This window comes from Cornus florida, unplaced genomic scaffold (assembly GCF_030987335.1).
Source record: "Cornus florida cultivar Cherokee Brave unplaced genomic scaffold, ASM3098733v1 CherokeeBrave_3.0.0_Hap2_Chr05, whole genome shotgun sequence".
Taxonomy (NCBI): Eukaryota; Viridiplantae; Streptophyta; class Magnoliopsida; order Cornales; family Cornaceae; genus Cornus; species Cornus florida.
In genome coordinates, this window is record NW_026775575.1 from 73,644,857 (window position 1) to 73,789,035 (window position 144,179).

At 34.4% G+C, this 144,179-nt stretch overlaps 4 protein-coding genes and 3 long non-coding RNA genes across 11 annotated transcripts; 5 read left to right on the plus strand and 2 right to left on the minus strand.

Moving 5' to 3' along the window:
* Positions 1 to 25,414: 25,414 nt before the first annotated feature.
* Positions 25,415 to 26,262, minus strand: LOC132306836 (uncharacterized). Its single transcript, XR_009482116.1, has 2 exons — positions 26,169 to 26,262; positions 25,415 to 25,868 (listed from the first exon to the last, which is right to left on the minus strand). It is a non-coding gene; the product is annotated as an uncharacterized LOC132306836 (long non-coding RNA).
* A 15,436-nt stretch (positions 26,263 to 41,698) lies between these two features.
* On the plus strand, positions 41,699 to 47,836 carry LOC132306837 (uncharacterized). Of its 2 annotated transcripts, none has more exons than XR_009482118.1 (3): positions 41,699 to 42,459; positions 46,367 to 46,466; positions 46,806 to 47,836. It is a non-coding gene; the product is annotated as an uncharacterized LOC132306837 (long non-coding RNA). The 2 variants fall into 2 exon arrangements; XR_009482117.1 differs by having other exon boundaries at positions 41,712 to 42,459; positions 46,377 to 46,466.
* Positions 47,837 to 56,991: 9,155 nt separating this feature from the next.
* LOC132306838 (fructokinase-1) lies at positions 56,992 to 66,744 on the plus strand. 2 transcript variants are annotated; one of them, XM_059804404.1, is made up of 5 exons: positions 56,992 to 57,506; positions 62,265 to 62,515; positions 62,658 to 62,949; positions 65,152 to 65,304; positions 65,712 to 66,744. In XM_059804404.1, the coding sequence occupies exons 1-5, from the start codon at positions 57,135 to 57,137 to the stop codon at positions 66,096 to 66,098; spliced, it is 1,455 nt and encodes a 484-aa protein (XP_059660387.1). In that variant the 5' UTR covers positions 56,992 to 57,134; the 3' UTR covers positions 66,099 to 66,744. The 2 variants fall into 2 exon arrangements, with proteins under 2 accessions (XP_059660387.1, XP_059660388.1); XM_059804405.1 differs by having other exon boundaries at positions 57,240 to 57,510.
* A 10,405-nt stretch (positions 66,745 to 77,149) lies between these two features.
* LOC132306839 (calmodulin calcium-dependent NAD kinase) lies at positions 77,150 to 84,870 on the plus strand. Of its 3 annotated transcripts, XM_059804407.1 has the most exons (10): positions 77,151 to 77,648; positions 78,506 to 78,870; positions 78,963 to 79,142; positions 79,356 to 79,579; positions 79,725 to 79,786; positions 80,919 to 81,140; positions 81,311 to 81,437; positions 83,095 to 83,414; positions 83,683 to 83,827; positions 84,391 to 84,870. In XM_059804407.1, exons 2-10 carry the CDS (start codon positions 78,861 to 78,863, stop codon positions 84,628 to 84,630), a joined length of 1,530 nt encoding a protein of 509 aa, XP_059660390.1. In that variant the 5' UTR covers positions 77,151 to 77,648; positions 78,506 to 78,860; the 3' UTR covers positions 84,631 to 84,870. The 3 variants fall into 3 exon arrangements, with proteins under 3 accessions (XP_059660389.1, XP_059660390.1, XP_059660391.1); XM_059804406.1 differs by lacking the exon at positions 78,506 to 78,870 and having other exon boundaries at positions 77,150 to 77,648; XM_059804408.1 differs by lacking the exons at positions 77,151 to 77,648; positions 78,506 to 78,870 and having other exon boundaries at positions 79,078 to 79,138.
* LOC132306841 (uncharacterized) lies at positions 81,011 to 86,505 on the minus strand. Its single transcript, XR_009482119.1, has 3 exons — positions 86,381 to 86,505; positions 81,313 to 81,920; positions 81,011 to 81,132 (listed from the first exon to the last, which is right to left on the minus strand). It is a non-coding gene; the product is annotated as an uncharacterized LOC132306841 (long non-coding RNA).
* Positions 86,506 to 96,577: 10,072 nt separating this feature from the next.
* On the plus strand, positions 96,578 to 102,965 carry LOC132306842 (small ribosomal subunit protein uS19x-like). The gene is made up of 4 exons (XM_059804409.1): positions 96,578 to 96,713; positions 96,833 to 96,978; positions 97,100 to 97,157; positions 102,495 to 102,965. The coding sequence occupies exons 1-4, from the start codon at positions 96,711 to 96,713 to the stop codon at positions 102,741 to 102,743; spliced, it is 456 nt and encodes a 151-aa protein (XP_059660392.1). The 5' UTR covers positions 96,578 to 96,710; the 3' UTR covers positions 102,744 to 102,965.
* Positions 102,966 to 109,313: 6,348 nt separating this feature from the next.
* Positions 109,314 to 110,680, plus strand: LOC132310226 (ethylene-responsive transcription factor 3-like). Its single transcript, XM_059808425.1, has one exon. The coding sequence runs from the start codon at positions 109,754 to 109,756 to the stop codon at positions 110,282 to 110,284; it is 531 nt and encodes a 176-aa protein (XP_059664408.1). The 5' UTR covers positions 109,314 to 109,753; the 3' UTR covers positions 110,285 to 110,680.
* Positions 110,681 to 144,179: the final 33,499 nt, after the last annotated feature.

Genomic DNA, 144,179 nt, shown 5'->3' on the forward strand with positions numbered 1-144,179 from the left:
CAACTATTATATTTTTTCTTTATAATTTTGTAAAAATGCACTATAAATGGGCGCAGGGCGGGGCGGGATTATCTTCACCCCGCTTTCGCAGGAGTTTCAAATACAATCCCCATCTCTTCCTCATTTACATAAATGAGTCACCAAACTCGCCATAAATAGGACAGGGTGGGGCGGAAACTCGCCGGATATGGGGATTTTGCCATCCCTACTTTTATGGACATTTTTCTCTCATTAAGAACATGAGACCTAAGTCACATAATTCTTTTAAATGAGTGTCGCTCTCGTGTTTCGTGCTCTCATTATCATTCTTTTTTACTTAACTTAAATTTTTATTGTTCTCATATTTGCTTTATGTGACTTAGCCTGAGACAAACAATCGGCCTTAATTTCTTAATGATTGAGTTTCCTTGCCAAATGCCAACTAATGGGCTTTTGTGTGTATATATTGTATTTTTATTCTAAATTTCTCATCCTTCTTGTGTCATCTTCAATGAGTTGCTTGTTCTTTTGCTGGGAATATTTTAAAAAATAACAAGGGTAATTTAGGCACGGGAAGGAAACAAATAAACCACCTACTAATGCAATGCTTCTAGAATATGGGTGTTTCCATATTTTGGCGGTCAAGATAAATAATAATAATAACTAATAATAGCAAATGCTTCTTTTGGTTGGAAGCTGATGTACGTCTTCTCTTTTCTATTTACTCTATATAAGTAGTAATAATACACACAAACACACACAGCTTTCTTAATATATTATTCGCAGTACAATGAGGCACTTCATTGGTATAGTAAAATTGATTTTGGTTATCTTATTCATCGTCACCCCCAAATCTCTTGTAGCAAGGCCTTTGAATGGTGGTGTGAAGACGAAGGCAAACGGCGGATCAATGGACGAAAAGGGTCAACCTAAATATCCTACCCCAAATCCGTGCATTTATATTCCTAAACTTGGTGATGGCAACTGCAAATTACATTGATTTAAGAGGTGATCTTGGACGCATATTGATATTATGAATATATTTAGCTTCTTTTATTTATTGTATTTCATTTTTTTTTTTCTTTTTTTTTTCCTTTTTTTCCCTTGGACACATCTTATGAATATGTTGTCGAATATAAAGTAAAATGTTGTATGAAATAATCTTTTATCATATTCATTTTCATGTATTATTACTGTGGCATTAAGACTCCCAATATTGTGCACCTAAAACGATGCCGTTGCACTGAAGGGGTCCTCTGGTTTTGTAATGGAATGTGACGTGGTAGATAAGGTTTGAATGATCCCCTTTTCTTCATATGCAGCTTACTAGCTTTTAGTATTCATTTTATTTTACCCTCAACTGCCGAACTCAGAGCTCTCAAATGATTAGTCGCTCCGGTGACCGGAAAAGCCACTCAAGTGATATATATATTTATATGCCCGACTCTGTCAACGATTCTCTTTATTATTATTGTTGTTGTTTTCCTTTAATTTATTGTGTAGTTCTCCTTTAATTTATTTTTTGGGTTGTTTCGGTTTGATTTAGAGGGCATAACAGATTTGAAGAGTATTATTATTTTGGTGATTTGTCTTTGAAAAATTTACTCTCAAGTTGTCATTGACTATAATTTGTGATTTGCAATAATTTGGGAGATTTTAGCTCATAATTGATTGGGTAATGATGTTTGTTTTGGTCCCTATGAATTTGATTTATGATAAGATTTTTTTTGTTTATGGTACAAAATTGTGACATTGTGGAGAGGATTGGGAATTCTGTAAGCTTTTGAATTTGTTGAAGCCTGAAGGGTAAGTGTCTGCTTTATATATGAATTTTTCCTGTCTTAACTTTCTTTGTTTTTATTTTCATTTTTAGTTTTTGAGAAAAGAAAAAAAAAATTGTTCGTAGTGATTTCATGTTGGTAAGAAAATGTAGGAAAACAAGAGAAACTCAAGAGTCTGAATCCATATATATTTATATCTAAAAGTGCATAAATCGTGGCCTTGTATTGTATTTCTTTTCCTCTTTTTTTTTTTTTATCTTGGGCACATCTTATGATTATGAATATGCTGTTGAATACATAAATCGAATTGTACATATTTGAAGACTATTATTTATTTTTTATTATTATTGATGATTTGTCATGAAGAATTTATTTCAAGACTTGAAGATTATTATTATTATTATTATTTTGGAAAAATTTAGTTCGTTATTGATGGGGAAAATATGTTTGTTTTGGCCACGATATGAATATGAATTTGAATTGCAAACTCTCCTTAGAGTTGCATTTGACTTTTTCTTCTCTATATTTTCAAAGCCAACTCAAATTTAATGAAATATATATCTATATATTTGGCTAAATCACTTTAACCAATTGCCTAAAAGTTATTTGAATATATATTGAATGTATGGGCACGTTATACTGACTCATTCATATCGTAATGTACAATACGTTCAATTTAAATGAGTCCAGTGCAGACGCATGCAATACCTTCTCAAATCATTTTCCTGGGACATGGATCAACCGATCGATGATCGACATAGGAGATGTTCAGCGGAATCAATTCGACTCAAGTTTTCTTCCATGTAAAAGGACTTACTCAGTGAGATAATGGCCATTGTTTATGTATGGGACCACTAAATTCTGTCCACAATTCAATACGCGCCACGTCACCGTTACCCTCAGTTTCACAAAACCACTGGAATAACCCCATCCATCCCTAGAAACGATTTTGTTATATATATATATATATATATATATATATAATGGGGCCCATATATTAACTATGCAAATGGATATGCAATGCAAATGGATATGCAAATTGCATGGGCGCCTTGGCATTGAAATCGTAGCCACGAAGTAACATATGTGATTGGTTAGCACTGTATAAATATATGATATGAGGGTTATAACTTATACCCATTCTACATACAGGTAAAGAAATAAAATAAATCTCTCACTGCTCTCTGTGTTGTCTATAAATGTGTATATGTGTATCATATATCTTATATATTAATAAATTCTCCTCGATTATTTGTATTTTGCAATAAATTTTCCTTTGACTAATTTTTTTTTTTTTTTTGGTCAAAAACCTCCAACAATTCAAGGGGTAACATAGTGGATGGGAGTGAATGGAAAATGTTTTTAATACAAAAATGCCCTTACTCCTATTATATAGAACAATTTGCATTAAATCCCCATCTACATTGAATTTTTTGCAAGAAACTTTACGAAGAAACAAGTGCACATAAAACCCCTCTAATTATCCAATTTATTACAAAGTGATGATATAATGACTAAGGTGTCCCTTAATATAAATTTAATAAAATTGTGTTCCTTAATATTAAATTAAAATTAATATAAACTCATTTGGCATTGTTATAAAAAAATTATTTATTTTTTTAAATGGTGGGTCTATAAGGAAATGAAAATACTTTGAAACAATTTTCAAAATTTTCTTAAATTTTTATTCTTAAAAATAAAAAAGAAAAGAAAAGCTAAATAAAAATAATCAAAAAAAAAAAAAAAAATTAATCAAGGAAAATTTATTGCAAAATGTGAATAGTTGCGCAGGGTTTATTAAACTTTGCCCTATATACTATAATACTATTATTTGAATATTATGAATATTATGTAATATATATAATATAAGATGGGCCATCTTCATATTTGTTTTATTATGTTGTCACATCAACGAAGGGATGAATTTCACCCTCCATGCACAGCATGAAAGTTCTGTTCAAAAAAATATAAAGGAAAGAGAGCGAAGGGGAGGAAGTCAAAATGGTGGGGTGAGTGGGTGGGGATGTGAAGGGGAAGAAATGAATTTATGGGGGTTAATATGGGAAATACACTCTTCTGTGAGTCGAACCAAAGTCCATCCTTTCGCCGCAAAGTCCGTCTTTAAGCACTAAGCAGCAATACAATTGGAACGTACAAACACGCACGTGAGATTTCTAATTAAAAAAATAACAATTGCCAGTCTTACCCTATGACCTCCCAACAGTTGCCAATCTCTCCGTAAGTACTCCTCCACCTTCTCTCCCTCATTCCCCTCCACAACCCTCATATATCTCTCTCTCTCTCTTTCTCTTGCTCTCAAACACACACAGCATTTTTTGTATATATAGCATACAATGAAGCTCCTCATTAATAATAGTCTGTGCAAAACTGCAAAAATAATGATGTTTATCTTATTCATCATTGTGATCACCCCCAAACCTCTTGTAGCAGCTGCAAGACCTTTGAATGGTGGTGTGAAGACGAACGCAAATGGCGGAGGATCAATGGATGAAAAGGCTCCACCTAGATATCCAACCCCTAATCCTTGCACTTATATTCCTAAATTTGCAGATGAGAATTGCAATATGCATTGATTCAAGAGGCGGTGGACTTGGAACATATTATGAATATCTTTCTATATTTTTTGTATTTCTTTTCTTTTTTTGGGCACATCTTGTGAATATGTTGTTGAATACATGGTATAAAGTATGGTTTGAAGATTATATTGAATCTCTTTTATTATATTCATTTTTCATGTATTTCTTAGTTTACATTAATGGTCAGATTCTAAATAAAATATGTAGTAAAAGTTACAATAGTTTATTTGAGTGTGTAATTGTCGTGTACAAAGACAGGTGCACCCATTTGAATCAGTAATTTTTTATTTTATTTTATTATTATTATTTTTTAAGGGATCAAAATCATGCCACATCTAAACTGCCCACATTTTTAATTTCATACACAATTTAATCCAAACAATAAGGATGTGGAATTTTTATATATTTCAAGTGGTGACCAATTTTATCAAACAGTAATGTTTCATTTGCGGGGGCACAAATGACAAATTGAAGGGGATCCAGATTTTTCTTTTCCTTCTTTGTTTTTTTTTTTAATTGAAGTAAACGCGTGGCAGATAAGGTTTGAGATTCATTTCTTCATCTAAAGCCTACTTTTATCAGGCTGTAAGTTGGGCTGGCCCAACCCAGCCCAGCCCCAACCCAATCTCAATCCGAATCGGGTTGGGTTGGGCTAACCCGAATTGTTCTCAACTTGGGTTGTGATCAGAACCCGAACCAAATATCTTCGGGCGGGTTGGGTCGGATTAACGGGTTGAGTTTTTGTTTTTTTGAATATATATATATATATGTATGTATATATGTATATTATATATATTTGATTATATTATTATTAAAACTATATATATTTTTAGGGCAACTCATTTCAGCCTCCCCAATCGCCTGCATCTCTATTCTCGTTCTCAACTCAGAAATTGCCCCCTCTTTCTCTCTCTGTGCAACTGCAAACTACAAAATCAACAAGAATCAAAAGTTCAAAACCCATATATTTCAGTTTATCTATCTGTATTTCTACTAGCAGTTCTCATCACTCAGAGAGCTCTTCCAATCGCATTGTGTATCCTCCTAAACTTCATTCTATGCGTTTACACACATTTATATATATATATATATATATATATATATATATATATATATATATATATATAAACACATGTATATGAGATCTGTAATCGCCCAATGATGGAAAATTTCACACAAAAGAATTGTTTTTTATAAAAGGGTTAAGTGCAAAAAACTCCCCTCATATATAGACTTTGTGTAGAACAAGTCCCTACTTTTTGAAAAAGTGCATGCAAGTCCACAAATTTTAAAAAAGGTGCATAACCGGTCCCTTTGACAACTTTTTACAAAAAGTAAAACTTAAAACCCCATTTTACCCTTTTGTTTCCCATTTTGCCCCTCAGCATTTGTGCATAAAAAGTCCCTCAGCATTTGTGCATAAAAGACCCTCTATCTCTCTCTCTCTACACACAGACACATGATGTAACTTGTTAAAGATTGTTTCACCCAAGTCGGACGGCGATTCCAAGTCCGGTGAAGTTCAGTTTAGTTAGGCGAAGCTCGCAACGGAGGACGGCGGCTATGATACGAACCCGTGTCATCCATGGCTGCACATCGTCGATCTGAAAATCCACAAAATGTCTCCACACGAAATTTTCAACCCAAGCTAACATTTCTTTAAATTCAGTAAAAATCAAAATCTATAAGCTCGAACTAATGATGAATTTGAACTGCAACTTGTTTCCATTGAAGTCTCTGCTTATAGCACAGTTACCATCACTGTCGATGCTTGCGACTTAAGCACAGTCACCGTAACCAACACAGTTGCTTGAAAGCTTGTCGGAGTATGTGTGTTTTCCCGTTGGTTCAGCGATGTTGCCGAAGTGGGTTGAGTTCTTTTGGGACATTGCCGAACTAAAATTGGGTTGCTCTTAATTCAGTCGTCGCCAACGTCATGGTTGCGGTTTGTAATCCAAGTGGGTCTCGTGAGCTTGTTCCTTATTGCCGTCTAGGGACATGAAGCATACCAGTGTACAACTCACGGGAGCAATGACTGAAACACGCCGTGTGTCACTGGCTTTTTGCATGCAGGTCATGGGACCAGAAAGTACACCGAAGCTCAGTGATTTGTCATCTTCATCAAAGCATGTGAGTCGTGGAGCTCGTCGTTGGTTATGGAGTTTACCGGCATTCAATTGCTGCTTTGAAGCTCACTAAATACACATGCATGGAAGTGTAGCTCGCTGGATGGTCACCGAAGTGGGTCTCATTTGCTTGAACTGTTTGTTGTAATTTGGAGCTTTCTGTTTGTTTTTGCCGACTTTAATGGTGGTTTCGCCGTCGATGGAGCACCTAAATGATGGCGACGGTGGTCTGTATATATATATATATATATATATATATATATCAAGCTTGGCCACGATTTCATTCTTGCATGGGCGTGTAGAGGTTTTAGAGATGACCGGTATCTTTCGCCGTCGATCTTGTTACTGATACGTTCACCGCCATCAGGTCCGATCTTGTTGATGCTGATACAACCTCCTCACAAGATTCAGATTTTGGGTTAAAGACTTAGATACCTCCTTCGACTTCATCAATTTTCATTATGCTCTCCTAAACAGAACCTGCAACTACACTGTTTTTTTTTTTTTCAATTGGATCTTGGGTCTGCTAATGGCGTTGTTTACAAAGGGTGATTGTAGATGCCGATATGGGTTTTGAAATTTTGATTCTTGCAGCAGATAGATAAACTAAAATATATGGGTTTTGAACTTTTGATTCTTGTAGTTTGCAATTGCAGAGAGAGGGTGGGGGGGAAGTTCAGAGTTGAGAACGAGGACGGCCACGGAGGCGGAGGCTGGCGCGCGCGCGCACACACATATATATAAATGACAAATTTATTTATATTTTAAAATATGAAAGGGCATGTTTGGTTTTAGATTTAATTATATTCAAGTTTAGGTTATCCCAATTTTATACAATTTGAGGTTTATATTATTCTTCTGCCAAACAAACCCCATTTTATACAAATTTGGACAAAATGGTCATTTTACATGGCCGGTATTATAATCATTAATTTATTCAACTGAAGTGAGGGTATTATAGCCATTTTACACCACCAGGGACCCAATCGCACCAAATTGATAGTATAGGAGGGTTTTTTACAATACAGGGACTGATATGCACTATATCGATAGTAGAGGGGGGTTTTTTGCACTTAACCCTTTATAAAAATCCACAAAGACCCAGTAAATCATTTGAACATATATGCATGAATGCACAAAAGTACAAAACCCATTCAAAACATCTGTTAAAAAACTGGCCCTGACAATAAACTAATTGAAATAACTGCTAATCATGTGAGGAATAAAAAAACATGGAGCAATTTGGGAATACCATAATGAATCACAGATAAATTAGACACATACGTGTATATATATATATATATATATATATATAGAGAGAGAGAGAGAGAGGGGGGGAGAGAGGGATTTGGGGAACCTTTCAGCTGTGAGAGACGGAGTACTCGAGTTTGTGGACTATATATCGGCACCATGTGGAGAGAGAAACATCGCGAGTTATGAATCTATCACCGGCAGTGTGTGTAGAGAAATGTATGGACGGCGGCAGAGAGAGAAAGAGAAAGAAGAGAGAGGAGGAAAAAAAAAAAATCAGGTTTTGGGTTGGGCTCGGGTTCAATATGTCTGGGTTTTGACAAAACCCAATTGGAACATGAACCCGATTTATGAATATAAGCCCCCGTTTCAAAATTTGTGGGTTGGGCTTGGGTTGGGCTGGGTTAGCCCGCCCAAGTCGCAGCCCTAACTTTTGTCAACGGCAAAGGCCATGCTCTCTGCAACTGGTCAAATGATTGGTCGCTCCCCGGGGACTGAGAGCCATTCAACAGTGATAAATGTATGTCCGACTCTGATTACGATTCTCTTTTATTTTACTTATTATTTTTTCCTTTTTGTTATGCATTTGGGTTTGATTTACCTTACATGTGGTTTTTCTTCTTTTTATTTCAATTATTTTATTTTATTTTTCTTCTTTTTTGGGGGTTTTGAACTTTTGATTGAGAAGATATTGAGTAGTTCTTCTTCTTATTTGATTTTTTATTTTTTTGGGAGTGGTTTAGGTTTGGTTTAGAGGACATTTGAGTTTCAGCCTATTGATTTATTGATTTGAAAATTATTTTATTATTATTATTATTATTATTATTATTATTATTATTATTATTATTATTTTGATGATTTGTCTTCTAATAATTTACTGTTCAGTATCGACTAGAATTTTGGATCTGCAATATTCTGGAAAATTTTAGCTCCGAATTGATGCGGAAATGAAGTTTTTTTGAACAATATGAATTTGACTTGTGATAATATTTTTTCTTTATGGTACAAAATTGTGACGTTGTGGAGTCGACGGATTGCGAGGTAATGAAGAGGAGGTTAATGGGAGTTCCCTAAGGTTTTGGGTTTGTCGCAGGTAAGTGTCTATTTTATATTATTTTTATTACATTTGCATTGTTGTTTTGAGATTATATATATATATATATATATATATTTTCTGGTTAAGGTTTTAGAATTTTTTTAGTTATGCTTGATAGTGGAAAAAGTTTGTCATTAATGTGAAGTGGGATTTAGAATAATTATTATTGGTTTTCTCTGTATAGGTGATTTTATGGGTAAAGATTCTGTTTGGTTGGTGAGAAAACAAAGAAACTAAGAAATCTAAATGCAGATATATTTATAGCTAAAAGGATTGCCTAAAAAAAAAAAAAAAAAGCTAAACTAAACTCCTAAAAAAGAAGAAAAAGAGGGTGGTCTTGACGTGTGTGGTGTTTGACTAAACACTGAGAGAAATAAAGATGGAGAGATAAAAGGCATAAAAAGATGGCGAAAAGACTGAAAAGCATCCTACTGAAAAACAAAACAAACTATCATTTTTCTATCAAAGGGGGGGACAAAAGGTGGGGAATGAATCTTCTTATTCACGTGTAAATGATCAAAACCGTTGGTGTGATATAACACCGTTTTAGTACCACCGAACCAGGTTCCCAAAAATTGAGAGATAGAAAAGAGATGGCACAAGGAGGAAGAAAAGAGAAGAAGGGTTACATTGGCTTTGATTCGGTGACGTTGCTAACCCAAACATTTGATTTATTGAGTCTGCAAATTTAGTCACCTGGTATAACATTTTCCTTAATTCATCGATTCATTGATCGGAACCAGGTGATATAGGTGGTGCAATTCAGACTGAATTAACAAATGTTTGGGTTAGCAACGTTTGTCCATAAAAAATTCAGTTGCCCCACTTAGTTTCGTATAGGTGCGTGCCTACTTTGAACCTTCTTAAGTCATCTTTCGATTTTTCACGGAGGAACTTGTCCTCCTCCTTCGACTAATTTTTTTTTTTTTTCCTCCTCAAAAATTTAAGCAATTTATATATATATAAGTAAAATGTGCAATGAAATATTGGCAACGGAGCCAATATAAGAATGGAATGCGCTATCGAGCCAATTTGTTGTTGGCCCAATGCTTATAAGCATTGAAATACAAAGTGGCAAACAAGGCCACCAAAAGACCCACATAGGAGCCGAAATCTATGGGCTTGTCGCTGCTTGTTGATGTTGTCACTTAAGCCTAGTTGGTATTTAGTTAGTTACTTGGGTGGGTGGGTTTGATAGAAGGCCATACCACTTATTTGGGCCTATATTCTTTAGTTTTACTTAAAGGGAATTCAAGCCCTTGTTAGCCCAGATGGACCTCTGGCTGGTTAGCCTGGTTTTTGTAGGCTTGGGTATGCTCCAAGTAAATATTTGTACACTTTCTTCTTTCTTATTATTATATATTCACTCTTTTTTACATGGAATAATAATAATAATAATAATAATAATGAGGACAAATTACACTCACACACACTTTCTGAGATTGAGTCATATTTTACATTAACGTTTTGGTTTTAAAATTTACTTACATTTGATTAATGATTTAGCATTTCACTTACACTCCAAATGACAGTTTTTAATGGCATCAGAGTACTTTTGAGGTGTTATGGTACCCTTTGACCTCGTGTTGATTATTTTTGTGACCAAATTACTCCTAACATATACCAACGCCGAGGAGAAAGAAAGGAATATCCACGTCAGCACAATACTTCACACATAAGCCATCTTCTCTCTCCTCCAATCTCTTTGCACTGACTCCTGCTCTAACGGCGGCGGAGGATGCCGTGACGTCCTCCCTCAGGTCCGATGGTGAGCTTGGTTTTGGAGTCGATGAATTCGGCCATGGACTCAGTCAAGCGAGAAAAGTCTCTGTCGTCCATCTAAAGCGAATCATCCTTGAGGTTGCGGGCATCGGGGCCGATGAGGCGGATGTGAGGGAGGGCTTTGACGCCAAACTTTGTGAAGGTGGTTTGGGACTTTGCCACTCGGTCCGAGTTGGACTTGGAAGTGGCAGTGTTGAAAAGAGAGGTGAGAATTATGACAAGGAAGATGGGATGGGTCAAGACAATTGCAGAGATGTAAAAGTGCAGAGAGAGAAAGTTTAGAGGAGAGAGAAAGTGGTTGCCATCGATTGCCACTATCGCCTCGGCCAGATTCAGCTTATTTTTTCCGGGCATAATTATCCTCTCCCAACTTTCTCTTTCTACAACGCTTGAAATCCTTTTCAGATTCTTCATCAATGATTTCACCCACATCCTCGATTGGGATTTTAGTAAAATTCAATCAACGATTCTACCCATCAAGCCGCCTCCGGCGATTTTACCCACATCGCCCCCATCAACGGATTCACCCACATCCCCACCTCTCTCTTTCTCTTTCACAGCTACACACCCCTAACCAGCAAAACCATTACATCATCATTCTCTCACACATATCCCTAAAGCAGCAAACCCATTTCCTCGCCATATTTTTCTCCCTCTCTCTCTCACTGTATCTATGGAAATATATCTCATGAGTTTATTTTTCCAAACTCTAATTCGTGTCAAAGGGTTGACACAGCTAAGGTGTTTCAGATTGAGCATTAGTTGTTTGTTGGGCTTTAATTTTTTGGATTGTTTCTGGTAAAAACCCCAAATGAAGTTTTGGATTAATTTTTCAGGTTTGCTGGTTTAGGGGTGAGAAAGATTGATGCTGAAATGGGTTTACTGTTAGGTGGGTGAAAGAGAGATGGCCATAGATGGGTTTATTAGTTGGGTGAGAGACAAAAGAAAGAGAAAGGAGGTCACGTTCACAGGGGAAGAAATGAAGGAGGAGTGGATCTGCCCAAAAATTGGTCTGCAGGAAGAGGAGAGAGAAGGTGCTGATGTATGCGTTTGGACGGTTAGGATTGCTCGGGATCATAGATGACGTGATGGTCCCGAGACTACCCAATAATTTCTCGTGTACAAACAGTGTGTGTGTGTGTGTGTGTGTGTGTGTGTGTAGAGGGATCTTTTTGTCATTTAAGATTACATATATTTTGTATTAAAAAAATTAGAAGTAAAAGGGTCCATTCGCATGTGTTAGAGGCAAAAAGTAAATGTGTTAATTCCACCTACACCCCCTGATGTTTGCTTATATTTCACTTACACCCCCTCTATGTTTCATAATTCCACCTACACCCCATGTCAGTAACCACCATTTAGTTTTCTAACAGAAATATGTGATTTTACTTTTTTACCCATAAATTATATATTAAAATTTATAACTTAAATAAAAAGACTTAAACGTCCTTTATCTCTCTCTCTACACAGAGACACATTATGTAAACGTCGGTGACCAAGTCGGACAACGGAGATCTCCTCACCTCTGTAACTTGTTGAAGATTGTTTCACCCAAGTCGGATGGCAATCTCAAGTCCCGTGAAGTTGAGTTCAGTTAGGCGAAGCTCGCAATGAAGGACATTGGCTATGATAAGAACCCGTGTCGTCCCATGGTTGCACATCGTCGATCTGAAAACCGATAAAATGTCTCCATAGGAAATTTTCAATCCAAGCTAACATTTCCTTAAATTCAGTAAAAATTAAAATCTATAAGCTCTTATCATCCCCAATATCCAGCCATCGCCATCTTCAACAGCTCGACCACAATCCATCAATGAAGTTGAGTAACCCGGACAATGTAATCTTATCATCCTAAGTTCTATCCCCAAACTCTCGATTCTACAACCCAACATTGCATTCAATGTCTTCGATCACCAGTATAGACCTGTTTGTCGTGGCGATCAACAGCCTCCTCAGATCTGAATTACACTAAACCTCTCTCAAGTTTAAGTCATACACATCAAACTTCAAGTAATTAGCCATGGCTGCAACCAAACTCTACTTCCCTGTACCGAGTGGTCCATACAACAAATACCCGCGCTTCCAAGCCCTCCTAACTCTTCTGTAATACTCCTTCCCATTTATGAACCTCTCAAGATCTTCAATCAGCTCCTTCTTCGTCTTCGTATCCATCGTCATTGTATCGAATGTTGCCGGATAATTGAGAAGCACCGAACCCCAATAGTCTGTACCATTGTAGTCCACTGTGTGAAGCTTCAAAGCTTTTCTCTATTCTTTTATTGCCTTGGCTCAGCCGGATCCGTCTCGCCGAACTCAGTCTCGCCGTTGCCGGACATCATAGCCCTAAACTCAATTTTCGCCGGCGCCATCAACATCCTCACAGTAAGCCATCTCCCTTTTCGCCGGCGCCGTCATCAACATCCTCACAGCCCGTCATCTTCAACAGCCGGATCGGACCCAGCCATCTCCCTCTTCGCCGGCGCCATCAACATCCTCACAGTAAAGCCATCTCCCTCTTCGCCGTCGCCGGCGCCGCCATTAACATCCTCACAACCCGTCATCTTCAACAGCCGGATCGAACCCAGCCATCTCCCTCTTTGCTGGCGCTATCAACATCCTCACAAACCGCCAACTCCTCCCTGCTTTTACCAGATCAGCCGCCACCGGATCGGCTCTACAACAGCCGCCACCTCCATCTCTAAGCTTGTGCACCTCATGGCCAAGAGTTATCCATCTGTTGAAACTTGAAAACTCTCGGCTACATCGAGCAAAACTATCTTGGTTTGGGTTATCACCGACAGTCACGCGCCACCATCGGGTCCGATCTTGTTGCTGCCGATACAACCTCCTCACAAGATTTAGATTTTGGGTTGAAGACTTAGATACCTCCTTCGACTTCATCAATTTTCATTACACTCTCCCAAAGTTTTTTTTTCTTGGATTTGCTAGTGGTGTTGTTTACAAAGGGTGATTGTGGATGGTGCTACTGGAGGTTTGGATGCAGAAGAATCGAAGAAAGGTGTAGGTTGTGATCCATTAAGGGTAATTTTGTAAATTTGCATTGGTCAACAAGGTTAAAAATGTCATTTCAAATATTAGAAGGGTAAAATTGACCTTATACTAATTTGTTCATGTTAACACCATCCATTACTTAACGGCAGGGGGTAAGTTGCTACATAAATCAAAACTTCAAGGGAGGTAGGTAGAATTATGAAACGTAGAGGGGGTGTAAGTGGAATATAAGTAAACGTCAAGGGGTGTAGGTGGAATTAACCCAAAGTAAATTGGGGTGTAAGTGGAAGTTAGGGTGTAAGTGAAAGTTGAAACCAAAATTTTCATTTAGCTGAAATATAGCCTAACCTCAAGGGGTGTAAGTATAATTTGCCCTAATAATAATTCCATAAACGTGTTGCACAGAACTTAGGAACATGTTACTGACATCAACATGAAATTTATTGTTGGAGAAAAATTTTGTAAGAGAAGAGAGATGGTGACCAAGGCTTGTTACCAATGGGGTGCCCGCCAGATACATCAGTCTGACTTGATAGAAAAGATTGAAAAATTAAATATAAAATTTATTTCTTCAATATAGAAACACTTGAAAACTGACTTGATCATTGGATGGTGCCTGGCCGGCACCCCATAGGTGCTAAAGCCTCGGTCACCATCCTCTTCTCTTGCAGGAAACAGTGCTGATCTGGGTCGTGCAAAATTTTGCTTCACCACTTATAAACTGAATTTCAGGTAAAAAAACTAATAGCGCGAATTCACTTTGTTGCCATGATATTAAATTGAGGATGTAGAACCTGATGTTGCCGAGAGGGGAGATGATGAATAGTACTTGGGGCATGCCAAAAGTAAATGAATTGAATTGGGCCTCAAGTGAAAAAACAAGAGAGAGTTACGTGATGAATAGTTGGGGCCTGTCAAATTTAGATTGGGTTTAATTGGGCCCCCCAATTGATTAAGCTCAAGTGCATCTTGGATTTTGTATAGTGTATCATCAGCTAAAGCAGTCTTGAAACATGGCATGAGATGGAGAATTTCAAATGATGTGAGAGCACTCAACGTTTTGCAAGCAACGGGCCGAGCCCAAACCAACCCACCCCGGTCCCCAGCAAACTTTTTGGGCTGAACTATTTTGTTACTTAAAAATAAAATATTTGCTGCTAAGGACAATTGTACCCGGCAAACACTTTAATTAAAATTTTTGCTGGAGAGTTCATCACAGCTATTAGTGATTTCGTAATATATATATATAAATAGATTAAGTAAGGATTACTTGCTGCATGATGATAGTATTTAGTAATTTTTTATTGAGTTTGTGAGTTCACTCCATTATCACATTTCAGATACTCGTTGAGTAAGAATTTTATAGAGTCACATAACAAGGATAGATTTTAACTCGTTGTGCATTTATTCATTTTAGCTCACTAAGTGTAAACGTCTGAGATACTCTTACCTCTTCGTTTCTCTCTCCTTGCTTCCTCTAATTCTCTGTTTTTCTTCTCTATTCAATCTTTTCTCAATCGATTCTGGTTTTGTCTCTCTCCTTTTGATTTTGCAAAATTAAAGATAAAAAAATAATAATAATATTTCTTCATGTTTTGCCAATACAGAAGGTACCAAAAAAAAAAAAAAAAACCACTACAATTGTTGTTTCTGTCCTTCAAATTTTGTATCCATGAAAATCAAACAGAAAATTTGATATGTGTTTATGTTCCATCCAAATGTTTGAGCCCAATTTCAGACTAGAATTAATCTCTTGGCGATAAACAAAGAGGAAGAGAGAGAAAAAGGGAGTTAGCATCTTACGCGTAATGAAATTGTCTGACGTGGCTAATGGCCATGTCAAGTTTGGTGTTCTTTTCGGTAGAAACCTTTGGTTTCTCTATCACTGCTCTTTCCTTTAGAAAAATGATACGACAACCGAACCAAATAACCGAATGAGAAGTCGAATTTAACGTGGCTCAACCACGTTAGATTATTTCCTAAAAGTGTAAACGTCTGAGATGATCTTACCTCTTCGTTTCTCTCTCCTCGCTTCCTCTAATTCTCTGTTTTTCTTCTCTATTCAATCTTATCTCAATCGATTCTGATTTTGTCTCACTCCTTTTGATTTTGCAAAATTAAAGATAAAAAAAAATAATAATAATATTTCTTTATGTTTTGCCAATACAGAAGTTACAAAAAAAAAACACTACAACTATTGTTTCTGCCTTTCAAATTTTGTATCCATGAAAATCAAACAGAAAATTTGATATGTGTATACATTCCATCCAAATGTTTGTACCCAATTTCAGACTAGAATTAATCTCTTGGCGATAAACGAAGAGGAAGAGAAAGAAAAGGGAGTTAGTATCTTAAGCGTAATGAAATTGTCTGACATGGTTAATGGTCACGTCAAGTTCGGTGTTCTTTTCGGTAGAAACCTTCGGTTTCTCTATCACTGCTCTTTCCTTTAGGAAAATGATACGACAATCGAACCAAACAACCGAATGAGAGGTTGAATTTAACGTGGCTCAACCACGTCAGATTATTTCCTAAAAGTGTAAACGTCTGAGATGTTTTTACCTTTTCGTTTCTCGTTCCTCGCTTCCTCTAATGCTCTGTTTTTCTTCTCTATTCAATCTTATCTCAATCGATTCTGGTTTTGTTTCTCTCCTTTTGATTTTGCAAAATTAAAGATAAAAAATAATAATAATATTTCTTCATGTTTTGCCAATACAGAAGGTACCAAAAAAAAAAAAAAACTACAACTATTGTTTTTGTCCTTCAAATTTTGTATCCATGAAAATCAAACAGAAAATTTGATATGTGTATACGTTCCATCCAAATGTTTGTACCCAATTTCATACTAGAATTAATTTATTGGTGATAACGAAGAGGAATTGAGAGAAAAGGGAGTTAGTATCTTACGCGTAATGAAATTGTCTGACGTGGCTAATGGTCAAGTCAAGTTTGGTGTTCTTTTCGGTAGAAACCTTCGGTTTCTCTATCACTGCTCTTTCCTTTATTATGATCATTGTAAAAAAGATTATATTATTTTGTGGAACTGTATTTAAATGGTCCAAAGGTCATCGATTCATTTTAGTCAATATTGATTATTATCATAGTTGTACTGGTTTAACAAATTAGATGGAGATTCACCTCTACTTATATTTTTATTTAATTTAGATGGTCGTAGATATGTAATTCAAGTCATGCCCAATTTTAATACGAGATAAGGGTTTTTGTATCTAAGATTTTGGGGGTGTGATAGTGAACCAATCCTGACTCAATTATATTCATACAGAGGCTTATATAAAATAAAGTAAAAATAAAAATTTTAAAAAAAAGGACCTACTCGTGTGTTTATTTATGATCAGGTGTGACGGTTTTATCTGAGTGATAAAAATGATAGGCTTGAAATACTACCATCTTATGGTTCTTGGTTTGAATTTCCTTCTTCGTGTACCCACTAATACTAACCCTTTAACCATTGCCAGGTAAACCGTTGCAGTTTTGGTTTGAGAATATTTTGAAATAAAATCAATCTTAATGATTTTACACGAATTGAAATCAAATCCAGCTGTGAGAACTAATAAAACCGAACAGTTAGTGTTGGGCCTTAGGTAGCCGTTACTTTCTTACTCTCTCCTACTAACTAAGAAAATAAAGAAAACTACTTGGCTATAATTTTCTCTTATGCTATGTTTGGTATGCAAGAATGGAATGGAATGGAATGGAATGCACATTCCAACCATTCCTTTATTTGGTATGTAATTTAAAGTGGGAATGACCATTCTATTAGAATGAAAATCCATTCCACAACTAAACCTATGGAATGATCATTTCATTCCTAAGTAATTTTTTTTTTTTAAATCAACTTCCCAAAAACCCCTCATGTTCCAAGTTCAAAAACCACTACTACCTTTCACCACAACCACCTCTACCTTTCACTACCACCACTGTCGCCGCCATCAACTTTCACTATTGCCCACCGCTTTCCACCACCACCACGTACCGCCACTGCCTTTCACCACCGCTACCGCCACCACCTTCCACCACCGCCATCACCTCGCCCATCGCCTTTCATCACCGCCACCACCTTTCACCATAGCCACCATCTTCCACCACTACTGTCGCCACCACCACCGTCTTTCACCACCACTGCCACCTTCCACCACTGCTACCGCCTTACACCACCGCCGCCGGCACCACCACCACCACCGCCTCCCACCTTCGCCAATGTCTCCCACCTTCTACTACCGCCATCACCTTCCACTTTCACCATCACCACTACCTTCCACCACCACCATTGTCACCACCTTCCACCACTATTACCTTCATCACCACCACAGTCACTTCCATTGGCTTCCACCACCGCCACCTACACTATTATTTCCTTCCACCACTATCACCACACTACTGCCACCGCATTCCACCAACACCACTGCCGCCTTTCACCACCACTACCGCCGCCGCATTCCAACACCACCACCTACAGTATCGCTTTCCTCATCCACCACCACCACCGCCACCGCCACCATTTATTTTTAAAAAATTATTAGAGAATGTCATTTTGTTAATTTAATTTATTTGTTACTAAGATGGTATTTTGGAGAATTCAATTTAAAATTTATTCCATTCTAAATTTTAAATTAGTCAAACCAAACACTAAAATGATTATTATGATTCTATTCCTACACATTTCATATTTACAACCAAACAATAGAATGAGATTCATTTACATTCTCATTCGATTCCCACTTGCATTTTATTCCATTCATGCGCACCAAACACATCATTAGTGACTTTTTAACTTTTGAGATGTCAACTACTAAATTATTACTACTTATTAACAAGTCTCAGCAATATTTCTCTTAATCTTATTGAAAATAATAAGAATTACACAAATTCAATAACACGAGTTTTTTTATCAGGAAAAAAAAAAAAAAGCACAAGTTTTAATATAACACAGAGGAACACAACTTAGTTTAGTTTAAAAAAAAAAAAAAAAAAAAAAAAAAAAAAAAAAAAAAAAAAAAAAAAAACTTTGTGTGTAGCTTAGAGTGGGGTCTAATTTTATTTCTATTTTTTTATTTAAAAAATATGCTACTAATCATCTAGAACAAATTACACTTGCTTGCATGTGCATGGAAATACATATAGAGAAAGATCACTATATATATATATATATATATATATATATATTTGTGTGTGTAAAAGTTAGAGTCGGTGAGGGTCGATTTTATTTCTATTTTTTTATTTAAAAAAACCCAAATATGCTACAAAACATCTAGAAGAACAAATTACACTTGCTTGTGCATGGAAATATAAAGAGAGAAAGATCACTATCTATATATATATTTGTGTGGTTGTGTGTGGAGCTACACTTGCTTGTGCATGGAAATATAAAGAGAGAAAGATCACTATCTATATATATATTTGTGTGGTTGTGTGTGGACCTTAGAGTCGGTGAGGGTCTAATTTTATTTTTTTTTATTATTATTTTTTTAATAAAAAACCCAAATAAGTTACAAATCATCTAGAAGAACAAGTTACACTAGCAAGTGCCAATGTGCTATATGTGTACGTTCATATCGGTCTAATTCTTTCTTCTTCTTCTTTTTGATCTCTACCGTGGCCAGTAAGTTGGCTGATTAGGACAGCGCGGAGTGAAATAAATCATCTAGAAGGTAATCGAATGCTGGGAAAGAGAAATCAAAGGATTGGACAAGCCGAAAAACATACCAACTAAACACGTGTCCTGTAACTTTTGATTAAGAGGAATACCACTTAAATTTTTTTGATGCATGATTCACTTCTCACTTTTGTGTCCAAACTTCTGATTTTGATTGCCTGTCCAAAGTAAAGCAATTCATTGTAGACTCGTAGGATGATTAGGGTTCTCTTGTTCAAGCATTTCTATTATTCTATTATTTTATTTTAGGCCTAGTTTGGTTGGAGACGGGCAGAGCTAGGATTTTAATTTAGGAGGCACAAAAAAAAATTTACTTAAAGGAGTAGAAGGGAAAAAAAAATTTAAAAAAAAAAAAGAAAAAAAAAAAAGTAATTAAAATGACAACTTAAAAAGGAAACAATTAAAATTTAATTTAACAAGGAAAATTTAAATTTTTTTTTAAGGAATTTGAAGATTAATTAGGAAAAAACTAGAAAAATAAGAGATAATTTTAAAAACTAATAATTTTAGAGGGACATTAGTGGATCCAGAAATTGTCAATGGGATAGGCTAAAATTAAACATAAATTTAATGACACAATTTTTTAAGCAAATTATTTTATTGGGGCTTGTTTGGCTTGGGCCTTTATTTTAGCATTGTGGCTTAACTTACTTGGACTTCTTTGGGTAGGGTAATACTAATAATAATAATTATTATTATTTTTGCTAGGTTAAAATTGCCCTTATTCCTAAATTTGCAGATGAGAATTGCAATATGCATTGATTCAAGAGGTGGTGGACTTGGGAACATATTATGAATATCTTTCTATATTTATTTTATTTCTTTTCTTTTCTTGGGCACATCTTGTGAATATGTTGTTGAATACATGGAATAAAATATGGTTTGAAGATTATATTGAATCTTTTTTATTATATTCATTTTTAATGTATTTCTTAGTTTACATTTACAGTCAGATTCTAAATTAAATATGGAGTAACATACTGAATTTTACAATTACATAAACTGCCCATATGTTTAATTTCATACACAATTTAATGCAAACAATAAGGATGTGGAATTTTTATATATTTCAACTAGTGACCAATTTTATCAAACAGTAAATTTTTATTTGCGAAATATACAGAAGAACCAATTTGATGAAAGTTATGGTCAATTAATGGGAAAAAAAGAAACCTCGAGTCGATTCATTTTAACCCCAAAAAGGAAAAAAAAAAAAAAAATTAACTCAATGTTACGTCTAATCTTTTCTCAACAAGTTTGAAATTAATTAATTACACATGAACAAAACTATAGGTGTGGATGTCCAGGTAGCAAGGGCACAGCATATATAGACAAAATAAAGTAAATAATGAAAAGGCAAGCACGAGACTCCAAAAAATCGAGAGCACAAATGGTAATGATAAGCAGTCACAGCTGCAACAGTTACAATTCCATAGATGAATTGAATTCATAAAAGGAGTCGGGAGCAAAGTGTAGAAGGAAAAATCCCCACCAATTGCAACATACCACGTGGCAGTAAAGGACAATCTATTACAAACTAAAACCACCCAGAGGCCCATTACCGATTGGGAGGCCAATAACGAAAACCACATGACAAGTCGGCCCGATTAGCAAAGAAAGCTTCGCTTGACATGAAAATAGTCAGCCCAATCACGGCAAGCCCATAAGTCCATAACGCCCGTCATAAAAGAAATAAGCACACGATCAGTATGCATAAAATACTCGCATCCCGAAAAAATGCCGGAAAACGGCTCCATGTAATTCTTTGAAAAAAGCTTATAAATAAAGCATGAATGAGAATGGAAAGACATTGAATTCCCATCATTGTTCCTCTCTTCAAAATTATCTATTTGTCTCCTCTATATTTCGCGTATTTCTTTCTGATTTATTTCTTTTAAGTGCTCAAGTGTGAGAAACTGCATCTACAAAATTACATTGATTCAAGAGGTGATCTTGGGCACATATTGATATTATGAATATATTTAGCTTCTTTTATTTATTGTGTTTCTTTTTTCTTTTTTCCTTTTTTTCCCTTGGGGCACATCTTATGAATATGTTGTCAAATATAAAGTATAATGTTGTATGAAATAATCTCTTTTTATCATATTCATTTTTTTTGTATTATTTCATAGTTTATTTATATTAATGGGTAATATATGTGACCTTTTGCTATTGCATTAAGGACTCACAATATTGTGCACCTATGTCGTTGCACTGAAGGGGTCCTCTGGTTTTTGTAATGGAATGTGATGTGGTAGATAAGGTTTAAAACTTTGAACGAGTCCCTGTTAAAACAATTGATCCAAAAATTGTTAGAGATAATCAGACATTCTCAAGCACACTGATGTCAAACAAACTACAGACTTTGAGACGTGTATTCACTTTCCTTAAAGTGTTATTTGCTCCCACTCAAATTGAGTTTACTAACGGGTTCTGTAGCAAAACACTTCCAGGATACAACAAAGCCGGAATCTGCCGTTAGTAATACGGAAGAATTCCCTTAAACACTCTATTGAAACTATTATAAGAATGACTGAATATTGAGTAGGAGAGAATATAGTAAGGATTATATTTTTGTATATCAAATCTGAATTAGCCACCCCTATTTATAAAGTACGTAGGGGTGTATACAATAGACATGACTCTTGGTGTAGAGGTTGTGACTTTTAGTTTCAATATAAAAGTCATGTCTCTTCGTAGAAATCCAATAGGCATGACTGTTGGTAAAAACCTAAGAGACGTGACTTTTGGTACATTCACTTAACTACCTTTCTCTCACTCCATATATTCATCCGTGTGTGTGTGTGTGTGTGTGTGTGTATTACAATATATTCAACAATCCTCCACTATATTGTAATATACAACTACTAGTCAAAATTACAGTAATATCACCACGTGTACAAGAAGGTATCTCTCGATTTAAACCTTCAATTAGAGTAAGTACTTCAAAGTTTTAACGAAGAACAATGGTGGCCGCGGCTTAAACCAAGTTTCCTTAATGTTAAAACCAGAAACACCACACATATGATCATATCCAGTTTCTATGAGATGTTCACAATTTCTTTAGCACTATTATGGCCTTATGTTCATCCTGATTTCATGAATATTTACAAGAATAAACCCTAATAACCCTTGCTAGAAGCGGCACCACTTCTTATATTCGTATAGGAGAAGTTCCAATATGTGTCCTGCTACTATAGACACTTCAAAATTTTGAACTTCTTTAAGATTATACAACTCATTTTCAAAACGTAGCAGTCTACACTTAACATCTTGGAAGGGGCAGTTTATATATATATATTTCCAGTGCTTATACAACCACATATCAGTAACTTGTTATTACCCATTAAACTTTGGACTAGCGGTATTCTAGTACAAATTCGGGTTACCATTACTGGTGATTTTTAACAAAGAGTTTCAGCCCCATTCCACTAGACGTAATTTTTTCCAAATCTCTTGAGAGTCCCTTAGTAAGAGGATCTGCTAAGTTATTATTTGACTTAACATATATTATGTTAATAACTCCATCAGTTATTAATTGTCTAACATACTCATGTCTCAAACTGATATGTCTAAACTTTCCATTATATATTTTATTATATGCTCTAGACATAGCTGCCTCACTATCGCAGTGCAAAGAAATAGATGGTATTGGTTGTGGCCACAACTGTATATCTAATAACAAATTTCTCAACCATTTTGCTTCCTTGCCGGCTGCCGCTAATGCAACAAACTTAGATTCCATTATTAAATGTGTTATGCACGTCTGTTTCTTAGATGCCCAAGAAATGGCTCCTCCACCAATTGTAAATATCCATCTAGACGTGGACTTATTATCACTCGCACTAGAAATCCAACTAGCATCTAAGTATCCTTACTGCTAGAAAATCATAATAAAACAGTCATTGGTCCACTGTTCCCTTAAGATATCCAAGGATTCTCATAATTGTTTTCCAATGAACTGTACTAGGATTACTTGTGTACCTAGAAAGTTTGCACACAACAAATGCTATATCTGGCCTTGTAGAATGCATAACATACATTATACTACCTAAAACACTAGCATACTCAAGTTGTGCAATTGCTCTGCCATAATTTTCAAGCATTTTAATATTTGAATCATAAGGGGTATTAGCTTCTTTAATTCCCAAGTAATTATATTTAAGAAGCATCTTTTCAATACAATGCGATTGACACAATGCATACCCCTTTTCATGTTTCTTTACTTTAATTCTTAAGATAGTAACTACTTCATTAAGATCTTTCATTTTAAAGCATCAAGTTAGATACTTCTTAGTTTCAGAAACACCTCTCATATTTGTTCCAAAAATTAGCAAGTCATCAACATAAAGACAAATAATAACATCATAATCATTTGTGAATTTAGAATAAATGCATTTATCAGCATTGTTATGCATAAAATCAAATGATAGTATCACAGAATCAAATTTCTCATGCCATTACTTTGGTGCTTGTTTTAAACCATATAATAACTTTACTAATTTGCAAACTTTCCTTTCATTTCCAAGTAGGACAAAATCTTCTAGTTGTTCCATATATACTTCTTCCTCAAGATCACCATTTAAAAATGCAATTTTTTCATCCATTTGATGCACATGTAAATGATAAATAGAAGCTAAAACCATAAGAACTCTAATAGATGCAATTCTAGCCACGGGTGCATAAGTATCGAAATAATCAATACATTTCTTCTGTTTAAAACCCTTGGCTACTAATCTAGCTTTAAAGGTTTGAATAGATCCATCGGTATTATACTTTCTCTTAAATACCCATTTACAATTCGCCGGTTTTGATCCTTGTGGTAATTCAACCAAAATCCAAGTTTGGTTTGACAACAATGAATCCATTTCATCATTTATAGCCTCTTTCAAAAAAGCTGCATCTCTTGAAGCCATTACTTCAGAAAATGTTTTAGGATCATCTTCTATATTCAATAAAATAAGTATTTTATTAAGAACTTTATTTCTATCTCCTTTTATTAGAAATATTATAGCTTGAGATGAAATAGAATCAGGATCTAAAGCCTTTTCTTTTCTAATTCTTTGACTTTTCCTACGTACAGTCATTTTATCATTTATTTTCCTTTTGTCTCTAAGAGATGTATTAGATTCCAAATCATTAGATTTTCTTTGAATGGGTTCAGATAAAAAATCATGACAAAATTTATTTTCTATAAATTCAACATCTCTAGATTCAACAATGACATTAGAATTTAAGTTTAATAGTCTATAGGATTTAGAATTTTCAGCATAACCTACAAAAACATTTTTTATTCGTCTTGGACCTAATTTAGTTCTCTTTGGATCAGGAATTCTATAAAAGGCTAAACTACCCCATACTTTACGATATTCTAAGTTTGGTTTCTTCCTTTCCAAATCTCATAAGATAAAATATGTGTTTTTCTAGATGGAATTCTATTATGCACATGACAAGCAGTAAATAAAGCTTCACCCCATAAATTTATAGGTAATTTAGCATTCAACAACGTACATAGAATTAACTATATCAACAAGTGTCCTATTGTTTCTTTCAGCCAAACCATTCTTTTGTGGAGTGTAATGTGCACTTTTTTGATGTATTATTCCATGTTCTTCACAATAAGCAGAAAAATCATTAGAAAAATATTCACTACCCCAATCATTACGAAGAATTTTTATTTTCTTTTCCTTTTGATTTTCAATCTCAGCCTTACTACAAGAAATTTGGTTTTTAGTGACAGTCAAATCTGTCCCTAAAAGCCCTAATATCGTCCCTAATGATGGAATTGGACCATCCCTAATAGTTGCGTCACAAAAACTTTTTAGAGACGGTAAAAATTGTCCATCCCTAAAAAAATCAACCTTTAGGGACGGACTTACCGTCCCAAATAGAACCTCTATTGACCGTCTCCGTCCCAAATAGAACCTCTATTGACCGTCTCTAATACAATACTTATTATGCACAATATGGATTGTCCCAAATAGGCTTTTATTATTAATAATAATAAATTTGTGACACTTATAAACTGTCCCTAATACTTGATTATTATTATTGTTATTTTTTTTTTGGCTCTACTAGATTTGTGTTCTAGAAAAGTACATACATCCACAATATCATTCTAGAAAGAAAAAAATAGATTATCACCACAATACGGTGCCAACAAACGAGCTCTTAATCTCATGATGAAATTACAAATTCTTCAATTTTGTAAACAATAACTAAAAGTATATATCTACTAGTTGCTTTAACATCAAATGGTTCCGAACATCCTAAAAAATTAAAACATCATTTTAAACTAAATGCAAAGAAATCCAAATACCCAACAAAATTTGTAGTTCAAAGACAAAGGGCTAGATATAAGCTAGTCATAAGAAAGCTTCAAAATCTGCTGCTGCTGCTGAAGCATCTTCTCAATTCCTTCCATATATTCCGGCAAACTTTATACTTCTTCCTTCAGTTGTGCATTATTTTCCTCAGCAATTTATTCTCTTTTACAAAAAGGATGCATGTTGACGGCTTGGAATTACAAAACCATGTCCGAACCCATGCATCATTTCATCCTACAATTGACTTCTACCAGAAAAATAGTAAAGGCTAAACTAATCACATTAAGAAAAAGATATTTTAATGAGTTTGAGGGGAAGTATCTTAATAAAACAATGCTCAAACTTAGTTAATTCTGACATAAAAAATTCTAATATGAAATAAGAGAAAACAAGATTTTGAACAAATTAGCAACTAATATGTGGTTTAGTCAAATTGCAGATTATATATAGTTAGTGATAGTCATGAAAAAAATAAATAAATAAAAAACTAGCAGACAATTAAAGACAACTACAAGTAGAAAATGAGTGATGACTAGAATTGTACCTGTATGATATTTGAAGGGCATGGTACAACCAGCAGATGGGTAATATTGAGTGAAGATGCTGACTCTTCATGTACAGAGTTTACAGTCTTTGATTATGTGGATTTACATAATGTGTCACTATTAGTTTGATTCAAGAATCAAATTTCATTATGCCATATTTTTCTGGTAAGAGAATCCAACACTAATCACATAGAGGAACTTACCCTTTCTTATATGGCATACGGACCTAAGTAAAGATGAAATAGTTCTTTCCAACAACTTATCACCCAAGCACTTCATACACAAAAGTCCTGTAAAAGAAGTCGAAACATTTATAAAATGTCATTAACAGTGAAAAAGAAATGCAACTCTCCAATATTCATGATCCATCATATTCTTTAAAAAAAAAATAAAGCATTCTGGGTATAATAGTATATAATAGTATGCCCACCTCAATAGTATATAACAGTAACTATTCAGGCATTCTAGCATTGTGTAATACTTAAATGTGAATGGGATGATCTGTTTTGTTTTCCCTTTAAGTGGCAATTAGATTTGGAGCTAAAACCTACGTCTTTATGTAATTGAGAATTAATTTTTGTACATAAAGTTCAAAGAATTTTCATTGCACCAAAAAAAAAAAAAAAAATTGTACTTCAAATATATGATTCGAAGGTAGATTATGTTCTATTTTCCCTTTGAAGCCTAGCATTTCAAGAAGATTGCACTCTGAATATGGAATCAAATGTTACCTAAAATTTCCTTTGAAAATATTAATGCCGAGTGGATTCTGGAGAAGACGATTTACTGGTTCTAAACTCTTGGTTGTGCAATTTTGTTGCTTAATAACATAGATAAAGCTGTTGCCCCAATTTACAAAATGGTGCAGCTAAATAATTGTACTAGTGAAATTGGTCCCAATATTCTTGTTTTCACCAGATAAGTAGTAATGGAATTAGCACCTTATAGTCGAGTAAAGGTCTCACACACTTCGGCTTGCAAGACTCTTCAAGATGCTTCTTTGTATAAATAGGTTCCTCATCCGCCCTAAATTAAAAAATAAATAAATAATTAAAATTAAGATACAATACAACAGTACAAATAATGTGTTACATTAGAAGTTAATTGTGGATCCATAGTTTATCAGTAGATCGTTCAGGTGGCTATCAGTAAAGTACCAATTTAACATAATAAGAAAGAAAAAATGAGATGAATTGTTATTCTAAGTATCAGTTTATGCAGTGCCAAAGTGCAAGTATGTATAAGCGGGATCACATATAGTGATTTGAGTCCAGCTGAAGGTGTATTCAAATTTATATTTTTGACTATTGAGTTCTATGTTTTAGAGAATGCATAGCCTCAAAGCTTTGTGGGAAAAGAGAAAGAGATCCTATTTCCATTTCTTTAATTTACGTGGTGATAGCCATTTCTAGGGGAAAACAATGTCGAAGGTTTTTTAATAGAGATGTTGAAGGTTTTTTAATAAAATTTTGAACGGCATTCTCTTAATAGGTTCTCTAAAAAAAAAAAAACCTATTTAAAAAAAACTAAACCAAGCAAGCCAAGAATATATTAAGATTAAATTGAGATTCTAAAAAAAAAAAAAAAATTGTTACCCACATAGCAATAAAAGGGAGAACACAAGCAACTAAGTGCAACTGAGTTTGCCGGAGTCACTTGCACACAACCCAATTTGTCACTGTTCAGATGGAACCCCAAAAAAAAAAAGGGTAAAGTACACTAACACTTCCTGAGGTTTGGCATAAAGACACTCAGGTGAAAGTTAGCTATTTTTGGGACAATGACACCCCCTTAAAAAAATTCCATCCAAACAAGGCCTTAAATCATATGAAAAGACAAAATTGCCCTTTAATATTAAATTCAGATTTATGGTAAAAGAACAGACCTGTTAAAAGGACGAAATTGCCCCTGAATGGGAAAAGGAGTGAGGGATTGCTGAGAGAGTGATATATATAGAGAGAGAATAGTTTTAGAGAGAGAAAATGAGGGTTAAAGCTGAAGAAAATAGAAGAGTTCATTCAATAAAATATAATTGAGTTCGGGAATTTTGTGGCTAATCGATGAGGAATTTTGGGTGAGTTATATATATATATATATATATATATATATATATATATATATATATAAATATTTATTTATTTATGAGATATATTCTAAGGCTTGAAATTTTTTCAGTATTTCTTATTTTCACAAATGACTATTTTATGGTGGTAGCTGTGTTTTGTGTTTTTGGTAGACAGCAGCTTGGCTTCGAGCAGAAACTCATTGGGAGGATCAGAATAATGACCGGCAGATGTAATATTTATCAAAACCAAATTAAAAACATGCACAATTTTCTCATTTTCTTCTAGTCAAGATAATAATTTAAACAAGTGCTAAATCCAATTGGCTTTATAAATGTCGTAATTCATAGAAGTGGAAGAATTGAATGGCACTGATTCTAGGCTCTGCTTGATAACATAGATATGCGGATAACCACAAAAGGAAATTTGCAGAGCAGGTAGGAATTTAGATCAAATCCTTTGTTAATTGCAGAGTTTGCTAAAGGAGTATATACATCATGTATAAAATTCTGAATATTTCCCAAATTCATAGGAGTTTAACGCGTTTAAAAGGCGAAGCAAAGTGAAAATTTGGCAGAAATGCAGCTGCATTGTGACGGTTTGATATTTTCACAACATTATACTTCTGTTTCCATTTAAAAATAGTGTTAGAAAATCACGTATGTGTGTGAATTTGAGTCTTTAAATGCCTAGCTTGAAGAAACTAAAACTATAATAAATAAATTGATTTAGCAAATAAATTAATTAGCCAATCTCTGTTGTGTTATCTGATAGAGATCCGCGGTGGTTGACGGCGAAGCTGTGTCTGATGGGTCAACGAATAGGTGGACGAACTGAATCGGCGATGATGGTGTGGTGATCTGCGGTCACAATTCCAGTGATGGGTGTGCAAGGAGGAGATCGACGAGCAAGGTTCTAAACTGGCGACGGTGAGCAAGAAAGATGGATCCGAAGTCTGAACTGCGGGACTGGGTTTTGTTGGTGGTTTTCGTTGAGGAGGTCTCTCTTTTCTCCTCTATCAATGCAGGTGTAGAGAGAGAAGGTTTGGACGTTTGGCACCGAAAGCTTGTGAACAGAGAGGCTCCATGCCGAGACCAAGACCGGAGGACAAAATAGCCGGTGATGTGATGGTGAGAGAGCCGGCAGCGAGTTCGGTAGAGATGCATAAATTGATCATGAGGGGTAGATTAGTCCAATTTATTAACTTGTAGAGTCAAAGGGCAATTTAGTCAATATTTTTTGCCAATTGGTTGCATGGGTTGCCTTTGTCCATTTTTGAACTTTCAAGGGGTGTCATTGTCTCAAAAAGAGCTAACTTTCACCTAACTGTCCCTATGCCAAACCTCAAGGGGTGTTAGTGTACTTTACCCAAAAAAAAAAAAAACACACACACACGCGCGCACACTAACAACTACTAAAACAATAATACATTTTGAAGTTCAAATCTTTGCTAAAAAGATGACAAAAAGCACTCAATAACAAACAATAATCCATTATAAAGTTCAAATCTTTGCCAAAAACATGACGTTCCTAAATAAAAATTACACAGTTCAGAATGAAATAACGGAACCCATGAGTCCCAGATTCAAATCGATAATCGAAAAATTAAAGCACAAAACTTGAAATATTCAATACAATATACATAAACATGCATACATAGATACATATATATGTATACAACCCTAATTTACAGATCCGGGAAATGGGATACATTGAAAGATGGGTTTAGTAAGAAAAATGTAAAATTTTAGTGATAATATGATGTTTAGATTATTGAATAGATTACAGAAGAGTATTGAGAATAGCTTTGGGGTTTAAGCCGCAGATTGAAGCTACAATGTCAATGAGTAGAAAGGAACAAAGTTGTATTAAAAAGTGCGATTGCCCTTTTTGATGGTCTGAAATATTTGATGAAAAAACTTAGATATGGTAGAGGATCTGGAAAATTCAAGATGCATCAATATATTAAACAACAAATAGATTTCAAAGGTTATTAGTATTTGCATAAAAAAAAACTACAGAAAGATCCCAAATTTTTTTTTTTTTAATAAAAGTTATAAAACCTTTGATTTTTTTGCTCCAAATTAAGGATATTGTGGCTCCAAATGGTTGTTTGTCGTGTCTAAACCAGTGGGAGAACTCGAATAGAGAGGTGAACCGGAGAGCTCGAATAGAGAGGTGAACCAGAGAGAGAACCCGAATAGGGAGGCGATATCAAATCTACAACATCATCTTGTCGGCATCTTCTTCATCTAGAGAGAGAGTAGATCGAGAAAGAAAGATATGGCTTCGATGCGAGAGATAGAGTAGAGAGCGAAAGCTAGGGCTTGGACGAGAGATAGAGCGTAGAGTTGTGTAGAGGGTTCTACGTGGGCAATGATATATATACCAATAGACAAAAACTACGTCATTTTTAAGGTCACATTAGTCACAGTACATTTAACTTCCCTAAAGACTAATTTTTAATTATGTTTTCTATTAAAAAATTCATTTTGGGCCTTTAGAGATATTAATTAAAGACCGTGCCCAAAACTAATGTCTTTAGGGACAATTTTTGTACATTACCGTCCCAAAAAGCTATTTTTGATAATTTTTTTTATTAAAAAAATGTAATTTCACTAAATATGGTGCTAAATTTTGCCACCACCAAATTGGAGTGGGCTTTTTTTTTTTTTTTTTTTTTTTTTTTTTTTTTTTTTTTGGGCCTTTTAGGGACGAAAAGGTTAGGACTGTCCCAAAAGAGGTCTTTTAGAGACGCAACAGTTAGGACTGTCCCCAAAAGAGGTGTCTTTAGGGACAGTTTCTATTGTCCCTAAAGGACTGTCAGCAATACCCTTAATTCTTGTAGTGTAATTATAATGTTTAAACATGTCAAAAGCTTGATCTTTACTAGCCATCAGATATACATAAGTAAATCTAGAACAATCGTCAATAAAAGTTATAAAATATATTTTTCCTCCTCTAGTTAATTTTTCATTTAATTCACAAATGTCAGAATGAATTATTTCTAATAGTTGGGAATTTCGATTGACTTTAGGAAAAGGTTTCTTGGTCATTTTTGATTCAATGCAAATTTCACATTTATCTTTGTAATCATCACTACAAGAAATAAAACCATGCTTTAACATATACTTTAAAGATCTAAAATTTAAATGTACTAAACGTGCATGCCAAATAGAAGAAGAACAAATAATATAAGCAGAATGACTTATTTTATTAATACTTAGTTTAATCATTCTATCACAAACATAACTCTTCCCAACAAAAATTCCGTTCTTAGACAGAATTAGACAGAATTAACTTATGAGCCTCTAACACAGCTTTAATGCCACTCTTACACAATAAATTTGCAGATACAAGATTTTTTCTAATTTATGGGACATGAAGAACATTTTGCAATGTCAACTTCTTTCCTTAATTAAATTGAATTTCAACATTCCCTTTTTCCCAAAACTTTGGCAGAGTTGTAATTTCCCATCAGCACTTCTTGATCATCTACAAATTCATAAGTTTTGTAATAGGATTTATCATTACAAACATGGATAGTAGCCCCAGAATCAAGCCACCAATCTGAAGACTTAGTTGTTGTTGCCATGTTCAACTCAATTATCATGCCAATTTGCATGGTAGACACCATAGCAACAAGATCTGAAATCTTCTCTTCCATTACATTAGCATTGTTTGAATTGTTGGCATTCTCTTTCTTTTCATACTTTTTGTACCTGCAATTACGAATAAAATGTCATTTCTTTCCACAATGGAAACATGGTCTAGAAGGAATTTTATTCTTATAAGGATGATTCCTTTTGAAAATCACTTTATTTTTCAACTTGAGGCTTTTCTGATATTTATTTGATTTACCTTCATCCACATAATTCACTTTGGAAGAATATTCAACATAATATTTTTTTATCACAAATTCGAGTTTCTTCTTCAATTCGCAAATGCTTCTGTATTTCTTCCAAAGTAAATTCTTCTGTCTTATGCAAAAGTTCTTTTCTATAATCATTCCAACTAGGAGGCAACTTTGAAATAATAGCCCCCACTTGGAAGGATTCTGGAAGTGCAATTTTCACTTCCCGAAACTTTGTGACTAGAACTTATAATCATGAACTTGATCTAAAACTGACAGATCATCGACCATTGAAAATTCAAAGTACTTAAATATTAAATATTTATTCGTACCTAGTTTCTCAGTTTTGTACTTGAATTCTAGTGCATTCCAAATTTCCCGATGAGACTTCATAGGAGTATAAAAATCGTAGAGTCGGTCTGAAAGTGTGTTCAGAATGTGACCTCTGCAAACCAATTCATCTTCATCTCGTTTCTTCCTATCTTCAATCATTTTCTCTGTATCTTTATCTATTAGCTCTAGGAATGGTTGGAGATTTGGATCCAGAACATATGAGATTTTAAGAATAGTGAGTAGGAACATTAATTTATCATTTCAACGGGTAAAGTTAGATCCATCAAATCGATCTAACTTTACAAAGTTTTGATTCATAACCTTGAACGTAGTTGTCTGATATAGTCTCCATCCAAATAACACTTAAGATTGTTAAAACAATTGATCTAGAAATTATTAGAGATAATCAGACCTTCTCAAGCACACTAATGTCAAACAAATTACAGATTTTAAGGCGTGTATTCAATTTCCTTAAAGTGTTATTTGCCCGCACTCAAATTGAGTTTACTAACGGGTTCTGTAGCAAAACACTTCCAAGATACAACAAAGCCGGAATCTGCCGTTAGCAATATGAAAGAATCCCATTAAACACTCTGTTGAAACTGTTATAAGAATGACTGAATATAGAGTAGGAGTAAGAATTATATTTTCGCATATCAAATCTGAATTAGTCACCCCTATTTATAAAGTACGTACGTAGAGATGTATACAACAGACATGATTCTTGGTGCAGAGGTTGTGACGTTTAGTTCCAATAAAAGTCATGTCTCTTCGTAGAAATCAAATAGGCATGTCTCTTCGTAGAAATCCAATAGGCATGATTATTGGTAAAAACCCAAGAAATGTAATTTTTTGTACATTCACTTAATTACCTTTCTCTCACTCCATATATTCGTTCGCACGTGTGTGTGTGTGTATTACAAAATATTCAACAGTCCATTTTCTTCATATGTAGCTTTTAGTATTCATTCTACCCTCAACCGCCGAACTCAGAGCTCTCATATGATTAGTCACTCCCGTGACCGGAAAAGCCACTCAAGCGATATATATATATATATATATATATATATATATATATATATATATATACCACACTCTCCTGAAGTCACGAAACTAAGAATTTTGGTTTGTTATTGGAGGGGTTGAGTGTGGTATATATATATATATATGTGGGGGACGAGATGTGTGTGTAAAAGTGTGTGAAATTGGAAAATTATCCGTAAAAGCGGTTGGTGACGTCAGGAGAGTTCTGGGAACTAAATGACGTAAAAGGGCAATCATACTGGGTTTTATCCTTGTCCATGTGGTGTGGTGGGGTAGAATCCGCACCGTCGATTTGCGTTTTGATTATCGTGATTTTTGGTTGTGGCGGTTTGTCGATGTCACGGATTGGCTGGCATTCAACATGTGGTCTTAATGTTCATCACTGTGATGGTTCGTGGAAGGATATGGGTTGGCTCGACCATTTCTAAATTCTCATGTTTTTAGTTGGGGCTGCTGATTCAATGGACCAGATAACCATCATTCTTCATGCGCCCTCAGATCAATTTATGTATATGGAACTTGGATACATTCTAAATTTCTAATTATTATTTCTTAAATTGCGAATTATAATTTTTATTGACCGTTATTCAGTTTCATTGAAAGACAACTCTAATACACTATAATCTTACAATACCTCGTCAAATGACTTTACCAATCTTCTACGAAATTTAAAGGAATTCAGTTTAATCATCAATTAAGATTTGATTTCTATATATGGATCAGAAAAAGATAAACAAGTATACAATATAATAAAATAGAGTCTGTTTACAAGTTTTAAAATTTCTATTGTAAACCTTATTTTTGAAAATTCAATGAGTTAAAAGCACTATTCCAAATGTTGAGAGGGTTAAAGCTATTTATCTAATTCCTTTGTTTTTATTTTTTTACAAATTTAAACAAAACATGAATTAAAGAATTACTCCATTTTTTTAATTTCCTCTCTTTTCCTTCCAACGACCTCAATACAAACAAGGTATTATACCTTTTATTCTATTTTTTTCAGTAATTGAAAAAAAAGAAAAAAAAAAAGCTGATATTTAATAGTTTTTAACGGCTGTGATCGGCTGATGCAGGATAAGATGTGTAGACTTGTTACACCAAATCACAGAACCGATGACAAAAAAACCCCCAAAACTAGTCCACCACATCAATTAAGAAAGCGAGGTGGGGACAGAGTTGTGTGTTGAGGCTGGGTTGGAACTTAAAGTGGGACCCACTTGTTTTCTGACGTGGCAGAAATTTATAGGTCCACGTTAAGAGAACATGGAATGAGATGCTCATCATGCTCTTGATGGATATGCAAAATGTGTGTCGCGATGTGCCCACCAGTTGCTGGTGTCTAGCATCCTAGAGAAGGTGCTTCCGTAGAAGTCAGTTGACGTGCACCACCAACCTCCATTCAATATATATATTATACAAATCTTGTCTCCATTTACTGCTAGAATCTTCTATCGTTTGTATAGTCAATTTTCATATTTTTTTTCACCATAAACTCTGAGGTCATAATTCGTATTTTTTGTTTATGTAAATATAATATAAACCATATATCTATATATTCACCATTATATATGTTCGTGTATGTATATGTGTGTATATATATATATATATATATATGTAGTTATACCTATCTTTTAAAGAATGTGACACCTCTTAGTTCCTTAGCTACCACCAAATTAGAAATTATTGGTATATTTATATTCTTTTCTTAGTTCCTTAACTAATAATATCTTTACTTTTTTTTCTCATCCAAGCAAAGCCTTACATACTTAGCTAAAGAAAGAACAAAAAATAATAGTAATAAGAAAAAGGAGAGGAGAGATAGAGAGCCGTGTTAAAGGAGAGGAAGTCCAAACGGTGGGGTGAGTGGCTGAGTGTCCGAGTGGATGGGGATGTGAAGGTGGAAGAAATGAATTTATGAGGGTTAATATGGGAAATACACTTCAGTGAGTAGAACCAGAGTCCATCCGTTCTCAGCAAGAGTCCATCTTTAAGCACAAGCCACATCATGGAGTGTTCTACATAGTAGTAAAAAATAATAGTAATTGCCAGTCTTACCCCTATGTCCTCCCAATCGGATCCAAACTACGCCCTCCCAATCGGATCCGAATCTGCTCCAATGCACCTCTCACTGGATCAGATTCAGTGTAGATCCAAGTGATGAGGTGAAACCACCTCAGCCCATTTGTCACATCATCATCCAGTCAGCATTTGTACGAAAAAGTTACTTATGTACTATTTTTATTTACTACAAATACGAATACCCCATACATTTTTACTAATATACCATACACTTATACATTATACGAAATCAGAATACATAATTTACAATTACATTTAATATTTTTTTTTTGGTTAAAAATTACCTTCAACTTTACCTTTGGGGGTAAAATTACATAACCCTAATCTCTCTCCTTTGCTCTTCGTCTTCGTCACGTCGTCTGAACCTTCTTCCACTGTTCTTCTTCCTTCCAACTCCTGCAGTCTCCTCTCCGTCTTCGTCTCAAGTTCAAATTTTAAAAATTTAATGGCTAGGTTAAGCAACGAATGAGGAATCACATCCTCGAATATTCAACCTACTTCCTTTTATATACAAACATATATACTTTCTCTCTCTATGTCTCTCACACAAAAATACACTTTCTCTCTCTAAAAACCCATCAAAGATTCGTTTTTCGTACGCAACGCCTCACCTTCGAATCCCTCCTCCCCCCCCCCCCATCCTTTACTCTTTCTCTCTCTAGAAAAATTTATCTTTCTTAGATCTCAAGTTTATTCCATTTCCTGATTCTACATAAATCCCTTTATGCTTCTCCACTTCTCCGACCCCTTTTCCCATCTCCGGATCTATCTATGCTAAGACAAATTTTCTCAATTTAATCTCTTAATTTATATAATCGAAGTTAATCAACCATGGACAACAATTATACAAAGAAAATGCAGAGGTTTCGTGATTATATTGAAGCCTTAGAAGAGGAACGTCAGAAGATTCAGGTCTTCGGAAGCGAGCTTCCTCTGTGTTTAGAGCTCGTCACTCAAGGTACATATTCTCTCTCTATATTAATTCGTGATGGGTTTTAAATTTTCTTTTTTGGGTGTTAATTTTAGCGATTGATACATAGAAGAAACAGTTGTTTGGGACGACGCCGACGACGACTATGGAGTTGTGTATTGGGCAATCTGAATGTTCTGAGCAGACATCAACTGATGGCCCTGTTTTGGAAGAACTTTTTCCGGTGAAGAAAAGTTCATCTTTTGATGATAAAGAACAATCTCAAAAACCTATAAACAATAGTATCAATTAGAACTCAGACAACACAACAAAATCGGACTGGATTAGATCTGTTCAACTATGGAATCAAACCCTAGATCAACCCATCAAAGAGGTATATATTACAAGAAATTCAAAATAACAACATAATACTTATAATAATCAGAGCTTCAGCTTCTCGCCGGATTGGTTGATTAGGGCTTCAGCTTCTCACCAGAATGGATGATCGGACCTTCACCTTCTTACCGGAATGGATGATGGCAGCTTCAGCTTTTCGTCGGAAGAGATGATAGGAAGTTCAGCTTTTCGCCGAAATGTATAGTGATTTTTTCGAACGAAGCTTCTAAACAAGGACCTTCTCTTCAGAAATCTTTGTGTGTCTAAATAGGGACATTCTCTTCAAAAATCTTTCCCTTTATGTGTCTAATGTATTGGTTGCCTTCTTTCTCGGTTTCCCTTTCCCTTGACTGAACTATTGGATGTTTGAGAAGAGAGTTGTGGAACATTTACAGAGCAGAGGCATATATCTGTATATATATATCAGTATCAGTTTTGGGGGCAAACTTAATTTTCGTTCTAGGGGGAATTTTAACTTGAAATCCAAATACAGGTACTTCGTGTTGTGTAAAGAAATGGTACATAAAGGGAAAGGCTACAGAAAGGGCGTACAGAAAAGGTAGAAGTATGTACAAAAATGGTATAAACAAAACTACAGTGGCTACCCATTTTACCATCTTTGCCACATCAGCCGCGGGGCCCAGAACTGGACCGGTTTCAGTGAGATGCGAATGGAGACGATTTTTTCCCTCCCAATCTCTGCATAAGTACCTCCTTCTCTTCACCATTCCCCTCCACAACCCTCATATCTATCTCTCTCTCTCTCTCTCTCTCATTCTTGCTCTTGAACACACACACACACACAGCTTTATTTGTATATATAGCATACAATGAAGCTCCTCATTAATACTAGTCTGTACAAAATTGCAAAAATAATGATGTTTATCTTATTCATCATTGTGACCACCCCCAAACCTCTTGTAGCAGCTGCAAGGCCTTTGAATGGTGGTGTGAAGACGAAGGCAAATGGCGGAGGATCAATGGATCAAAAGGATCCACCTAAATATCCTACCCCTAATCCTTGCACTTATATTCCTAAATTTGCTGATGAGAATTGCAATATGCATTGATTCATGAGGTGGTGGACTTGGGAACATATTATGAATATCTTTCTACATTTATTGTATTTGTTTTCTTTTCTTGGGCACATCTTATGAATATGCTGTTGAATACATATATGGAATAGAGTATGGTTTGAAGATTATATTGAATTTCTTTTATTATATTCATTTTTCATGTATTTGTTAGTTTACATTAATGGTCCGATTCTAAATTAAATATGGAGTACTAAAAGTTACAATAGTTTGTTTGAGCGTGTAATTGTCGTGGACAAAGACAGGTGCACCCATTTGAATCAGCAGTTTTTTCTTTTTCTTTTTAAGGGATCAAAATCTTGCCACATCTAAATTGCCCACATGTTTAATTTCATGCACAATTTAATCCAAACAAAAAGGATGATGGTAAAAGTGTCTTATTTATATCACGCATATTGATCAATTTTTGTATCATTATTTAGTTGGTAGTTATGACTGATGGTAAAAGTGTCTTATCTTATATCATCTCCACACAATCTCATAGAATATGAGGGGGAAAAAAAATCTCATAGAATGACTTTTCACGCAGTTCTCTCTACTAATTAACTAAAAAAAACTATACAGACATACTTTTCTGAGTGATTTTCTTACTTTTGAAATGCCCACTACTAAGTTTAATACTCATAAACTTATTTAATTTAAAATAATAAGAACTACACAAATCAATACCACAAAGTTCAAGTTTTAATACAACATAAGAGGAACATAAGTTAAACAAAAATAAATACATAAATAGTTTCAAGTGTTCATTCTTTTCTAGTGGTACAATTATAAAGTCGACTTTTACATGACTAACACAAAATATTAAGGTATATGAATTTAGTTTTATGTTATGGAGCAGTGACCATGTATGATGGTCACATTGATCTTGCAACTTGGATTCCATAAGGAGTCATTTCGGCTGCACTTTGTTCAGATAATAACTACATTTATTCCTCAACTAGTGTAATTAGAATTACATTAAAAAAGTATACGTTATATATCATCTAGAAGGAACCGAATACAAATGATCATACCTATTGAACACGTGTCTGTATAATTCCACATCACCTCCTCTCCTGTGCCGTTCTCTTTTGACTTTCGTGGCCAAACTTTTATGATTTTGATTACCTGTTCAAAGTAAAGCAAATCTTCTCTCTCCAGTTCAATTGTAGACTCATAGGATATGATGATGATAAGGGTTCTCTTGTTAATGCATTTCTAATCTCCAATTTTGAAAAATATTTAGTAATCATTTGTTAACCTTACCAGGTCCTGCACTGTTATTCCTCATTTTATATCTCTCAAAATAATAAAAAGATAGGAATAAGAATAATAGTGCTTATGTAAATATTTTTACAATTTAAAAAATACCCTTAACAATTAAATGGATAAAATTATTATTTCACTTATATCTCATCTATTTAAAAGGGTATAATAATAATTTAGATTTTTTTTTTTTTTTTTTTCAATAACAATATTATCATTTTATTTCTTTTCCTTTCTCTTATATTCCTATCTCTATTTCTCCAAACATAAATAAAGATTATTTATATCTTTCTATTCTTTTCTTTTATCTTGTAACTAACAATATATTTTCTTTTCTTTTCTTTTTTCCTCCTCCAAACAAAACCTTACATACTTGGGGCTAAAGAAACAACAAAAAATACGTAGTATAAATAGTTATAAGAAAAGAGAGAGGAGAGATAGAGAGTCGGTTAAAGGAAGTAATGATTGAGACAGATGAAAAAAAAATACGTAGTACAAAGGAAAGAGAGCAAAGGTGGAGGAAGTCAAAATGGGGTGGGGGTATGTGAGGGGAAGAAATGAATTTATGAGGTTAATACGGGAAATACACTCTTCATTGAGCCGAATCAAATAATCCATCCGTCAGCAGCGAAAGGGTGGGTGGGGATGTGAAGGGGAAGAAATGAATTCATTAGGGTTAATATGGGAAATACACTCTTCAGTGAGTCGAATCACAAGTCCATCCGTTAGCAGCAAAAGGGTGGGTGGGGATGTGAAGAGGAAGAAATGAATTTATTAGGGTTAATATGGGAAATACACACTTCAGTTCGCAGCAAAAGTCCATCTTTAAGCACTAAGCAGCAATACAATTGGAACGTACAAACGCGCACGTGAGATTTTTACAAAGAATGAATGTTCTAAAAAGTTGCACTTTGCATGGAGTGAACAACTGCCAGTCGTACCCCTAAGAACTCCACCTTCTACCCCATTCCCCCACTACCCTCATATCTATACATATCTCTCTCAATCTCTCCATAAGTACCACCTTCTCTCCCCCATCCCCTCCACAACCCTCATCTCTCTCTCTCTCTCTCTCTCTCTCTCTCATTCTTGCTCTCAAACACACACACAGAGCTTTATTTGTATATATAGCATACAATGAAGCTCCTCATTAATACTAGTCTGTACAAAATTGCGAAAATAATGATGTTTATCTTATTCATCATTTTGATCACCCCCAAACCTCTTGTAGCAGCTGCAAGGCCTTTGAATGGTGGTGTGAAGACGAAGGCAAATGGCGGAGGATCAATGGATCAAAAGGCTCCACCTAAATATCCTACCCCTAATCCTTGCACTTATATTCCTAAATTTGCAGATGAGAATTGCAATATGCATTGATTCATGAGGTGGTGGACTTGGGAACATATTATGAATATATTTCTACATTTATTGTATTTGTTTTCTTTTCTTGGCACATCTTATGAATATGTTGTTGAATACATATATGGAATTGAGTATGGTTTGAAGATTATATTGAATTTCTTTTATTATATTCATTTTTCATGTATTTGTTAGTTTACATTAATGGTCCGATTCTAAATTAAATATGGAGTACTAAAAGTTACAATAGTTTATTTGAGCGGGTAATTGTCGTGGACAAAGACATGTGCACCCATTTGAATCAGTAGATCTGTTCCTTCTCTCCCACCTCTATCTAACTTTCTCTAACGCCTTCATCGTCTTCATCTCTCCGCATCTTCTTCATCTCTCTGCCTCTTCCACGGGAGTGGGGAGATGATGGCCGTCTTTCGTAGTTGCAATAAACTCGACGTGTTTTAATAAGCGTACTCCGTGGGTATTTTTTTACACCGTTTTGTTTTTTTTTTACTAGATCTGTTCATGTTCGGTTCGTTTTCGGATTACATGGGCGCATATGTTGTTTTCTCCGACTAAATCTCTGGTCTATGTCAGTTTTGATTTTTCCTGTCTCGATTTAATCTTTTTTCTCTTGATTTGATCTTGTGCGAGGTTTCTTGTGTGTCAGAGCGCCTTGTGGTTGTAACTTTAAAACGGTTGCCGTGTTGATGGCCAGATCTTTCGGTCTCTACAGTTTGCCGCGTTCTCTCATAGTGGTTCCGTTTGCAGAATGTTAGGCTCTATTTCTTCCACAAATCTAGAGTCTGTTCTTCATTTATTTGTTTTGCTTCAAGATTTGTATGACTTTTCTGGTTTGGCTTTATGTCTCTGTACCGCCGTTTTGACTCTTGGCTTTTGTGCCTTTGAATGAAATATATATATATATATATATATATATATATATATATATATCAGTAGTTTTTTCTTTTTCTTTTTAAGGGATCAAAATCATGCCGCATCTAAATTGCCCACGTTCAATTTCATACACAATTTAATCCAAACAAAAAGGATGTTGAATTTTTATATATTTCAAGTGGTGACCAATTTTATCCAACAGTAAGTTTTCTTTTGCGGGGGCACAAATGACAAATCGGAGGGGATCCAGATTTTTCTTTTTTTTTTTTTTTTTTTTTTTTTTTTTTTCAAGTGGCAGGGACGGTTTGAGATCTTTTCTTCATCTAAAGCCTACTTTTATCAACCGGCGAAAGCCAAGCTCTCTGCGACTGGTCAAATGATTCGTCGCTCCCCGGCGACTGAAAGAGCCATTCAACAGTGATAAATGTATGTCCGACTCTGATTACGATTCTCTTTTATTTTATTTATTTGTTTATTATTTTTTCCTTTTTGTCATGTGTTTGGGTTTGATTTACATGACATGTAGTATTTCTTCTTTTTATTTCAGTTATTTTATTTTATTTTTCTTCTTTTTATTCCAATTATTTTATTTTATTTTTCTTCTTTTTTTTGGGGGGTTTTGAACTTTTGATTTAGAAGACATTGAGTAGTTCTTCTTCTTATTTGATTTTTTTATGTTTTTTGGGAGTGGTTTGGGTATGATTTAGAGGACATTTGAGTTTCAGCGTATAGATTTATTGATTTGAAGATTATTAATATTATTATTATTTTGATGATTTGTCTTCGAATAATTTACTGTTTAGTATCGACTAGAATTTTGGATCTGCAATATTCTGGGAAATTTTAGCTCCGAATTGATGCGGAAATGAAGTTTTTTTTGAACAATATGAATTTGACTTGTGATAATATTTTTTTCTTTATGGTACAAAATTGTGACGTTGTGGAGTCGACGGATTGCGAGGTAATGAAGAGGACGTTAATGGGAGTTCCCTAAGGGCTAAGGTTTTGGGTTTGTCGCAGGTCAGTGTCTGTTTTATATTATTTTTATTACATTTGCATTTGTTGTTTTGAGATTTTTTATTTTTATTTTTATTTTTTTTCTGGTGAAGGTTTTAGAATTTTTTTTTTTTAGTTATGCTTGATAGTAGAAATAGTTTGTCATTAATTTTTTGTGAAGTGGGATCTAGAATAATTATTCTTGGTTTTCTTCGTATAGGTGATTTTATAGGTAAAGATTATGTTTGGTTGGTGAGAAAACGAAAGAAATTAAGAAATTTGAATGCAGATATATTTATAGCTAAAAGGACAGCAAAAAAATACTCCTAAAAAAGAAGAAAAATAGGGTGGTCTTGACGTGATTGGTGTTTGACTAAAAGATGGGGAAAAGATGAAAAATAAAGATGGGGAGATGAAAGGGACAAAAAGATGGGGAAAAGATGAAAAATAAAGATGGAGGGATGAAAGGGACAAAAAGATGGGGAAAAGACTGAAAAGTATCCTACTGAAAAACAAAACAAACCATCATTTTTCTATCCGGGGAACAAAAGGTGGGTAATGAATCTTCTTATTCAAATGTGTAAATGATCAAAACCGTTGGTGTGATACAACACCGTTTTATTACCACCGCACCAGGTTTCAAAAAATTGAGAGATAGAAGAGAGATGGCGCAAGGAGGAAGAAAAGAAAAGAAGGGTTGCACTGGCTTTTATTCGGTGACATTGCTAGCCCAAATATTTGATTTATTGAGTCTGCAAATTTAGTCACCTGGTATAACATTTTCCTTAATTCATCAATTCATTGATCGGAACCAAGTGATATAGGTGGTGCAATTTAGACTGAATTAACAAACCCACCTATTTAACCGGATCTACCTGTTTGCTTAAGTGGTAAATAACATGTGGGTATTATTATTATTATTATTATTCAGCTTCAAAAGAAAGAAGAGGGAATATGTTCCCTAAATGGAACATGATGTTGATCAACTTTATTGGTATTATTGGAGTTGCATAAATAGGAAGAGTATATCATGCTTTTATATATGAATTGCAATTTCAAAGCATGTATTAATTAAATACCTTGTAACACAGGTAATTCCAAACTTTTCACACTGAATATTCCTCGTCCATATGTTTTTATGTAAGGTTCTACCTTAGTATTGGGCAGACTTTATTCTATCTATTATCTCAACAAAGTTTCTACATCTTAGAAACTTCATTCATTTTGCTTATCTTACGGACAAAATGTTTAGGTACCTGACTGGAGAAAATTGCTGCTTAGGGTTATTATATTGACGCAAGCACATAGATCCACTCAACCCCCACCACAACCCCAAAAATAAATAAATAAATAAGCAAATCGCGCACACGCTTACGGGTGGTTTCTTTTTGGTGCATGCATAGTCGTGGGGCAGCATATAAATTCCTTGTAGAATACTAAGTGTTGACAACTGGAAGTTTGAGCTCTCTGTTATCTTGCCTCCTTTTATAGTGACTTTGTTTTTATAGAAATTTGGATTACTACTATTCTTCTACCATGTTTTCCTGCCTTATTTTGGCATGCCTTTTCTTTTTAGAATGTTACTTTTTGTGTCTTGTATTGGTCTCCAATCTCCATGCAGAATTTGTTGAGGAAAACTTTTCCATGACCGGTGATTACTAATTTTCCATGAGGTGGATCAAATCATGACTAATTTAGTGAGGTGTGGGAAATAGAACTAAATTTCGGCCCAAGTGTTTTAATAATAAGAAAAACTAGACAAAATAACTGGTACTTTCTGTAAGGATTATTGACTTGTTGCCACTTGACATAGCCTCTAGAAGTCATGACATTCAGCACATTAACATCTATATTTTCATTTCGAGTGAAGGGTCATACTCCTTTTTGGCAGTAGGGTGGTCTGTTTGGGAAAAAAATGTATATTATTAGGTCCAGTAGATTTTTTAGGAGGTGAAAGTGGACCTTGAATTATTTAGAACACGTTCGGAATCTTTAAAAATTAATTCGGAGCCATTCGGGACACTTCTGGGGCGAAATGGGTCCCCAGTGCTCGAGCCCTGTCCCTGTTCAGCAGCGTTCGAGCGCTGGTTCCCAGAACCAGCTCTGCAGGTCCGTTTTTGAGTCTGAAATCCCTCGTTTCGGGTCCTATATCGTGCATCTAAGTCCCAATTAATTTCCAAACATCATACCCATCATAAATACATGTTTTATGCCATCATGATTGAAGATCAATGCCTTTATTCGCAAGTTCCATCATCATATATATAAAGGTATATATTAAACCACCCAAACGTGTGCATACACAAACACGCAACTCCGATTTCATGCTATTAACCTAAGTCTATGTGATTAGTATGCAATTTCAGTCTAGAATCATGGTACCCAAGGTATAGAACTTATGGGTTCTAAGAGGAGAAGTAGAGAAAGAACTCACCTGAAGGTTTCGAAACGAAAACGACGCTCCACAAACTTTTCGGATCGCCTTCTTTGTCTCCGGCAGCCTCCTCAGTCACCGGCGTCCTCCACCTTGGTTTGGCCTTGCCTTCTTCTTCTTCCTCCTCTCTTTTCTTCTCTCTCTCTCTCTCGGCACCCTCTTCTTTCTCTCGGCGCCCCCTCCTTTTCTCTCTTTTTATTCTTGCGTAAAATCTTACTAGAGCTATATATATATATATATATAACCCTAGCCTCTCCTAGTCAGACTAAACATATAATATATAATAATATATATATAATTAATGTAACATAATATATATATATATAGAGAGAGAGTACTGATCTCTTGCTCCTGGTGGAGTAAGAAAAATTTTCTGTACTTTCTATAGCGACCATTAGATTAAATCTAATGGTCACATTTCAAACCCACCTATATACTTTCCTTTAGATTAAATCTAAGATTTGACAACTGGAAGTTTGAGCTCTCTGTTATCTTGCCTCCTTTTATTGTGACTTTGGTTTTATAGAAATTTGGATTACTACTATTCTTCTACTATGTTTTCCTGCTTTATAAAGCAGGTAGATTTTTTATCCTACATTGTATGTCACCTGTGATCTTATTTTGGCATGCCTTTTCTTTTTAGAACGTTACTTTTGTCTCCTGTATTGTTCTCCATGTAGAATTTGTTGAGGGAAACTTTTCCATGACTGGTGATTACTAATTTTCCTTGAGGTGGATCAAATCATGACTAATTTAGTGAGGTGTGGGAAATAGAACTAAATTTCGGTGCGAGTGTTTTAATAAATAAGAAAAGCTAGACAAAATAACTGGTACTTTCTGTAAGGATTATTGAATTGTTGCCACTTTACTCGGCCTCTAGAAGTCATGACATTCAGCACATTAACATCTATATTTTCATATCGGGCGAAGGGTCATACTCCTCTTCGGCAGTAGGGTGGTCTGTTTGGGAAAAGAAATATATTAGTAGGTCCAGTAGATTTTTTAGGAGGTGAAAGTGGACCTTGCAGTATTTATAGACTGAATTGTTGATCTATGGCTTGTGGGTGCTCCTATATCCCTCTACGTACTGTTTTAGACTTCCAGTCCCCTTTGTTCTGTAATTCCTGCTTAGATATGGCCGTACAATGATCGATGATTTGATTACGCCTTGTATGGATCCCCCTCCCCCTTTTTTTCCCTCGCTGAAATCAATCACAAAAAAACACCAAAGGAGGTGCAACCCAACCGTAGGTGGGAGCATACTAGAGTAAAAATAGGAAAATGGTTCCCTTGACCATATGTAAAACATCCTCACATTTATCTTATTAATGGTTCTTTTTAACGAACTGCTTTTGCAGATGTCCATGTTATATAATAATGATATTGCACTCATCATTATTTATCATATAAGTTGAGCTCTGCTGGTTATTTTTTTTTAATCATTTTCTAAGAAGTTTGGTTGCTCTTACATATTTTGGGAATCATAGAGAACATTAGTTTCTTGCAGTGTCCACACTGTGGTGATCAGTGGCATATTTTTGGTAAAGGAGGGGCTCATAAGACAGCTGATGATATGGGATTGGGATTTCTCGGTGAGGTATGCTTTCCGATTTGATCTTTCAGGATAGCTGGTTATAATACGCTAGTTGGCTGTTTTTGGAAGAAAAATTAGTGTAACCTATGCCAGTTGTTGGTGGTACCACTAGAAAATTGTATATATATCATGACAAGAAACTCACACACTCACATTGCACAACGTTTGACTTCGCTAGTGAGAGCTCCTTTTGTGGATGGAACCCTTTTCAGGATTTTTTTTTTGTTTTTGTATGGCCGTCAATGTTATGGCTTTAAATACTGCAGTTACTATTACAATAAGATTTTTAACGTGATAATATGTTATATAATAAGTTATATGTTTGTTCCTCTGCTACTCTAGTTTAGCAATGGCAACGGTGTGGACAAATTTGGCACCTAAGCTGGATTTGGTTAGAGCCTCAGCCAAGACCATCACAGCTGACCCACTGTCGATGGGCTGCAATCAGGCTGAACCAACATCTGGCTATCTTAGCTCAACTCATCAAATCAAACAGCTGTTCAAGCTCCGCTCGATTGCGATAGAGTTTGGGTACAAGGGATTTCATTGAGTTAGGATACATTGATACAAGGGTTGCAGCTCGACTTGGGTTTAGCTGATAAATTGTTATATGATTTCGGGATATTGGTCGTGATCACAAGTAAAAAACTAAATAAAATTGTACTTTTATGTATTCATATTATATTTGGGTGAAGTGAAACTAAAAAAACACCCTCATAATATGCCCATAGAATGCTTGCCAAATTTTTTTCCTAAACTATATATTTGCAAATAAAAATAAAAAATAAAATAAAATAAAAAAGGTAGGAGAACCGGACTCTTCAATTTGGAAGAATCTCTTTTCCTTCATTTGATTTTTTTGTGTTTTTTTTTTTTAACTTTAGTGGTAGGGACCGGTTAGTGGGTTTTAGCCTGATCGATTAATTTTTCTCATGTAGAATTGGGTTCAAAAAATTAATTTCACCCAGCTTGGCTATTAGTTTGTCCTATTTGGTGCTAATTATCTTGATATGGAAATTACAACCAAAATCAAGATTTCTTCAAAAAAATGTATCAACTTTATTCCTTTTTAAATTTTTTATAAATACAATTTCTTCACATTCTTTTGTAAAGTGACTATTATCAAATATGGTGATATATTATTAAAGAACATTATTGTAAAATTAGCAACAAATTCTTGTATGACCAATTTTTTTGCACATTATCTCTAAATATGTTAGTTATTGAACATGAGGTTAATGATCTATATTGGAGTTGCATAAATTGGGAGAGATTTATAAAACTATTTTAAGATATTAATGAATTGCAATTTCAAATCATGTATTAATATTAAGTTGATACCATGTGACATACTCCCTCCGTCCCTTTTTAGTTGTCCGCCTCGTAAACTGTGACTCACAGTGAGTCACAGTTTACGAGGCGGGCAACTAAAAAGAGACGGAGGTAGTAGTTGATTACTAAACTTGGGTATAAAATTTTCTTATATAAAAAAGCTACCGACAAAACCATAATTATTGTTAACCAAGGAAAACAATTCGTGACTGATAAAAATATAGGAATCAAAAATATTATATGATATTGAATTAATGAAGATTGTATAAAGGTCCTATATATAGGAGAATGTTTGGGGATAGATAAGTGATGAGCAAAGTAACCTATAGATAGTAATATAGTTAGTGTAATCATATATGATAATGTGTAGTATGTAAGAAACCTAGGTGGTAGGAAACGAGCTAAATTTGTAATCTAATAGTTCCTTTCAAACTCGAGGTGAGTATAAACCTAACTGATTGAAGACAAGATCATGAAAGCAGTTTGGCGGAAATTTGTTTGAGATAGATTTTCACCCATGATGCAGATGGAGGCACGGTTAACAATTGATGTGGCACTATTGCTAGCACCGCAGCTAATTGTCTAACATGACAACTGTCGTGGCAGTTGTTGGTTGTGTCTGAGAATGAAGCATTGACTAAATTATGGAGCTATTGCCAAATTATGGAGCGACTGACATGAAAGTACGATGATGTGTCTGGGAGGTTAATTGGGCGGCCAAATAAAACATTTGTTGATTATGAACTTGAGATTGAAGATTGGGATGTGGAAGCATAAGTTTGAAGGTTGATCGCTGCCGAGAATAGGGGATGATGGTGCCATCCCCGGTTATCGAAAGGTTTTGATACCATGTTAAAAATAAATATATATTTTATTGTATTGAATTAATGAAAATTAAATAAAGGGCCTTTATATAGAAGAATGTTTGGAGTAGGTGGCTGATATAATGAACAAGTAACATATAAATAATAATATGGTTGATGTAGTCATGTATGGTAAGTTTTAGTATACAAGAAAGAATCCTAAAAAGTAAAAAGTTAAACTTATAATCTAACAATTATAATGGCAACATACATTTGGACCAGAAAAATCAGTACTCCAAATTTAGTTAAAAGGAAAAAAAAAAACGACTACTACTTTCTATAAAAGATTATTGAATTGTTGCCTATTGACTCAGCCTCTAGAAATCATCACTTTCAGGATGTTTCAATTTTTCAAATTTCTGGCACTCATCAAGGAGAAAAATTTAGGTCTGAGACTCTCCCTTTATGGAATCGCCTCCCCCTTATGTGGAAAGCTCTCCCTTAGTGGGAAGTAACTAGAAGATAAAAATTGGATACTTTTTATGGGTAATTTTGACCAAATCTGAACAAAAGTTAGCTACCATTTTCTTACCAACCAAACATAATCATCAGACAAGAAATCACTATATGTAATAATAATTATTTTAAAAGGTTAGTAATTAAAAAATAAATATTTTATCTTATTTTATCACTTTAAATAATATTCAAATTATGTTATAAAAATTAAATAAACACTTAACTTAATTGGATAAATCTTAATTCATTTCAAAATTAAATGTTGAATCTTCAACAAACCGCCAGCCAATTCCTGTCTTCTCCATCAATTAATCATCGCCGTCGTAGACGGCGTCGATGCCTCTTCCTTCTCTCCCAGCAAGCACTACTCTTCGGTGGTCTCCTCCTCTCCGTTCTTCTCCGCCGTCTCCTCAGCCTTTTCCGGCGAACCCACAGAAAAGGAAGAACTCTTCTCAATCTCCGGCACAGTTGAGTCAGGCACATCGGCTGGCTTGTCGACGGATTGGCGAACCACTTTCTCTCTCTTCTTGGACTTCTCGCCGTTGGCCAAGTGTTCCTCGAAGGCCCTCAATGGCTTGGTGGATGAGCTCACGGTTCGGCGACGAGTCCCACCGGAACCAGTAGCTCGTGTAGCAGTCAAAAGTCCAAACAGCCACAATCGAAGACCGGAAGCTTGTGGGCGTCGGATTTCTTGGCCGATTTCTTCTTCTGGTCGTCGGCGACGAACCATTTGAACAATCACGACGCGTTTTTGGTAAAGAAGTCGGCCTTGCGACTCCAGTACAAATACGTCTGCCACACGTCACATTCATTCTCCTCTCTCTTTCTAACAAACCCATTTTTTCCGTATCGGTTGGGTCTGTCTGTCACGTCTGTGAGATCGGCGGGACAAGGTTGCTACAGAGTCCGGTGATCAAGGCGTTGACGGACCGTCGAGCAAGGCGGTTCAGAGAACTTAGAGGACGGCACTCTCGGTGATGTGGTGATGGCAGTGAGCAGACGGTCGGCAGCGGCGATGGAATGACCATGAGCAAAAGAACCCACTGGCGACGATGGAGGAATGGCCCAACGGCGGCGACAGTAGCGACTAGAGAAGTCGTATTCCGGCGAAGGGCGGGATGACGGTGGGATGGACGGCGAGGATGAAGCCGGGATCGGATGTGGAGAATTCGGCCGGTGGAGTGCTTGGCTGAGGATGATCTGACCGGCGGTGGCGATGGGCTGGCTGTGATGGAACGATGGCAGAGAACTCGGATGTGGAGAGATGGCGACGGCGAGCTCGGACGGTGGAGGGCTCGGCCGTTATGAAGAACTGCGACCCTCACTATCAGACCCAGTATTTGCCTCCGATGTCTCTTCACCGTTTGTGATTCTCAGACACGATTAGGTCACGAGAGCTTTGGAATCCTTCCCATTGAAGGGTCTTCTCTAACACCCTTTTCTTTCTTCGCTGTATTGAACTATGGATTGATTTTTTCGTATTTTTAATAATTAAAGTTACTTCCAAACGAATCAGTCAAAGTCAGCGGCCTATCTCGACCCATTAACTTCAATTAATCAAGAAAAAGTACAAACGTAAGTGGAGTATATATTTGTGGCCATTAATATGAACTATGAAATATAAGAAAAATGAATATAATAAAAGAGATTCAATATAATCTTCAAACTGATACTGATTAATGTATTCAACAACATTATACATAAGATCTGCCAAGCAGCCAAGAAAAAAAAAAAAAAAGAAAAAAGAAAAAAAAAAAGACATACAATCAAAATAAAAATATATATATTCATAACATGCGCCCATGCAAGGGAAAAAGACATGCAATCAAAATAAAAATATATATATTCATAACATGCGCCCATGCAAGATCACTATCTCCAAATTAAGGAATATAAGTGGGCGGATTTTGGGCAGGATATTTAGGTGGACCCTTTTGATCCATTGATCCGCCGCCATTTGCCTTCGTCTTCACACCACCATTCGAAGGCCTTGCAGCTTCTACAAGAGATTTGGGGGTGAATATGAGAAATAAGATAAAGATTGTCAATTTTGCAATCTTCCCAAGGCTATACGTATTCATGATCGGGAGCCTCATTGTACAACGAAACCTGTGTGTGTGTGGTGTGTGTGAAAGTATGTGTGTGTGTGTGACAGTATGTGTGTGTGGGGTGTAGGGGGTGTGTGTCGTGTATAATGAGTATATATATAGAGACGAGACGATTTTTTTTACTTCACAAGATAGAAAATTTAAAATAATGGAGAACCGACTTAGTTTGGGTGGGTGGTCGAGACATTCTAGAAGGACTGCATTAGCATACGAGTAATTTAAAAATTATGATTGAGTTAATTATCTATCAATTGTCACGTCACATCACTTTTTTTATTTTTATTTATCAACTAATAAGAACCAAATAGTAAGAATAAATAGCCAATCTTGGGTGAAATTAATTTTTAAAACCCAATCTTGTTGGCAATATATCTAAATATAAGAAAGATAATCACATAAATATTATTAATATGTTATAAAAATTAACATCTTAAAATATCACTACTATCTTTTAAATTTAATTAAGTCAAATTCAACTATACATTCATATAATGACATCATCCATAAACTCATGTAATCATTGTCGGCTAATTTTTCGTTCAAAATTAAATATAATGTCAAAAAATAAGATTTAAACATTTATATCAGTATATAAAGATATTGTGCGTAAAAGTTGAAATTTTACCCAAACGGAATTCTTAAAATTTCAATTCTGTTGTCATAACTTTCGCCTGCGAGGACAGAAAACAGTTTGAGTTTGAAACGCAATTGACCAAACACCAACGAATGCTTCTAGTTCATTGTAGAAGTCAGCTTACTAAAGATGTTGCTCTTGTCATATTCAGGTTAGATATTATTGCTCGACAGCTAAGAATCATTTGCATTGATTTGTACTCCTATTTCTCTTTGTCTTTTGCAAAGAAAAAAATAAAATAAAACGTGAATGTATTATATTCAATTTTTATTTTTATACATCTTAAAATAAGTGTTTCGTTTAAAAAATTAATGTATTATTTTTTTTATAATATTATCAATTTATCTATTTATAATGAACTTATAAAAAGTTTATTATGATCGCGTCATTGTAAATTTGTTAGGAGTAAATTTAATAATTCATTCACTATTAATATAATAAAAAATAATAATAATTATTCTCTCAAAAGATCAGAGTTCAAGAAAGGAACACTTAGTTTGGGAGGAGGAAGAAATTAGGAGGGGGTAGATATGATCACACAAGTCCGCAAAAACAGTTTCAATTTGTAAGCAATTTTACCACACCAATGAATACTATAAAAAGATATTAATGAAACTACTCGAACATATTTGACCTCAACTAGTTTTCTTTTTGCTAACATTATGCCCTAATAAATAATTAGGATTAATCTCAGCCGTTGGAGATATTTTTGAAAATCACTATCACCTATCCTGTAAATTTTTGTTCTGTCTTTCACTCACATTCTAAACGTTAGCGTCAGAACTTTGACACCATGTAAAATGATTTAAATACCCTTTGACTTTGTTCAAAAAAATTTTTACCTTAAAAATTAATTAAAAGACTAAACTATCCCTATATACTTTGTAGTTAAATGGGTAGGCATAGTCACATAAAGCAGTGAAAACAATTTTCACTTTGTACCCATTTAATTTGACCTAGTGTATACTAGTTTATTTATTTTGTCTTGTTATAAAATATTAGGCTAAAATTATAAAACCTTCACTACTTTTAAAATTTGATTGCATTTTAAATTTGATTACTGTGCCTCTAATATATAATGAAAAGGAAAATTTACTCTACCACCAACCATTAAATTTGATAAGGGTAAAATCATTAAATTTGTGACACAGATATGAACAGTAAGGCGGTTCAAATACAAATAATATTTTATAAGTTGTTTGAATGGTTTGTCCGATCTGCATGTGAATTGAACCCCACACGCACGGTAGGCATGATTGAATTTTTTTTGTTTTTCATTTTTATTTTTACATCAAATTTGAATGTATTCTTCCAAAATTTTATGTCACAATTCACAACACCTCATCAACTGTAGCACGTACTATGTGCCTCCCACTAAAGGATAGATTCTATATTAATAGATCAGTAACATAACGGTATCAAAATTTTATTTTTTAAGTGAGGTTGGAAGCTCAAGTACCAATGAAAGTATATATGTGTGAAAAAAAAAAAAAAGGGGCTCTGTCCCCTTGTACATAATTCCATTCTATTTAATAAGTCTCTGATACTGTATTTTATTGTACACGATGAGCATGTGCGTGTAGAGGATATAAGAACGGCGTTAAAAGAGTCATATTCGATGAGCATGTCTGTTGACAATCAGTCATAAATAACAACAATTTAATATTGTTCTTCAGAGAGTCTACAGCAACCACCTAGAAGGAATAGAACATTCTCTTTGACCGAACCATTTATTGCCTAGTTTGTGCCACATACTCCCAAATTAATACAAGAATGCGGCGCGTATAGAAAGTCAGAGTAAGATTAATCTAGATAGTTTGTTCAGGCAATCTGCGACCAGCTCTTCAAATTTTGACTTTTAAAAAACGCAACATCAATTTTTTTTTACCAGTCACATCGACTTTTTTTAAGAGCTGCGTCGGTAACTTTAAAAGCCACATTAATTGTTTTTGCTCTCTAAAAATATACGTTCGTTCTCCAAATTTTTATTTTTTTAAAAAATTAATAATAATAAATTAAAATTAATTTTTTTTTATTTAAACTTTTCCTAAATGGCTATATTTGTAACCGTTATATTTTTAAACGGCCAAATGCATTATTTGTTGTACACATTTAAAAAAAAAAAAAAAGGGAAAAAACAAAATAACAAGTTTTTTTTTAATTTATTTTTGACCCAAATAAAATTTATTTTTGACAAATAGTGCCTAAACAATATATTTTTTATTTAATATATTTTATTTTAAAAAAAGAGCTCAAAGTAACCTATTTTTAGGTTTTAATTAAAAAAAAAAATCTGCCAAATAGTTCGGCACACTGTGGAAGGAATTCTGGAATAAGACAAAAACTGCACCAGAAACAGGTATTCAGCGATCGCGAGCCGGCTCGCTGAATACCTCGAGCCTGCCCTCGATCGCTAATGGGCCCCATCAAGTTTAGCTAAGCCGCTGCAGGGCCTTTAGTGGATTGGCTAGCCTAAAATGGGCTATCAAGAGCCCGCTGCGGATGGCCTCAGAAACTTAATTATCCTCTCAAATAAATGTTCAGTGCTGTTCAAGCCTGCTTTAGCTGGTGATAAACTTTTCCAAATCTAAGATGCACTTGAGCTTAGGCTCCTAAGAGTAAAATATTTTTGGGATAATTTCACTGACACCTCTGAAGTTTGATCAAATATCAGTATTAAGTTTCTTTCGAAAATAACTATTATGAACGCTCATACCCCAGAAGTTAGTTGACTTCATATCACTTTTATATGTAAAAAAACATTTTTACCCATTGACTTTGGTTTGACCCTTTAACTTTAGTCTACCCTTATTTTTTTAATTTATTTTTTTCCAAAATACCAGTATTAAAAGACAATATGACCCCTTAAAAGACAAATTGACAGACTTTATATACACACAAAGACATATATATATATATATATATATATATATATATATATATATATATATGGGTTAAGTGCAGAAAACCCCCCTCTACTATCGATATAGTGCATATCAGTCCCTATGTAGTAAAAAAAACCCCTATTGGATCCCTAGTGGTGTAAAATGACGATAATACCCTCACTTCGGTTAAATAAATTAATGATTATAATACAGGCCATGTAAAATGACTATTTTATCCAAATTTGTATAAAATAGGGTTTGTTTGGTAGAAGGATAATTTAAACCTCAAATTGTTTTAAATATGAGATAACTTAAACCTGAATATAATTAACTCTAAAACCAAACATGCCCCAACTATATAAAACACACTTAACCATTTTCAACCCAATGTAATCTGGTCCGGTAGTGACTCTTTTGTGACCCTCGCACAAATGATTTTAACTTATCGGCTCTGTAGGTACTCGTTAATTTAAGAAAGTAAGGTATCTTCAGGGAAGGAAAGTGATATGAAGTATGAAAAAAAAGTGTGATGAACCTTCACAGACAACATACTGTTGGAATCAATTTTTCTAAAGCAGAGGATAGCAACACTTATGCTTCTTTTTTTTTTTTCTTTTTTTTTAAGTTTTACCATCATATTAACTTTTTCAACGTCATTTCAGCCAATCTCGACCATCTGTTTTAAATTTAATTAGTAAAATAATTATGTTTTTTTAGGTGATCTTGGGCACATATATATTATGAGTATCTTTTTTCTTTTCCTTTTTTTCTTTCTTCTTCTTTTTTTGTCTTTGTCATCTTGTTCAATATATGCATCGAATGTGATGTTGTATGCTCAAAAAAAAAAAAAAAACTATATTGAATCTCTTTTATATATTCAGTTTTCATGTAGTATTTCATAGTTGGTATTAATGCTCAGATTCCAAATCAAAAAAAGAAAAAAAAAGAAAAAGAAAATGTGCAAGTAATATTTGCAGATTTTACAATTACATAAATAAAAGTTACAGTATTCTCTACCTACTTCTTTCTTAGGCCAATAGAAGCCCATTCAAGCAGGAGCAACAAATTAGGGCCATCCCTAACAACAAAGAGTGAGCCCAAGCCCAAGTCAGCTTTTTCCCTAACCCATAACACAAGCCCAATCCCAAGCCCAAGATATGTGTGGTACATGCATATCCGTGGCGTGATTGTTTAAAGCTCTCTTAAGGCCTGGCCTGGTCCTATGTGTTCCATGTTATTTTAGAAGTTGGGCCTTCGGTCTGTTTTCTTCGGCTAAAGCTGAAGTCCACTGTAAATATTAATTTTTATTTAATACAAATTACTTAACTTTCCCAAAAAAAAAAAAAAAATTTGTTTAAAATTATTCCATAAAATAGTAATATTATTTTTAATTTAAAATATTATTCTTATTTTTTTATAAATTAGACTAATTATTTAACCATATAAATATATGAAAAAAAAAAATCAAAATTTGAGAATACATTAAACGTGTCAAATAGTTAAAGCGAAGTCATATATAAATAATAACTAAGTCACTTTGTGGACGGTTTATAATTGCAAAAAATTAGTTCCACTGAATAGTGTAAAATTGAAAGATTAAAATGTTTAAAACTTATGTAAAAAAACACTAGCGAACAGTGTCTTGGCATGTTTTAGGCATGCGCACAGGCGGAACCAAAAATTAACTCTTGGGGACACAATGTTAAAAGTAAAAAATACCATTACAAATAAAATAACATAATTTATAACTAATAAAATACTGCGTAAATTATTTGGAACAATGTAGAAATAAATAAATAAATTATTTGGAATAGCGAAAAAGAAAATAAATTTTTTCAAATTATTCGGCTAGAATTAATAAACAAAAGTCTTTTTTTCTTATTTTGGTAGGTTAAATTAACAAAAAGTCTTCTTTTGTTACATAATCATATGGAATGATTTGTGTGAATTAAGTTCCTTTAATTTAATTGATTGATGAAATGCCATTACAAGTAACATCCTATGTCACAAAATATAAAGATTATTTATAGTCAATTAAATAAATTATTTGGAATAGCAAAAAAGAAAAAGAATAATATTCGAATTATTCGGTCAGAATTAATAAACAAAAGTATTTTTCTTATTTTGGTAAGTTAAATTAACAAAAAGACTTCTTTTGTTACATAATTAAAAAAAAGTTAAATCAAAGATTCCAGAACCCAAAGGTGGAAGAATAATGGAAAAGTTGCAACTTGCAAGCCTCAAATTGACTCTCTGATTCATTTCCATTCACCCGTTCAACCTTTTGATTCCCTTTATAATACTCCCTCATTTCCTTTATTTTCCCTCTCTCCCTCTCTCTCTCTCTACCAATTGTCTCTCTCTGTGTGCTCTCGGCACTCTCTCTGAACTGAATGCATCACCTCACCATAACCCTCAAATCCCCAATTACATGCAATGGATTGTCTCCTCATCCTCATCCGATCACTTTTCAAAACCCTAGACTAATCCACCCCATTTTGCCCACAATCTTACACAACAACACTCACTCCTCGATCTTCAGCTGTAAAGGAATCGAAGTCTCTCTTGCCAAACACCGCACTAAATTTTCCAATTTCTCCGATGGCAATGAAAGATTGAGGAGTGTAGGAGTGAAAGATGTCGATGTTGCCACTCTCGGAAATCTCTGCGTCGATATTGTCCTCAATGTCCCAAAGTTACCTCCGGCGCCGTTGGATGAACGTGAAGCTTATATGGAACAGTTGTCTAAATCGACACCCGATAAGGTTGGTATGTATGTATGTAGTAAATTACGTGTATACAAATTGAACTTCATGATTATCATTTTGTTACGCCTCTGAAATTTGTGTGTGTATATATATTTTAGAATTTGGGTCACTTTATGTTTTATGCATATCGAATCAATCCCAAACCATATTTTAATTGATGAATTTTAATGTTTTATTGAGTATTACAAAAAATTATCGTTGCTTCTAGGAAATAGAATGATTCAGCATTTTTTTTTTTTTTTTTTTAAATGCATTGCCTTTTCAATTTTTAGAGAGAATAATAGCTTTTCAAGTTCAGTAGGATCTGAACTTCTACATCTTCTAAGGTTGTTAACGAAGAACATGCATATTGAAATCCAAACATATTTAAGGCTATAGATATGTGGGGCAAGTCATATTAATTGGACTTAAAGTTCTTTACTTATCAAAAAAAAATTAATTAATTGGACTTAAAGTTCTTAACTTGTGGATGTGGGACAGGGGGACTGCATGTGTCCCGTGGTGGATTATGGGGTGCTCTAAGGGGCCGACACCACCATTGTCGACGAATATAATATATATATGGATGACTGAGTTGTTAAAGTTTCCAATTATCGTGAAGGAAACTCCAGCATTACACCCTCAATCCATTTTTGTAATCCTCGAATGGATCCATAGGAATTGATACCCATTTTTTTTACAATCTCCCAATCATTGATCATAACAGCACTATTTTTACATACCACTCTAGTAGACATGGCAAGGACATTATTCCTCCCCCCCTCCTCACATTGTGTATACTCACTCATTTTTTGATAAGTAAGATTTCATTAAAGAGCCCTAAAAGGGGAGTGCAGCCTAAGAACAAAAGCAAGTCCAAGAGGGTCTGCTATACAATCAATGTATCCACAAAAAAAAAAAAAAAAAAAATTACATCTCCACTGATTTACAATTTTACCCATGTACCCAAAAAAAAAAAAAAAAAAAGGTATAAAGAATGGAGAACTTGAACACCTATATGTGAACCTCGACTTCTTCAAATGACCGCCTGTTCTTTTCACGCCACAACCCCCACTATAAACAAGTGTGCGCCACCCTCCAAGCATCTTGGACTTGTCTCCTCATTGCATGTCCTCTCCAAGCCTCAAGCATGGTTTGCACCTTTGTGGGGATTCCATCATAACCCAGTGGACGCCAAATAGGGCAAAAACCCAATTATGTCGAGACACAGGGCAATGCAAGAGAAGATGACTGACTGAGACTCTTCTTCCTGCTTGCACATGCAACACTAGTTGACTCATCATCCCACCCTTTCCGGATGGGCCTTCCAAACACCCACCCAGCTGGCTGCCTCACCTCTAGAGAGCACCACCCACCCCTGTACTTCCCAAACTTGGGCCTTTCCACCCAAACCTCCACAACCACTTCCCAAGCAAGGCCTTGTTGAACATATCCAACCTCTTGATGCCCAACCCACCTGACTGGATAGGCCGACAAACTTGCTTCGAGTTGCACACATGTTTGATTTGGGACATGAGTATAGCGTCATTTTTATTTTTTCTTCTTTTATTATTATTTTTTTATTTTTATGAAAAAACGAGATAAAACTGGCAATGCACCGGTCTGAGAGTGGTAAATGAGTTCAATTTCATGTTTATGGAGGGGCATACGTTTAGGCTGACGAACAGCAGAACTGACCAACCTGATGTTAATTTCTTAGTTTGATTTGATTCTCCAGCGCCTTTGATTCATTTCTGGATTGTAATTTTTGAAGAACTAAGGAGTTCAATTTTTGTTCTGTGTGGGGTGGTAGGTTCGATGAACGAAACCCTATAGATAATCCATTATCAAATAATAAATAAAACTAATAATTAACATTCTTCTTTCCCACCATATTCTCCAGTCACAGCATTTGTGTGAGACTGTAGACTTAATGAAGAGCAAAAATGATGTTCTGCTTTGTTGACGTGGGATTGCTCAAACAACAGCCTTTCTTATCAGTGAGCTTGAGAAAAATTCAGTGGGCCCCCTTAACTCAAGTTCATAGAGTATTTTAATTGCCCACAACCACAACCATGTAAAATACATAAACTTGGAAGCCAATATCTGAATGGAAAAACAAATCCCACTATAATATATTAATACACCACATATGTTATATGCACACATATATCATGAGCTATATTGCAAATAAAAATAATTTAAAATTATTTGTAGAAATTTTAAAATTTTAAGTACCCTTAGCTAGTTTGATATTTTAAAAAATTTACTTTTTGATGTGTCTAGGAACCAAAAAAAGCTCCTTAAATGGTAGATATTTGAGCTCACTAGAGCTTTTGATTGAAGCTAAAATTTCAAGATTTTAATTGAGCTTGTAAGTAGAGGTTCTAAATTTTAGGTAACCATTTTTTCTTAGACAATATTATCTATTTTTTTTTATAAAGACAATTTTTACCCTTCTTTTATAATAAAAATATATAAAATATGATAACAGAAAAAGATTAAAACAACTTGATCCTTATGTAATTATTGAAGCCAATGAAACTCTATAAGAATCAATATAATGGTACTGCAATGTTTTTTAGTGCATAAATATAATAACACTACATTAAAGGGCAATATTGTAAAATTAATAATAGAATTGATTTAAGCAATATTATTACCATACAAATAAAAGTACTTTAATTATGAGAAATACCTTACACACTGCATCTTCAAAACTTAACATGCTCTTTGCATGTGGAGAAGTTGTTTTCCATTTTGAACTCATAACACAGTGGAGCAACCTTACCATTGCGCCAAGGCCCGCCTTCAACATTTTTATTTAAAGAATAAATTTCTTACTATATATATACCACTTTATATATAACTGCTTGGAATGGTGTTTGAAGTTCTTAACACCATAGATTCTAAGAAGATGTTGTGAGTTCACTTAACAAAAAGATAGCTACAACTACAATGTGGGGCATCACATATATATTTCTCTTTTGGGTGAACTTTGGGAGTTCAGAGTTAACTGGGAACTTCCTTCCTTCAATATCTTACTGAGGTTGGAACAAGATATGAAAAACTTGAATTTAAATGTGACTATCAATTACAATATTCAATTAAGGATTTGTGACGTGCAATAAAGGTCCGTTGCATTGTTATCCAGGATGATGATTAGCTATACTTTTTTCCCCTGGACAGCGTGATGATTTACATTAATGCGAAGTAGATAGAAGAAGAAATGGGGAACATAAATGATGAGATAATAGTTCAGATATTGTCTGATTGCATTTGGCAGTTGTTATAATATACTAATATGATGGTGGTTATATATTAAGAGTATGTTTTACAATTTTACTAATCAAAAAAAAAAAAAGAGTATGAAGTAAACCATGCTACTTTTGCAAAAACTGGTTTTTAGTTGTCTTCTTTGTGAATTTTGCAGTGTTGCATCAACCTCCTGGCAAATGATCAAGGTAGAAAAGTTAATGTCAGAAACAAAAATAGAGATATAGCATATTAGCAGGGATCCTATTACACTAAAATCACATGATGTAAGTTTAGGAAGAGGAAGAAGAGAGAATAAGGGGTGCAACTTGGGTGGTTGGGCGGCTAACCTAAGCGTAATCTGAGTTATAAAAGCTTTAACCCAAGCCCAACCAACCCAACCTTCAACCCAAGCTCCCAACCTGAGCCCGACACACTTCCACATATCTGAACTCGAGTTAAGCTTGTGTTAGAGCAATCGGACTGAAAATTGGGTTGATCTCGGATTAATTTCGGGTTAGATTACACCAATGCATAAATTTTCTAAAATTTGAATTTAAATTTCTTAAAAATTATAAAAGATTCAGGATGTTAATTCTCCAAATTAGTAATATATATTTTTTTTAAAAAATGTTGATCATGATTTTATAATATTTATAATATTTTTATGAATTATAAATAGATATAAAGAAAAAACTTAATATATATATATATATATATATATATATATATATAAAGTAGAGATAAAATTTGGGTTTGGATTGGGTGCCGGTTGGTAACGGCTTAACTCACGCCCAACCCTAATTAAGTCCGGGTTGAGAATTTTCAACCCAATTCCAACCCTAATTGTAAAAATGGTTGCCCAAGCCCGTAAAATAAATCAGGTTGGCACCCCTAAGTTGCACCCTTACTGTGAAGAAGATAAATGAGACGAAGACTAAATTACCTCAAATGTTTCAATTTGTTAGCAGCTTAATAAAATCTACTCTCATTTTGGTAAAGCTGACGTATTCATAGACATATAGGCTCTTTTTAAGTTTTTCTGCAAGGGAAAATTTTCAAAAGAATTTTTAGTGCAGCAATGCGAAGAAGTTTGGACCCTAAGAGGCTACCTTGGAGAATTTCTTTGAGACAGTTTGACTGATTATATATATATATATAATTTTTTTTTTTTTTCCCTGTCCAAACAACTTTGACTGATTATATTCGATGATGATTAAGAGTAGCATATGTCCAGAAAAGTCATGGTCAAACATATATAATTAAAAATAGTAACAGTTTACTATTAACCACCTTACTGTTAGGTTGGGAATTTTCAATTATGATCTTTTTGAGCTGGGTAACCAACAGCCAATTGTCTCACCGTTATATTTTACAAATTGGTTGTTCTTGATGATACTCCTTACCGTTTTTCTTATTGTTCTTACACTAAACTTGAGCATGTTTTTTTTTTTTTTTGTTCCTTTTTAAGTATTGTTATTGACTGTTTAAAGCTTTGTACTATTTTGCTTTTGTGCATAGCAATACTGGGAAGCCGGTGGTAACTGCAACATGGCTATAGCAGCGGCAAGACTGGGACTTTGCTGTACAGCAATTGGTCATGTTGGTAGTGAAATCTATGGACGCTTCCTCGTAGATGTGCTTAATGATGAGGGAATTGGTATGGTGGGGATGAGTGAAGACGATGCTGATGTTAACGGTTCTGGTGCCGCATATGAAACACTTTTATGCTGGGTTTTGGTGGACTCTTTGCAAAGACATGGTTTTTGCAGGTAAAAGTACGCAAGTTAAGGTTCTTTTCTAAGGTCTGAAGACTAGCCTTGTACTGTACAAAGTTCATCTCTTTGATGGATGTTATTGTCACAATTATTTTTGAAGAATGGTGTCACTGAACACATTTGTTTTGTCTACCAGTCGAGCTGATTTTAGCAAGGAGCCTGCATTCAGTTGGATGAGCAAACTATCAAGTCAAGTAAAGATTGCTATAAAAAGGTCAAAGATCCTGTTCTGCAATGGTTATGGCTTTGATGAGCTTGCCCCTGGTTTGATTGTATCTGCTCTAGAATATGCTGTTGAAGTAGGGACTTCAATATTTTTTGATCCTGGACCACGTGGGAAAAGCCTTTCCACTGGAACACCTGAAGAACAAAGAGCGCTTGGCAAGTTCTTGAGGATGAGTGATGTTCTTCTTCTAACATCTGAGGAGGTTTGGAAACCCCCTCCGCTTCCCTACCTTTCTCTTTCTGCGTTTTCTTTTTTCTTTTTATCTTATACATTAGACCATTTTTCATTTACTCTTTCTAGGTCCATGTTGTATGTTAAAACTATAATCTATAAGCAGGGGGGGGAGCCAGAAATATTCATTTGGAGGGCCAACTAGTAATATAATAATAAATTTTAAAATTAAGAATTGAAATAATTGTAATGATTTTTCTTTCATCGCAATTTTAATGTATACTTTTAGGAGCATGTGAATGTCTTTAAATAATATGAGAAGAAAAAATGGAAAGAACAACAATTGTCCGATAAATGAAACGGTCAAGTTTCTTCTCTTTAATTCATAACAAATAGTGTGTGTGTGTGTGTGTGTATAAATAGAGTAGTTATATGCTGTAGCAAGGATTATAATAATAATTGACACTTTTTTTTTTACTAGATTTGATTTTTTAAAAGCAAGACTTAAATGATTTCTTGGAATTTGAAGGGGTCACAGGTAATTTTGTTTGCAAACCACCTTTAATAACCATAGATAGGTAGCCATAAATAAGAATTTTTTTTTAAATTTGGAGGGGCCGACTTTAATTTTCCTATACAGAATCGCAATTATTTTTTAGATTGTTGCCCAGTGTGTTGTTCGTCTGTTAATGGTTTGTGTTCACCTCCACTTAGAGCTTTTAACTAAGTTGCAGATGCTATAACGTTGTTGTGTATTGAACGAAATTGGTCACTGGTGTATACAGTGTTGTTAAAGGCGCGCCTAGGCTCCAGGCTTACTACATTGTTGCACCTGTTGTGTGCCCAGTTGCGCCTTTAATATGGAATATGAATATTCTTTAATAGTAATTAATTTTCACTTCTGTGCCTTGCTTAACTCAGGCGCGCACCTCGTCTTGTGCCTATGCTCCAAAGGACTTCCAGCGCCTTGGGCCTTTGATAACACTATGTGTTTTTTTGTAGAGATGCTAATTCATACCCATCTATAAGGTTCTTTACACCACTTGAAGATGCTGCCTCTTTGTCCTTCCTCATGTACTTCCAGGTTGCTGCTCTGCCAACTTGAAGCATATTGCTGCTTCATACTCATTCATGCAGCTCTTTCTTGCTATAAGTTATTTCTACCTCTAGGTTCTCAAGCTATATATCATTTACAATCTATCATTCCTCCTGCCATTTCTATTCAACATATATTAATCTAAGTTCATTTTATGGGCATGTTAAATCTTCATTGCTCTACTTTTTTGTCATAAAAGGTGGCTGGTCTGTGCCGAAGGCATTATCGCACACTGGAAAGTGATGGTATAGGATTTAAGGTGAAGAGGTGAGGTTATGGGTTCAATTCTCATTGTTATCATATCAATTAGGAAAAGAAAGGAGGAGAGAGAGAGAGAAATGTTTTTTTAGATGATAGATATTTTGATGCGTGACCAGTTATATATGTGAGTATAGGTCAATGTCATTTGGATTTTATTGAATCGAAAATTTTTAGTGCACTAGGACATGGTTGAAATGCAATAGTTGAACTTTTCTTCTATTCCGTAGGTTATAAGGATTTAACTGTCTGCAATCTGAAGTAATTCATATGAAAAGGGAGAAATAATATAAGTTTCCTGTGGAACTTCTATTAAGTTAGAAAGATATTTCTCATTTGCTTATAAGTATCCATGTCAGACTGCTCATTTAGTTCACTTAGTTGAAACAAGATGTGAAAGTTACAAATTGCACAAGGGTTTATTTTGAGATTCCTGAATTCCGCCAAGTGTTATCAGTTCGCACCTGTATCTCTTAAAGTTGTATGGTAACAGGATGTTATGCTGTTTCATTAAATGAATGGGATCATGTTCCAAAGGGTCATCCCAACATTGCTGAGCTTTATTTATTTATTTAGCTTCTTCTAATAAATACTAAATATGGAGTATTTTTTTTTTGATAAGTATTTAAATATGGAGTATTTGAACGTCACTGAATCCAAAATCACCAAGATTATGCACTATTGATTTGCATTCATGTTACCAACCTTATTATAATTCATTCTCATAAAGAGTATAATAACAAATTTTACTCCGAGGTAGTGAGAGAGGCATTGTGATTGCATTTTTGTAGTATCCTTTTTAATTCATGCTGCGTTTTGACTTCAATAAAATAGTGTATTGTCTTAACTGTGTGACTTGATTTATTGGTAATGTGCCAGGCTGAATCATTAACTGGCATTGGAAACCCAATACTGGCAGGACAGGAATTGCTTAGAAAAGGAGTGCGCACAAAATGGGTGATTGTCAAAATGGGTTCAAGGGGTTCAATTTTGATCACCATGTCAAGTATATCATGTGCCCCAGCATTCAAGGTATAAATTTATAGAGATGTTTGATGTGTTTCTGTATGAAAATCGGCACACTTTTCCTTCATAATGTTATTTGATGCTAAGACGCTAAAATATTCTATTTGAAAGTTCACCTTATTATGAACTCAAAAATCATATTGGGTTTATGGCATGTTAATGTTTCTCTAGTTTAAGAGAGAGAGAATGGCAAGCAAATCCTTTTTAGAATTTTCTCCGAAATTTTTTTGTATTTTCTTTAAATTAACTGTACACTCCCTGTAGTATTCTTTTGAGGTATATTACGATTTTCTGTTAAACAAATGCACATTCACACACTGGAGTTTCAGTATTTTATTGCACTTGGGACTCATATTGTATTTATCTCTCATTAGTACCGTGTGTCATTAATAAGTATTCTGAAATTTCAACAGGTGAATGTTGTTGACACCGTTGGGTGTGGAGATAGTTTTGTAGCCGCTATAGCATTTGGGTTCATAAGCAATATGCCCATGGTTTATACATTAACAATTGCAAATGCAGTGGGTGCTGCAACTGCCATGGGCTGTGGCGCTGGTAGAAACGTTGCAACCTTGAATCAAGTCATAGAACTCATGAGGGCAAAAAACCTCAATGAGGATGACAATTTTTGGAGTGAGCTACTTGATGAAAATTTGGATGCTCAGGAAGTTACATTCCTATCAAAAATGGTCATAAATGGAAGCAATAACCGGCTGCATCGTGTTGCCCTGCAAAAGGTGGTTTCTGAAATTCTTCCGGAGCTGGAATCCGCACAAGTAAAGGGTGTAGTGCCTTCTTGACGAGTATGATGACCTTTGACTACAATCTTTCGTTTTTTTTACTTGTTTTACAAGATTTGATTGCTCTTGAAAATGTACTTACCTTGAAATTGAGGCATGGGATTAAGATAGATGATGAAGGATGAATTAGTCTTTGGATGGAGTTGCATTGAGGTACTTCTTGGTGAAAGTGTAGATTCAAAGAAAGAATAATAAGCAAGATTTGTTTGTTCGCTGCTGAATTTTATTTTTTTGGTGAGTAGTGAAAAGTGATGTTTGTTGCCATAGCTTTAGAAGGTGGACTTGGGTAAGCAAGAGCACATCAGTTCACAATTAGGATTTTGGATTGTTCGAGCGGCCTTTTGGATGACTGCTTGAAGATATCCCATTTTTTACACCATTGAGAACATGTATGCTTCTCAAGCGAGGTTCCATGATTCCTGGGTGAAATATCATTGTAATGAGACTTGTAGCACAGTATTTTAAGATACAGATTTACTGGTATAGGGTTGAGTTGTTTGAATTTCAAGGAATATTGTCACGAGAGAACGGAAAAACTGTGGAAGAGTACCCATATTACGTTTTCAATTAGTGTTTCAGCAATGTGGTGCTTGTAAACTTGTAAATAAGTTTTTATGTGAACTGATATATGGATTATATTCTTGCATACATTATACATATTAGTAGTCTACTAGCTGAGCCACTTTCCAAAGTATTATTCTTTCAAGTAAAAAAGAACTTTTTGAGCAGAACATACTTGAAATGTGGGAGCAGAATACTATTTGAAAAGTTGTTTTGACTTTTAAGGGTTTTACATGTTAAATTGCACTCAGGTCTGGATTCCATTTTGCTTTTGCGATTTTATTGATTGCTGATAGAATTGTCTACTTTTGTTGGAAGAAACATCACTAGAACTTTATTCTACCAGCATTTCCAGACAATGTGGGGACCCGAAAAGTTTATATTGACTCCAAATATTTCAATAATGACTCATTCTCTGTTTGTTTTTCCTTTTATTATGTAGGTTTTTGAGCCCTGAATTATTTGGCTTTATTCTCAGGTTATATCCACATCTTTCATTTCAATGTTGGATGTGTATGGTGGAAATGCACCATGGGGATTGTGATGGTATCTACAATTTCTCTTGCTGGAAGTTGTATTTACAACTTCACTAACATTTTCACTTAAGGGTTCTTCCGAAACTTATTTTTTTTTTTTTTTTTTTACCTTGGCAAGAAGAAATTCAAGTATCCACTTTGCTCTTTTGTTAACTTGAGCTTTCGATTTTCTATTTTGGAAGGTTGAAGAAGTACTACCGCTAAGTTACAACTTTTGGTGTATAATGGTCTCAAGACCATTAGTTTTGTTCTTCGAACATTATGCGTAACAAAGTAAGCCTATTTGCTAGTTTTGTTCTTCGAACACTATGCGTGACAAAATAAGCATATTTGCATCGAAAGGTATATATCTTCCTTGTTAAAATGGTATTTGGTTATCCCATGATATTTGTAGTGTGTCTGAGGTTGGATCTGGCTTTAGAAATTTCTCCCTGAGCAGAAAATTTGAGCTTTTCATTTAATTTTTTAGGGATGGTTTCCCCCATGAATCATCTTGTTTCATTAGTCAAGAACTTGTGCTTTATTCAGGCAATTTTCTTTCCGTGGGGTCTTTTCACCCCTAGTTTTGGGTCAGTTTGACCGTCTCTTTCCTTTGTTTTACCTTTTCTTTTTAAAAACAAGAAAAGAAAAGAAATCTAGACAAGAAATTCATTCAGGCAAATGCCGTTTAAGGAACTTTCAACCTTTAACATTTTAGTTTACAAGGTGAGAAAGTACCACTGGGTGTTAATACTGAATCTTTAATAACATTCTACCTAAGTACCATAGACATAATCACGATACAACGCGGATACGATGATATCTTAAATTCTAAGAAGAAAAATGATTCTTAGGCCTAAAACTCTAACCGAGCAACCTTGCTAATGAGTTTCTATCCATTAAATGAAATGGATGAGTTTTGTCTTTTGATCTTATCTACTTCATCTAATATATATATATATATATATAACTCCTTCAACTAGGTTTCTATATTAGAGTTTTAAGGTCTAAGTAGCATGGTTTAGGACGCAGGTTTGGTGTGGGCACATTTATATATAAATATAAACTTTTACTTTTATACATATATCGGGTAATGGTAGTATTATAAAAAATTTAATTCACCATTTAGAAAATAAAATTTTATCATCATTGTAATGATTTTTATATAATAAAAATATATTTATTCCACTACTTTGTCATAATAGAGTTTTGTTTTAAATAAACAAATATAATTTTGATTCAGGAAAAAAAAAAAAAAAAATCCATTTATGATTCACCTGTGAATATAAATATATAATGCTAATTTTTTTTTTTTTTAAAGAAAAAAGTTGAAATACTTTAGAATGTGTTCATATTATTTTCAAGATTAGTATGTATACTTGTATTAAAAATGTAGAAAAGTGTAAATGTCCAACTAAGTAATAAGTGTCTAAAATAATTAAAATAAATTTTTATTTATGGATACGTATATGAAGTGTCAAAGGAATATTATGTAGATTTCTCTGTACAAAAATATGTAGGTATTTGTTAACTGTAATTTAATTAAAAATTCTACAAATATTATGTTATTAATTTTCCATAGTTGTTAGGAGAATTCAATTGCAGAGACAAAGAAAAGGAAGAAAGGACATGATAGACTATTATTATATTCAATATTGAATCTTATTTATGGTTTTGACCACAGGGTGAAAGTTCAATCTTTTCTTGTCTTAGCTTTATATAAAGCCTCACTTTACAGGTTTGAAAGATTACAAATTCACACCTATAGTAAAAATAAATATTTTTTTTTATTTGCTCATAACTCTGTGTGTGTTTTCTTAACGTTCCATTGTTTGGGCCAAAACATAAAAAGAAGAAAACTAACAATTTATATTACATATTAAAGTTAAGTGAATTGACCAAAATTGGAAGCAATTAAGGCCATGTAGTGACTTGAATTCCCACAGCTTTTTTTTTCCTTTTTCCTTTATATATGTTGAAACTTGTAAAAAGCTTGAATAGGCCAATCTGTGGTTAAGCTTGGGACATAAGCTTGGCATCACACTAGCATTTACATATGCCCTCCATTGATTAAGGTTCTCCACCTTCCACCTTCCCTTTACCCTAGTGGCAAGCAAAAGACATATCCTTTACTTGAGAATAAAACTCACTCACAATGTCAAGATCCTTACAACCAACTCACACCCTCAAATAAATATTTAGCTTTACTACTTACTTAATTCTCTGTTTGGCAAAGCAAATTAAATAAAATGACTTCATTTTTTATATATAAAAAAAAAATTCCCCGAAAGTTCTAGCAAATCAACACACGTCTCTGATCGACAAAGTTCGAATGATACCATCTGAGCTGATGCCCATAGATAAATGTTCACCTGATAATTTCAAGAAAAGAAAATCAAAATGCATTCAAAAGTACATGCCCTTGTTAAAGTTCTAGCAAACCAGCACACGTCTCTGATCGACAAAGTTCGAATGATACCAAATCTGAGCTGATACCAATAAATAAATGTCCACTTAAAAAAAGAAAATCAAAATGGCATTCAAAAGTACATGCCCTTGTTAAAGTCAGAGACAAAGATATATATCAATCAATTCCCTTGTTGACTAATAATAAAACTACACCCTTGAAGAGATTATTCAATTTGCAAAATAATTTTCCAATGCATGTTGTTGAAGGAAGAAGATATGTAGCCCTTTATGGAACCCTATTTGGGTTGACCTAACTATCATTACTTGCCTTTAAATGAAAAACCATTTTATTTTTGAATGAGAGGTCTTAGTTTGTCCACAAAGTAACAATTTGAATAGGGTTTTTGTACAAAAATTCTTGTGATTAAACTACATTCCTGTGTGTGAAATTGTGAAAAGCATGTAGGGGTGGTGTAGAAAGTGGACTCTTTGTCATGTGACCCCCAAAACGAATCTCCTTCTCATCTCTACGTATATATTTAAGGACCCCATGAAAAATAATGCATGGCCAAATCAAACTCTCTCCCCCTCTCTCTCTCTCTCTCTCTTGAATATGGTCTCTTTCTCTCTCATGAGTATTGTTGAGGGGAATGTCGTCTGGTTCGAAATCATTCACAAGAAGCTCAAACATCTTTTGAATGATTTCGGACCAGGCTTCATTCCCCTCAACTTAGAGGAACTAATTCAATTGCCATGCATCAGCTGAGAAACTGCAGCAACCATATATGGCCAACCATGGCAGCTTTGATATGAAATAGTCATTTCTTGTGGGCTCTTTATGAACTCGGATCGAATCGATCAGCTGAATCCTTTATAAACTCTAGTTTCTAATGCAAATCACAAGTGCATGTGGAGCAATTCAGGTCAGGAGGTGAGTGTGACTTAGTTTTTGATTTATTTAATTTTTTTTTTCCCTGATTAACATTTTATTTTCTTATAGTATAGCTTTAGTTTTTGATCACTTTTCTTGACTTATTTCCACCTAACATGTTGACAAACACTGGTTTAATGTGAACTTTTGATTAGTGACTAAATTTTGGTCATCACTTGCCTTTAGTTTAGGTTTGTTTATTTGTTGGGATTCGAGGAATTGGTTTTATTTTGTTTGTACACTTAGCTTAATTGTGTCGAACTACAAAGAATACAAGTTGGGAATACTTAAAAGCTTCAGTTTACACACACACATATATGGAGACTTTGAGTTTTGCCTCTTAGATCTCTCTTCCATAATGCCACTCTTATCTTTTTAGTTCATACCAGCCTACTATGTGGGTCAGATATTAACTTTTGTGGGTCAACTCTATATGACAATATTAACTATATCTGTGAGATTTACAATATCAAGTAGATCATACATACATACATATATATATATATATATATATATATATCTCTGCTAGAGGTTGTCATAAGTTGAGGAACTGTAACTCATGCCTGTTAATATAAATTGTGTCAGGAAATCAACCCCCAGTAAAGGGGGAAAGATTAAGCATTAATTTGTTAGGAAGGCAAAAAAAACCATATAAAATTGTATCAAAAATCTAAGGAGAACAATATATACATACAGATATATATATATATATATATATATATGTATATATATGTTATGTAGAAAGGTAGGTTGAAAAATATGGGATCAAGGTAAGTACTTCCTTCCTTGTGGGGTTTGAAAAGTTTGACAGGAACCAATACCAAATAATAGGCAATAGGTCTGCTTTTGTGTTGCCGACGTTGCCATAATTTTCTATGCCATCAATGTAGGCTTTTAACTTGGCTTCTTCTTCTTGGGATTATGCATATGAAAATTTCCTTGCCTCTTTCCCAACTTAATGTCCCCTAGTCCACAAGGACAAACAAAGCTAAAGCAAATAAATTAACTTGGTTTACGGGCTTAAACAAAAGAGGGTTAATTTAGTCCACGAGACTTCAGTTGTTACGGAGTGTGGGGGATCAGATACATTAAAGACTTAAATACCAATGAACGAATTCATTAAAGGGCAAGGGCACGCTAATCATTTATGAAAAATTGAAGAATTATTTTTATACAAAAAAATTTCTTATAGTTAGATAAGACTTTAGATGAGTAGACACGTGAAATGAAATGGTGAAAACAAAATTTTTTTATATCGATTAGACTTGAGCTTAGTAGACATATAAAGTGGGAACCGCCAAATCATGTTGGGTCCCACCATTTCATGTGGCTGTTTAAACCAAATCAATTCGAATAGCAAACTATGTTTGAAAATTTTGAAAAAACAAAATCTATAGTAGATATACGTAAGTTTTGATATTAATTTATATATAGTAGCAATTATCTAATTCAAAAACGCATTTTCACTGTTAGAGTCTTTTGTCTTTTTCCTTTTTTTTCTCTCAAAAATTCAAATCCACAAAACTCCGGTCATTGTAGAGTGTGGGATGATCAAATGGCTTAAGTGCTTTGACACAAATGAACGAATCCATTAAAGTGCACGCTAGTCATTTAAGAAAAATTGAAGAATTATTTTTACACATAATTTTTCTTATAGTCAGAGAACACTTGAGATGAGTAGATACAGGAAATGGTGAAAATAAAAAAATCTTTAGACATATTAGACTTGAGCCAAGTAGACGAATGAGGTGGTGGGAACTGCCAAATTAATCATGTTGGATCCCACCATTTCATGTGCCTATTTGACTTCAGCCGAATCGGCTCAAATAACAAACTCTTATTGTCTTGTATATTTGAGAACTTTGAAAATAAATTATAATAGATATACTTAACTTTCGAATTCTAAAACGCATTTTCACCATTAGTCTTTTGTCTTTTTTTATGTTTTTTCCCTTAAAATTTCAAATAAAATTGCCATGCTAAAGTCCACGAGACTCCGGTCATTGCAGAGTGTGGAATGATCATATGGCTAAAGTGCTTTAACATAAATGAACGAATTTGCTAGAGTGCAAGCTAGCCATTTATGAAAAATTGAAGAATTATTTTTACACACAAATTTTTTGTACAGTCAGATAACACTCAAGAAGAGTAAACACATGAAGTGGTGGAAAAAAAATAATAATAAATAAATAAATAAATAAAAATAATTTAGACATGTTAGACTTGAGCTGAGTAGACAAATGAAGTGGTGGGAACCGCTAAATCATGTTGGGTCCCATCATTTCCTGTGCCTATTTGACTTAAGCCGAATCGGCTGAAACAACAAACTCTTATTGTCTTGCATGTTTGGAAACTTTTAAAAAGAATCATAGTAGATATACTTAACTTTTGACATTAATTTATACAAAATAATAATTATCGAATTCAAACACGCGTTTCCACTATTATGCTTCGTTTGGTTGGAGGGATGGAAAAATGGATTCAAAAGAGGGAGGGAGGAATGGATGAGATATCCCTAGAAAAGGAAATGTGTCTTCTTCATTTTTTGTTTGGTTGAATAAAATGAATAGTAGAAATGATGAATGAAATGATACTTTTTTCTTAATTGGTTGGAAGGAAGAGAATGTGAGATTTTATCTTTTTTTTACCAATACACCCTTATTATATAAAATTATAAAAAGTAGATATTCATTTCAAATTTTTTGAAAAAGATTAAAATTTTAAATTTTAAATTTTAAATTTATAGGTAGTTATGTTTTCTTTCTCTCCTATGTTCTCCCAAAAGTGGGCGGATATAAAAATATAAATAAAGCATCTCTCCTTTTTTTCTCCCTCTCTTTCCTTTCCTTCAATGAAACAAGAAATTTTTTATCTATCTCTCCTCTCATCCATCCCCCCTCAATCCTTCCCTCTAACCAAACATAACATTAGAGTCTTTTGTCTTTTTCTTTTACCAAAATATTCAAATAAAATTGTCATACTAAAGTCCCAATGACGCTTATCAATACGGAGTGTGGGATGATCAAATGGCTCAAGTGCTTAAATACAAATGAACGAGTCCATTAAAAGCCACACTAGTCATCTATGACAAATTGAAGAATTATTTTTACACAAAAAATTTCTTCAGACATATTAGACTTGAGCTGAGTAGAGAAATGAAAGGGTGGAAACGGCCAAATCATGTTGGGTCCCACCACTTCATGTGCCTAATTTGACTTAAGCCGAAGCTCAAATAGCAAATTTTTTTTGTCTTGCATGTTTGGAAACTTTGAAAGTAAAAAAAAAAAAAAAAAAAACATAGTAATGAATTAGTGCCTACTGCCAAATTATATTGGGTCCCACCATTGCATATGCCTATTTGACCCAAACCGAATCGGCTTAAATAACAAACTCTTATAATATACATCTTGCATGTTTGGAAGCTTTGAAAAAAGATTTATACAAAATGATATACTTAACTTTTGATATTAATTTATACAAAATGATAATTACCGAATTCAAACATGCATTTTTCACTATTAGAGTGTTTTGTCTTTTTTTACTTTTTTTTTTTTTCTTTCAAAAATTCAAATAAAAATGCACTGGTAAAGTCATAGTAGCACAAGTCAAAAATGGATTTATTGATGGTATAAAATGAAAGTGCAATTCCCAATGTAAAATGAAAATAATGAATACCTTATCAAAGTAATGAAAGGATGGATTAACATGTGATTCCATTACTTTGTTGACTTAATCCATTGACAATAATGGAAAAGGAATTGGGGTAACGAACACGAAAATCCATTCTAAAGACAGATTTTGTTCCGCATCACCATCACCCAATTCACAAGGCAAAGCTGGACTCACTTTAATCACACATTTCAACTTTAATTTTCTGCATCATTATTGCTTTAACACAACACTAATTTTTGTCTAATCATCTAAAGTTTGATGATTAATTGTACGACTCCAATGTTGTGTCTGCGTGTGAGACAGAAGTTGTAAATATTGTATCAAACCAAGGTTATTTCATTAGGCCAAATGATATTTCGGTATCATAAAGATTAGCTTTTTATTTATTCATTTATTTTTTTGTTTGTTATTTATAAAGATAAAAGGACAATGGAAGGGAATTCAATAAAATGAAAGGAAGGAAGAGGAAAGCATGAAAAGAAATTAGAGGGATTTTCTTTGTTTGGCAAATAAGAAGAGAGGAATGGGAGGGAGGTGTGACCCTCGCTAAACATCTTAATTATTTTACTTTATTTTTATTATAGTGAATTAATTAATTTCAGTGAGTTCGTAAATGTAATTCTAATTTTGAGTGAACTATTGTTACTTGTGTTCTTGTTTTCTAAAGACATATTTTGTTTCGCATCAACCAAAAAAAATAAGAACACAAGCAACAATGTTCACTCAAAATTTGAGCAACAAGCTTATGTTCTGGTTTTTATGTTTTTAAAATGTATATATATATTTTTTTTGGACAAATTGTTGATATCTCCCACAGTCTTATGAAGTAGTTATTTACTACTAATTATTTAGGTTTTTTTTTTTTTTTTTTCCCTATTATCTAGGTGGTTGAATTGTAGGGTTTTGTAAGGAATGGGCTATTAAAACACTATACTGGGTTTGTTGGGCCTATTTAGCTTTTGTTGCTTGTTTTTGCATGGTAAGCCCAAATTAATTGATCCACGATAATCTGAAAGCCTCAAAGTTTTATGCAGGGCCGCCTAAGGCCCCAATTGCAAGAAGAGGCCCCATATTTTCTTATTATATTAATTATGTTTCCTTTAATATATTAATTACCAAATAATGCAATTTCTATTATATTGATGAATACACAAGTTACGGTTCCAATGACAAAAGAAGTTCTAAATTTTTGTTAATCTATTAATTATGTTTCCTTTAATGTATTAATTACCAAATAAATATAACTCCTATTATATTCTATTTTTTTTTTATTAATAAAATTAACAGTATGGTTTTTACCACCATTTCAATTTAATTATCACATCAAAAGGAAATTTAAGACATAACTGTTGATATATTGTGTTCTACAGACTACACCCATGTTTCTGTATCAACATCTTGATTCAGGGAAGTCTTGCATTGCACTGCACATATACGCAAATTCAAAATAATAATAGTAATAAATAAACAAAAGTAATACCTATCAATGGATTCTGCAGATTTAACACTTCTGTGCGTCCTATTCTGATTAAAAAATTTAAATTTTATAAGAAATTCTTTCAAATTATATTTTGTTAGACGTAAAATTTTGCACGATCAAAATTTCAGACCTTTTCTACAAGAAAAGAGAAGTAATTATCGGCATAGTACCGGTCAGGTACATTCCAACGATTAAATTAGTATTTAAGTCATAAATAAACGAAAAACATTATATTTAATTTTTGATGTATCTTTCTAGTGACCGAATGTTTTTCCTCACCCATCACCACCAATTGTGAGAATCATTGGTAGTAATTATCTCTACCTGAGTTTATCCATAGCCTATGTGTAAATCACAAACTTATGTTAGCGATTTTCAATCACGATGTCATCTTTCAGTTGCAATTGGGCAGGAAATGTTAGAACCAATTTCAGATATCTGTGACAATTTTTCGTACCTACTAGGGATATCTGAAAAAAGTGTCTGTATCAAACACTATGTTACAAAAAAGACATTACTTTATTCTAAAAAATAAAATAAAAAGATTAAATAATAAATATTTGATAGTGTCCATCTATCCTTCTGTTTAAGAATTTGATGTCTCATATTTGAATACGCATCCCCATCCATGTAACATAATGTTCAACGAAGCTTCACAAAGCAATTGTTCTTGCAAAGCCCATCTAAGAAAAAGTTACACATGACACATATTTTGTGTCCGGTCATGAATTTGCATTTCACCAAAGTGTTCCTGGTGCATGATTTGACTCTTTGTTTTTTTTTCCTTTTAGAGTACGTATATCAGGCTCATAACACACACATTTCACCAAAATATTCATAATACATTATTCGACTTTACCTTCCTCAAAATTAGATCAGTTAATAACTCTTTGATTGGCAATAATCGTTGTGCAATAAATTCATCTCTACAATTTTATTTTTAACTAAAAAAAATTTCCCTTAATTGATCGAGGGGTTGTTACTTTTAAAATTTAGCCCGTACAACCGAGATGAAATGGCTTTAGCCCATATAGCCCTAAGAAATAAATATATAAATAAATAAATATATATATATATATATATATATATATATATATATATGTGGGCTTAAATCATAAAACCCCCATTATTTTCATTTTTCGATCATAAAATTCCAATTTATTTTGTGAAATGACTAAATTAGCCTCATGATTATAAAACCCCAACTTACTTAGCACATGTCCCTCCAGATGTATGTTTGTCACTAAATTTTAATTGCCACAGCACCTATTAACCACGCAAGGTTAACGGCCCAAGTTAAAATGACAATTAAAATTTTATAATCTTGTTAGGATTTTTATAAACAAGTTAAAAATTTATGATCAAAACATAAATGTAATGGGAGTTTTATGATTTAAGCCTGTGGAGGTCTATAGACAACCACCTTACCACATCCAGTAAAATTCCAATACCCATCTTCTCTAAGGACAGTGAAATTCCAATACCGATCATCTCTAAGGACAACTTTTTTAGCCATTATCTATGAACCGATATTTACAAACACTTCAACTCTTCTTCTTGTTTTTTTTCCAGTAAAACAAAAAAAAAAACAAAAAAATTTGTGGCCATGAAAACAAACAACTGCCCCTATCATCATCACACTATCCTCCAGCTGCAAACAAAACAGATCAGTCAACATACTATAATTAAAAAGAAATTGGATTCCTTACCCAAAAAAAAAAACCCCATAAGTGGTTCCTTACATCTTTGAATTGTCGATTTGAATTGTCGATTCTACTGCCTATTTGCTTTCTTATGTCTTCTCGTCCTGCAACTACACAAATTTGAATTTGTCAGCAGATATTCAGGACAAATGTCCAGTAACGATGACAACTGAATACAGTTTTTATTACGGAACTTAACCCAACACTTTATGAAACGAGCTGAAGATAATCATGTACCACCTGTGTTTCCGAAGGCTTGAAGTGGCATGTCAACTCGGGGTAAGATTTTTCCCTTCGTATCGAACTAAACCACATGCTCCACCACTTGTGTAGGCCCCCGTCACCACCAATTTCACTGAAGAAACCATTGGCCTCTTCCAGCTTACCCATAAACCATGAAATTAGAGAGGACCTATAAACAATCACATCCAGTGAAATTCCACTCCAAGAACAACTTTTTAAACCTCGTCTATGAACCCATATTTACAGTCTTTCAACTACTATGACATGACAAACCATATATGATTTCAATTTGAAACCAAGACCACAATTGTCTCATTTGCCATTTCATCATTCAACCAAACCACAAATCCTGTATTGCCCCAACTGACACAACTCACAACCCATTAATCTTAGTCCTGTATACAATCAATCATTTTCTTGAATGCACACCTTCATGATTTCATGACTCACAACATTTGGACCACAATCGCTCTTTCGAATCCTACTCAAATTTGTAAAATCAGAACTAACACAACTCAGATTGCTAAAAGAATAAGAATAATGCTATGCTAGGCACTAAATCACGAAAAATATTTAGTATAATTTTTGAACTAAACTTTCTTCAATTCTAAATTTTAGATACGGATCCCATATACAGTATTAATGTCTTTAGTGACAGAGTACTCTAGATTAAATTAATTGTCTCATGTAGCAATAGAACATCGTGTCAGCATAAAAGTTTAATGCATCATTTAGATAAAATCACAAAAGTTGCCTACTTTGGGACTTTAATATCAATAATTTACCAAGTGGGGCTTGCTTGATTTGATAGGTTAGAAATTGAGTTTTGGGATTGTAAGTAGTTTGTCTATTTGGGTCAGTGGAATAAAGATGAAATTTGAATTCTGATACAGCAACTGCAAAAGCAGAAGCAGAACAGGCAGAAGTTCTGAAAACAATCTGCACAAAACAGAGGAAACAGAGACGCTTTTGACTCATTGTTTATCCATTCCGTCTTATTCCGGATTACAGATAAACCCTATAAACAAACACTCGCTAGTACAAGTGTCACACCCTGATTTGCTCTTGCGAGAAAACCGTGAACACCACATGTCATTTCTAAAACCTTCCCCAAACAACTCCTAACGATTATAATGGTCACCTCCAACGGCTTTTCAAAGACCAATCTAAATCTGTATCTCATAAACATATGCAAATCTCAATTTCAGAACATCATTCCCAGTTCATCTCTCTCTTGGCATCCAAGACATGCAGAATTGTAAGTATGAAATGATAATATATATATTTTTCATGGTCCAATAATTAATCTTTTTATTTTTGATTCTGTTGATTTTTTTTTTTTTTCTTCAGATTACAATGGCAATCACAAGCCAACCTTCAAAGAGATCATTTTAGCCTCTTCAATCGGCTTGATCATTGCTGCGGCGATGCATTTTCGGTTCAAGAAGATAAGAGATCAGAAGATTGTTGCCAAGTTAAAATTAGACTCTCGCCATGTTGAGAAGGTCGAGAGGTTTTCACACTATGTAGGTAAATCATATGATCCATTTCTTCGTTACCCTTTTTTTTTATTATTATTATTAGTTTCTATATTTTTTCAGTCCTCTCTTCATATATTAAATTCAATTCTTGTTGACTTTCCAAACAAATATATATATTTATTGTGGTTGGTTTGTGTAAATATGGATGTATTTATGTGTGTGTATTATATATGACATCAGCTCTTTTTATCAATTGGTGCAGCTAGACAAATGGGGTTTGCAGATAGAAGAGAATGTCCACAACTTTGCAAGTTAGCTTCAGATTATATTAGAAAAGCTGAAGGGTGTGAGGAGAATTTATATTCATTCTTTGCACCCGAACCGGACGCGGATTCGCTGTTTATAAAGCTTGTGGAGGAGTTTGAGAGATGCACTCTCAGTTACTTTGCATTCCATTGGTGTCAAGCTCATAATATGATCAGTCAGGTGATTAAAATGTATAGAGCTTTATATATACATATAACAACTATAGTTATAGGTTATGAAAAATGTTAATTAGAATTAGCCCAACGCTGTTCCTAGTTACAATTATGTTAATTAAACTCTCAAACTACTTGTTATGAAATTTCAGGTGTTAGGTTCTGATTCTGAGCCAAAAAAGAAGCTCAAAAACATTGTGATGGCTGCAACTAGGTGGGTTTTTCTTGTTCTTATTTATATATGTGTGTATGTATGTATATCCTTGTGTATATTGCCATAACACACGCACAACAAAAGTAGCTAGACAGGCAACAAAAGGACTGAAAAATAAAGTCATTTTCCATCTGACCTGACTTTTAGGAGTATATATCTATCTATATGTTGGATATTTTTGAAGCCAATACAATGGATAATGTAATATGTAATAAATTCAGATCAATGTAATGTGTTTTGGATGGTCAAATCTGAAATGAAACACAGGAAGAAGAGGCTGAAAACAGGGCAGCTTTTCTTTCTTTTTCTGGCAAGTAGGGCAGCTTTGTCTTTCCATTTCTCTTTCTACAGATAGAAAGTACAACATTTTTCGTAAGGGGAAAGTATGCGGAGGAGACTCATATGGCTTCACAACCAACCACACAAAAATGAGAAAATAAATCATCTCCTGTTATTTTAGAGATAGAGAGAGGATTCAAGTGTTGGACAAATGAGGGTAGAAAAGTACAACATGTGAAGGTTCAAATGGTAAATAAAAAAAGCAAGGTTTGTTTTGTCATTTTATTACCATGAAGGGTAGTTTTGGTACACTGCTGATCTAGTCTATTAATGCATATTATGTGATCAAGGAAACACTGTTGACCATTCAAGCCATATAATGGAATTAAGAGAATAGTCCCTGTTCCAATAATTTTCAAGAAAGCTTTGAAGATTTAGCAACTTAAAGACAACAAATATAACACTCTCCATTTAGAAAGGCATCCTAGACCATTCATGACTATCTCAGTTCATTTGTATCATCTAGCTAGGAACAAGATCTTTACAATATACAAACCACATTCATATCATAATTTCAATTTAGTAATAATATTTTTTAAACCATGAGAGACCTGAATGACATTATCAACTATTAAGAAACTAAGTCAAATATTTACAATGATCTCTCTTTATTTATGTAACAATCAACACTTGCTGCCCTATTCATATGAACACAATCTCTGTCTAAAGTTTATGTACTTTAAAAGGGGAAAAAAAAAACTAAACGACGCATAAGAAGTCTACAAGTGATTCACAAACATGATATTATGCATTTAGGGTTGATGAATAAATCTACTCTTCCTTGCTGCGATAGGGAACAGAGATTCGAGAGGGTGACGAAGAATCTGAAGGTGGCAAGAGTGTTTAATACACTGGTGGAGGAATTGAGAGCTATCGGAATTGCATCAGTTGATGATTCACAATGCACAGACGTGATGGCTCCGGTGGCTCACAAAGATAGAAGTCCTGTCCTCCTCTTCATGGGTGGTGGAATGGGAGCTGGGAAGAGTACCGTGCTCAAGGACATTCTGCAAGAGTAAGGATAATCATACAACTATTTAAAATAAACAAAAAGTTTAATTTCTAACACTTACATAGAACTACAGTTATTATTGGTATAATTAGCATTGAGTAGGATCATCTTGCATTCATAAAAAATAATAGAAGGTTAATAAGGTTGGTGGTTTTGTATCAACATGTGTACAGACCATTCTGGGCAGGAGCAGCAGGAAATGCAGTGATTATTGAAGCAGACGCCTTCAAAGAGTCGGATGTCATTTACAAAGCGCTCAGCTCGAGGGGCCACGATGACATGCTTCAAACGGCTGAACTGGTATGCTCCTTCCCTCCCTCGCTCCTCCATTGGCACAAGCATCTCATTTTGTATACAAAGGGTTCATGTAATGTGTTTTAAGACCTCTTGACTCTTGTTAGTTTCCATTGTTCCTTCTTCAGCGAAACAAATTTGAAGCTGCTAAACATTTCAGAACCCCATTCTCCTTCTGAATTTGATTGTGCGAATGTTTTCTAATTAGTCCAGTGTGCACATTACCAATCTCGAGTTTCCTTCCTTTTACTCTTTTTTTTCAATTATGTATACTGCATTCTTGGCGCACTGAAAATCTGTCAGAATACCCAAAATACTTGTCTCATTTTCAAGCCTCTGTCTTGCTGCTCTGCAGAAAAAGATTAATCCCAAGCACAGTGATTATCTCCTTTCTTATTTCAGTCCCCTCCACCAAATATGCCTTGAATTTGATAAGATTTGTTTGCAAAAAGTAGTTAGTATCATTGGAATTTAACCTCCACAACAAATCTACAAGAAAACGCAATGTTAATAAAGGAACTCAGGAAATATATATAGATGCTAAAACAAACTAATATAAAAGAACTTGCAGAATGGAATTTCAGGGTGAAGAAAGATAACTTGGAGATCAATTGACAGGTAACAAAAATTCCAACTGAAAATTAGATTTCCATATTTACCAGAAAAAATTAATTCAAATTTTATCATTCTTCTCTTTATCAGTGATTAGACTTCTTTGTTAGCCTTTTCTTTTCTCTGTCCTGTATTCTATGGCAAATCTAAAAACATGATCACCCAAAACACTCTAGATACTCACTAAGTTGGAGTCGCTAGCCAACAAATCTCTAATAATCCGAATTAATTCAGTGTGAAATAATTTAGCATCCAAATATAGATGTCATCAATCACTTGATGACAATTTGAAGTTGCAGAGAATGAAAAATATAAGATAAAGTTCAACTTCATGGAAAATAACCTTAATAGTTGTGGCCACCTATAAACTACCCAATTCTGAATAATGAGAATTCTTTTGGAAGATTTTAGAGAATAACAAACCCTAATGTTACACTAAGTATCATAAGGAACAGTAACACTATCTAATATGTGGAAATTGCACAGTTGTTAACTTTTAATGACGAAAGAAGGGAAAGAACTTCTCTCCTCGATATCCAGACTGTCAAAGGCACCCTTCCTACAGCTTCATTGATCTTGCAATTTAATATTCACTAGTAAATTATAGAGTGGTCCAATTTGGCCCTCAAAATGTAAAATAATAGTAGTAATTTTTCATTGAAATGTTACAGAGAAAATGCCAAATCTTGCTTTAGGCCTCACCTTAACTTCAAGGAAGAATATACCTATGATTATTCAACTAGGTGATATAACAATTTCCGGGAAAAAAAAAAAACTAGGTGCTATATCGATTAACAATCTCTTATAACAACCCTTCCATACTAGCTGATGAATAATCTCCAAAACAATGTCAACATCCCCTTGTGTTTTCTTCTTTCATACATGTATCAATATGCTTTAAGAGTCTGTCCAGTCTTCTATATTCAGTCCACTCAGAACCAAGAATTATAAGCACCTCTTTACATATATAACATCATTAAACTTAATTCTGATCTTTTTATATTCTTGTAATAGTTTAGATAGTAAATCCCAACAAATGTGAACTTAACAGGTGCACCAGTCCTCCACCGATGCAGCATCATCCCTCCTGGTAACGGCACTCAATGAGGGGCGGGATGTGATCATGGATGGCACACTCTCTTGGTTGCCCTTTGTTGTGCAGACAATAACCATGGCCAGGAACGTTCACCGCCGTCGTTACCGTATGGGAGTTGGATATAAGGTGTGTGCAGATGGAGTCGTAATTGAAAACTACTGGGAACAGATAGAAGAAGAACCAGAAAGTGATGGAACTAAGAAGAGAAGACCATACAGGATAGAGCTGGTTGGAGTTGTTTGTGATGCTTATTTAGCTGTTATTAGAGGCATAAGGTATGTGAAATACAATTATTCATACTGCTCTTGAAAAACATTATCAACATAAATAAATAAAAAAAAGGATATTTATTTCAGTAATTTAGAAAAGGATTTTTTTGACAAACAAACTTCCTAACATGTTTCAAAGCAAATCATGTTCAATATTTTGTTTCACTTCCAAAATCATCATCATCATCATCCTTGCCTTAACCGCATATGAAAACCCATTTTGTAATTCTTAGTTGAGAAGGCTTTTGGGTGTAAATTTTTTGAACGTCTACAGGAGAGCTATCCTGTGTAGAAGAGCTGTGAGGGTAAAATCACAGTTAAAATCGCATAAGAGATTTGCAGACGCATTCATAACGTACTGCAATCTAGTGGACAATGCCAGGTTGTACTGCACCAATGCTTTGGAAGGTCCACCTAAGGTAAATCTTTCAATCCTCCTGTCTCTTCATTCTTCCTTTTCTTTGGATTTTCAAAACTCTCGATCAGGAACTAAGAGGAGCTTAAAATTTCTATAGTTCCCTTCAGGGTTCAGTATCTTAACTCGCGATTCAAGTGAGGCATTAGCATGGTGTTTAATTTTGTTCGTATAGCTTATTCAGCCTGAGTTTCGCTAGGAATGCTTGGCTTTGTAAAAGCCAGCTGAGTTGTAACATGTAAATTTAACCATTTCATGCAGTTCACAAGTTCAAGGCCTTAATTGGCGTGGTATAAACCAAAGCTTGTTTTGACTCTCGAGCCAATACCCTTAAAAAAACTATAACGAGCGTGAACTAAGCCAAGTTTTATCATAAGTAGTAAATGGTGTCAATCAGTTTTCTACAGTGGTTTAACTGAGGTTATGGCTTTAGATAGAGCAAATTGACGAAACATGATTCACGTAACCGATCCCAAATAGTTGGGAAAAGACCTTTTTGGGAGAGAGTTATATACAGTAATAACGTTTCATCAAACGTGTGGTACTGACATGATCATGGTTGTGAAGTTGATAGGATGGAAAGATAGAGACAAGACTTTGCTAGTTGATCCAGATGAAATAAAATGCTTAAAAGTGGTAGCCAGGTTGAATGAGGAAGCTGACTCCATATATGAACTCTACAAGCGGTCAAATCCAGCTCACGAAGCAGGATCAGTATGGAAAGACATTGTTTTGTCACCTTCAAGGTTGAATATTCAAAAAGAGCTAAAGTATTCCATCCAGAGAATTGAAAGATTGAAATTGTAAACAGATACTGCAGGACCAGCCAAATTTTCGAATTGCTCATGATGCATGGTCAAGTGGTGGAGGCTTAACAATGTTTGACATTTTATGCAAGTTTTGTGACCAGGGAATATTTTATAGATGTTGTACTAAATCGTCACGGTTTACATGTAAATTTCTTTATCTTGCAAAGTGCAGTTTAGATCATGGAAATTGACAGCAATATTTTGTTAATCTAACTGAGTGTTTGGATAAAACATATGTGTGCATACGTAAGTATTTATATTTAAATCGCTCAAGAGAATGAAACAGACAACCATCAGCACAATCATAAGCCAAATCACGAAATTCATCCCAGTTTCGATCCTCTCAAAGGATAGAAAAAATCATTCCATTGTTGGAAAAAAAAAGCATTTTTTAGAATCAAACATTAAGATTCTAACTCAGGATTCATAATCGTAGTATTGCATGCTAAGATACATATTAAGATTTTCAATAGTACAATTGCATGAAAACATTGAAAAGAAAAGAATGATCAGCATATGGAATGCAGCATACAAGCATGAATTATAACAACATAATTATTCTAGTATAGAGTAATGAATTTTAACACTAAAAATGTCATGGTGTAAAACAGAATAAAGAAAATAATAAGTCCCCCAGTAATCCTAATCACAATGGTGCCTTAGCGCGTTCCAAGGATCATAGCTGACATAAATAAATTCCACCTAGTTTGCAACAGAAGCATCATATATGAATTCAGAATCACAGGGCATCTTAAACATATAGGCATTTAAGGTTCATCCATGTCAAGAAATATACTAGCAATCTTCAGTCTCCTATCTGTATAATCATCATTCCAAGGGTACAACAAAAAATTTCCCAAAATCCATATTTCAATGAACAAGATCTAACTCTAAGTGCACCAGTTATTAATACCACAATAGCTTATAACAATATAAGATTTATGCAAGTTAGGTTCCACAACTAATCATTATAATATTCATGACAATCTATATCAAGAGATTACAAATCCTGTTTAGATCCATATTCACCTGTCCAGAGAATCAGAATGATTCACTTACAAGGAGTGTACCTCCATTACAGAGTCCATAATTAGATATGTTCAACATTCTTGGGGTTTTCTAACTGGTCAAATGGGTTATTTATCCATAAAAAAAAAAAATAATAAAATAAATAAATAAAAGAGGCAAAACTCATTGCACTAGGCTTTTGCATTTGCGAGGTCCAGAGAGGATTAGAAATACGCAGTCTTACCTTCAGATGTGGAGATGTTATTTTCTTATTTCAAACCCGAGACTTTCAGTTTACAATGGAGCAACCTTAACACTGGCCCTGCAATGGCAGGAGCCTCTGGGCTAGCCCTAAATGAGGTATTTACCATAAATTTTAAATTAACATGCTCAATGGCCTGCCCCGATCCAGACACTGGATTGATCGGAGATTCGGATCTGTGTGGTAAGCAGAAGACTCCCATTTCATCACATACTTTCTACCACATGTTTTTATCCCAATTCTCTAAAAAATAATAGTCTACATTAATTTGAAGTCTCAAAATTATTTGTTCATAATGAGATAAATTTTATTTGATTAAATAAATATGGATTCAAGTAATTGGACTTCTTCAAACATAAACACATTGTAACAATTTTATGAATGCAGTGATTAACATAATGATGAGTACAGTGCAATATGGTACAAATGCAACAGAAATACAACTTGCAAAGAGGCAAAGGGAGTTAGGTTTTCCTACCTTCCCTTTCATTTTCTTTCTTCCACGGCTTTCCTTTTTCCTTCTATTCTGCCATCGTCTGCTTATTTTTTCCACTACTCTCTCTCTCTCTCTTCCATCTTTTTTATTTTTTTCTGCTTATGTAATTCCTCTGTCCGACTCCTACCCACAGTCGGAGAGAGTGGAAGCCCAAAAGCTAAAAAAAAACCTCTGATAAAAAGTGAAAATTAATTATTGAAAATTTTAGAACTCAATTTTTAGTAATAAAATTTTTAAGTGGTAAATAATAAATTAATATTTTTTTTTAATTTTTAATATGTAGTATTATTCAAATTACATTATTAAATATACTTAATTGAATAAAAATTTAATCGGTTTAAAATCACTAAATTAAGTTATTAAGCCACGTAAGGCCACAGCGAGAACAGGAGTGCGCAAAGATCAGCACTTAGAAAAATTGTGTTATCTAGTTATTTAGGTCCAACCAATCAAATGATGCTGTAAGCCTATTCAATTTTTTTATTTTTATTTTTTTTTTCTGGCATAAGTCTACTATTTTTTGAAAAAGGTTATGAACTTACGATGTATGTGTTTTTTCTGGATCATTCATAAAATCGAGATGCTCTTTTAACATTTAAGAAACGAATGTATGACAATTATACAATCAAAAAAATTAACTCTAAATTAATCTAAGGTATTTTTAGTTGTTTTTATACATATTAATTTAATATGAATAACGTGGTGATGTAACTTATATATTAATTTTGGTACTCGAAATGTGCTAATATAAAAAACGCTCATGACAAAACATAATGATTGTTAAGGTTGCGTTTAGTAACGAGAAACGTTTTCTGTTTTCTGTTATTTGCTATCAGTCTCTAAAAAGGCAAAATAAAAACAAAAATTATGTTTAATAATATGTTTTTGTTTTTCTGTAATAGAAAAATTTTCTATTTTTGTGAAAAAAAGAAAGAAACATAAAAAATATGTTTCTCATGTTTTCGATAATATTGAGCAAAAACTTTTCTATTATTATTATTACATATACACTGTTCATTTCAAATAAAAAGTATGTTATTCATGTTATATAATAATGTTACATATTAAATATTAATAAAACTATTTTTTTAATATATAATTGTATTATAAATTAGTGTAAATTATTTTTTATTTAACAAAAGTATATATTTAAAATATAATAGTATAAATTATTTTTTAGGACAAAAAAATTATGATTTGTAATATATTTTTTATTTATTTTATATAATATTATTAAATTATTATGTAATGGATATAATATATTATTATATACCATATCTATATTATATTATAGTTATATTTTTTAATATTTTTTTATTTATTATAATATAATATATGTTAAATATATTGTATATTTTATAATAAATGTATAGATGATGTTGTAGACACTAAAAAAATTCACAAAATGGGTTCGGGCTATAATTTGGGCTTACCATCAATTTAGCCCACTTTGAAACATGGGCGTTACCCAAACAACCTAAGCCCATCACAAAACATGGGTTATGGATCAACCTAAATTACTCAATTGACCCAATCCACTTTAATGGGCCAATTTCAAATTGCTAACTAAACAGACCCACTTAGAAATTAGGTTAGTAAAATAAAATAATAATTATTCTTAATATATATATACATATATATTTGAGGATCCAAATTATAATTGTGATAATTATCCAAAGTGACTCAAAATTACTATCTTGTCCCTTCATGATATCTATAAATAAAAGTGAAGGGGGAATGAAAGGGGTTCCAACGGAACATTGAAGCTCTGCCAAATTCTACACCCATTCACCACTTAAAGCTTTGAACACTCAATACTTCGAAACTTTGAATACAAAGGACCATAAGTACGTTCTGCAAGTGCCGGCCCTATTCAAATACTTTCATTCAACCGTTTGAGATTAAGGGCCTGTTTGGGAAGTGTTCCCAAGTGTTTTGTAATGTTCCGGGGCAGCTACAGTAGCCCATTTTGAGAACACATTTCAAAACAAATATAATATTTGGCCCAAACGCTGGAACAACAATTTGGTATTTTATGTTGTTCCAGGCCCATTTTTTTTTACTGTAGCGAGGATAATAATAAATTTTTTTTAGGGCAAATCCCAATCGCCTCCGTCTCTATTCTCGTTCTCAACTCTGGAACTTGCTTCCCCTCTCTCTCTCTCTACAACTGCAAACACAAAATCTACAAGGATCAGAAGTCCAAAACCCACTTCCATCTCTATTCTCGTTCTCAACTCTAAACTTGGCCTCTCTTTCTCTCTCTCTGCAACTGCAAACTACAAAATCTACAAGAATCAGAAGTTCAAAACCCATATAGTTCAGTTTATGCAAGAATCAAAAGTTCAAAACCTATTACCTATATCAAAACCCTCATATCGGCATATCGTTTCAGATTATTCAAAAAATCAAAACCCATATCTTTCAGTTTCCATCGACCGCTGTTCCAGTTATGGTTCGCCGTTCGCAAGTTTCAGCCGCTGTCTGTCAACTCTCAAGCTTGCCCCCTCTCTCTCTGCAACTGCTGTGTGTATGGGTTTTGTTTTAATTTTTTTTGTAAATCAACTAATCAAGCTCTGTAATCGTATTTGGTGAAATTTTTTATTTGTGTATATTTTGCAAACTAAATCCTATTTGGTGAAATCAAGCTCTGAAATTTCAGATTGTTCAAAAAATCCTATCAAATCATTGGAAAATTAATTTATTTTAATCATCAAAAAAAAAAACCATATAGGCATACATTTCAGATTGTTCAAAAAATCAAAACCCATATCTTTAAATTTAGGAATATTTTCAGAAGGTAAAAAATGCTACCAAACATGTTTTACCATGTTTCTATTCCAAAATTCTCACTCTAAATTTTCTTCGCCAAACATATTTTGTTCTCATTTCAGAACACCACATTACAAAACACTTGTTCTGTTCTAAGCTAAAACAAAACACTACAAAACACAACACTTCCCAAACGGGCCCTAAGCTTCTACAACTCTCAATCGGAAGTCAATCCAAATTTCCTTCATTTATCGGAGATTTGAAAAAAATTCGTTGCAGACGATTCAACATCAAATATTGGAGCATTTGCACCGAAAATTTAGGAGATTGAATCAGAATTAGAAGCATTGGACAAGAAAATGTTAGAAGCTCAACAACAATTAAAGTGTTATCAAGCTCGATTCTCTAAAGCTTTCAATAAGAAAGTTCGATCTTGATCATTCCAGAATAGGGACTTGGTACTTCCTGTTCGTAGACCTATTATCATGAATAGCAACAAGTTTTTGTCAAAATGGGATTGACCGTACGTAGTTTGAGAAGTCTACACCAACGACGCACACAAGATCGTCGACGAAGATGGAGTTAGGATTGGACCCATTAATGGAAAGTTCTTGAAGCGTTACTACCCATGATGGCACCATGGTCTTGATCATATGAGCCAAAATTGTATTACTCCTAGCCTGCGTGAGTTAAAACTGTGATTACACAAAAAATGATAATAATAATAATAAAATGCATAGATAAAAATTAAAAAAAAAAATAAAAACATTTTTTTATTGAACTACGCCGTGACTTGATCCCTATTTTGAGGGTATGTAGGCAGCTTAGAATTGCATTATAAGTTTAGTTAGAAAAAAAATAAATAAATAAAAATAACAAATGTATTACTCTTGGCCCGTAAGAGTTTAAACTGTGAACGGCTAAATAAATAAGATTCTTTATTTGGTAAAAAAAAATATAGAATTTTATTTTCAAATTACAAGAGGATAATTTTCTTAGAATTATTCCAATACATAATTAAATGATTAGCCAAAATATATATATATATATATATATATATATATATATATATATATATATCAGGACAACTAAGATTACTTTTGGATATCTTCTTATTCTTTCTTCAACAATCTTTCTAAATTTCTCACAGCTTTTGTGTCCTCATCAGTGATAATAGGGGCCTCATCACCCACTTGTCGCTCTTCTCGAAGGCTTGTAATACCACATTTTCTTTGAAGCATTCTTGCGTTAGTCTCCTCAATAGAAGCTTTGTGTTTCTCAATCCGAGCACGCAAACATTCAATTTCTTTCTCATCATTAATAAGAGTTTCTTGAAATGATTGAACACACTCCATTTTCGCATTATCCAAGGCAAAAACCTCACTAAGGCGAGAATCAACATTGTTCAGACATTAAGCTCGTGCCTCTTCAGTTAAGGTATAAGCATACTCAAATTGAATTTGATTATATTTTTCAGCATTCTGAAGGTATGCATCAATCATTTCTCGAAATTTGGAATAGTCCACAAAAAACAGAGAGAGTCCATGAAAGAGTTTTTCAAGCTTTGGCCTGAGCGACGGAATCTTCGAAAACGGGGTATTTGCTATTGCATTTTTTATTTTGTCCTCAAATAGCATAGTCGCCATGCATTTAGCAAAATCGCACATTTTGCGTCTAGTGTAATAGCTTCGGAGGGCACAACTTAATGCAATGACTGAACATTCCCAAGGGGTTATTTTTCGGCCAATGATTCAACACTAGCTTTAAGTGTCTCACCAACCGTTTGTGGTGGCTGACTTGAAACCTCTTGCTCCATTAACAAGGCTAGAGGTTGGGATTGTCTCTCGTGCAACACTACATTCTGAATAGGATGATTCGCCTCATCAAGGATGATTGCACTATTTTCTCTTCGATTCGCTAACTCCTAAAAATAAGGTCCATCAACAGATTCCTCGCTACAAAAAGGATCGTTAACAAGGACGAGGTCTTCTCCAAGAAAACCTTCGTTGCCTTTTGTCTAAAGAAAGAAAAGAAAAGAGGAAGACAATAAATAATAAGAAAAAAATACTAATAATTAAGATGAATAAAAAATAATAATAAATAAAAGTTACCTGTATATGTTGTGAAATGCTGGGTACCCCATCAAACAAACGGTTCATATTATGATGAACTATGATAGGGTCACGAGTGACGACATCTTCTGTCTTGTCCCCCACATGTTTCCAGTTACGATCCACATTATCGTCTTCCTTATCCTCGTCTAAATCCACTACTAACTAACGTCGAGGATGAGTTTTTGTTGATGGCAGAAGTTCTTTGGCCACCTCCAAACAATTCCCAGAGCTTTCATCTCTCGGTACTAGTGTAGATGGAAAATTTGACTTGGGCCCGCTAATAATGCTTTTTCTAACCTTGGCTGGTTGCTTTTCGGTAGAAATTGCGCGCTTCATCTATCCCGAGGAAGCTCTCTTTTCTGCAAATGAGTCCTCATGCACACGAGACCACCACTTAACATAATTTTCAGTAGCTGGAAATTTCTGAAAGCTTGATTTTGATGGAAGTAACATTTTAGATTGCGTGCGAAATCGCGTGGACAATTTCTAATATTTTGAAATCACTTCTAAGGTATCATTGCAGATATCTTCTTTCAGCTTTCGAGGAATATCTCGGTGATACCCAAATTGTCTGCTGAACCTGTGAGGACTATAAATCTCGATAATGAAACGGTTCCCATGGCATAACGTCAAGTAACTTGAATGAATAGTAACCATACACTCGAATTCTGAAAAGAATTAACTTCTCATCATCAATTAGAAGCTTTCTTTGGGGAAACTGTTTGGACAAGCGAGATAAGTCAACACCTTTATAGAATCTAAACAAATCTTGTTCCTCTAACTCCAAATGTGTCACTGACCCTTCCCGAGGTCATTCGAGGCTAGAAATTGAAATTTGGAGCAAATAAATGGGTCTTAAAGTATTCAGCTATCCACCGATACATATAACGTATCGAAAATACCGCGTTAAAATTCCCAGGTTCAGGCGAAGAAACCATATCATTCAAACCCTTGTAGATACTGGCAAGAACTAGAACTGAAAGACAAAACTTTTCGCCTTCCGCCATCAGGCTGGCAACTTTAAATACCCCAGGCCAGATCATATTATTGGGATTGGCAGGTAAAACAAATTTGCATAGCCAACACGCCAAAAATGCAGCTAAATGAGTCTTTTCTTTCACCTCTTGTTCTACCCCAAGATTGTTGAAAACCTCATCCTCTCGATCTGAAAGAGCTCTAGTTGGTGGAATCACTCTAGAAGGGTTGTAAGTTTCTTTCGGATGTTGAGTTTTGTTCATCGCTACCCTTCTCGGAGGTATCTTCTTATGCCTTATGGCACATTTAAACCAATAATCCATCCAATCAGATATTTTTATTGCACGGTCCACTTTACATTTTTTTGCAGAGCTTATAAAAGGCTAAGAATAAATATCGGCAACTGAAAGAGAGTAATAAAGTTCCATCTTTTATTACAGTAGATAGTTCGACTGCATCAAGGACAACCTTATCATAAAACTTTCCACCAAATGGGAGACCACCCAACACACGTAAATCTCAAAGGGAAATAGAAAGTTCTCTGATTGAACAATGAAGTGTATTAGTTAGGGGCATCAAGACTCAAGGAAAGCTTTGAGCACAGGTTCGTGGTGATCATATGAGAATAATGAAGCAAATATGACGGCAAATAATATTATCCCCATAAGGAAATTGTTGTGGCGACCCAGAATGTCCTCTATCCACTTAAAATATCCTTCAGTATGTGACAACTCTGCTGAAACTTTCAAAGGATTACTCCATTCTACCTCATTACCATGCACTTTATGTCCTAAGAGTGTAAATTGTTCTGGTTTATCGGCCTTTTTATGGAGTGTTGAATCTAATATCAATGCCTCTTAGATGGATATATTCTCATTAAATCCGAGGTTGCACCTTTGACCATTGGGATAGGAAATATTGAGCATCTGACAATAACCTTGGCAAATGAAAAGATGAATTGCCAATAAAAGTTGTACCCACATCTAATGTTGTTCCTTTTTCTTGAGGGTCACCTTCCCTTTAGATTATCTTCTTGAAGCATTTAAAAAACACCATGGTTAATATGCATTGGAGTTAAGAAGTCGATAGTCAAAAATACAAGAGATATGACATTGGTTAAATGTGTCTGTGTGTTTATATATATATACATACAAATAAAAATACAATCATGAAAAAGAAATAAGTGATAATCTGACGGTCATATAAAAAAATGATTATGGTTACAAAATCAAATAATGGGTATTAAAATCAAAGAAACAGTGCCCGACAGAGCTGATGGGTAAAAAATAAAAAATATGTGCCCTTGAGAGCTAATGGTTACAAAATCAAATGATGTGTATTAAAATCAAAGAAATAATGTCCAACAGAGCTAATGGGTATTTAAAAAAAAAAAAAAATTGCCCTCGTGAGCTGCTGGTTACAAAATTAAATGATGGGTATTAAAATCAAAGAAACAATGTCCGACAGAGCTGATGGGTATTAAAAAAAAAAAAAAAAAAAAATTGCCCTTATGAGTTGACGGTTACAAAATTAAATGATGGGTATTTAAATCAAAGAAATAGTGCCCGACAGAGCTGATGGGTATTAAAAAAATAATAATAAAATAAAATAAAAATGGTGCCCTTAAAAGCTAATGGGTATAAAACAAATTGTCCAAAAGGACTGATGGGTATAAAATCAAAAGATGGTGGAATTTCTCATGGAGAAGACAAATTATGGTCTGATTTGCATTGGTAGAATGCAGATTCAAAGCCACCATTCAAGGGTGTCAAACTGAGATGTCAAAACTTCAAGAATTTTGGCATACATATATGTGCATTGAAGATCAAACAGAATCAAACAATAATATATATATAGGCATACCTTTATTGATGCGACCCCGGGATGTCAACTCCGAAACTGATCTTATCCGGTCAATTACTTCTCCAGCACCAAAATGTGAACTGTGGTGGACATTAGAAATAAAATCAAAACGGGTACCTTGGCAGACCTGGAAAGTTAAGAAAAAAAAAAATAAATTCCTGCAAGAAAAATTACAGTGGCTTACCTATTACTGATTAGTGGGCACAAATACGTTCAGCCATTTCTTCAGCACTAAAGTATGAGATGTAACATTAAAGATCAAAAGTCAAAAGGGTTAAACCATGACAAATGGTGAAAAAAAAATTGCAAAGATGGCGATGTGTTACATTTCTAACAGGTGTGGTGTCTGAGAGGACTAAAAAAAGGAAGAAAAGTGAATGAATTGCATTAAAAAAAAAAGGTTGCGTGGCAGATGCGCATATAAATTTATATACATGTGCATATAAAAATTCATAGTAAAAAAGGGAACTCCCTTTCTGCTGAAGTAAAAAGAAAAAAAGAAAAGAGAAATTCAAATGTGTGCATCTAATGCAGCAGTCCATGCATGGATATCAAATTGAGGCGTTGGGAAGCCAAGCCATACGTGTACATATCATGTAAGTCCTCAAAATGGGTTTGTTTTAAACTTTGGTACTGGATCGTGAGAGAAGAAAAAGACGAGAAACGTGCCGAAGATGAAACAATGGCCATGGAGAAAGAGAAAATGAAGAAGAAGGCGAAGAAGAAGATAAGAGAAGGCAGCTAAAGACATCATCAATAGTGTGGAAACTAAGGATCAGGATGTTGAACCAGATGTGGAAGAAAAGAAGAAAAACCATTGCTTTGCACATTTGGTAGAACAACACATGTTCAGATCCACCAAAAATGACACTGTCCATGCGATTGGTGTTGATTATGCCCCTTTCTGTAAAAGTTAAGATATATAATATGAAGAGATTAATAATTTACATGATGGGTTCTAACTATAATTTGGGCTTACCATCAATTTAGTTATAGCCCACTTTGAAACATGGGCCGGTTACCCAAACAACCTAAGCCCACCCCAAAACATGGGTCATGGATCAATCTAAATTACTCAATTGACCCAATCCATTTTGATGGGCAATTTCAAATTGCTATCTAACCAGGCCCACTTAGAAATTAGGTTAGTAAAATAAAATAATAATTATTCTTAATATATATATATATATTTGAGGATATAATTATTCAAATTATAATTGTGATAATTATCCAAAGTGACTCAAAATTACTATCTTTTCCATTTATGATGTCTATAAATAGAAGCGAAGTGGGGAAGGAAAGGGATTCCAACAGAACACTGAAGCTTTGCCACATTCTACACCCATTCACCACTTAAAGCTTTTAAGATTCAACACTTTGAAACTCTGAATACAAAGGACCACGTTCTACAAGTGCCGACCCTATTCAAAGACTTTCATTCAACCGTTTGAGATTAAGCTTCTACGACTCTCAATTGAAAATCAATCCAAGTTTCTTTCATTTATCGGAGATTTGAAAAAAGTTTGTTGTAGACAATTCAACATCAAATATTGAAGCATTTGCACCGAATATTTAGGAGATCGAATCAGAGAACTTTCTTTCTTTGTAAAGGATATTATAAATAATTGTACCCCTTATCAAATATTAATAAAATTAATTATTTTTTCCACTATTTCTATTCTTTTATTGCATAGTAAGAAATTTGTGTATGCAGATGCATATGTATGCACTTATATACATTATTGGTGATAGTGTTTTTATCTTAATATATCTTATTTTGTACTTATTTATCTGAATATTATTAGGATTTGTGATTTTAAATTGAATATTATATTTTATTATCCTATATTTTTAATATTTGTGAAATAATTGAATTGCATAAATATTTAAGGATTTTTTTGTACTAATGAAAAAAATTAAAATAAAAATAAAATAATTAAAAAATGTTATGTAAATCTGTAACAAATATGTTTTATTAAATACTGTTATTATTTTCTGCTTTCAAAGTTGTGACAACAATAAGTATTAATAAGCGTCATTTTTACTTTATATTGTCACTCGAGAAAACAAAATTATGTTTCTACTTTCTTGAGGCTGCAAAAACGAAAACGCAGCATAATCCTAATGATAGCTTTTGGTTCGATGATATTACTATTGCATACTTGATGTTAATCAAATTTGTGGATTAAAATAAATTTGTTAGTAAATTTAATTGACATTTTTTCTTAAAAAGTTTAAAATATAATTATAAGAGAAATAAATGTGCATGTACAAATTTGCACTTATAATATATTTTTCTTTTTTTCTCTTATGATATTGTTAATTAAATTTATCATTAGCCCATGGCTTTGAGATTTTATTTAACCGTATAATATGTATTTATTTATTTATTTTTTTAAATCAGCAAGGCACAAAACTCATTTTTCTTCACTTATATTGCAACCGGTCCCTCCAGTTACCGAAAGCACCGTAAATTTACTCTGGGCTTATAAATACGCGAATATAATCTCCAAACCCTAGCCCGTCATCACAAACGAACAGCGGCCGACTAGTAGGGTTTTTCGAGTTCTCTCAAATCATCAACAACCATGGTGAGACCTCGAATCCGATTCTTCGACCTCACAACCCGTGTTTCATTCACTTTTCTCACATTCTGCTTCGATGATTTCGACTGAATTTTTGACATTTTCTCATGATATGAATGAATCAGGCGGATGTGGAAACAGATGTTGCTGCAGGAATCCCGAAGAAGAGAACGTTCAAGAAGTTCAGTTTCAGAGGCGTTGATTTGGACGCTCTATTGGACATGTCCACCGATGAACTCGTCAAGCTCTTTACAGCTCGTGCTCGCCGAAGGTTATACACTTATACTGTATCATTTTACATGTGTCTATCTTGTATTGAAGATAGACTAGTTATTCGTTATTAACATTTACTTATTTACATTTTTTTTTTAATTTATCAATTTGATCTTTAGGTTTCAACGTGGTTTGAAGAGGAAGCCAATGGCTCTGATTAAGAAACTGCGTAAAGCTGTGAGTGCCGCAAATGACTCGAAAATGAATGATATTTTTGCATTATTTTACACAAATTAGCTTTCCTAATACTAGAATCCCAATTTGTTAGACTATTATTTATCAAATCTTGTTCTTTCTAGAATAGTAGTAATTAGTGAAACAAATATACTTGTGCAACAAACCATCGAAGTAATCCCATCCCCAACGGTCCAAAGATGAAAGTCTTTGTAATATCCTGAACCTGCATTATTATGCTTTTTAGTCCAACCTTTTAACATTGCAAGAATTTATGGTCCTATAATATCTGAACTACAATGTGTCAGTACTTGGTCAACAGTTGCTTTGATGCTTGAGAGTCTCATTTTGTTTGCTAGGCGGCCAAAATTCTTAATAGGAATGTAGCTCTACATTTTATTGGGCCTTAATCTATACTATCATATTTGTGGGATAAGGGAATTGTGTAGTTATGCTTTCTATCCAACTGGTATTGTCGTGGCTGGTTAATATGAATATTCCAATGTAAATATGAATGGCCTATTTATCAGTAGGTGGATGTTAGGAAAATGGACATGCTTTAAGATTTTAATCACTACTAAGTGAGCTTTGGCACAAAAGACTTGGCCGTAAAGTAGACTGGCCCGTAATTCATCGACTCAGTCAATCTACAATCTTTGCTCTCCAAGACTCCAAATGATTAAGAGATATAAACTTTTCTTGTATTTTGCACATATTTTATTTGTCTTGCAGGATTGAAATCCAGGTTTAAACCAAGTTTTTGGTGCTTCAAATGCATAATGCTAGCGAAATGTCTTGCTTGAACCAAATATTGATTGCAAAATGCTTGCAGACATTATTGGCTGATATTCTGGCCAAGTAAGGGTCTAAGCTGGATTCAATTCCCATGTTTATTTCAAATCTAGTGTCCAGTTTGATGTTGAAAAACCATTTTCCCTGTTGGCAATTATTTTAACCATTTTCCCTGTTGGCAATTATTTTAAATCTCCACTTATACAATCAAGTTCCCACCTTCTGGTTTTAACACCGACGTTTCATAGAACATCTCATTCATTTGCTTCTTTTTTTTTTTTTTTTTCCCCCTTTTCAAAGATTCATTAAACGTACATTCACTAGGTTAATTATTTTTACTCCAACTACTTGTATACTTGAGAATTCTTAATGATTGTAAAGCAAAATTTTATATTATAAAGGGTGTCTTTTTTAGGTCTACATAATTTTGGTTCTTTAGACGAATTAAACTCATGACTTCTAGATAAATGTCTCATGTCCCACCAACCAAAAACAAATTCTCTAAAATTGATTATAGATTGTGTAATACTCAGAATGTTGGGGCTCTGTTTTTGCCTTTATATTATTATTTTTATATTATTTATTTTTATTATTATTTTTTTTGACAAAAAAATGACCAGTTAGATACTAATTTATTTGAATTGATCAAATTTCATGCTTGCCTAATGATATATGTTGGCTGTTGTTGATGATTGTGAAGTTGATGTACTACACATTATAAGGTAAAAGTCCTAAGTGGATTAGGCTTGGTAAAAGTCTAGGCTACCTAATGATATATAGATGACCACTTACTCCTTTAGGTTAAGGTGTTGCAATGTGCAAGCTAAGCCTGCTCTAGGGCTAAGTCTGTGGGCTGCTCGCATGGTATCCATTCTCGGTGATGTGATGTTAATATTCAGAATGTTGGGGTTCTGTTTTTGCCTTTATATTATTATTTTTATATTATTTATTTTTATTATTATTTTTTTTTGACAAAAAAATGACCAGTTAGTTACTAATTTATTTGAATTGATCAAATTTCATGCTTGCCTAATGATATATGTTGGCTGTTGTTGATGATTGTGAAGTTAATGTGCTACGCATTATAAGGTAAAAGTCCCAAGTGGATTAGGCTTGGTAAAAGTCTAGGCTACCTAATGATATATAGATGACCATTTACTCCTTGAGGTTAAGGTGTTTCAACGTGCAAGCTAAGCTTGCTCTAGGGCTAAGTCTGTGGGCTGCTCGCATGGTATCCATTCTCGGCGATGTGACATCATACTTTGTAGTACATACATGTCAATGGATGATCCGAGCATAGCTTCCATGCATGTATGGGTTTCGTTGTTCATGTTTGTATCCCGTCGCTATATCGCTATATTGTCCCGTTGCTATCGATATATTGTCCCGTTGCTATATATCGGTCCCATCGCTGTTGGTATGTTGTCTCATTGCTATCTTGTCCCTTCACTATTGCCATAATGTCCTGTCGCAATCGAGCCAAACAGTGCTGGCCAGGCCTCACTTGATGGCTGCAGGTTTGTTGGGCACACATGCTATCATATTTGCAAATCATTGGGTGTGGCTCTTGTGCAGTTGTACGTGTCGGTGTGTGGGTGGTGTTTGGGTTGCGCGTGCTTGTTTGTTCCCTGCTTGCGCAGTGAAGTCAGCCCGATCATTCCTCGTCATATTTATAGAATACTTCAATGCGTAGAACTGTAATTGTTCAACTTGTCTTGTGTTAAATGGATAGTGTGGTCTATTTATATTTAGTATGTCTAATCTGATGTGGCGAAGTAGGATTAGCAACATGTTTCCTCGGTAGTAAGAGTTATTATGTGGTGATTTAATGCAGTATGACAAGGTTTTTATTTGAGGTTATAATAATGTGGCTTGTAGATGACTTAATGTGATTAGACAGATATTGAAATGGTCAACTTCTTCCAAACATCCTTCTGTGTTAAGCATAGTGTTATATGATAATGATGTCCCATTGTCTTTCATGCGTGAAGTAGTCTTTCTTCTTTGTTCTAGGTTTTGAGATATGTGCAAACCTCAAGGAACCTTGAACTTATGCTGCCAAGTTAAGTGCCTCGTAGGATCTCATATAATTGTTGTTCATGACCTACACTAGGCTTGTAAAGGCCTCCGGGGTTTAATTATTTTCTAGCGAGGTAATTCATAAAGAGGAGTTCTTAATTGTCTTCAATTAAGCTTGTTTGTAGAGAGGAGGTTCTCAAAATGTCTTAAACTCTTCAACGAGTCTTAGCTGTGGAGAAGAAGCCTTAGTAACGACCTTAATGGATGGCTGAAATTAGGGAAAGAGGCATACATGAGAAGAGGTGCCTGCAACGTGGTGTATGTGTGAAGAGGTGCTAACAACGAGGTGGAGAATAAGTCCTCATAATATGAGAAGTTTTGGTCTCATTTGAGATTAAGAGTGCTTAAAACGGCGATGGTGAGTTCTGTTTTCTACCGTAATTGTAAAAATAAGTTGGCTGGGTGCCATCTGTGGTGAGAAATGGATTGCAAAGGTGGGGAAGAGTGGGCTTGGCAGTTACCAATTCCATTGAGGAGAGTAGCCATGTGACTTGAAATAAAATGCCTATAGAAGGCAATACTTACATAAGACAATCAGAAGATATAAACTTTAAACCTATTGAAAAGACAGGTGAATTTGCAAAAATGATAATTCCAGTTGAAGACACTATAACACTTTGAGGACAAGGGGATCCAAGTCCCATGAGATATTCTAGCTAAGTAATTGTCGTAACAAGTCCGCAAATTATAGAGATTGTGAGGTATAAGTTTTCTTGATGCTGAGGACTCCTTGAAATCCTCCTAAAATGAATCTTAAATCTACCCATGATGATTAACTGCCTTGCCACTAACGTGACAAGGGTTGAAGTTAAAATAATTGAGGATGAGATGGGAAAAAAACTTGATGTCTTTTATAATATTTTTTATAGTTACTATTGTAGTGCTTAATTAAACATACTGCTTTCCTTGTTATCTCCATGGTTATTATGCAAATTCTCCAAGCTTTGGTCTGTTATATAATTAAAAAGGCGTAGAAAATTGTTTTCTCAAGGTCAAGTTATATAGAATGGAAATCCATGAAGCTATGATACCCCTCATTGATAAAATTGCCGTATAAAATCTGGTCTTCTGATTAGAAAAGCTTGTTCCAGAACCCTGCTTGGAATCTTGTGTTATTGAGTTATTTGGAATTATAGGGTTGTAATTTATGTGAATGGCCATGCAGGTTCTTTCTCCACTTTGATTTAGTTTGTTGAAGGTGGTTTTAATACTTATTTTTGCAATAAATGGTGCAAATAACTCTCTTTAAAGTTGAGCATTAGTGACTACAGACTGTCCTTGTTGTATGCTTGGGGAGCAACAAAAATCATTTTAAAACTACTGCTCAAGAAGAAAGGATCATATTAATTACTGTCGATACGTGAGGGTTCAGTTGTTCTATCTACGATTCAAACTTTAGGAACATCTATTAGGAAATTTTGTTTGAGCTATTCGATCCATGAAGTGTGGTTTGTACTAGTCAAAAAAAATAAAGAACAATACTTTGGTTCTCACTAGTGAATATGTATACTATCTGACCACTGATGTGGACCAATAATAAATGGACATGTCTTATTTTAATTATCATATCAGAGATGGTAATCAAATCACCATCTCAGAATTGGTAAGTGAATATTTATCCACCATCTTTGATTTAGTAATTAAAGATAATATATCCAATTGTTATTGGTCCACATCATTAGTCGGTACGGTGTTCATCCTCACTGCTGAGGACCTATAAGTATTGTCCAAAAATAAAATAAAATTGAAGTGTGTGGTTTTGCAGTTATAGATGTTATACGTATTTTCTCTTTTAAGGTTGGGGTGAATGTCCTGAAGTTGTGCAAGGATATGCTTATTTTCGCTAAGTTATCTGTTCCGTCTATGTCTGATTGTGTGTGGTTTGCAGTTGAGGAAGTACTGTTGATAGCTGAAACCTGATAAAGTGATATGCTTTATTCGCTAAACATGTATAGATTTTATGTCAGCAAAGTCTGTCTGATTGAGTTATGAACGTGGAACATTCTTGTATCATCATGCGATGTCTAATATATGTGGATACTTGGTCTTTCATACTGTATCCAAAATGGTGTCATAAAACAAAAAAAATTCCCTATTTTATGCACAGATTTCATATACCTATCAGTCAAGGCATCATATGTAGGTTGTTTGGTGAACTTTGTTTTGTGGACTAGCTTCTCTGCATGCATTTTTTTTTATACAAGAATGTTGCCTTAACTAACTAATGTCATCATTTTCTATAATAAGATGGATGATAATGTGCATCGCAAAAGGCATTGCGAAAGGTCACAGTCAATAGATCTTCTATTTTATATGGGAAAAAGTGCTGGGTTATAAGAAATGATCTTACAATGTGATGATGACACATATTCTCGTGTAGGCATTGCTTCCATTGATAATATGTATATGATATAGATAATGAACATAACCATTGTTGTAATGTTAGTTTTTCTGTTGTCTGTGGAACAGAAACGTGAAGCCCCACCAGGCGAAAAACCAGAGCCAGTTAAGACTCACCTCCGCAACATGATCATAGTTCCTGAAATGATTGGCAGCATTATTGGGGTTTACAATGGCAAGACCTTCAATCAGGTTGAGATCAAGCCTGAAATGATCGGCCATTACCTAGCTGAATTCTCAATCTCTTACAAGCCCGTGAAGCATGGTAGGCCTGGTATTGGTGCCACCCACTCCTCCAGGTTCATTCCTCTCAAGTGATATATTTTGCGGTCGCCTATAATAGCTTCCTGCAAGAGCAGCTTATTATTCTGTTGGAGGATGAGCAGCGCCCTATATCAAGACTGAGTTTTGTTTTCTTATATTAGTACTCATCATGTTCTCTTTATGGTTCGGCTATTCTGAAGAAAAAAACATCAATGAACTGGTTTGTTGTGAACTTTTATTTTTTGCAAATGAATTAGCAGGCTATTTTTTTCAGTATATTTGTTTCTGTCATTACTGCCTCTTTCTCACCATACAACTAAAAAGGGCTTTGGATGCTGGCCGTATTGACTAATAGCGTCGTTTGTTTTTTTTTTTTCACTTGCCACATTCCGACGGGATAAGTTTGAAAGCGGAAACGTGTGGACTGTTTTGTTACATAGTTTTTCTCCCCATTTTTATAGTCATGCGAAAGTAAAGTGGTCGTCTCCTCGTGTATTAGGGATGTTTGGTTATTTCGGCTGCGTGATAAGAAACAGGGGACTTTTCTGGCACCTGCTTTTCCATTTGATAAAGTCTTGGGAAAGTATTGTGGTTGTTTCCTCCGAAATGGTTAAGGACGAATTAAACGCATGGACCCGCTGCACCTAGTTCTCCACATGAAGTTGTGTTTTTTTGATGTCTTTTCTCCAACGCGTGAATCTCGATCGTTCTGTGATGTGAATTCGTTTGCGGGTGATATTTTTGTTGACTTTGGTGGTTTATCTCGAAGAGAGCATGTGTTATTGATGAGATTATGCTTCCAGTTTGATTATTGTTAGTAAATTTTCCGAATTTATCAAAATGATTATTTCAGGTTGGACGTCATTATTATTTTTTTTTGTTTCTTTTTTTCATTGACAAGAAACTTACCTACATTATTTGCACCTCTCACTTTGCTCTTTTGGAGACTCCACTTTGAAAAGTAGAGGAGATATGTAACAGGTGGATGCTTGCTTATTTATTTAAAAGCTTAAGTTGTTACATATCCCACCCACTTGTAACATTTTTTCCCACCTGGACCCGTGCAACGCCTTCGTTGCGATCGGGCCACTCTGCATACCCAGAGTGAAGATCCGGAAGCCTTCGGGTGGGGCGCTTGGCGTGACACTGGATCAAAAGACCGGGTCTAGTTCTGATATCAACTGTAATGGTTGGATCCTTACCCATTTATTCAAAAGCTTAAGCTATTGGGTAGTACTGATGCATACTTGCAACATTCTTCCTCACCTGAATCCGCGGAACGCTCTTATTGCGATCGGACCACCCTGTATAGCTAGAGTGAAGATTCGGACGCCACCGGGTGGGATGCCGAATCAAAGACTGGTCTGGTTTTGATATCAACTGTAATGGTTGGGTGCTTGCCCATTTATTTAAAAGTTTAAGCTGTTTTATAGTGCTGCATACCCATTCATTTATATACATTTTAATTCTTATCCAAATCTAATAAGTCCACTTATAATAAGATACTACATTTTTATAAGTTCTATCAAAGTAAGCATTTATGTGTGAATCAACGATCCATTGATTGCACATTGTTTTGTCACACACCTTGTCTGGCTTACCAGACTTGAAGTCGTCGCTGAAACATGTGTTATCAAAACAACTGTCACGTATCTTTCTGTTGCTAGAGAAAGTCGTCTTCGCATTTCGGAAACAACACTTATTATCACTTTGGGGAACAAAAGTCATAGGAGCCAGTTCAAATATTATGAACCCGACCAGTCGTAATTTGGGGAGCAGATAGTATCTTTCGGAACACCTCCCATTCTACATTAATAATGACGGGGATGGCAATATAACGCATTGGACGAGGCCCTACTTTTTTTGTTGGAATTAGAAATTTCACTCCCATTCTACATTAATAATGACGGGAATGGCAACAAGACGGATTGGATGAGGTACTTTTTTTCCGTTGGGATGACAATATGATGAATTGGATGAGACCCTTTTTTTCCGTTGGAATTAGAAATTTTATAAATTCAACTACTACAGTGAGAGGAAACTCTAATTCCCTTTTTACATATTTACACTTCATATACATTTGTATATGTATATATATATATATATACACACACACAAATTGGAAGAGAAAGGCTTGTGTCAACACAAATGAGAAACCTTCATATCTTGCGCTCAAGACTTTATGCCAGGCTCTTCTAATTTCCAACTCCACGTCTAATGGTGTATTAGCACGTTTTGAGAAGGAAAAAAAAAAAAAAATGCATAAATTACACGGTCGCGTTGTCTATATTAAAGTCATCTCACTGTAAATAAATAATAGAAAATTGATATTGTAATTTAACCAAATGAAATTAAAAGAAAGAATATAAAAATTTAATTGATACGTGATTTACTGTAATTAAATTTTGGTAAAAAAAAAAAAAAAAAACCTTTCAGACTTTATAATTTTTATACAATTTTCTTATAAACAGTTAGATGCAGAGTTAATGATAAGTGTCATAAGATATGTTAACATTATTAGTTAATAAAATTCATCCTCATCTTTTTTTCATACGCCCCTACATGATTAACAACGTCCATATCCATTCCAAAAGGGTGGGATATTTTTTTTTTTTTTTTTTTTTTTATTGTTATTTTTTTTTTTTTGTGACTTGAATCATTGATCTTTTACTTTGAAAGATGAAGACATACTATCAAGTTATAAGGTCATTGATGAGATAGGTGAAATTGTCATTAATCATTGTCTTATTTATATTATTTTACCTTGGCATATATTGAAAATATGAATGATACCTTACAATTTAAATTATCTTTTAAATATACCACTTTACCGTTATTTTTGACATTGATAATTTGAATAAGTCCAAAAATAAAAAATAAAAAAATCATCCAAGAAGTATCAGGATTCATATGTTTCTTGAGAGGCATACCACAGTTGCAATGCCCATGGTACATGTGTGGCATTATTGTAGTTTGTAATAGCATTTTCAAATTTCAATGTAAAACGTGAGTTGGGTTTAAACCATCCGAGACAAGTTAATTTTACCCTAGTGATATATATATATAAAAGATCAAATATTTAAGGGTACAGTATGTAAAGTATTTTTTATAAATACTTTTATTTAATAGATTTTTCTTTCTATACATCTTTACATCTCTTCTTTCCTTTCTTTACACGCGAGGATATGAATCATTATTTGGAAATCATGCACCAGAAGTCCGAAACGATACTGTTTCAATATGTGAGGTTCATAATTCAAAACTACACCGTTTTTACAAGTGAGAGGAGTACCGGATCCCGGTTCATTGCTAGAAAGTAATATAACAATAGCAGTGTAGTTTTCAAAATACGAAAAATTATTCGTCGCAACAATTGCAGTGTGTGTCACGGACGATTATAAACACTTTACCAAAATAATACGGTACCTAAAAAGGCATGTCCTCAGAAGTTTGATTTGGTAGTTGTGGGTCACACAGACTCACGACTTAACAGAAGACGAGCGCACCTTTCACACTATGCTGCTATGAATGCTATCGTAAACCGCGTGCCGTCCTTTGTTTTTGTGGTGGGCTTGCTTTGACGGCCTACTGGGCTTTTAGTTCAGCCGAAACAATAATAGGACTCGAAAAGTGGGCCAGTCATGCCTTTTGTCGGGTTTCGAGTGGGTCCCACCTGAATCAATCGCATCATCTTTAACCGCCGGCGCACTGATACACGTGCTCGTACTATTTTATACCAAACACGCCTTTGTTTCTTCTACCACTCTCAGACTTTTTGCTATTGTGCGCCAGGCCTCGTTTAATAGTTCTCACTTACGCGTCGAATTTTAGTGTCTCTGGTTTTGTCATAATTATACCTATTAATACTCGCCTTCCGTCCTGTAATATTTGTTACAATTATCAAAATATAACATTTATTATAAAATAAAAGAAGTAATTTGTAATATTTTAAAATATTATATAAAATTATATAATTTAAATTTCACGATTTTTAAAACATAATACTTATTATGGAATGAAAAGAATAATTCACAACGTTTTAAAATATTATATAAAAATACTGCTTAAAAGAATTATTATTCCATCTTAAAATATGGCAATAAGTTAAATTTTCACTGATCATATTTTTATAAAATTAGAGGTTAAATAGTTTTCTTTATCTAAAGAATGATATCTGAATTTGAGATATTCTTCCCCTTTTTTCCTTTTTATAATGGACCATTTTAATGTGAATAACGTAATAATGATATAACCATATTACGTTTTTGTACTAAATGTAATGATTTGAAAAACAGCAAATGACAAGACCGGACTTAATGATAGTCTTAATAAGCGTTCACATGGACGTGCCAGTATCACACCAAATATTACTGTCAAAGTACTTGAGTAGTAGAATTTCTTTCGTCTTTAAAAAATAGAATTTTTTTTTTTTAATCATTCAAGGGCTCAAAGGCTAAAATGAAGATGACAGTATAGAGACATAAAGTTAAATTAAAAAATATATATAAATCTTGAAACAAAATAAATAAATGAAGAACAGGTTCCAGATTTGTAGGGAAAACAAAACCTAAAACTTGTAAACGGAACCATCATAAGAAAAAGTAGCAAACTGGAGAGACAGAAAAGTCTGGCTATCAGCACGGCAATCGTTTCAAAACTACAACCATAAAACGCTCCGACACACAAAATTCTGCACAAGATTCAATTAAGGAAAAAATGATCAATTCTAAGTAGGAAAAAATCCAAAAACCCAAAACCAGCCTACATCAAAGATCTAACAGGAGAAAAACAACATATCTGCCCAGCTGAGCCGAAAACGAAACAAACAAGAGTAGATCTAGACGAACAAGAACAAGAACAAGAACAAGAACAAAAACAAAAACTGTTGTAAAAAATAGAATTGAAAGTTCCAATTTTATTTCAGAAAAAGTAATGAACTTGAATATCTTAACTTTATAAGAAAAATAAAAATAATAAAACAAAAAATAAATCTTTTAAAGGAAATAAATCTCTAGTATCTTTCGCCTTTATGGAAGCATTGTTGTTCCCCAATGGATCTCTTGATTGTTGAAAAGGTTTTCCAAAAATGGTATATAAGGTCTACTTAATAAAACTTACAAGTAATCTAGATGTAATGATGTGTTTGTTATTTCAATTATTATAAGGAAAATGATATTATTGATGATTTTAATATCTGGACTTAAAATTGACAGAGATAAAAGTATGATTGTTATTTCAAAACTTCAATTTAAATTGGTATCATTATTACTCTTATTTGTTTCAATTAAATAGTCTATTTAAGAATTTGATTTGTACAAAATTTAAAACAAAAACTATAATATTTTACAATTTTTTTTTTATTTTTTAGAGTCACATATATCATTAATTTTGATCATTATAGTAATGAACAAATACCTATCAAAATAATAGATGAATATTCATGATAAAAAACACAATCTTTTATATAAGACATAATCTGTTATATATAATAAGAGATACCTAATCTAATCAGTAATTATACATAAGAGAAACAATCTTAAGTATCTCAACAGTTCTTAGAGAGATACAATATATATATATATATATATATATATATATATATATATAACACATATATAATTTGACATACATGGTTATTGAAACTTTAATTTTCAATAAAGATATTATATTAAAATGAAACCTAAAAAAAAATAAAACACGTCAATATTGTTTCAAATCCAGCTTGATGCAATAATTCACCAATCTAAGTATGAAGTGGTATATTGTTTTTTAATAGGGTTAGATCATACCATTCTAAAATAGTGTCTATTTTCATTTTTTTTTTTTTTTTAAAACAAGGAATTAAGTTACTCTGTCCACTAATTTATTTGCCTCTTCCTACCGAAAGTTTTTGAAGTCTTGTTTGTACGGAGTAAATGGTAAATGAATATATATATATATATATATATATAGATAGATAGATTGATAGATAAAGGGTCGTCATGGCATTTTCAAAGCTAGCGACCAAAAAAGCCAAACACCATCATCCTCCATTAACACAAATTCCCATTCAGACCTAACACCCATCAATCCCATTTACTTGTTCAATTAATTCTTTTCCCCTCCTCCCACCAATTTTTCCCTTTTTACCGGTGGGTATAATTAATTGTTTGAGAAACAACTTTGTACTTAAAATTATTTTGTGTGATTTAGGTATGATTCACAATGAATGTTAAAATTGTTACCATAATCACACCATTAATGACAAATAGATTGGTTTAGTATTTAAAGCCCATCAATGTGATTCAACTTCTTTGGAATGGTTGCGTGAAAAGGAAAAAAATTGTGTTAACCATGCCATCCCCATTGTTGAATATTGACATTCCTTCTAATTCAGAGTAGTCTATAGATTGTGATTGAAGCTTTGACTGAGTCAACCAATCATAATTACTTTTCTTCACTCTCTTAGAAGGAACAAATACAAATGATATATATATATAAATATAACCAAATGTAGTACACGTAACATAAGGGTATGTTTGTCATTTAAGGTAAGAAACAGACACATTAGTGACGCACATTGGTGCGTGTACCATCTCTCATTCTCGTCAAGCCCCCATTAGTTGAGATGTTATGATATGTGTTCACAATATCACAGAGATCTTTCATTTTCGTTAGTTAAGATAGGTGTATATTTATTTAAAACTTTTGAGAAATTCGTTATATTGATGAAATGTTATTATTAATTAATAAAATATTGACACGTGTTATTTGATTTTTTTTTTTTTATATAAAATATATAGTAATTGATTGATAGTACGATAAATGATAGAGTGATTGTGTGTATGAGTCACGCGAGAGGCGTCCTAAAGAGATCATGATGAGTTGTATTATTATTCTAGTATAGGCATGCATTTAATTCATTAAAGCGGCAAATCAAATAATTTATGAAAAAAAGAAAAAGAAAATGAGAAAGAAAATAAAAAGCTCAAAGCTGTCGGTGTTATGAAGACAGTGACAATTGACAAACAATTCCTCTACTATATATACCCCCTAACCATATCTCCATTTCTCTCCAAAAACCAATGGACGTCGAAACACTCTACATACGCAAGAACGCCGCCATCAGCGGCGGCTCGCAGGAAGATCTTCCGCCGGTCCCGGCGGCAACGGCGGGGAAGAAGGAGTCGCACTTTCGAGGCGTGCGGAAGCGTCCTTGGGGCAGGTTTGCGGCGGAGATTCGAGATCCCTGGAAGAAAACTCGGCGGTGGCTCGGCACCTTCGACACGGCGGAGGAGGCCGCGAGAGCCTACGACGACGCCGCCAGAAGCCTCCGCGGACCGAAGGCCAAGACTAACTTCTGTCACGAAGGCAACGCTGCTGCATCGCTGCCTCCGTTGCCGCCAGCTGTCAACCGTGAAGATTTTCCGAAGAAGTTGCCGCATTGGTACTCGGAGGCGGTTTTTCTGTCTGATGGAGGCGGTCGGAGTCCTTTCGGTTCCGGCGCGTCGCCGGCGACGGCTGTAGGAGTGGTGGTGAATGAGCAAGGGAAGAAGATGAGAACTGAGAAGAAGCCCTTTTTGTTCGATCTGAATCTGCCAGCGCCGCTGTTCTGAACCGCCGGTCACGATTTTTTTTATTTGAGTTCTTTTTTGGCCGTAGAAGTCACCGGAGAAATAGTAATCTCTGTTCACGGTGTTTGATGGTGTTGGAGCTCTTTACCAAGTTTACCCTTTTGGCTAGTTATATATTACGGTTATTACCTACTTATCTATGTATTGTACAGTCGATTAGCGAACTTGATACGCAAGTAGTGGCATGTTTGGTTATTGCTTTAGTGGTATCTATGTATTGAATGATTCCTAGTCAAGCGAGTTGTTGTTACTGACTCGGTTTCCACTCAATTTGGGTTCAGAGAAATCTCATTAATCAAATTAGTTAAATCAGTTACAGTTAAAAGCGTTATAAAATAATTTATCCAGCATAGTTCTTTGTGCTTTTTAGGTCACTAATCGAATTTTTTTCTCCAACTTCGTGTAATTTGTTATTATGAAGTTTTTCATTATATTGGCTTATTGGTATAGGTTGATCCACGTCAAATCACTCTAAATGGTAAAGATTTCGGCCTAACAGATTGGTTTTTTATTTGAATCCATCTAATTATTCGAATATAAATTGAAAAATAAAAAAAATCAATGATTGATAATAATCTGAATCCAAAATTGTAATGGAACTCAATTAAATATATATATATATTACATTACAATATACTATATATCAATGTTATATATATTAGTTATATACTACTAAATTTATATATATTAATTATTTATCATTATATTCATTTGGTTGCATAATTATATTATGTAGCTTTTTATATATTATTTCATCTAACTTTATAAATTATACACGTCAGTAAACAAGATTTTAATCTTGTTTATATATATTAATTATTTATCATTATATTCATTTGGTTGCATAATTATATTATGTAGCTTTCTATATATTATTTCATCTAACTTTATAAATTATACACGTCAGTAAACAAGATTTTAATTTCAGAATCTAAATAAGATATAGATTGAGACATTAAGTCCGAGAATATGTTAGTGATTCGAATTCGATAATTCATTTGCTTAACAAATTATATATAAATTTGATCTATCCGATCCTAATCCGATCTATTAACAGTTGAATTTTGGGCCAAAGAACAAAGTACTTATTAGTTGGAATCAACGGTCTCTGGATCATATAAAAATTATTAAATTTTAACGCTATTATATAATAATTGTTAGATTTTAGCGAGAGTCCCTATAATTATTATATTTTAATACCGTAATTGTCTTTCTCTAATTCTTGAATTACATTTCATTCTTCTCTTGCCTCCATTAGTTTTAATTTTTTTTTAATGCAAGAAAAGAGAGAATATTAATCAAAAGTCATAAACATTACAAGCCAAAGTTTTAGTTCTTTTTTTATGCAAGAAAATAGAGAGATTATAAATCTAAAGTCATGAACATTACAAGCCAGAATTTCTCTTCTAAATGACATTGATAACTCTATCTGCTCTACAGATGAAAAGGAATAATATTTATAACATACTCTATAAATATATTTACACTATATTATGTACTACTTATAAAGTGTTAATTAAATTGCATAATAATATAATTTTTTTGAAAGGTAATAATATCACTCACTTTCTTTCTTTTGTAACAATCATTTTCTTTCATACAAACCTTGTTACCCAAAAAAAAAAAAAAAAAAAACAAAAAATCTATTTTTTCTGACAGAGAAATCATTTAAAATATTTTATATTACAAACAAACGAGTGTGTTAGAATGTAGACCATGTTGGCAGCAAAGCAGGCGAAGCAGAGGCATGGGTGAGTCGAATCGACTTTTGTCTGCTTATGTGATAACGCGGCGCAAGAACTCTAATGCGAGCGAGTGCGAGTGCGAGTGCGAGTGCGAGGCGAGTGTGTGTGCGTGTGGGTACGAACTACCAAGATATTCCCGCCGGCACACGCTATACGTCTATCTTTTCATACTACCTTTTTGTATTTGGTGTGTCTGCTCAACTTGTCGTTACTCTTTTGACTGTCTTGGCTGCTTGTTTTCTTTCCACGTTATTTCCGGGAATGAATGTGTCGTGTCTCAAACACACACTTTCTTTATAATACACACACACACATAATACGCACACATATATATAAATAACCCATAATGAAATAACAAATCATGTTCGCAGGTCAGAACCTATCATATACTCGTGTTGATTTAATTGTATTATATTAAACAGCTTAATTCGATTATAACCTATTTAATAATCGTATTTGAAATTCATCAAAGCAAATAACTTTTGTCCCATCAATATTCAACATGCATAAAGTGACTAAGGTAAAAGACAATTGAGTGAGTATGATTGTATAAAGGTCTAAGTTTGTCATGTCAAGTATGGGTAAACCTAAAATGTCACTTTTGTGTCGTTTCAAGGATCGCTTATCCTGTAATTTCCTAATACTAATGGATTTTTTATGTGTAAGTTTTCATTTATGTGGTGTGCTTTGTAATATCCTTAATTTTAAAATGATAGTCTCGGTTTTTTATTTGATGGTTTTATTACATTTTTAAATTCATTATTTGATTATTTGACTATTTGTTTAATTGTTAAATTGTGTAATTGAATTATTTATTTTAATTAAACTTATATGCTTATATAGTATTTGAAGTAATTGTTTATTTAATTTATTAAATAAGTGTGTCTGCTTATATGAGATTATTTGTAGATTAAACGTGTTTAGTTTGATTTTTATTTTTAAAAAGGATTTTGGCATAGATAGTAGTAATGGACCAACAATTAGGTTACATGAACTACTTGGATAGGAGATTCAATGGGTATGGTTTTATCCATGAATAGTTATACATATATATATAGATATATATGTATATAAGTGTGATGTTGCTGAATTTTACCATTTCCCCTTTTTCCGGAGGTTTTGTTGTGCAAGGGCATTTTCGTCTTTTGTCGTTTTGCGAATCGGACACTGTAAAGTGTGCCTGTTGTGTCAGAGAGTTGTTTGGGGCATTTCATGGAGTCCAGGACTCTTTGAAATGTAAGGGTGACCATTTTCACATTTTTTAATTTTTCGGGCCGGACGACTCTGTGTGGGACCCGCTACTGGAACTGTTGCTTACGGGGTTTTTGTTTGGGTCCATTTGCATCATATCAATTTTATTAAATGTATATTATGTGGTTGCAAATTAATATGTATATGTGTGTATACATATGTGTGTAGAGTAAATTAAAGATAAAAGAAAAAGGAAAAATAAATAAATAAATAAATAGATCTAAAAGGAGGTGGGACCCACCATTAGGCCATTTAAGGCCTTGAGACCACAAGTCTTTCATTTCTCTCATCTCTCCCGCTGGATGCTCTCTTCCTTCTCTTTATTGATTTTTTTCTTTTTCTTTGAGCTTTAATTTTGCTCCTCCATTTTTTGGCCGATTGGTCGGGATTCCGGTCTTGGTTCCTGACAGAAAATGTTTCTCTCGTTATTCTCTATGACATAGTCAAAGGATTTAATTTTCTGAGGAGTGGTGATTATTTTATGAATTTTTGAAGTTTTTGAATTTAAGACTTCGGAGGGGGTTTTAAGCCACCTAAAGTCAGATTCCGGAGCTGACCCTTTGGAACAGTAGAATCTCCTCATCGACGGCTACGTTCCCACCTAACAGTTTTCCATTCTGCCATCGTTGACCGGCGTTGACTTTTGTTGACCGACGTTGACTTTTCCGGTCGTGGATATATTTTGGCTACTTTTGAGGTATGGGTGCTCTAATTCACAATTTCTTAGGTTTTATGTGAATTTTCCTTCTTAAATTGACTATAAGCATGTTTAATTTCAATTATTTTGACTATATGATTGTGGTTGATTATATGTAAAGTGGTGGACGTATGCTATGTGATAAATGAGTTTGTGAATTTAGTTACATCCTTGTAGTGAAGAAGCATACTTAGAAATGACAAGTTGTTTACTTTATGTATTTCAATTGTCATGAAAATTTGATGTCATAATCGTAGAAATAAATGTTTAAAATATTTTTTTACAAGTTGTGATTATGATATGGGTAAAATATATGGAATATAATTGTTGAATTTGACATTTAGAATCATGAAACATTTATGCATCCATTGGGAAAGAAAAAGGGAAAAAATATAATTTTTTAAAAAAAACCAATGAAATTGTTTTGGGGAAAAGTTTTTGAAAATTGTTTGTGAAAACCCGGACGCCTAGGAGGCGCCTAGTGGTCTGTGGTGTTAGTGTGATCTAGAGAGGGGACTAGGGAGAGACCCTAGTGTGGTTGAGCTACCCAGGCCGGATGCGACGTCTTGGAGGTGCCTTGTGGTCGTGGAGGGTTAGCCAATCCCCCTTTCGTGACGCCTTGGAGGTGCCTTGGGTCGGATTACATTAACGGTTTGGAAGTTGAAACGGTATGGTTTCAGAAACGGGGAGTGACATTGCATGGCATGACACATCATTGGCATACGTGGTGCATTTGGTAATTGGTTGATATATGTATGTTTGTTGATGATACAGTGGTTTTACTTGACTCCCGAGATATGATCCCGTTCTCTTGCTTTCTATTCTCTATGTGGATTCACGGGGTCATAAGAGGTGTGTCTTAGACACTTCCTACTGAGCGTTTAGCTCACCCTATCATTTTAATATTTTTCAGGTTACGGGAAGGAAGTGGCGGACGACGTTCCTCCATAGGTTTTGATGGGTTAGTAGACTGTTTGACACATTTTGTAGTTATGGTCTCATTTTATTTATTATTTTTATTATTTATAAACTGGGATGACACGTATATTATGTATTGATATGGAAAAGGACGGTAACATTTTTAGTTGACCTCGGGTTTGAGTAAGGACCCGGTTAACAATTCGGACCCTCGGGTTCGGGTCGTTACAAATTTGGTATCAGAGCAATGGTTCGAAAACCATTAGGATGACGGGTAGAGGCCTACCTAGGGTTGTGTGGGAGGTCATTTGCATTATTTATGTGACTATTTTCTATAGTGTTTTGTTATTTGAAAAGGATGCTTAACTGTCTACTTGTTTACATGTTTATGTGTTTACGGTTTTGAAAGACATGCTTCTTTGCTATGTGTTTGCACGTTTATATGCTAAAGTTTATGTTACATGGCCGAATAATTAGATGATATAACCGTGTAAATGAAATGTGAAAGAAAAGAAAAGCATGTTGATTGTGTATGAGGATTATGGTGACGAAATGTGGTAGGCACGATGTATGCAGCTCTAATTTAAATATTAATGTGATGAGTAATAAGCACGGTATTTTGATGGTTATTAGGCATGGTTATGCAAGTATTTTAAAATAAATAAATAAATTTAAATGATGGGGTATGATTGTATCATGGTATGGGATGTGGTTATTATACATATTTGTATACATGTATATGAGTATGCGGTTGAGCATGGATGGTTGTGTAAGTTTTGACTTGAGTAGGCGAGGGGTTCGATTGCTCCAGGGTTGTTTGGGTGCCGGTTCTTGTCGAACTAATGGCGTAGGCTTCTAGCTTGTGAATTGAGCTATTTGGCGTGTAGTCAACCTGATCTTTTAAGTTGCATTTTGTGCGGTGCTTAGAGCACGACATTAGAGCGGGTTCATATTTCATGGCATGATGCCTTTGTTGTGTGTGAGTTTTATGCACTGGTGAATGGGTTCTGGTGACCATGGAAGTGAGAGTTTCGGTATGACTTTAGAAGGTTAGTGTTTATGACTTAGGTCACGATTTAGTGTGGAGATTCTTTACGAATCGGTCGTGGTAGGTGTGATAGCGGTTGTTAGAGTCACGAGTGTGGTTTATGGGTCGTAGATGTGTATTTCGGGCTTTCTGGTACGGTCTAAGGAAACGTGTTGGTTATAGTTGTTGAGGGGGGGACTTGTTGGACTCTATAGGTCCAGGGTGACGTAGGCATTGACTGAAGTCATACCAGTATTGGGTGATCGGTTGTTTGATGTGATTCAGTTCGTGGGTTATAAGAGTCTGTTTTAGAGACTAGTTTGTCGAGGAGTGTTTCATATTTTGGAGAGCTACAAGAGTGTGTTGCGGGTAACTAACTCTCGGTGAGTTGATTGCATGGCTTGGTGGATGAGCAGGATAATAGGTTGTCACGGTTGTCGAGAAAGTCTTGAGGTGGTGTATAGTGGTCAGTTTTAGCTGTGTAATGTAAGGTTACATTATAAGGCAGGTTATATGTGGTCATTAGTGTGTTTAGTCATTTGTGGATGAAGTGATTGACGGTAGGTACTGTGTTACCAAACAAACTGTGTTTTAGAAATTGCAAGTTGTGGACTGGAGTTGAATTTTATGTTAAATTTGGGGTATGAAGAAGTAGTGCTAGTTGTTTGAGGATCCGAAGAAGTAGAATGATGATTGGAATGATTGGGATGAGGGTGATCCCATAAGTTTAGTTGGTAGCCCCATTTGACTTTTGTAGGGGCTAAAGGGGGTTCTGAGAAAACGGGGAAGAGGGGAAGTAGTGACGTTGAACCTAGGGTATGAAGCTTTCTTGTTTAGGCATGTAGATTGTCTTAGAAATAGTGGTTTGGGTGGCCAGTTAAGCGTTGGTGATTGATTGCATTATAGATGGTTTTGAGGAAATAGTTGGGTGTTGAGCATTCTGGGTTTTATACTCGTTTCTGTTTTAAGGATTTGTCGGAATGGCATTACCGTATAGAGATTCTTTTCTAGTGGCAAGTAGTGGCTGTTGTGAAAGGTATCAAGAGTAATGTTTATTCTTTTGTTATGATAGTATCATAGGAAAAATTGCTTGGTAGTGACTTGGTGATCTAGTGGGATGAAAGGTTTGAGTTATCATTCGAGGATGATGGTAGTAAAGGCATTATAGCGTGATGTTTAGTAGTGATGAGCAGAATGGTTTGGGATATGATCAGAGGGTGGATTGGAGAGTATGAGTTGTTTGTTGTATGTTTTTAGGTAGGTGATGGGGGTTGTGCATCAGTCGAGGTGATGATGAGCAGCTTAGTCTTTAAAGCTAGTGAGGACGATATTGCCAGATAGACACCTTTTTCTTTTGACGAGTCAGTGGGTTGTTGTGACTAAGGTCATGAGTAGAGTGTGCACGGTGATCGAAACAGTATCGTATGGGAAGGTAGTGATGGAACGAGTGGTAAAATGTCATTTTATGGCATAGGGGTTGTCATTTAAGAGTGATGGGATGCGGTGTCCGATGAATTGTACTCGTTTTTAGTATTGGTATGTTGTGAGCATTGATGCTCTTATCTGATGGTTGTGTTATGAGTTGTATCTTAGTACTCGACGAATGGGTGGTAGGGATCTGATTGGTATTGGTTAGCATGGGCGTTGCGGGGTATCGTATGCGAGGTTTCTGTTTTGATAGTATATGACGGTCCATCAGTGGCGAGGTCGCCTAGAATTGAGTTCGTAGTTCTGTACGGGTATCAATTTGGTTCTTCTATTTGTGTGTAAAGAGTTTACTTTATCCTAGGTGAGATTGGGTGTCCATGGTTGGACAATTGGTGTGTAGCATGTGACAAGGTGTTGGGTGCATTCAGGTACGAGTCTTTAGTCTCTTGTGAGAACAGGGTTTGTTACCCTTTCCATTTGTTCTAGTCCTGGTAAGGACGTCGTTTGTCATGAGTCCTGTTTTCCATTTAGGAGTGGCGTGCATCCGTGGATAGACGGACTCGTGTGTGGTTTGTTGTGCTATTAGAGCTCGTCGGTAGAAGTCCTGGTTAGAGGGGTCGACTCACTTCCACGGAGGGAGGTGGAGTCTTTAGGTTTTGTAGTGCTTGTTCTGAGAGTGGTCTTTACCAGTGGTGTGTGAGGTACGAGTTTCCGAATAGGGATTGTGTGTTTTTGGTGTTTGGTACTAGCGGTGGTGGCTAGGGGTGTGTTATGAACTGTAAGTTCAAGGATGATTAGGTACTGTGATGTTAGTCATGTACTTGGGTGTTTTTATAAACATTTGATTCGAGCAGTGTCTTGAGGACAAGTGTTAGTGTTGTTTGAGTGCTAAGTAACTAGAGGTATGAATGTGAGGTTCCGTTGAGGAATAATGGGAATGATTGAATTTGGTTTCGAGATCTCAGGCATGAGATAGTCGTGTTGTGTGTTTTGACAAGGTAAGAATTAAATTGAATGATGTTATGGAGTTGTCTACCTGGTATGGATGTTATGAGGAGATCAAAGAGCTTGTATGTTGATTGATGATTGTGGTATTTGGTATTGTATTGCTTTTAGCTTGTTATGATTGTGAGATTATGGCATGATTGGGATTCTTAGAGTATGTATATAACTGTATAGTTGTTGAGGTTACGTAGAGCGATGGATTGATAGTGAGTGGATCTTATTATTGTTTTATGGACTGTGTGAGATTGTGTTTGAGGTTTAGACCTGAGGATAGGAATGACGTCTGTGTTGAGGTCGGATTGATGATGAGAATGGCCTGGCCAACCATTTCTCCTGAGTCAGTCCATCTTTAGCACGATGTCGGGTCAAAGGTCCATGATTGTTTTAGTTTGTCAGAAACAGTGAGAGCACGAAATTGCGGATTGTGTCGGTGTGATAGTGTGGTTTCAGGTGGTTTGTCTCGGTGACAAGGTGTGTTAGGTGGGACCAAGTGTCTAATCCATTTGATTACTAAGGATCTTGTTTCGAGGATTTGTGTCTCGGGTACAGGATAATGCGCTTTACTGATTGGGTGACAAATGTCTATGTAGTTATTGGGAGAATTATTGTTTGGTCATCTTGAGGTCGATAAGTATAGTGATTGTCATATAGTGCGATTAGTAGTTATTGGTACGGTTATGTGGTGGTGTAGTTACGTACTAGATAACAAATGTTTGGTCTGTCGGGGACGTGTAGATTAGAGTTGAGATGGATTGAGAGATGGACGGGATTTCTTGTTTTTGGTTTAATGTGTCCCTTAGAGGATGAGTTGGGTTGGACATTGTAATGTCCGGTGGTCTGGCGACCATTCATTTCTCAGATTTTGGAACCTTTCTGATTGTGCAGAGTAAACTAATGTTCGTTTTGAGTTAGACGTAGAGCCTAGTTGGTCTTATGTAATAATGAGGTGAGAGATGGGTACCGCATTAGGTTTTAATGGCAGTGGTATGTGATTGCCTGGTGACGTTCGGTGTTAAAGACAATAAAATTGGTGAATTCATGGTCTTGGGTTTTGTGAGGTTTCTCGGGTAAGTGTATGTGGCTATGGACCTTCTTCTTAAAGAGGGTAGATTTCGAGGACGAAATCTCTTTAAGGAGGATAGATTGTGATGTTTCTGAATTTCACCATTTCCCATTTTTCTGGAGTTTTTGTTGTTGTAAGGGCATTTTCGTCTTTTACTGTTTTGCGAACCGGACACTGTAAAGTGTGCCGGTTGTGTTAGAGAGTTGTTTGGGGCATTTCATAGAGTCCATGACTCTTTGAAATGCAAGGGTGACCAATTTCACATTTTTTAGTTTTTCGGGCCGGACGACTCCATGTGGGACCCGCTATCGGAACTGTTACTTACGGGGTTTTTGTTTGGATCCATTTGCATCATATCAATTTTATTAAATGTATTTTATGTGATTGCAAATTAATATGTACATGTGTGTATACATATGTGTGTAGTGTAAATTAAAGATAAAAGAAAAAGGAAAAATAAATAAATAAATAAATAGATCTAAAAGGAGGTGGGACCCACCATTAGGCCATTTAAGGCCTTGAGACCACCAGTCTCTCATTTCTCTCCTCTCTCCCGCTGGATGCTCTCTTCCTTCTCTTTCTTGAATTTTTTCTTTTTCTTTGAGCTTTAATTTTGCTTCTCCATTTTTCGGCCGATTGGTCGGGATTCCGGTCTTGGTTCCTAACGGAAAATGTTTCTCTCGTCGTTTTCTATCACATAGTCAAAGGATTTAATTTTCTAAGGAGCGGTGATTATTTTATGAATTTTTGAAATTTTTGGATTTAAGACTTCGGAGGGGGTTTTGAGCCACTTGAAGTCAGATTCCGGATCCTACCATTTGGAACAGTAGAATCTCCTAATCGACGGCTACGTTCCCACCAAAAATTTTTCCGTTCTGTCATCGTTGACCGGTGTTGACTTTTGTTGACCGGCGTTGACTTTGTTGACCGGCATTGACTGCGTTAACCGGCGCTGACTTTTCCGCCCAGGGATATATTTTGGCTACTTTTGAGGTAGGGGTGCTCCAATTCGCAATTTCTTAGGTTCTATGTGAATTTTTCTTCTTAAATTGACTATAAGCATGTTTAATTTCAATTATTTTGACTATATAATTGTGGTTGATTATATGTAAAGTGGTGGATGTATGCTATGTGATAAATGAGTTTGTGAATTTAGTTACATCCTTGTAGTGAAGAAGCATGTTTAGAAATGACAAGTTGTTTACTTTATGTATTTTAATTGCCATGAAAATTTGATGTCATAATCGTAGAAATAAATGTTTAAAATATTCTTTTACAAGTTGTGATTATGATACGGGTAAAATGTATAGAATATAGTTGTTGAATTTGACATTTGGAATCATGAAACATTTATGCATCCATTGGGAAAGAAAAATGGGAGAAATATAATTTTTTAAAAAAAACCAAAGAAATTGTTTTGGGGAAAAGTTTTTGAAAATTGTTTGTGAAAACCCGGACGCCTAGGAGGCGCCTAGTGGTCTGTGGTGTTAGTGTGGTCTAGAGAGGGGACTAGGGAGAGACCCTAGTGTGGTTGAGCTAACCAGGTCGAATGCGACGCCTTGGAGGTGCCTTGTGGTTATGGATGGTTAGCCAATCCCCCTTTCGTGACGCCTTGGAGGTGCCTTGGGTCGGATTACACTAATGGTTTGGAAGTTGAAACGGTATGGTTTTGGAAACGAGGAGTGACATGGCATGGCATGACACATCATTGGCATACGTCGTGCATTTGGTAATTGGTTGAGAAATGTATGTTTGTTGTGATACCCCTCGGATCCGAGACACGGGTTGATCAGGCCCAGGCCCAAACCCGAGGGAATATCAAACAATTAATATTTTAAAAATGAACACAGATGACAAAATGAAATAAGAATAAATATTAAAAGCTGAAAGAAACTAAAATAAAATCCTTTAAAGATAAATATTTAAATCCCAATAATCCAAAACCTTCGATAGATTAAACAACTCGGGAATCCATCTCTAGTGGACCCCTAATAACAATCCAAACTATAATAAGAATAACTGATAGAACATCCAGAAGTAAGTTACGGAGAGAAGTCCTATGTCGTTGGTAGAGTGAGTAGAAATCTCTGCTCAGCACGATCAAGTCTAAGTCTGAAACTGTCGTGTACCTGAAATTTAGAAGTGGGCCGGGCCCACGCGCAAGTTCTAACCTACTACAATCCAAGCAGAGACTCGATACGCATGTACATCCTAAACAATTCAACAATAACTAATAGTTCGTAAGTATATATATAATCACACTAAAGGACTCTCACTGGACTATAGGCCGGTCTCAACCTTAATAGAGGTAATATGCTAAAACGCACACGAAGTGGGCATGTGTACCTAAGTCTAAACAGGGTACACCTCCAACCATCGTAGCCAGCTATGCATCCCAATGCATATATGTTCCCTAACCGTCGATCCTGAGACTTAAGCTCATATCGAGGTACCATAACGATTTATATTTAAAATCCATCCTGTATCCTAGTAGTGCCGCTCAACTAGTCGTTGCCATAACACTACAATCAATAGGACTTAACTTTTAGTTAATCCAATTCTTAATCCAGAGTAAGTTGGACTTAGCGTTTTTGAGCTAATCCCCCTAGTATGTCACCGTCCCATACCGGTGCATACAAACCATCCATCCAGTGTTGATAATAAAATGACAGTAAACATATCAATATCAACATATCCAATACAAGTATAACAAGAATGTGTAGATAACATGCTTGTTCAATACAACTAGTACATAATTCTCTAGCAATTTAAAAACACAGAGAAGTAAATATAACCATCCTGTAACTCACAATAAGCATAATAATAACCATATCAGAATTACCATGCTTACTTGTAACTACTTCACAACATCTAATAAGTTGATATAACAGTAATTTATAAACATCAACCCTTTCCTTCCTGTTAAGCATACCAAAAGTTTTATACGTAGTTATGCTGAATTTTATACCACTGCTATGGTATTTAATCATCCCCATTAAAGTAAACCTGAAAACTTCCCTAAGAGTTTTAGACTGTTCCCAGTTTAGCTTCTTACGATAGTTTATGTATTACCAAGCCTTCTTAGGATTTAGTTTATTGAGGGAGCCGCCTCTACTGCCCTAAGAGCCGGCTCCACTCATGGTGGAGCCTGCTCTACTCTTTGGTGAACCTGCTCTTCTTAAAATAGAGTAAGCTCTTCCCCTGTTGCATCATCTTTTCCAACTCTGGCGATGTCCGGTAACTTTGTTCCTCCAAACCAAGTTTCTTACTGATTAAAACTAAACCCTAGTGTGTTCCAGAGTTACTTAAATTCATTACTTATTAATCAAATTCAATTAGAATGAGAATCAAACAAAAACAGTTTCAAAGCGAATTGAAAACACATACAAGAACCCATACTGTTTTGAAACAAATAATCGTGCAACCAAATTAATTTAACTTTATTTCCTCCTGGGACTGAATTATGGATGCAAAGAACACAGGCTAAAGAGATAGAGTTAGTTATAAAACTTGCCTGTGAGATTTGGTTCAAAAATCTCAACGTCTTTCTCCTAAGCTTTTCCGGCAATCCTTTGGTTTTTCCCTCTCTGTTCTCTCCCAGACTCCTCTACACGTCTCTCTATTTTCTGTATGCCGTGAATAGGGTTTTAAAACCCTAAACAGAATGTTATACATGTATTTATAGGCCACCCTTAAACCTAAGTCCAACTAAACCCTAAACTGAAACTCGGCCCATAGAACAACCTAGTTTTATTCTAACGTCGGCTGAACTAAAAACCTAATATAACTATATGTGTGCCACCTTCCATACAGTTACGTTGAAAACATAATTAAATATAATTAAATCAATTCAATTTAAACAATTAAATTAAAACAATTAAACCATTAAATTTAAGTAAATTAATTCAATCAAAACAACTAGAGTAAAAACAATTAAACAATTAAATTCAATTAAAACAATTAAATCAATTAAATTAAAACAATTAAATTATCAAATGCAATTAAATCAATTCAATTAACACATATGCACGTCAGCAATTAAAAAAAATGCAATTTAACTAATAAATTAAATACCAGTACTATCCTTTTGAAATTAGGGATATTACATTTGTTGATGATACAGTGGTTTTACTTGACTCCCGAGATATGATCCTGTTATCTTACTTTCTATTCTCTATGTAGATTCACGGGGTCATAAGAGGTGTGTCTTAGACACTTCTTATTGAGCGTTTAGCTCACCCCATCATTTTAACATTTTTCAGGTTACGGGAAGGAAGTGGCGGACGACGTTCCTCCACAGGTTTTGATGGGTTAGTAGACTGTTTGACATATTTTGTAGCTATGGCCTCATTTTATTTATTATTTTTATTATTTATAAACTGGGATGACACGTATATTATGTATTGATATAGCAAAGGACGGTAACGTTTTTAGTTGACATTGAGTTCGAGTAAGGACCCGGTTAACAATTCGGACCCCCGGGTTCGGGTCGTTACAATAAAATTATGTTAATTATTAATTTTAATTAATAGTTAAATTAATTGTGATTTTCAGTATATGCTATATATTATATAATTATAAAGGTTTATATATATATATATACACACACACACATATGATATCACGTTGGATTAGGGTGCCGATATATTTAATGTGTATTTTGTTTATTTTTCTTTTTCTTTTCCTTAGGTAAGTAGAATTAGGTTAAATTAAATTTGCCTATAAATATATCTTGATATGTCTGCCAAGGGTTAAAACAAAAACCCTATTCACGTATACAAAGAGGTTTGAGAGAATACTGAGAGAACAAGTTAAGGTTTCAGCCATAGATTAAAGGTCGGACTAAGGAGGAAGGAAGAAGATCTACTTATGGGTTGAACCAGGAGCAGCAGAGGGGTTTAACGGTAGTCAAGGATTTCTGAAAAAAATCTAGGAAGACAGCGTTGAGATTTTAATTCAAAATCTCAAAGGCAAGTTCATATTCTAATTCTCTCCCTTAAACTCATGTTCTTTACATGCCTAAAACAATTCTAGGAGTAAATAGACTTTAAATTGATCTTTTATGCATGATAGAATCAGATTAAAACAGTATGTATGTTAATGAAATTTTAACTGCTTGATGTTGAATTTGCTTGCACGAATACTTGTTTTAATTGGTGTAAATAATGTATAATGGATTTGGATAAATTTTTGGAATAATCTGGGACTTAGTTAGGACCATTAGGAACCTTAACAGAGAGGAACGGAATGAATGGAAGTCGTCGGAGGTGAAACAGATGGTGCAAAACAGGGGGAGAACCAGCTCTTTTTTGAAGGGAGGCGGCTCCTATTGCAAAGAGGCGGCTCCCCCTTGTGGGGAGCCGGCTCTACAAGGCAGGGAGGCGGCTCCCTTAAGGGGGGAGTTGGCTCCATGAAGGGGGGGGGGGGGGGGGGGGGCTCCTTCCCTATTTGATGGGTTTTGATGTTTTCGGGCCACTGTGTTTGGGTTTTTGAGTTTCTAGACTTAATTAGAAGCTTCTGTTGGGGTTTAGAATAATTTATAAAGACAAGTTAAAATCCCAGTGTGTATAATAAACTCAATAATGCTAATAACATAAACAATATGAGATTTTCAAATAAATTTGCATATTGTATTTGGATTGAATTATTTAAATTGCTTACCTCTACACTAACAATTTTCTATGTATGGTTATACAGTTTTTAATCATGATCAGCGGCATAATATAATCATGTTAATTTACATATTTTTATTATGCTTGTTATGAATTAATTGATGTTTAAATTTATTAATTATTGCATTAATTATTGGATTTATGGATTATATGCACCGGTATGGGATGGTGGCATATTAGGGATGGATTAGTTCAAAATGCTAAGTCCTACCTATTCTGATATAAGGGAATGGATTTACTACAATGATAAATCCTACTTATATTCGTGTCAGGTTAACAAAAATTGAATGATATACCTTGGTTTTGGATGAATGTTTATATATATAATTATGGTACCTCGATATGAGCTTGAGTCTCAGGATCGACGGTTAGGGAACGTATATGCAGTGGGATGCATAGCTGGCTATGATGGCTAGAGGTGTACCCTGTTAGGTCTAGGTACTCATGCCCACTTTAGGTGCGTTTTGCATGTTACTTACTAGTCAGGTTGAGACCGCCTTGTAGTCCAGTAAGAGTCTCTTAGTGTGAAAATATATATTTATGGACTATATAGTTATTGTTGAGTTGTTTAGGATGTACATGCGTATTGAGTTTCTGTTTGGATTGTAGTAGAGTAGAACTTGCTCGTGAGCCTGACCCACTATTATTTTTCAGGTGATCGACAGTTCCAGTCTTAGGGCTTGTTCGTGTTGAGTAGAGACAGTCACTTATTCTTCCGACGGCATAGGACTTTTCTTTATACTTTAGTTTTGGATTTCCTTTCAGTTCAGTTATTTTATTTTCCAGCTGAAATATTATTAGGGGTCCACTAGATGGATTCCCGAGTTGTAATAATATTGAAGGTTTTGGAAATATTGGATTATTTAATTATTACTTTGAGGATTTATTATTTAGATTTCTTTCTGCTTATTTAATTATTTATTCTTTAAATTCCTCTTGTATTCTATGATTGTTTATATACTTAATTGTTTGGTATCTTTGGGATCTGTACTTGAACTTGATCACCCATGGCTTTAGAATCGAAGGGTGTCACAGTTGCTATCAGAGCACTCCAGGTTCAATGTCTCTAGGGTTATTTCGTAATAAGACTTCCGCGTAGCGTATTACTTTTGTTTAGAGCCTAAATTTAGGATTCGTTGTATTCTTTTACGGTCCGTTTAAATCGTACCAATGTTTGTCTTTCCGTGTCAACAGAATGGTTAACGCTAGAAGATGACAGAACATGCAATGAAACAGGCAGCAAAAAAGAGCGGCACGTAGGTAGCATTATCTCCTATGGCGTCAGCAAATGGAGGAAGAGTAACAATTACCTGGGTTTCAGAACAATGGTGGTCAGTTGCATGTGGAACAGGAGAAAGTTCAGCAGACTCAGGGTCAGGGAAGAGATCCAGAGTATTTTCCTCATATCAATGACCTCATTACTAGGGCTATAGCAACAGGTGTAACGGCTACATTTCGGAATCAACCACAGGTTCAGCAAGCACCTATATCAGCACCAGTGGTTCAGACTGATCCTCGGGAAAAGGCTAGGACTTCTTTCACAAAGGGAGACCACTTAAGTTCTCAGGCTCCACCGATGCGAAAGTAGCTCACCAATGGAAGAAGGACGTCGAACGATATCTTTGAATGGTTCAGTACATGGAGGTTCAGAAGTAGATGATTGCTACCTTCAAGCTTGTCGGAGATGCACTCCAGTGGTGGGAGTCAGTTACTACCACAGAGGAGAGGACTGCATTGACCTATGATCAATTCAGTGCTCGCTTCGATGAGAAGTATTTTCCATATGCAGTCAGGTTAGCTATAAAGACAGAGTTCTTTAATTTTGATTATGGGAACATGACAGTGGCAGAGTATGAGCAGCAGTTCACGTGCTTATTTCTTTTTGCTCCAGAGGATGTCAATACAGAGGAGAAGAAACGTAATAGTTTCGTCAAGGGACTTATGTGGTTTATTAAGCGAGCTATTACAGGTAGTCCAACCTACACTACATATGCTCAGGTGGTAGATGTCGTTCTATAGCAGTATCAATTGACCGTGGACTTTAGACATGTTAGGGTTGAGAAGTGGGGTGACAGAGACTCTGCTAATCAGTCAGCTGAAAAAGAAAATGGCAATGGACACCGACATAATGATAAAGGCAAATTCCAGGGACAACAATCTTGGAAGAAGCAAAAGGGTGGTTCAGATGCTCACAGAGATGAGGCACTTATTCAGAGGTAGTAGAATAGGGGACCACAGGCAGGATGGGGTTAGCCACAGGCTTATAGACAGAGGAGGCCATTTGGCACTTTTCAGGGTAGTTGCTACACTTGTGGAGAGTTTGATCATACTTTCAAGAAGTGTTTTAAAGCAGGACATGGACAGGGACAACATGTGCAGCAGGGACAGAGGGCACAATTACTTTACCCGCTCCACGGACAGAAGGACAGACATATTCGGCTTTACCAGCACCGCCACAGTCTCAGGGACAGGCACCACAACAGTTGCATTATTGCAGAGTGTTCAACCCTATGCTACAAGATATTCAAGCACCTCAGGCTGTTGAGGGTATATTTCCTATGCATGGTACACATGGTCGTGTTTTATTTGATACGGGTGCTACACATTCATTCGTGTCTAAATCATTTGTTACATTATATGGGATAACGACGCGAGTATGCGATAGACCTCATGGTATTTCTACACCTTTTGGCGATATTGCCATTTTACATGAGAGTGATGGCCCTATGATACTGGATATTGGTAGACTCAGATTTCTAGCCAATATATTGGTCTTGGACATACACACTTATGACGTGATACTTGGGATGTGTGATACCCCTCAGATCCGAGACACGGGTTGATCAGGCCCAGGCCCAAAACCCGAGGGAATATCAAACAATTAATATTTAATGCGAACACAGAATACAAAATTTAAAGAATAAGAAATAAATAATAATAGCTGAAATGAATTCTAATGAAAAATCCTCCAAAATATAATTATTAAAATCTAAACTCCAAAACCTCCAATTAATTAACAACTCGGGAATCCATCTGGTAGATCCCTAATAAAAATCCCAACTGTAAAATGAAATAACTGAAATACGATCCAAAACTAATAAGTAAGTAGTCCTACGTAGTTGGTGGAATAGCAGTCGGTATCTGCTCTGCACGACCAAGCTCTAACCCTGGAACTGACGAGCACCTGAAAATAATAAAAGAATGGGCCAGGCCCACATGCAAGTCCTGATCTATTACGATCCAAACAAGAATCCGATACGCAGATACATCTTAAATAGACTCAGCAATATTTAGAGTAGTTCATATATGTATATATTATACACTATAGGACGCTCACTAGTCCAATAGGTTTGTTTCAGCCTGAGTAGAGATACCATGAAAATCGCACATTACGTGGTCATGTGTACCTAGACTTACCAGGGAACAACACCTCTGTTCAGCTATCTATCCTAGGCGATATATGCACCCTAACCATTGTTATGAGACTCAAGCTCATACCATGACATCATAACATATATATATAAAGTTCGTGTCCTCCTAATACAAAATATCATCCATCTGATATAGTGGCGTGATATTTGTATAACAATTCATCCCAGAAATCCAATTATGTCATTCAGTTATTTACTGACTTGACACTAACAGAAGTCGGACTTAACTTTTATTGTTAATCCGAACCTCAATCTAGATTAGTCAGGCTTAGTGTCTGAACTAATCCATACCTATCACGCCACCGTCCCATACCGGTACATACTATCCTCCAGCTAACATAGTTGACAAAAACAGTATAATTATCTATCAACCACACTCCAAAATAAGCATAAATACAGTTAACATATGTATAACTACGTTATGCATCCCAGAAAAGATTTAGAATCCCAATTACAGTCCATTAAATTTACAAAGTAAGATTATGCAATTTACTCCTCCAAACGGTACCCCAACTGATGCATTCTATAGCAAAGTTAAACCATCAGTTAATTCCGTCCAAACATACACATAATTAAACTATTATATGTTTGTACCACAACTAAAAATATGATTCACAATTTAATATCATGCATAGAAACCAAATTTCCAAAATAGAAACCAACCTAGGTTAATTAGCCAATTATGCACATATGGGTTCTTTGTTTAACCTTTTGTGAATCCCGTCCCCAATAACTAATTGTAAACATGCTTATCAGCATTTTTCTAAGTCTTGAGCAATGAATTACACCATCCAGTGGCCATTAAACAGTTTTAGAAAACACAGTTTCGCCAAACAGTCCCTAAAAACCTCGTTTTTGTGCATTTTAAAAGAGAACAGGCTCTCAAAATTGGGAGCCTGCTCTACCTTTCATCTAGAGCCGGCTCTAGGCTCTTAGAGCCGGCTCCATAACACCAAGAGCCGGCTCTCCCCTTTGGGAGTCGGCTCTAAGAGGTTTGGGAGCCCTCTCTCCCTCCTCTTAGCAGCCTCTGTTCGTTTCATCTTCCTCCTCTCTGATTTCGATGATCACTAGTCCTTTGTAGTAGTTTTTAATACATATTTTAAGGTCCATCTAGATTCCATATTGATCACAGAACAAGAATATACAACCAAGACTTGAATTTAAACACAAGTCATTACATAACAGCAGCAAGGTTTTAGGTTAAATTTTTATAGCAACTAAGAGCAGATTAATTTCACGAGTTTAAATACAGATTAAACATGCATAACAGATATGATTGAGCCTTAGTTTAATCCTGGAGTCATTCTAAGCATGCATAGAACACAGATTAAAGGGATAGAATAGAACAGAACTTGCCTTTGAGTTTCAGATTTGAAACTCTAATTCACCGTCTTTGAAGTTTCTGTTAATAACCTAGACTGTAGTTCCACACAACCACGCTCCTTCCTCCTTGAACTGCTCTGTATAACATTCAACTCCACTCTAAGTTTCTTTCTCTGTATTTCTGTATCTCTCTATCTCTCTATTTTACAGAACGTTGTTATATTGTTCTTGTTTTTCTGTCTCCAAACCCTAAACCACGGTAATGCACATATTTATAGGTTTATCCCAGCAACCCTAGTCCATGTTTAATTTAGAGACCAACCCCTAATTCCCCTCCTAATCGGCCCATGAAACTATCTAAGTTCTAACCTACGACGGCCCACCTATACTTGAATTATAAGCTAAAGTTATAACTGTAATCCCTAAGTTACGATAGACAAAATAAATCACCATTATGTAATACCCCTAATTTTAAAAGGATAGTCTCGGTATTTATTTATTTATTTTTATTGTATTTTTTTAATTGTTTAATTGATTATTTGACTAATTGTTTATGTATTTAATTGAATTAAGTGTTACTTGATTAATTGGTTACTTATCTATGTGTTATTTGTATTTTGTCTAGGTGTTATTTGTATTATTTGTTTAATTAGATTATGTACTTAAATGATGTATTTGATTAATTGTAATTAATTATAAATTAAATGATTAAATGTTTTATTTTATTTTATTTTATGGTTATGGTTAGTGGTAATGGGCTAACTAATTGGGTCCCATGAACTACTTGGATATGAAGTTGGATGGGTATGGATAATTACCCATGGATAGTTGTATATGTATATATATAGATATATATGTATATACATATATATAAAAAGGAAAGTAATTTATTAATATTATAGTATCTTTAATATTAATAAATAATCTGATGTATATATTTTATATATTTATATAATAAGGATATACATATATTTTATACGTAACATGTTTTAAGTTACCTTTTTAATATTATGGTAACTTTAGTATAAATAAATAATCTGATGTATATATTTTATTTATTTAATGAGGATACAGATAGATTATATACGTAACATGTTTTAAGTTACTCTTTAATATTATGGTAACTTTAGTATAAATAAATAATCTGATGTATATATTTTATTTATTTAATGAGGATATAGATAGATTATATACGTAACATGTTTTAAGTTACCTTTTAATATTATGGTAACTTTAGTATTAATAAATAATCTAATGTATATATTTTATTTAATTAATAAGGATATACATAGATTATATACGTAACATATTTTAAGTTACCTTTTTTAATATTTTCATTTTTTTTATTTTTCTTTATTAAGTTGACTTGGATTGGGAAAAGGAATAGGGTTATTATTTAGCCTATAAATACACAACTATAGGTTGAAAAAGGAGTGAAAATATATCACGTAATATATTCTAGAGAGAGAGTTAGAGAGAGAAGGAGAAAGAGGAAGGAATGAATAAAAAATCCTTTAGAGAGAAGATCAAGGAAGAAGAAGTTTAACTTTCAATCCGAAAGTTTAAGGCAAGTTCTTCTTCTATCTCTTTCCTTTTGATTCGTGTTTCTATACATGCCTAGGAAATTTCAGGATTTATTAAATACATAAAATTAAATAATTATGCATGTTTAATTGGATTAGAATATAGGTTTTATGAATTTGATTCATATCTGTTCTTGTGTTATGAATTGATAAATGCATGATTTTGATTTGATTTCCGGTGTGAATTTTTACATGTTTAAATTATATATATTTCATATCTGTGGAATGATGGAACGTAGAAACATGCCTAGGATTCCTGAACATTAAATAGGAATTAGGTTTGGGTTTAAATAAATTTAAATAGATTCAATCATAATGGTGCTTGCTATTTGAATGTTTTAAACAGACGAATGAATTTAATCTTTTAATATGTTTTAACAATTGAGATTAAATGTGTAGGATGAATTGGATATGGAGAATGCTTATTTAACGGTATAATAAAATATCATCATATGTATAAGATTCAGTTTATGTAGGACATATGATATAGGAAACTTAAATAAATAATAACTTGAAATCATATTATCATAGTTATTTCTGGATTGTTTGATGTATTTCCTTAATCGTTACATCAATTGTTGAATTGTGTGATTTAATGCACCGGTATGGGACGGTGGCATTCTAGGGACGGATTAACTTATCAGTTAAGTCCTACCTATTTTATATAAGGGAATGGATTAATTAAAATGTTAAGTCCTACTTATATTCAAGTCAGGTCAGCTAAACAAGTTGAATGACTTATGGTTGATTAATTTATTATATAAGGGAATGGATTAACTAAAATGTTAAGTCTTACTTATATTCAAGTCAGGTCAGCTGAACAAGTTGACTGACTTATGGAGGATCAATTTATGCCGGATAGGATGGTTACTAGATTATATATATATAAGTATGGTGCCATGATATGAGCTTGAGTCTCAGGATCAATGGTTAGGGTGCGTATATCGCCAGGGATGTGTAGTTAGATATAGTGTAGTTGTATACCCGGGTAGGTCTAGGTATTCATGCCCACTATATGTGCGTTTTGCATGTTGCCTACTATTCAGGTTGAGACAACCTTATAGTCTAGTGAGGTTCCTTTAGTGTGTATATATATATATATATACGAACTACTAGTTACTGTTGGATTGACTAGGATGTATACGTGTATTGGATCTCTGCTTGGACTGTAGTAGAGTAGAACTTGTTTGTGGGCCTGACCCACCATTATTTTTCAGGTGTTCGTCAGGAGTAGAGGTTGTTCGTGCTGAGCAGGGATTAGTCTACTTCATTCTTCCGATGCTACATAGGAGTTCCTTTATGTTCCAGTTTCCTGATTTAGACAATTATTGCTGTCATTTATTTAGATTGGATTTTCTAGGGGTCCACACAGTATGGATTCCCGAGTTGTATTTTGGAGGATCAGTTGTATCAGAAGAGTTTATTAATTAATGGAAATATATTCTGAGGTTTATTATTAGATTATCATTTTAGTTTCTTGTCAGCATTTTATTTATTCTTCTTTATTCTTTTGTACTCTGTGTTCATTTATTATCAATTTGTTTTGATATCCTCGGGTATTCAGGCATGGGCCTGGCCAACCCGCATTCGAAAATTCGGGGGTATCACACATTAAATCAAATATCACAAATAAATAATATAACAGATGTAATAATACAAATAATTCAAATAAAACAATTAATTCAAATAAACAAATAATTCAAATTAAATAATAATCACTTAAAACACCACAACATAATTTAAATTAAACAAATAATCAAATAAAATGACACATAATCAAGTAAAATGCAATCAAATAATAAATTTAATTCCAGAAATATCCTTTTAAAATTTAGGTGTATTATAGGATGGATTGGTTATCTCACTACCATGCCCAAGTTAATTGTTATAATAGGTTTATTGTTTTCCCCATATCTGGTCAGGATATGTACGTCATCGCTATGCCACGTTCTAATGGGGTCACTAGCACTTATTTGTTTTATATGGAGGAGGAAACTGAGGAGGAGATTACTGTGTTACTGGATAGCATACCAATTGTGCATAAATTTTCGGATGATTTTCAAGAGATTCCAGGGTTGCCACCAAGTCGAGAGATAGACTTTGTGATTGACTTAGCTCCAGATACTACACCTATTGCTAAAACACCATACAGGATGGCATCAGTGGAGATGCAATAGCTAAGGGATCAGATTCAGTAATTGGTCAGTCAGGGTTTTATTCATAGGAGTACTTCACCTTGGGGAGCACCAGTGTTGTTTGTGAAGAAGAATGATGGTTTACTTCTCTTGTGTATAGATTACAGGGAATTGAACAAGGTTACTATTCATAACAAGTACCCTTTACCCAGAATTGATGATCTTTTTGATTAGTTGAAGGGAGCTACATATTTCTTTAAGATTGATCTGCATTCTGGATATCATCAACTCCGGGATAGGGAGTAGGATGTTCCTAGGACAACGTTTCTCACTATATATGGTTCTTATGAGTTTTGTGTCATGCCTTTCGGATTGACTAACGCACCAGTAGTCTTCATGGATTTAATGAACAGAGTCTTCAGGGCTTACTTGGATTAGTTTTTCATCGTGTTCATTAATGATATTTTGATTTATTCTAAGTCGGAGGATGATCCTGTCAGACATCTTCGCACAGTGTTGCAAACGCCTCGTGAACACCAGTTATATGCCAAGTTCGAGAAATGTGAATTTTGGCAGCGGGAAATGAAGTTTATGGGTTACGTAGTGTCAGAAAGAAGAATAACGGTAGATCCAGCTAAGGTTTTAGCAGTGGTAGGGTAGGGATAACCTACTTCACCTACCGAGATTCAGAGTTTTCTGGGTTTGGCAGGATACTATCGTAGATTAATTCAAAAGTTCTCAAAGATAGCGAGACCACTCACTCATTTGACTAAGAAGGGTGTACAGTTCGTATGGGATGAACACTGTCAAAAAGCTTTTGATGAGCTAAAAAGCAAGTTGACTTCTACACCGGTTCTGTTTACTTCACAGAGCGGGATAGAATATCTTGTCTACACAGATGCTTCTTTACAAGGTCTAGGGTGTGTTTTGATACAGGAGAAACAACCAATTTCGTATGGATCTCGTAAACTTAAGCCTCATGAGTTTAACTATCCAACACATGATTTGGAGTTGGTAGCAGTGGTCTTTGCCTAACGCATTTGGAGGCCTTATCTGTTGGGAGAGTCCTTCAGATTATTTAGTGATCACAAGAGTCTGCAGTATTTGTTTACTCAGTGAGAGGTGAATATGAAACAACGCAGATGGTTATAGTTTGTGAAAGATTATCATTTCTTTACACAGTATCATCCAAGGAAAGCGAATGTGGTGGTAGATGCACTCAGTCGCCGACCCTATGCGAGTCTTTCTGCTTTATTCACCACTGAGTGGAATACTTTGAAGACAGTTGATGAGTTTTCTGATACTTTTATGGCTTACATGGTAGTTACACCTTCTATCATTCACAAGGTTCTGAAGGCACAACTCACGGATCAGCAGTGCATTGACAAAGTTGCAGAGATAATTTCTGGGGAGGTTCCATTTTATTATGTTGGGACTGATGGAGGTTTGAGGTACAAGGGACGTTTAGTAGTACCTTCTGCTGATGATTTGAGGAAGGATGTGATGACTGAAACTCATCATTCTGAGTTTTCTGTTCATCCAGGAGGAGACAAAAATGTATTAGGATATGAAGCGACAGTTTTGGTGGGCAGGTATGAAGAAGGACATTGCTATTTTTGTCTCTCAGTGTAGTATTTGTCAGATGGTCAAGATTGATCATCAGAGGCTGCCAGGAGCTCTACAGCCACTACCTATACCAGAGTGGAAGTGGGAGAGCATTTATATGGATTTTATGGAAGGATTGCCTAATTCATTTGAAGATCACAATTCCATTTGGGTCATCGTTGATAGGTTGACTAAATCAGCTCATTTCTTGCCTATTCGCACTGATTTCATTTTGGAACAGTTGGCGAGACTTTACATTACAGAGATTGTGAAGTTGTATGACATTTCGTTATCTATTATATCGGACAGGGATTTGAGCTTTGTGTCAGGATTCTGGAAGAGTTTTTAGCAGGCTTTGGGTACAGAGTTGCATCTTAGTACTACTTATCATCCTCAGACAGATGGTCAGACCGAGAGGGTTAATCAGATTATAAAGGATATGCTTCGTTCTTGTGTTCTTGACTTCAAGGGCTACTGGGAGAATTATTTGCCACTTGTGGAGTTTGCATATAATAATAGCTTCCAGAAGACTATTGGTATGACATCGTTTGAAGCATTGTACGGCCGACCATGTCGATCTTCTATTTGTTTGATCAAGGTTAGGGAGAGCAGATTTTTGGGTCCTGAGTTCATTAAGGATACTTCTGAGAAAATTGCTTTTATTACGGATCACATGCGCACTGCCCAGAGTAGGCAAAAGGGTTATGTAGATCGTCGTACTCTTACATTGGAGTTTCAGGTTGGGGATCAGGTTCTCCTCAAAGTGTCTCCTATGAAAGGAGTAATGCGTTTTGGGAAAAAAGGGAAGCTGTCACCGCAGTTTGTTGGTCCATTCATGATTACAGATGAGTTGGAGCTGTAACTTATCGATTGGCACTTCCGGATCATTTGGATCGTGTGCACAATGTGTTCTATATTTCCATGTTGCGGAAATTTCTACAAGATGAGGATCAGTATCAGCATATCGATATTGGTGAGATTGAGTTGCAATCGGATGCAACGTATGTGGAGCCACCGTGTCGTACTGTAGATCGCAGGGATCAGATTCTTCGCAATAAGGTTATACCTTTAGTGCATGTTCAGTGGAGTCACCATAATGAGGCTGAGTTTACATGGGAACGGGAGGATGCCATTCGCTTGTAATTTCTTGAAATAATGGAAGAAGGTAAGAGCGAATTCCGAGAACGAAATTCCTTTTGTTAGGGGGGAAGAATGTAATACCCCTAATTTTAAAAGGATAGTCTTGGTATTTTATTTTATGGTTTTATTGCATTATTAAATTCATTATTTGATTATTTGGCTATTTGTTTAATTGTTTAATTGTGTAATTGAATTATTTGTTTTCATTAAACTTATATGCTTATGTGGTATTTGAAGTAATTATTTATTTGATTTATTAAATAAGTGTGTCTGCTTACATGCGATTATTTGTAGATTAAATGTGTTTAGTTTGATTTTTATTTTTAAAAAGGATTTTGGCATTGATAGTAGTAATGGACCAACAATATAGGTCACATGGACTACTTGAATAGGAGATTCAATGGGTATGGTTTTATTCATGGATAGTTATACATATATATATGGGTATATATGTATATACGATTATGTTAATTATTAATTTTAATTAATATTTAAATTAATTGTGATTTTCAGTATATATTATATATTATATAATTATAAAGGTTAATAAACTAAATACACATTAAATATATTGGCACCCCAATCCAACGTGATATCATATATATATATATATATCATATATATATATAAAAATAAACTAAATACACATTAAATATATTGGCACCCCAATCCAACGTGATATCATATATATATATATATATATATATATATATGATATCACGTTGGATTGGGGTGCCAATATATTTAATGTGTATTTAGTTTATTTTTCTTTTCCTTTTCCTTAGGTAAGTAGAATTAGGTTAAATTAAATTTGCCTATAAATATATCTTGATACGTCTGCCAAAGGTTAAAACAAAAACCCTATTTACGTATACAGAGAGGTTTGAGAGAAAACTAAGAGAACAAGTTAGGGTTTCCGTTATAGATTAAAGGTCGGACTAAGGAGGAAGGAAGAAAGTCTGCTTGTGGGTTGAACCAGGAGCAACAGAGGGGTTTAACGGCAGTCAAGAATTTTCGGAAAAATCTAGGAAGACGGCATTGAGATTTCAATCCGAAATCTCAAAGGCAAGTTCATATTCTAAGTCTCTTCCTTAGACTCGTGTTCTTTACATGCCTAAAACAATTCCAAGAGTAAATAAACTTTAAATTGATCTTTTATGCATGATTGAATTAGATTAAAACAATATGTATGTTAACGAAATTTTAATTGGCTGATGTTGAATTTGCTTGCACGAATACTTGTTTTAATTGGTGTAAATAATGTATAATGAATTTGGATAAATTTCTGGAATAATATGAGACTTAGTTAGGACCATTAGGAACCTTAACAGAGAGGAACGGAATGATTGGAAGTCGCCGGAGGTGAAACAGATGGTGCAAAACAGGGGGAGAGCCGGCTCCCTTTTGAAGTGAGGGGGGTCCCCTTTGTGGGGAGCCGGCTCTACAAGGTGGGGAAGCGGCTCCCTCTGTGTGGGAGGCGGCTCCTTCCCTATTTGATGGGTTTTGATGTTTTCGGGCCACTGTGTTTGGGTTTTTGAATTTCCAGACTTAATTAGGAGCTTCTGTTGGGGTTTTGAATAATTTATAAAGACAAGTTAAAATCCCAGAGTGTATAATAAACTCAATAATGCTAATAACATAAACAATATGAGATTTTCAAATAAATTTGCATATTGTATTTGGATTGAATTATTTAAATTGCTTACCTCTACACTAGTAAATTTCTATGTATGGTTATACAGTTTTTAATCATGATCATCGGCATAATATAATCATGTTATTTTACATATTTTTATTATGCTTGTTATGGATTAATTGATATTTAAATTTATTAATTATTGCATCAATTATTGGATTTATGGATTATATGCACCGGTATGGGACGGTGTCATATTAGGAACGGATTAGCTCAAAACGCTAAGTCCTACCTATTATGATATAAAGGAATGGATTTACTACAATGATAAGTGTTGACCTTAAGGATTTCATCCAAGGACAATCTAGTTGTTTTGATGATAACAAACCATTAATGGTGTTTAAGGACTAATGTTTACATTGAGTGTTATATAGATTATTCACATTCAAAGAATGACATTAATGAAGCTATAAAGATCATTTCAAGTATTCCATTATTCAAGATCGCATCAATAAAAGAAATGGATACAAAGAAGAGTTGAAGTTGCAAGAAGCCAAATGCAAAGTCCATCTAAAGATAGCTTGGATTGTAACGAGCAAGAAAGTAACTCAAAGAAATGAAGAAAGAAAGTCTACCTAGCCTACACGATCATGGATAAAGCACGAAGAAAGGGGTAGATAGGATGGTGAGTGTTTAGGATTCAATGTCAAAGTATTTATGAATCCATTTGAAGCTCATCTCTATAGGACCATGCATATCATATCATCATTCGTATGCTCCTATATCCATTAGCAATTGATTATGCACTTCATTCATATACAATTGACATATGGAGTCTTTGCTAAAGAGTGAGTTAATTCAAGCTTGCATAAGCTTTGAAAGAACTCATCACTTGTACTAGAAATGCTAAAACCATGCACATCAATCATAATTCATATTGGTCAACAATTAAGGCATGAGAAACCTTTATTACCATGAGTTGGTAATGGACATTAGGACCCTAGAATGCGCGTCATGAAAAACTGTGTTTTTGGCTAAGTGTGAAAAATGGATTTTTGAAATAATGATTATTTCAAAATAATTTTTCCCGGTAATAATTCTTTATACTTCAACTAGCCTAAACTGATTTTATCAGAATTTTTTACCAAGTCTACATTGGTTTACATAAGGATTCATTTTTACCAAAACTGTCGGAAATCCAAATTTGTACTAAAACTGAATTTCTACATTTTGATTTAATTGGATTTCAATTTTTTAGTATTTTTTATTGAATCCAAATGGGGGGTACTTTCTTATTTACATTGTAAACTTAAAGTAAATGGATTTACTTAAATGTTTTCAATGGAAATAAGCTATGTGCAGATGTCCTGTACTGAAAGTCCTATGCATAAGCTGTCTGTCAAAACTATTCATACACATGTCAACTGGTTTGATACACGCGTCGACCGGTATCTAGGCAGTGGCAAAAATCCAAGTTGAAGCTCACACACGTCGACCGGTTTGACACACACGTCGACCGGTATCTAGGCAGTAGCAAATGTCCAAATGAAGCTCAGTATATGTCGACTGGTTTGCAAAATACATCAACTGGTTTATAAGTAGATGTCAACCGGTTTGGAGTACACATCAACCGGTTCAAGCCAAGATGTCAACCGGTTTATCCACATGTCAACCGGTTTGGTCGCAGATCTGCATATTTCAAACTGCAACGGCTCTTTTCTTCTTGACCCTCGTGCATTCAACTCCCAACAACTATATTGAGCTTGGAAATTCTATAAATAAAGTGGGGAATGTCTTAATAACTAAGAGACATCATTTGAAAGCCTTCACATTGCATTAAAGAGAACTTTTGTTCTCAAATCTTCTCTTCATCTCTCTCATTCACTCTTATTCTATCTTGAGAGATTCTAGCAAAGATTAAAAGGGTTTTTGCTCTTGTTTTAATCTTCATAGAGTTTTTGCTCTATTATACACTTGAGAGATTATAAGAGCTTACATTCTTCACTTATATCATCTCCTCTCATTCATTTCATTCATAGAGTTTGAGCTTCATTTATATTCATCAATACTCTAGTTGTGAGCTGAAAATTGTACTACTATCTTTGAGAGATCTATTGTACTTCATTGTTCTTGCTACTATATATTGTAAGGGTTAGTGTGACCCAAAGAAAGACTAAGAGAAGGTTGTTCTCTTAGTAAGGAAAATAAGCAAGGTCTTGCTTCATGTAAAGGTTTGCTCTCCACCTGTAAGGAAAAGGCATAGTGGATTGGGAAGTCTCAAGAGGAGTTTTGAGCCGAGGAGTAGGAGTTTTCGAACCTCGCTAAAATCACCGAGTCAATGTTTGCAATTTCTCTTCCCTTATCTCTCTTATAATTGTGCTATTTAATTGCTTATTTCATATCTTTATAATTGCACAATTGTGTTAAGTACTTTGTTTGAAATTGCTTTTCTATATTGCAAAAATTATCCATTATTTATTATTAACTCTATTCACCCTCCTCTAGAGTCAATACTTGGGCAACAATAAGTCATACTTATATTCGTGTCAGGTCAACAAACAGTTGAATGACATACCTTGGTTTTAGATGGATGTTTATATATATATAATTATGGTACCTCGATATGAGTTTGAATCTCAGGATCGACGGTTAGGGAGCGTATATGCAGTGGAATGCATAACTGGCTATGATGGCTAGAGGTGTGCCATGTTAGGTCTAGGTACTCATGCCCACTTCAGGTGTGTTGTGCATGTTGTCTACTAGTCAGGTTGAGACCGCCTTGTAGTCCAATGAGAGTTCCTTAGTGTGGTATATATATATATATATATATATATATATATATATATATATATATATATATATATATTTACGGACTATATAGTTATTATTGAGTTGTTTAGGATGTACATGCGTATCGGGTCTTTATTTGGATTGTAGTAGAGTAGAACTTGCTCATAGGCCTGACCCATTATTATTTTTCAGGTGATCGACAGTTCCAGTCTTAGGGATTATTCGTGCTGAGTAGAGACAGTCACTCACTCTTCCGACGACGTAGGACTTTTCTTTATGCTTTAGTTTTGGATTTTCTTTTCAGTTCAGTTAGTTTATTTTCCAGCTAGGATATTATTAGGGATTCACTAGATGGATTCCCGAGTTGTAATAATATTGAAAGTTTTGAAAATATTGGATTATTTTATTATTACTTTGAGGATTTATTATTTAGATTTCTTTCCGCTTATTTAATTATTTATTCTTTAAATTCCTCTTGTATTATATGCTTGTTTATATATTTAATTGTTTGGTATCCCTCGAATCTGTGCTCAGACTTGATCATCCGTGGCTCTAGAATGGAGGGGTATCACATGCTTATATTGGATCGGCATACCACACTCGCACGATGACGAGCATCCTAAATACTTTCTCACAAAAATATCATTTAATAAATATATAAATATTCAATTTTATAGGTATATAACTAAAAATAAGAAAAATTAGTGGCATATAACAGTAAACAAAAATTTTCACTCCGTCCCTAGGTAAATTACATTGACCTCTAGGTTTTTTTTTTTTTTTTTCGAACCTTCCTATGATTTTCAAAATACCTTAAAAACAGAACTTTGTTACAGGGGCCTTCTTTTTAATAGTCAGTGTTAGTTATTGACAAAAAAATGTTGATGTCATTTACTAAATATAGTTAAAATATCATTAGTTAAAAGAGATTTTGAACCCTGTAAAGTAATGTGCAATTAAAAATTACCGCTCATCTCTTCCAACATAACTGTTACACACTCTTCACAGCCCATTTTCAATCCATTACCATCTTCCAAATCATCTTCAGAGTTGATTTGGGTACATGTACAATGTAATATTATTTTCATGCAATGAACTCTAACATTTATATACACACATATACATATATGTATTTAAGAATGCTCAGGTCTCTGTTATTGTTATCGATGATGTGCACAGGTGCTTTTTTTGTATCTTTCAAATTTAATGGAAGTAAAACTAGGTACAATGGTTGTATCTGAATTTTGGGTTTTTGGGCTGAAAATGCTCAGCCCAGGTCTCTTACCGTATGCACGTGGTTTGAGCACCCATAAGCCACTCTATTAATCGACCATTGACCACGGAAAATTCATTTTATGTTCATTTGTTGTAACTCTATTATAAAATATTTTTTTCGATAGAGAATTTTTTTTTTCCATAAAATATAATTATTTTTTAACTTTGTTTTTTTCGATAAAATATAGATATTTTTTAACTTTGTTTTTTCGGTGTTTAGTTAAAGTGTAAGTAGAGATTGATGTCGAGTCCATCAGGTGAGACGTGTAAAATAAATTGTTGAAAATTGAAAGGTAAATTATTTTTGTTAAGTTTTAATATATATATATATATATATATTTTTTTTTGGCAAATATTTTACGACAACCAAACAAAAAATAAATAAAATTTTTTTTACATCCAAACAAACATAAATTTAGTACCCCAAATATTTCATAAAGTGATTACTCTAAAACTCCACCATACTATGCAATATTAGTATCATACTTTGACCGGATTTAATAATAATAATAATAATAATAATAATAATAATAAGAAAAAACAATAATTCCTCTGTCTAATATTAGTTGTCAAAATTCATGTGGCCAACTCATTGAATAAAGTTCAAGGCAAAGACCATGATAGATGAATTTAACCCTCTTTGATCAACGAATTGTGATTTTGGAATTAACTTCTCTCTCTCAGGAAACCAAAAACAAAAAAAACAAGAAAAGAAGTGAAACACCTTAGCTACAAAATGGAAGTGTTGAGGCACCAATCCTAACTATGTTTGGTATCAAAACAAAAAAAACAAAAAAACAAAAAAACAAAAAAGAAGAGAGAACGGATAACATTAATTACAAGAGAAAAAGAAAAGTCATCTTTTCATCATGTTTGGTTGGTTAACAAGGAAAAAGAAAGGAAATGATACTCTTAACACTTTAATCATGTTTGAAAAATATATATATATATATATATATATATATATATATATTAATAAATTTACCACTATATCCTATTATATTTAGAAACTTAGAAGACTAATAAGATAAGAAGTTGAAAAAAAAATACAAAAATTGTGCTCAACATCATTCAAGCCGATGTGACTATTCGAATACAAGGAAATGATTAAAGAGAATAAAAACATACTCCAGGACTGGAGATATTTTGATTTTGTCTTTTGTAAAAACAAGGGTAGAATCAATATTTGAAATTTTCATTAAACTTTTTAACCCTTTCCTTCTATTTGGAGGATCACAAACTTACCCATCATGCCTAATTCGTTTCTCCCTATTTCCTCTCAAAATTTTATATCAAACACAATATATCATTCAATTCCCTTTCTTTCTTTTCCTTCCTTCCATTTCTCTCCAACCAAACTGGGCCCTAGGCATTAAATTGTAACAATTTCAGTCAAAGGGAATAACAAGCACATTCAATGTATTGGTGTTGTGCGTGTGCAAGATGCCACTGTTCGATCCCACAACCTCTCCTAGTTAGGAAGAATTTAAACATTATTGCCACCAGGTTAGGGAACAAAGCGCTCAAGCACATTCAATGCAACATATGCAAATTCAGTTTATGGCATGGTAATTTTTACCCTTTTTGTGGGATAGATGCAAATACAAAGACAAAAGAGTTTTGTGGGACCCTTGAATTCAAATTTCCGAACACACCCAAAATGGAACAGGAATCAGAAAATGCTAGGTTTTGCCAAACAAGGTCATATAAAACAAGACATTAAGCATGATTGACAGACAATGCTTCTCCAGTTATATAACTAACATGCCTTGTTGTGGGACTACATAACATAAAGCTAAATAACTTGGATAATTCCTATTCTCAACATACACACAGAATACAAACAAACACACCCTCAACAATAATTTGAATAATTCCTCCCCTCCTCAACAACCTCCAACCCAACACAATCTTACACACACACACACAAACTGAAAATATTCCTAAATTAAGTCATCCTCTCAACATGCCCCAACACACTTATTAGCACACAAAAGTAGGAAGAAGAAATAACATGAATAATTCCTCCCACAACATCCCCAGACTCAACACACATACACACAATGCAGAAAGGGGATAACAGAAATAGGGAGTGTTGGATACAAGTTGAAAGGACATGGGAATAATGGCTTTCTCACCGACTCGGTCGACTC

What these genes read in the sequence shown, in the direction of transcription:
- LOC132306838 (XM_059804404.1), top strand. Translation starts at nt 57,135, where the DNA reads ATGCATCACCTCACCATAACCCTCAAATCCCCAATTACATGCAATGGA. An exon ending in CAAAGACATGGTTTTTGCAG is followed by an intron (nt 62,516 to 62,657) that starts GTAAAAGTACGC and finishes TTTGTCTACCAG; the next exon opens with TCGAGCTGATTTTAGCAAGG. An exon ending in TTCTTCTAACATCTGAGGAG is followed by an intron (nt 62,950 to 65,151) that starts GTTTGGAAACCC and finishes GTAATGTGCCAG; the next exon opens with GCTGAATCATTAACTGGCAT.
- LOC132306839 (XM_059804406.1), top strand. An exon ending in GAGGTTTTCACACTATGTAG is followed by an intron (nt 79,143 to 79,355) that starts GTAAATCATATG and finishes CAATTGGTGCAG; the next exon opens with CTAGACAAATGGGGTTTGCA. An exon ending in GCTGTTATTAGAGGCATAAG is followed by an intron (nt 83,415 to 83,682) that starts GTATGTGAAATA and finishes GAACGTCTACAG; the next exon opens with GAGAGCTATCCTGTGTAGAA.
- LOC132306842 (XM_059804409.1), top strand. An exon ending in ACAGCTCGTGCTCGCCGAAG is followed by an intron (nt 96,979 to 97,099) that starts GTTATACACTTA and finishes TTTGATCTTTAG; the next exon opens with GTTTCAACGTGGTTTGAAGA. An exon ending in TTAAGAAACTGCGTAAAGCT is followed by an intron (nt 97,158 to 102,494) that starts GTGAGTGCCGCA and finishes TCTGTGGAACAG; the next exon opens with AAACGTGAAGCCCCACCAGG.
- LOC132310226 (XM_059808425.1), top strand. Translation starts at nt 109,754, where the DNA reads ATGGACGTCGAAACACTCTACATACGCAAGAACGCCGCCATCAGCGGC.